This window comes from Thunnus maccoyii, chromosome 19 (assembly GCF_910596095.1).
Source record: "Thunnus maccoyii chromosome 19, fThuMac1.1, whole genome shotgun sequence".
In the NCBI taxonomy this organism is placed as follows: Eukaryota; Metazoa; Chordata; class Actinopteri; order Scombriformes; family Scombridae; genus Thunnus; species Thunnus maccoyii.
Window position 1 is genome coordinate 12371637 of NC_056551.1, and position 142263 is coordinate 12513899.

Sequence of the window (142263 nt, forward strand, 5' to 3'; positions counted from 1 at the left end):
AATATTTCACTTTTTACTCTACTTTACATTTATTTGACTGTTATAGTCAATAGTACTATAATATTATAAAAATACTATGAAAATTATAATAATTGTAATAATAATAGTAATATAGTTGCTACTTTGTAGATTAGACTTTAAGACTATGAGCATATAAAATATGATGCATATTATAGGGTAAAAAAAAAAACATGTCAATAATAATAATCTAATAATATATGCAATAGTAAAACTTATGACTGCATAATGAGTACTTTTACTTTTGATATTTTAAGTACATTTTGCTGTTAATACTTCTGTACCTTTAGATAAGTAAAACTTTGAATGCATTTATATTGTGGCATTGCTACTTTTAGTAGAGGATGACAATTGTGTAAAAGATTGTGTAACTGTGTAAAAGAAATTACACAAACACAGGAGCTTCTGTTTATTTATTTTATTAAAATGTATATTTCACTACATAAATGTTTCAAATATATATTCTAGATAGACCAAAATTTCATGATATACACAATACTATTTTTAAAATAACTTTACATTACATTTTTTTATTGAATGGTGATTGAGAAAGGAGAGAGGGGAGGGGGCACAAAGTAAGACAAACATACAGGTGCAGACATATAATATGTACACATTTGCATCCAATCCAAATCTTATTGGCGTTTTTCCTTTCTTGGAAAAAAAATAGACAACATAAAAACAAAAATATATTAAAGTAAATCTTCCTACTTCCTTTTTTTCATTACCATGTCCAAAGCGTATGATAAAAATGGGACTCCCATTTTGTTTCACTCCATTATTCATTATTTTTTTATTATTACTTACTTTCTTATAATTATTTCCTTCATTATTATTATTAGTAGTAGTAGTGTATAATCTCATAAATAATTTTATTTGAATTGGTTAAAAAATCTGAGATGTTGGCAGCTATTCCAAACTCTGGAACAAAAGTAATCCAAAATGAGTTACTAAATTAAATGAATTAAATTAATTTTTAAATTAATTTCCAGGCCACATACTGTAAAACCACTTAAAACAACTTATAGTTTACCTTGTGCATTGTGACAGGCATGAATAGGCCCTTTGTCACATATATGCAATTTCAGTTTATTAGATCAACTGTCCAGTTAGCATGAAGACAAATATTTCAACATTAACCATAGAGTGGTCAAAATAGCAACCTGTAACTTAAAGCAATTTTTGCATGTTTTCACTACAATGATACACATCATTACTAGCTCACCAAATATTTATACAATCAGCATGTGAAACATTTTCCACTTTGCCCTTAATATCAGCTATATCAAAATATGTTTCATTTTCTTCACCCTGTCTTCATGCAGTTAATTTACATTTATATCAAAGTTAAACATAACTTAGTCACTACTGAGATTCATACAATAATGCTATCTGAACTCAGTACTTTTGTTTACTTTACAAAAAATCATAAAGAAAAATAAGGTTAACCTTTTTCATTGAGAGAAACAATGTTATTTGTGACTGTGATTTAAAATCTACCACAATTATACATTATAAAAGCAAAATGTTGTGGCTGGCTTATCCACAGCCATTTGATTTTAATGTTTACACTAATAACCTTTTGAATATGTAAAATAACATGAATTTAGTTTGATTCGCATCTAAATATAATTAATTAATTGCAGTCTACATTGAATAAATGCTTAGACACAATACATGAATGCACAATGAGCCATAAGATAAATATTCAGCAGGATTTACAGTGCTTCCTCGCTTTTACAGGGGCAGAATAAGAAATCCACATCAGTGCGACCAGAAAATGTACTTACAGTACAAATTTTAAGGAACTTAAAAGTTTTCAATTTCAAGAATATCTTAACTAAATTCATGAAAATGACATGACAATTTATTTTAAAGAACCTAATTACTGAACACGCCACTGCAGACACTTTTCATAAAACTGACTCACACGATTTTGACACAAATAAAACATAAATCATTTACAGTTTTCACCTTTTCTCTGCTGTTTTTTTTATTCCTCACTCTGCTCTTCTACATTCTCATTTATGCAGCTTCATCTTTCCCTCTTGATCTATTTGTTCAGGTACTTTGCCACAGACTGGTAGGCAATGAGGATCTCTGAGTCATTTGGGCAGGTGTAGCGAAACTCATCTTGTTTGTAGGCGTTATTCAGGTAACGTGACAGACCTTTCAGCTCAGCGGGGATGGCAAAGTCACGGTACTGCTTACACACCACCTGGTGGAAGAGGGGACAAAAATACATCAGTAGAGTTAAGGTAAAATATTGGAAAGAAATGCCACCCAAAAGACTATAAAAAGCACTTACAACTTTACCACTGAGAAAAAAATGAAGACATCTTCAAGTTTTATACACTGAGTGCTGCCTAACTCTGCTCACCTTGACAATGTTGAGTTTGGGAAGCAAGTTGCAGTCTGCCAAGGTAAGGGTGTCACCGTCCAGGTAGAGGCGTGAGGACTCAATGACATTTGGGTTCTGGTCTAGCTCATGAGGGAGAGGTGTCTCCAGGAACATGTTCAGTTTCACCAGAGTTGACAGAAATTTCTTCTCTAGCACTGAGAGAGAGTCACATGTTAGAGTCTCTATGGGTCACAGTCTCCCTCATGTGGCTGTAGAGTGTATAACACAGGAATTACAATAAATTAATTTACTAATGCTCTTACTGTCATTTAATCCAGGATTGGGATTCTTTATATATGCTGAGAATTTACGGAAGATGTCTTCTCCAGCCCCGTTGGACTCTTTGTATCGACAGCACAATTTTGAATACCTGCCATTGGTAAAAATGAAAGTAGTGTGTGTCAATTATGTAGGAACAGATAATGTATTTAACAATCAGCCTGTGACTTTAAATGTCTCTACTCACTGTGGTGGGGCTAGGTTCTCCTCCAGGAACTCCTCAATCTTGTTCGTGTCCGTTTTGACCTCATCATTGTAGAGGAGGAAGGGAGGCTGAGAGCCCGGAGCCAAAGCCTTCAGCACATCAGGTGCCCTGCCACAGAACAGCAGACAACAAACAAGGTTTAGCTTACTGAAATTAGTCAAATAATATAAATGACCAACTTCCCAACCCTGAACCAAACAAATACAAAGGAAAAGCATGACCAGATCTGTTTTACAGGACAATTGCAATTACAATTTCTTCTCATTTCCTTGAGATGCATTTCCTAATTTTGGTTGTTTTTAGACTAGTTTTCAGGGGAAAGCGGTTTGATTATCTTTTGAGTTTCTTGTAATTGTTGTTTTGCAGTTTATTGTTCTAAATTAAAGAGAAAATATTACGTTTTTTGTTATTTTTATACTGTTATTATGTTGGATTTCTATGTTAAACATGGTTAAAATTCCAAAACTTGAGGTGAATCTATGTAAAACGGCTCCCTGCAAGTCAAAAGCCAGGGCTTCAACCTGCTCTGAACGCTTCTTTTGCAAAGTTACCTCTACTTCCTCCTTGTGATGATGTCAAATTGTTTCCGCATGGCCGCACACAGCTGTCTGTTCCATAGCCTTTGTTGTTAAGGTTGTTGCTAAGCTTGTTCACCTTGTCCACTCACATATTTTGGACCAAATTTGGGCTTGAACATGTACGGATGTAATTGAGAAGTTGACAATTAGAGTGTAGGACAAGAAAAAAAAATGAAATTCTACTACTACTGTTTGTTTACGTTGCCTCTTGAGCTGGCAGAAGTCTGCCAAGTGGCATCTTCTGAAAGCTGGCCAATCAGAACAGAGTTGGCTCATCGGGAGGAGGGCTTTAAAGAGACAGGAACTAAAATGGCCTGTTTGAGACAGAGGCTGAACTGAGGGGCTGCATAAAGGACCAGTATAAGATAAATAAGGAGTTTTTAAACTGTAAATCATGCAAAGATATCCCAGTAGAACCCCAAAATATAAATATAGACCTGGAAATGTGCATGGTACTCCCCCTCTAACACCAGTCTATCACTAACCCTCTACATTCAAAACCTTACACCTTACCCTCAAATGTATGGAGCTAATTTCCTGACAAAACTTAACAAACAAAACATGTTTCACAAATGTCCTACGATTCACTAACAAACACAGTGTGGTTTGCAAATACAAAACACCATTAACAAACTAACGCATTTTGTTTTGCAAATACAAAACGTACCTATCAAACAAATACACAACATATTTTTAATGCATCATGCTTGAGAAACAAATACAACATGTCTTACAAGTACAGAGACAAAACAATTCAAGTAGTGTGTTGTGTTTGATTACATTATACTGTAAGCTGTGTGTTAATGTGTCCAGCCCCTGTCAGTCTCAGAGACAAGACCAAGAACTTTTTGGAGAAAGAAAAAAGAAAGTGGTCTTACCTCTTCATGTCCACAGTGGTGAGGGTAAAGTTGGCCCCTTTTAACCAAAGAATCATGAAGAGTCTCTGACAGAAAGGACAGTTCCCCACACTCTCAGCATCAACACTGGCCTGATGAAGAAACAGACATCACTGTATGTTATATGCATATATGTATTATACTTCAATACAAGTTTGATGTACATGCATTTGAGGTACATGCAAAACACATGATGAGTGCTTTCTCTTGGGAGAAACTACTGCATGTGTACACCTAAACAAAGTGTGTGTATACCCAAATACTACGCTCAACTGCATGTGATTGTTGACCATCCAATTCATAAACAATGGCCATTAATATGCTGCCATAAAAGCCTCCACTCTCTTTGTAAGGCTTTCCACAAGATTCTGTAACCTGGCTGTAAAGATTTGCTCCGATTAAGCCACAAGAGTGACCTCAGGCACTGATGATGAGGATGTATTACTAAGATTTTCCTCAATCAGAACACAAGGGCCAAACCATGAAACACTTCAGAGAGATCTTGAGAACTGGGAAAATGGTCACACTGAGGCCATGTTTGTAAGTCTTTGAATGTATTGCTACACCTGAAGTAAAATAACTCTCTCTCTCTTTGTGTGTGTTTTGGTATCTCCTGCATGCTTCCTGTCTTCCCCTCATTTAGCCGACCTTGACCGACTGCAAAACTACAACTATTAAATGCTACTTGCACAATAATGCATCAGTGATAATGATCCCAATGTATAGTATATATATGACTCTCAGGGGCTGTAGCCAAGGCCCTTATTCCCCTAAATCTGTAAATCCTTTTTTAATTTAACACTAAGGTCAAAATGCTGATTCAAAGGTAAAATACTGAATCAATTTTTTAACTGTGTTGATATAAAAGCAGTCAAATTTAAATATACAGTCTTAAAAAAAACTGGAATTAGCCTATAAAATACTCATTATGTGTATGTTTATAATTTTGAAACGCAAACTCCCCATAGATCACTGCAGTGGCTACAGCCATTTTTCTGCATGCATACTTTTGACGCTTAAAGTCAATTTTGCTAATACTACTTCCATACTTTTACTTAATTTTGGATGCAGGGCCTGTAATGGAGTATTCTTACATTTTGGTTACTATTTTTAATACTTCTTCCACCACTGCTCATAAATAGTGAGGTGACACCGATATCAGGAAAATATGAGAATGAAAAGTTGGAATGAAAAGTTGGTTCTTGCATCAGTCTTGTGAATACCTGTCAAGCCTGCTCTGCTCTGCTCTGACAGTTTAAACTCAACAGCTGAGGAATTTCAAATGAAAGGTTAAGGCTGCTTTAGAGCCAGATTATACAAAGCAATGTTTACACTACGTTTGGTAGAGTATCTCAGTTATATCATATAATTGACATTGCAAGTGGATGTTATTGAGTCACTGACATGTTAGGAAGCAAAGGCATTTCTGAAAGTGCAGGAAACAGGTTTATAAACTTAACAGGCATCTTTTCAGTGTCAGTTTTTACACTGATACTGTGCCTAAATAGCAAAGGATGGATGAGAGATTTATCATTCTTCATCAATAACAGTACAGCCCAACACAAAACAGACACTACAACTGATATTATCTCAATTTTACTTATAGTATCACATGAAATACATTATCTTACAAGTGTTTAGGCACAGAAATTTTGCAACTAATACAATTTGACATACTAAAGCAGCATGTTTGAAAGCCATAGATATTATCAGGTAATAAATGAAAGATTATCAATAAATAAAGTAATTAAAAACAGTTAAGTACATACTTTGATGCCTGGAAATGTGCTCTTGTTTGATTGTTTTTAACAGCTTTTCTGAGGTTTATGGTCACAAGAAAAGCATCCAGTTAAGATTAAAACAGAAAACTATGATTCTGTCATATATTAGATAAAATAACTTGACTCTTACTGAACTTTAGGTAAGTTAGCAGTTACTTTTGTTACTAATATTTTGTATTAAGATTGCTAGGAATCATTTCACATAATAATCTCATATTGCTTTATAACAAATAGATGACTTTTTATCTACAGTAACATCTGTAGTGTGCCATTTAAGAGGGACATTTTTAAAAACACATAACATATCAGTTATCACAGGTCTTACCTTAACAAAGAGTTCAATCTTTGGGGCATCAGCCATCTTTTTCTCTCTCTCTCTGTCTTTTTCTCTCGTAACGTCCCTCTTTCCTCACAGGATCCACAGAATGGTTTGTTTCTGTCAATGTTGCTGCAAAGATGGAGCAGATTTTTTTTCAAACTGTGATTGTAAAGTTTAGATTCCTTTGTAATTATGACTTTTTTCTAATCTCAGTCTTTCACTCACACACGTTCTCACACACTTTATCTCAAGGTTTGATGAAACTGGTAGTAAGATGCATTATTAAAGGCTATACTCACAATGGTGGTCAGAATCAGCCCTGGATGCAAGAACTCTTCTCTTCTCTGTGTCTGTTTCTGTTTTTTGGTTCCTCTCTCACCACACCTGTCAACCTCCGAGAGGCAGCCGACGCCCCCTCCGGCCTTACCAGTCAGACCAGCAAATCTGGATCTCTCCTCTCACCCTCTCAGCAACTCTTCCTTCCAGTATATTCTCTGAAAGAAATCTGTCACTCTTGACTCTTGTAACTGTCTCAGTCTGTCCACTTTGGGCTATATATATGTCTCCGTCTGACCCCATTTGATCTCTACTTCTTTCCCTCTAACAAAATAAGTCAGAAGCAGTATGCAGAGAGCTTTTCAAGCTGAAATACTACACAAAAAAAATAAAAGTAAAAATAAAACCATAGCATATCCTCAGCACAATTAATTGTGATGAACAGGTTATAGGTATGGTGTACCTAGAATAACATATGATTAAAATGGAAATTTACAATAATTATACCATACAACACACCTAAGTGTATTTGCCTCCAGTACTAAATTAAACCACTTTGTACAGTATATGGGAGAAACTACTCTATGTGTACACCTAAACAAAGTGTGTGTATACCCAAATACCACACTCAACTGCATGCGATTGTTGACCATCCAATTCATAAACAATGGGCATTAATATGCTGTCATAAAAGCCTCCGCTCTCTTTGTAAGGCTTACCACAAGATTTTCTAACCTGGCTGCAGAGATTTGCTCTGATTTAGCCACAAGAGTCAGTCTCCCAGTCAGCTAAACAATTCATCCCAAAAGTGTTGGATGCACTTGAGGTCAGGGTTCTGTGCAGGCTAACGGAGTTCTTTAAAACCAAACTGGAAAAACATATTTTATCCGTACCTCACTTTGTGCTCCTCTGAAACTGTTGCCACATAGTTGAAACCACACCATTGTCTACTATAGCAAAGGAGGATGTATGACTAAGATTTGCCTTAACTGGAACACAAGGGCCAAACTATGAAAAACACTTGAGAAAGATCTTGAGAAATGAGAAAATGGTCACACTGAGGCCATGTTTGTAAGTCTTTGAATGTATCACTACAATTCACCTGAAGTAAAATACCTCTCTCTCTCTCTCTCTCTCAACCTCTCATTCGGTGTATTTGTATGTGTGTGTGTGTGTGTGTGTGTGTGTCAAGAGTGTTTCTGTGTTTTGGTGTCTCATGCATGCTTTCTGTCTTCCACTCATTTTGATGTGTTTGTTTTGTGATCGTCCAACAGGCTACTTTCAGTCGCTGATCAGCATTCATGACTGACAGAAAATGCTCTCATATAGCAGGTATTCACAGAGGACACTGAGGTTTCTGTGATTGGAGAGAGGAAGGAGAAACACCTCAAGCAAGTTGACAAGGTTGCAAGTGGAAAGTAGTGAGATAAAGATTCCAAAAAAACAAAGAGTCAGATCGGTGGAGATATGGCACACAGGACAGTGGATAGGTGGGGAAGCACGAAGGAGGAAATCATAAGGGTGTGCTTGTCACTCATCTATGACTTTGTGCTATGGAATCCACAAGTTGGAGTGTACGAGGTTAATTAAAGCAGTTTAACATTTGGTAAATATTTTAGTTGAGATCTCACTGAAAGATATTCTCTATTCTGTGAACCCAGACATACCTGGTTACGCTGAAAGTAACAAAACAAATGTTTTTCTTTGATGGGGAATAAAACCAACAGATAATCTAACATGAGAATCTTCCACTCACAGCCTGAATATCAGCTCCTTTGCAAGTGTGGCCAGCTGAAAGGCATTTGACATTTGTCTTCACCTTACTTCACTATTGTTTGAGGTGACTGCTCAAGAATCCTGAATCAGATTAGTGAGCAACTACATGGATGAATGTGTTTTATTGTACTGTATAAGAAGTAAATACTAAAAAAAAAAAATCGCTGAGGATTAGTATTTTTATTTGTCACACATACACCGTGATATACAGTGAAATTTAAAGCAACAAGCATAGCAAAACAAAATATGCAATATAAAACAACAAAAACAAGAGTGTGATTTGTATATAAGGCTTGTTTTTCATTTACTGTTAACTAAATTATATTTTCTGTGCTGACAAGTGGTCTTAAACAATGTGTAAAAGGAGTTAAATACTATGTTGAAAGAATATTTACATTGAGTGTATCAGGGTAGTATCAGGGAGAGTGAGTGAATGGGTTCCCTAACTTGGGGGCCTGCAGGATGAGAGCTTCTGATAATTATAATAATAATGTAATATTTAACTTTATTCATCCAGAATGAACTTTTTGTGCTCAAGATTGTCAATATAACTACTAAAAATCAATACATACAAACCACTGATAGACTGACTGTTCATACATTCAATGCATCAGTCTTATTCTGTAGCAGACTTCCCTCTTGTGGTCTATTAATATATTACATATAGCATAACTGAGCACATGGCATTAACTCTGAAACTGCATTTCAAGATATGGATAGAACAAGATTTTAATAGACAATGCAGAGTAAGTTGATACACAGATAATTTAGTCTCTAAAGCATGTTTGCTCACTCATTTCCTCTTAATTCAGTTATAAGATAAAAGATACAAAAATTTTAATAAACTATATATTTTAACCCATAAGAACCCATGGTGATACAGGTGTCGCCAACCCTTTCAATGTTCTGGAAAATTCCTTATACAGCTTTATCTTTGATTTTAACTCATGAAGTCCCTAAGTGACATCTACTGAACATCCTGGTGCAGTCATGTGACAATGTGTGAATCTGTGTACCCATGACATCACTTCAAAAATGGCAGTGTGCCTGGTCAGCAAATGTGACAGAACTAGCTAATTTTAAAAGGCTTGTTTTTTGTTACTAAAGGTAGGTTTCAACCCATTTAACAATTCTGATGCTTTAATAAGATGTCCTGTATTACATTTAACCTGTTCTGACCACATTTCTTGAACAAATTGATATAAAACAAGTTAGGAAATATCGTTATGACATATATGTTACATTACAGATCTTTGAAAAATCAGAAATGTGTTCCTTGTGGTCCATTTGGTCTGTTTTATATTCCCCAGAATTTTCCTTTAAGGAGAAATAGGTCCGGGTTCTTATGGGTTAATATTAGTTTCCTCTGAGTAGAAAAAACATATGACCTGAGCTGAAACATAATCAGAATGAAACACGTAATTACACATAATTAATCTAGATAAATATTTTGGTGTGCCACTTCCTCCTGCTGATACATGTGCTTTCTCATGCACCTACTGTATCGACCTGCATGTACATCCCCTTCAACTAGCTTAAACTAGTTTGAGAGTTTAAGTGAAAGATTTTAGCTTAGAGATCTTTGTGTCCAATCTAATGGCATTAAAAAGACCAGAAACTAATCAGAGGAGCAAAAAACATGAACCACACATGCATGCAGTCATTACAAAAACAAACAAACAAACAAAATAAACCCATTTTTTGGTGTTGAAATAATTTTTCTATCATCTACACAATCGAGTTGCCTCCCAGATCACTCATTTGGTAATGCCATCCCCCTTGTGTAATCTCCTCATGTTCACCACTTCCTCTTTTCTGATCACACCCTCAGTTTTTCTTGTCAAAGAGACAAAAAATATTACATTTACTGGAAAATAGGAATTAAAGAGCATGTGTGAGGGCAGAGAGGGTGGGAGCATGTTACACAATACTGATAATTAAATCCTGACCATCTTTCAGAAAGCCACTCCTCAGCTTCCTTGAAGAGGACTGCATCTTGGTTTTCAAGCTCTTAAATCTCGTATCACATTTCTATCAGCGGCAACCAAAAATGGTATCGGTGGTAACTGAGGACGGTGCCCAGACCACTTTCGTCTTTCATCATCAGGTTTGTGGAGAACACTTAGCGATTTTCTCTGTCGTGTGTTCTAATTTCTGAATTATGTTATTTTTACATATTTTTTCTATTTGTTGAAGTAAAAAAGAAAATCTGTATGTAAAACATTCAGGGATGAAAGTTGCTATATATATGTATGTATGTATGGCATTTGTACTTTCTAACGCCCTACAACTGTTGGTGAGGTGAACAATATCACTGCCAAAAAATCTTTCACCACATCCTGTCTTAAAGTCTCAACTGTATAGGTGCTCACTTGAACATGACTGATTGTGAGTTATAATATCTATTTTAATATCTAGTGTGTCAAATATTAGGATAGTTTTATGATTCTGTAACATTTATGTCTTCATCTCTCACCTATGCTGGAAGATATTCTGGTTATTTTATTCAGAAACAGTATGGATGACACTGCATGGCTGTGCAACAGTGCGTAACAGAAACAACACTTTCTCAATCTCACATGTTGTTTTAAGTAGAGATGTAAGCCTCCAAAGAATAGGTGCCATTGGTAAAGTCTATTTTTAAACTTTCTTTGTGATTTGAAATATGATGCCTCGGTTTTGCTCTCTGTTTGGTTTTGTGTAGTTTAACAACTGGATTCTGCTCACGTTGCTATGTTGCAAGCTGCTCTCTACATTTATCCCGTTGCACATAGTTTACAAAGGCATGACAGTAGGATGTTGTTTTAACATAATGATAAAAATGTGGATAATGATGGTAGATTGTGACGTGATGGGATATTTATTTAGCTTGCTCCCCTGTGAAACTGTGCAGTGCAAATCTGAATCTGAAGTTGGTTAAAGCAATATTAGCCTGTAAGCCTCCAATATGCAGCAACAGCAGTAACATCATTAGTAAGTTAGCCTCTTAAGGATAAAACAGCAACCGAATCATAATGCACATCTTCCTAGTTCTATGATTTTAGACAGAAAAGTCTAAAAGAAAAAATGATTTCTCCATGGCATTATTAAATTAGACATTAGAACCAACAGAAAATTTGAATTTTGAGGTCATATCCAAATCAATAAAGTCCACATAAAGTATGAGACTGGAAAAGGCATACCCTAATGAAATAAGAGACATAAAGAGGATCCATGATATCTCAAAAGATATGTCCAAAGGTTTGTACACTAGTTGAATCAATATGTGTAATTACGTAATTTTATACAATTATATATACAGTATATAACAAAACTGACTACACCCATGTGCAATATCACTAAAATGTTAAATGATTCAACATCATATCATCTTACAATAATTGTAGTACTGTCAGGGTGAAGTGTAGGCTATTTGATCTTATTTATAATGAAAAACAAACAGGTTAAATTGAAAATACAAGCCTCAAAGTACAACCTCAATGCAATAAAATGAGTACACCTGTGACCACTGAAACGAAAGTGATTACACCTGTGACTTCCAGTTAAGACTATTTGCCTGAACAAGATTATAAAAGAACCTGTGAACACCACAACTTTCTCAGTTTCGGTAAATTGCAATTCGGCTCCACATGGTAAGGAATTGCCTGAATAAGTAAGAAACCAAATTGTGAGACTTCATAAAGATGGGAGAGGGTACAAGATCATCAGTAGGCTACTGAACAGAAGCCAAAACACAGTTGCAGCAGTGGTGAGGAGGTACAGGAGGACCCATACTGTACTACCAATAATAGAAGGTGCAGTGGCCGTCCTCAAAAAATGATGGCACGCACAATTAGCTATTCACGCAACCTTGCACTGAAAAACAGATGGGTAAATGCTTCTGACTTGGCACAAGGATTATCTGTGGAAATTGGTGTTTCAGTGAGTGCTCAGACAGTGCAAAGGACATTGCATGAAGCCAACCTCTACGGATGACGACCAAAAAGAAAACCATTGCTCACAAAACGGCATGAAACTGCAAGATCAAACCTTTCCAAAGAACATGAAAAGTAACCTGATGAATATTGGCAGCACACTCTTTGGTCAATGAAACCAAAATATATTTGTTTGGATCAGATGGGGTCCAGCATGTTTGGTGTGGACCCGGCCAGGACTACCACAGTGACTGCATGGTGTTTATATGATTATGTATAATACATATATTTGTCAGACTTTTTGCTGTTTTTTTTCTCTTTCATGCATACATACACCAAAACATTTTTTGCCAAAATATCTGCTATTTAGTTTTGTAGTACTCTGTGTGCTTTGTGTTTCTCACATCCTGCTTGAGTCGTCATTAGTTCCCTATTTTGCACTGTCCAGTTGTAGGTCTTTTTTATTGACTTGCACAAAGTAAAACTATAGTTTCAAATCCACACTCTTCTGTTCATCTTTATGATTTTACATTTCATAATATTTTCTCCAATGGGGATAAACACCTACACTACCTCTCCTTAGACATTATAGGAAAGATGATCAGGTTGCCAGGTAACAAAACTCATGAAATGTATTTCATGGACTGATTATAAAGTGATGTCAATGGATGTTTTCTAGCTTCGGCTACAGCATTTATGACTTTCATTTTCATAGTCTTTTTTTGTCCATTCAGAAAAAAGGAAGCTTACGCAAACTTCTGTTGAGAGGTGGCTGAGCAGAGAGGTGTCACACTTTCTCATTTGAGTCCATTGTGGCAAGTCGTCCTCATGCTGGGAGTCACAGGCTGAATGAGTGAACATGATGGTGAGTCCTCATTATGATCATCATTGTCCCAGAAGATTTTCATAAATTGTATAGAAATTGCATCTAAAATCCTTTAGCTTCAAGCTTACTTTCAAGTGTTTGTCTCTGCAGCTTTTCTGGTAATTTCTGGTACTTTTAGGGCTGGTTAGTCAGTTACAGACACATCTGATGTCTACACAGACACTGTAGAACAAACCCGTGCATGGCTTGTATAAAAAGGATGTTTTCAACCATCTGTTGGTCTGGGGAAATTTACTTGGTTTTCACAGTTTTTATTTCACTTTTCAAAGGGAAAAAAAGAGAGAGAGATGATAACATACAACCTACTATTCCATTCTGTTAATATTTTCAAATGTGAATTATTGTCTTGAATTTGTGGTGTTCATTGCATCAAATGATGCTCATATGTGTTAGTAGGCTATATGTAAAGACATGCACATCTTTGCACACCTAAAAGAGTGAACTCTAAACGGATACGTAGGATCAACTTCTTTAGATAACTAGAGTAATTCATTATGTTTTTATTAATTTGTTTATGTATGATAGATGACAAACAAATGCACTGTTGGAAAATCTCATAAAGTTAATGAGATAAAACATCAGAGGTAAAATGACCCGTTGTTACTTATCTGCATTTATTGTTAAAGGACCATTCCAGTGTGTTTGCACGTTCTAGCCGCTTAAAGAACGGGTTCACAATTATTCAAGATCCCTTCATAATACACTTACCATGTAAGTGATGGGGGCCCTCTTTCAATGTTCATACGGATACTTGACTACTGTTTTAAGACAGACTTGAAAAATTGTGAATCCTTTAACTATAAACAGAGATGTTGAGCCCATTTAACTTGATGTGTTCCCTCAAATATTTGAGATTGGATTGTTCTAGAAATAATTAAATTTATTTTCACAATAACTATTTTTAATTGGCCTCAATAATATAGTATATGAACAAAAGTTGCTTTTTTGTATTTAACTCAGCCTACTGTACGTAGATCCCCGCTAGAAAGCACTATGTAGTTCCAGCAGAGCTCAGCTGCACTTGTCGAAATAGTATACTGTTTCAAAATGAAGTTGTATTTTCCACAGTTTGAGGTATGAAAAACAATCTCATCTCATACCATGAAACACTATGACTTGAATTAATTTGTAAATTAATTAACATTATTGTTAGCTTGTTGGCCTTTGCTATTATTATTAGCTAAATATAGTTTTTGTCAAAACAAATTTACTGCACTGAAATTCGGCCTACAAAACAGGGGATGGACAAAAGAGATTTTTTAGAGTAAAGAGCTAAACACTCAAGTGTCATAGCAGCCGCAGCTGTGAACAGTAGCTTATTCATATTGAAACTGTGCCAACCTTAAAAAAAAAGGACTGCATGCGCCCCTGACTATAAATCATGTAACATATAAATAATATTTTTGACAACTGTTTCCTGCAGGCAGCCACTGGTTCCCATTTATTCCATTTGGGACATTTTATGCCTTTATTGACATGTTGACAGTTGATAGATGACAGGAAATGAGGGCAGAGAGATGGTGAATGACGTGCAGCAAAGATGCCTGACTCAAGCATGGCGTTGGTGCCTACACACCTTAGCACCTTCGTCACTGGAAAACACTCGGATTGATTTTAAAAGTCTGCAGTGCACTACCTCACAACAATTATAATTTCATATCATATGGAAATCATTGGAAACAAATGGATGCCTGAAATGGTGAGATTTTTATATGTTTGTATGTGTATGTATGTATGTATATATATATATATATATATATATATATGTGTGTGTGTGTGTGTATGTATGTATATATGTATACACAGAGTTAATTGGTGCTATATCAGGTTTGTACACAGCAGGCAGTTATTAGTGCTGTTGCGGTGTATTTTGAGATGTGCTGCAGGTGCTAAGCAGCAACCACCACCACAGCTGAGTGACGGAGTCAGTGGGAAAGTGACTTAGCTGATAGATACAACAGGAAGAGTCAGACTGATGATATCTGAGCAGAAGGTTTGACCTTTGGCCTCAGAAGACAAAGTCACAGCAGAGTTCAGGTTGTTGATCGTTGCTTTCATGTGTGTTGCGGCTGTAATTTCTGCAACTTTTTGCTAGACAGAACATATTCTTTTTTGTTTTTGAGCTAGTCTGTTTAGTTATTGGATATAATTTAGCCTTTAATTATTTTGTTTTTTTACCAACCGCATTGTTTTTGTATATTGATTTATATATACATATACACACACTGATGGGCCTTTAACATCTGCTTCAGACAAAAGGTAAAGCCACAAATACCTCATTGCTCCTTCATAATCCTACTTCTTAATTCCCTTTTGTTACAGGGGTGTCATAACATTAAAAATACCTTGCCCACCTCAATGAAGAAGCGCCTCCTCCTCTTCTTCTTCCTCTGTATTTCACTGCTGTGTCTTCTCAATGGATGGCCGAGAGGATTCCAGGCTATAAACCGCTCCACCTTCATTGGCTGGAACAACAGTGCAAATGTGACCATCCTGCTGTGGCACTGGCCCTTTGACAGGTCATTCAGCCTGAAGGGTGACGTGTGCTGGGACCTCTACCACATCCCCCACTGCAGACTGGTGGACCAGCGCTCCTTGTACCCAACAGCTGATGTGGTGGTGTTCCACAACAGAGAGCTGGTACAGGGGCTCCAAAAGCTGCCCTTTGACCTTCCAAGACCACAAGGCCAAAGGTGGGCCTGGATGTCCCTGGAGGCCCCTGTTCACAGTGGAAACTTGCGGCAGTTTGCAAACATCTTCAACCTCACCATGACCTACAGGAGGGATGCTGATATCCCTATTCCCTATGGCGAGCTGCAACCAAAGAAGGCTGAAGGAGGTCCGGTGGATGACATTCCTCTGAATAAGAGCTTTCTGGTCTGTTGGGTGGTCAGCAATTACAGGAGCCACTACAGGAGAAGCAAAGTGTACAATGAGCTCAGTACCATAGTTCCCGTGAAGGTTTATGGGGCTTGGACGAAGAAACCTCTCCCCTCTACAGCCCTCTTATCTACAATCTCTCGCTGTTACTTCTATTTGGCATTTGAGAACGCGATGACCAAAGATTACATCACAGAGAAGCTGTGGAGGAATGCTTACCAAGGCGGGGCGGTGCCTGTCGTCCTGGGGCCACCACCGAGTGGTTACAAAGCTGTGGCACCACCTAATTCTTTCATCCATGTAGATGAGTTTGCATCATTGAGGGACTTAGGGAAGTATCTACAGCAGCTCGCAGAGGACAAGAAACGCTACAGTGAATATTTTAACTGGAAACAAGAGTGGAGCGTAAAGCTGTACACTGACTGGAGGGAGAGATTGTGTAAGATCTGCCCACAGTACAAAAGTTTACCTCAGCAGAGGGTTTACTCAGACCTAGAGGCCTGGGTTAATAGCTAGGTTAATAGTTGCATAGCTGCAGTTAATGGTTTCACTGGTGACATTAATTCAACCACATTTTTGACACATCAGCAGAAATCATCACCACATTTTCTGATTCAGAAATAATTTGCAGCATTTTTGGCACAATTTGTCATACATTTTTTAATCAATTTTCATGTAATTGCTTTGCTAAAAAAATAAACAGGCAAACAGTCAATATCAGACCATCAGGTGCAAAATGAGGGAAAAACAATTTAAATTTTGCACAAAAAAAGAGAAATCACATTTCTGAGACTTAAGGCACCTTGTCCAAGAACAACATGCGTAAACATGTATATACTGCACACAACTGCCATGCTTTAACTATAGTCTGTGCAAAAGTTTTAGGCACTTTAGATGTTTAGATTGTTAACCATAAAGAACTATTTTCACCTACAAGAAGGACAAAGAGTGCTGCAACAGATGATTCGGTCCTCATACCTCATCTAAACACCGAGTCAGTCTGGGATTACATGAAGAGAGAGGGGCAACTGAGACGCCTAAATCCAAAGAAGAACTATGGCAAGTTCTCAAAGATGCTTGAACAAGTGACCTGCCAAGTGGCTTGAAAAACTCTGCAGGTGTACCAAGGAGAACTGGTGCTATTTTAAAGGCAAAGCGTCATCACACCAAATATTAATTTCATTTAGGTTGCTTCTGTTTACTAAACTTTGTATGATTACTGATAAATAAAAACTACTCATGACATTATTTTTGAAAGCTGATATCTGTAACACTTTATACCCAACATGTGACCTCTCTAGTGTTAAATTTAACTCAGGACATCAGATCTGCTTCAAGTTCACTGATATGAAACACAGGACCATACTGTGCAAGAACCTCCAGGCTTAAAACACAAGAAGACACCAACCACATACCATAGAACATAGTAAATAGCACTGACAGTCTCTGAGCTATTTTAAGTACATCCATTAAAGATTGCCGAGTTATTCTTGGTGGATACATTGTGGTCTAGGACGGGCCTTTAAGACATGGAGAACTTTAAAGAGATGTTTTGTTTGGGAGGTCATCTTCGATGAAATTAAAGGAAGGATCCCCAAAACATACAAAAACCAATACCGATAAATTAAAAATTAGTTTAAATGTCCTTTTCACAAATGGGAAATGGCCTCCAGCTAGACAATGATGCCATGGCTTCCTGCAAATGCAGCATAACTGCTTGTCATGAGTCTCTCTGAAGAAACATGAACAACCTTTTTCTAAAAAGCTCAACGTCCTCAAACTTGTCCAAAATAGGAAGTATTTTCAGCTACTGGAGTTTGCAGTCTTTTAGGTCAGTCTTGGCTTCTGCATAATTACATTTATTTTACTTTTCAAGCTACATTGGCCTTGTGGAGTGCACCTGTTATTAAACTACAAATGCATGACAAAACAGAATTTACTTTTGGTGGGACACAATTTACTTGATATAATACATGGGAGGAAAAGTGTATTTTCCTTGATGCAGATACATTTATGGTTTAAGGTGTTTTGAGTGAAACATCTCAGTGTAGCCAACTTTTAAATAAGTTAGAATTTAATCAATTTACAGTCTTAAGAAAATGTCACATTAAACTTGTGGCTAGAGTCAAGTCAGTAAAATTACTTCCTATATGACTAGTATAGCTTACCATTAATGTTGAATTAATGCAAAAAAAAGTACAATCAGAGACTGTTCCAGTGTTTTACTAAGACTTAAGTCATGTGGGGTATTGTCAAGGAGTTATCCTAAAAAAAAATAAAATAAAATGAAATAATTGTCATCCCAGTAAAAGTACCTTCATAAAATACAAGACCAGACATGATAAATACTCCAATGAGCACCCAGACTTGACTTTAGTATTGTGTCTTATTCAACATTTCATAAACATAAAAACCCTTGACAATAAAAACAAAAATGGAGGTGTTGAAATACAATTTGGCTCTTGACAGTAAGTCAGGTCAGTCATTATCTCACCATCATTCACCTGAGACAGTAAGAGAAAATGTTGACATTGTGCAATAAATTGGCAGATTAGCAGCTATGACACTTGTGAACAACAAAACATTTGTCACATTCTCTTAAAAAGACTTTCACCACCCCCCAACTGATGCTGAAAATATTTGCTAAAGTTGTCGATAACAATAGGACAAAATCTGGGTTCAGTATACAAATGGCACATATTTTTAAAAAGATATAATATTCAACATTACAAAAGGCACTTTGTGCAAAATCTAATGGAAAATGCATCTTAAGAGAATGTGCACATTCCATTTCAATGACAGACAGTTCAGACGATAATACTGCTGTATTCAGAGTGATGAGAAACAGTAGTACTGACCAGATTTCAGAACAGTGTGGATAATTTTCTGATTTCTTTTACATGAAAAAGATCATTTGGATGCAAAAATTGGAGCAACAAATTGAGCCATAGCTCTGTAATTGAATTTGTAATCAACTGGGTCAAGTTCATGTTTTCGGTGATTCTGAGCCATTCCTTGAATTTTGACACCATTGATTACCCAGATCTTTCCTCATCTGCACCACAGAAAACCTACCCTGCAATAACCCCCATCCTCATTCCACAACTGGACTATACTGTAGCACCAAATCTTAACTTTGCTATCGTATTAAACCTGCTGTGATTAAAGCCTATGGAATAACTTACTATGCATTATCAGAGAACACAAAAAGAAAGGCGTTTCACTTTCAGTTGAGGTTTTCCTCTCGGTTTTAGCCTCAAGTCAAAGCAGGTGTTGGTGCGAAGCTGCATCGCAGTAAGAATCCGTTGCACTACCGCAATCACCACAAGAGCCCTCTCACTTGGATTGTTTCTACCCCACGATCCATCGATATGATCGAGTGACTGGGTTTAGAGGCTCTTCTCCAGCTTGAGTTGGGGTAGGACAGAGGTGCTTGGGAAGGCAATCTGTGGTTCTGGCTGGGACTACTTGAGCGTGTCTATCCAGTCAGGTGACTAACCAGTCCAGGGTGCAGGGCTTGCTTCAGGACGTCGGGCCGATGAAGCGAGGGCATGTAGAGTGTAGGAGGAGCTCCGGGGTAGCTGGAAGCAGGGTAGCCCTGACTGGGAATGGGGGAGGGGGCCATGTTCAGAGGCGATGGACTCTGCTCGTAGTACTGGCCATCACATTCCTCATCCAGGGGCAAGGCCAGGCGCTTTCCCTTCTGTCTTCGGTTGCAGAACCAAACACGTACCACCTGCCAGCAACAGTATTTGTCATTCAACAATGCACCCAACTAGATACACATTCTTTAAAAAGGCAAACTAGTCAAGAGTTTGTACTTACATCTCTCTCCAGGCCCAGGTCATCTGAGATGTGTGTGATCTCCTGGGTGTTGGGCTTGGGACACTTGACAAAGTAGGACTCCAGAGCAGAACGCACTGCTCCCTCAAGACTGGTCCTCCTCTTCCTCTTTCTGGTGTCGACAAATACTCGCTCAATTTTGTACATCTGAGGAATCAGACATGTTGGTAAGGGTTCATGCAGACTTCAATATTCATGATGCAGCATTTTTAATCAGATGTACTTTGCAACACTAATTGGGCTCAAGCTGATACTGCACAGATTCATGGTTTGAAAGTTTTCACAGAGGTAGTCCCACTAGATGTATGTCATTAATGGAGATCAAGGTTCAATTAAGGTTTCATGATCACTAAACAGCTTTATTGTAGCCACTAGATGGCATATCACCCTTAGCAGGAACAGAGGGGACTTAGTTCAGGCTAGCTCAGCAGGACGTTAGCTGGGTCTGAAAACCCTAAGCGATCCCATAAGGCTGTGTGATCATCTGTTGTCTTGTAAACTAGTTGGCAGATGTCAGAGTTGTAGACTTACATCCTGGGGATTTTCCGAGGTCTCTGCCTCATTCAGCCATCTCTGGAGAAGGGGCTTCAGCTTGCACATGTTCTTAAAGCTCAACTGAAGAGCCTCAAAGCGGCAAATCGTCGTCTGGCTGAACATCTTACCTGCATGCACACAAACACAAAATGTCAGATATCACTTGGCAATAAACTCAGGATTGTTGACTGAGTCCCAACCTGTAATTACTGAACATATACCAAAATTTCAGGAGTTTGCTTTCTTCTGGATACCAAGAATAAACCAGGTCAGAAGCCTTTTATTAGTGATGTCCCAGTTAAAAGCTGATATGCACATCAAATGAAAGTTAAAACATGTTTTTTTTATGACTTAGAAGTACTTGTAGAATCGCTCCCAGATGACATGGTTGGCATCTCAAACTGACATTATGATTCTGGACTCAAAAGTTCTTAGATTTGCATGTGGTGTTTTTATGCCTTGTCTGGTCATAACTCTTAAAATTAGGCCTACGTAGGTTCAACAACTCTGAACTGAAAAGTGGGTACAAAATAAAGTAGTATTTCCATGTGGGAACCAAACTTACCATAAAGGTTACCCAGGGCAAGGCCAACATCAGCTTGAGTGAAACCCAAGGTGATGCGTTTGTGTTTCAGCTCCTTGGCAAACTGCTCCAGTTCTTCAGTGGAAAGGTTCTCCTGTAGAACAAGACAATTGAGAAAAACAAGCAGTTCAGGAGGATAACTTTGACACATTTGTAGAATTGGAGATATGAATTCAATGACTATGTCCTTACCTCCTCGGAGTCGCTGCACCCTCCGCTGGAGGACCCGCTGCTCCGTGTGGAGGAGGCCGGGTTCTGCGTCTGGGGCCCGGTGGCAGCCTGGGTTGTGTTCACGCTGAAAAACGCGTTCCCTGGAAGCCCGCTGCTTGGGGGTGAGGGGGACATAGATGGGGAAGATGCGGAGGATGTTGAGGGGTTTTGATTATTGCTGCCGGGTGGTGTGATATGGGTGATCCCGGGCCAGAAGGACGGGTTCCAGGCCGTAGAGTAGAAGACTCCTTGGGGCATGGCGGCGGAGGTCGGCGGTGTCGGGTACTGCTGGACCTTTACCTCCGTTGAGTAATCATCCCCGGTGTCCTTCTCGGTCTTTATTTCGGGCAATTTAATTTGCTCCCGGGTCTCGGCGATGGGGGGACTCAGGTTTGTGGGCTGGGTGGCTGCTGTTACACCGGGTACCTGGCCGGTGTACTCGGGCGCAGCGAAGGGATACCAGTGCTTGGGTTGCCCAAACTCCCCAGCCTGTAGGTCAGATCCCCTGTAGTCACTGGCGACGGGTGGGAACGGGAAAAAGGTCTGCGCGGATGCCGATGTGATGCCACTGTAAGCGGTTTTGTTGTAGAGGACGCTCGGGTCTGGCAGCATGCCGTGAGGAAGCTGGAATGACGCAGCGCCGCCCAAACTCTCCTGACTCAAAACCTGGGCGCAATGGTTGGCCCGGCTGAAGTCATACGGCCGGCTTTGGCACTCTGAAACAGGACTCTGCGATCTCTCAGACATCTTGAGGACGGTGTGAAGGCCTACGTGCGCATCCAAAACTGCAAAATAACTTACTGGCTATTTAAAAATACTTGGGCGGTGGTTGATTTTAAACCTGCTCATCCGTTTCAAGTTGACGCACAAACCAAAGAGGGATGGGAGATGAAGGAACTCTCCAGAAATAAACCAGCGCCAGTCCAGAAAAAAGTCCTCTTTTGGAGAAATTGTGCAAAAATGTAGGCCTAAGTAGTTGCGGTTTTGGTGCACCATAACCACCAATACACCTCCGGCTTACTCCATGAAGTCCTGTCTTTAACACCTCACCTTCAAGCTCAAATGCCACTCTCCTGCCCCGGCTCCACAGGTTTTCCTAATCACAGCTGCGGGTGTTGGAGATCGCCTCGTCTCTTCGCCCATTGGCTGGCGCAGACAATTGCGCACAGCTGATGGTGAATTTGTGAATGACCTTGATTGTTCCCAAAGTAGTGGGCGTGATTTCACATAAACGTTGAGCCATTTTTTTGCAGCAGACTGAAAACAATGTTTTCATCCTTTCAACTGAATTTAAAATAACATAAAAAATACTAATAATTCAACAAGTATATTTAAAAGGTATATTTACAATGCTAAACAGGCACGGGTCACTACTCCTGTAAATACATACTGTAACACTATAACATGCTCACCTCATACATGAATTATAATGCTCGGTTTGCTTAAATTATTCCCCTTTAAAGAGATGGCTTTGATATTAAAATCCCTGTGATTGAGGCTTCATTCAGTCCATTTTAATCACTAACATTTAAACCAAATAAAATAAATTGACATTGCAATCCTGAATAATTGGGATAAAACAAATCAACTTCATTAGTCAGGCCTTATCTTGTAATTTATGCAATACATTAATGACGGACAGGAAAATGCTTTAGGTTACTTGAAATTGTTTATAAATGTAAAATCATAAGATATTCAGGTGAAATTTATACCCATGGTAGCAGATAAAGTTGAAGCGGACCCCACATGACGTCTTCCGATCTCAGTTCCTTTTTTAATTTTTTTTACCAACTAGTAGGTTTTTCTTAGGCCTGTTTAAGTGTTTTAGTGTATTGGAAACTTCTGTAGGAATTTGATTCTTTCATGTCAGACAAAGCATTTTTTGCGCTTCTGTTAAGTAAAAAAGAAATTGAGTCTCATCTTCCTTTGTCAAGATGAATATTTGTACAGTACAGCTCTAAGGTTGCCATCAAAAAGTTGTCAGTGTCATAAATAAAACTGGATTTTGGATATAAGTGAAATTTTGGCTACTTGGATTCTGGATTTCCTGCCAGACTGGAAATGGGTGAAAAGTTGGGAGGTAAATCATAAAACCTCCAACAGCATTCAGGTGAACTTCTCCCATTCACCCTCGATCGGTGGCCATTCAAAAGTCTGGATGGGCCGGAGCATCGGTGCAGATGCGCTCCCCCAGTGCGAGTCGTTGGCCGCAGATTGCGGCAGGAAGACGCACTGCGGGAAAGGAGAGGGGGTGCCATTGTACGACCTGGCCCCGGGGCACCCCGTGGATTTCAGATCCCGAGTTGCGATGGTCGACCATTAGCTCCTTTTCAGATTGGAACAATAAGTCTCAACCCTTTGATTCCGCCCCACACCCACCTCCTCCCCCCCATGTCCTCTGAAACAAACACTAGTGCTGTAGTTTCACTCTGGTCTGCAGGTCCGGAGCTTCACTGAGGGCGAGTATCTTGGCATCCAGTCTGATACGGCCTAAAGGCTCCAAAACAGGTCTGAGGAGCAAGAAGTTGTCTGCAGGTGCAAGGTCCAAGATGTGTTTTCTGTTTACACCCTTCTCGATTTTATTTTGCATTGTGGCCCTTTATAATGAAATGATATCTGACTGGTGAACAATCCAATTTAATAATGATGCAACATTTGCAGATTCTGCTATTTAATTACTCATCAGAGGAGGCTTACAAGCATAAAAACATATTTCACAAGAAAAAGTGGAATGTGATAATAAAGACATCTCGCAGAATTTTGTTACACCTCAAACTTATTTCATGGCGTCCACAGGCTGAGAATTACAGGGATTGAATATGGGCAAAATTTCTCCTCCTGAACCTCAAACATCAGCTCATATTACACTATCATCAGAGGACCAGCACTCTCGTTGCCCTCTTAGATACAAAGCCATTTAGGTCCAGGACCAGGGGAACCTCGAGGAGGCACAAGAGCTGGTCAATAGCTTAAAAGGCATCAAACCCCAACCATACAAGCATTGTCCCGGGCCATGGACTTGGGAGAATAATTGTCATGCAAAAGACAGACAGCAAGAGAGATAGTAGACTTTAGGCAGGGCTTCAGAGAGAAAGGGACAGCAGAGGAGCACAGAGCTCTCAGGGTGTCCAAGGGATAGGGGGCGGGGGGGCAGTGTTGAATAGCCTGGTACAGTGAGGAGGAGATGTGTGATGTGTGAGGGGAGTATCTGGGGATTTAGTTGAACCCCCCTCCCCAAATGTCTCAGATCTTGTCTTTAGTTCTTTTCAAGTGGCCTCTTCAAGACACCTCAGAGATCTGCTCGCTGCTCGCAGGGCCTGTCCAGCCAAACAGAAACAGGGAGAAAGTCTGAGACAAAAGAAAGCCTGTTGATACTACAGCAGTGAAGAGAAAACTACCTCTAATTTGAGCAATTTGACCAAAACAAACCCCAAAGTATTTTGTTTATATTTCATTGATTGCTCATTAAAATCATTGCTCCTCTTTATTTTTCTTCTATCACTGCAGGCTATGCACATGTAAAGAAAAGCAATACTGGATGTCTTAATTATTGAGCAAATTCCCCTCATATTATTGCTTATTGGTCCTGCAGTTTAGTTTTTTTTCCCATAGAAATGTGGCTGTGACTTTGTGATTAAAACAACACCCTAAATCTAGAAAATAATGGTTGCAATGATTTAAAAAGTAATCATCTCTAAAGTTCAGATAAATGTGGTTTTATCCTCTCTTTCTTTCTTTTCAACCCACAGTCTTCCATTTGAGGATGTATGAGTTTGCATGAGTCTACACACGTGAAAGCAGTCAGTTGATCTGTGGTTGCAGACAGAGTTTCATATAACGGTTTATGTTTTAAATGAATAAGCACTTCTTGTAAGATCTATTTATCCTTCCTGTTATGAGTGCTAGGAATTGCAAGTTATAAAAAACTTGTGAAAGATGTTATTACAATCTAGCCAACCTTCTCCTACAATATGACTGAAAGGCCATTTTACTGCTGTATTGTGATGTTTTTCAAATAAAGCATGATGAGAATAAATCTGAGCCACTACTTTTAAAAGTTACCAAATTGATAAAGCAATAATGCTGGAATCTAAATACTGCCCCTCCTGTTGAGCAGCACAATCGTCTCCCACAAACAAGTCTGATGGCTTTTTGATTTTCTTCCTAACGGCCCTGCCTTTGACACCCACCTTCACAGACCCTCCACCCACCCAGGTTTTCATCCGAGGGCCAATGGCTACCTTCCTTCCACTGTCCACCGGCACAATGGGCTTTAATGGCCCTTGGCATGTGACTCAATGGGGACAGGAGACTGACCCAGCCCCTCCCCAACAACAGGGACATACAAGCGCATACACAAAACCCAGCGGTAGAGGTACATGCAAGCTCTCGCTGTCTTTGCCCCTACCCCCAACACACACACACACACACACACACACACACACACTTTCTGTGTGTAGTCGTTTGTGTCCTGAAGGTAAAACAAGGTCAAACAGGATCACCAAGAAACAGACAGAAATTCAGCTTGAGCTAGAGGGGTAGCACCAAATGCATCACCCTGCAAGGTGTGATGGCACTGTTCATCGAAGAGGAAATGCATTTCAGTTTGTCTTGCTAGATGTCTTTCTATAGACAATTTACAGTGTTTCTCTTATTTTGCAGGTGTACTTTTGGGAATTTGTTTAAATCCTGGTCTGAACTGGTTTCACCAAAAAAAAAAAAAAAAATGTGGCCAGGGTTTGCACCACTGCTTGAAGTTGTTGCTGTGTGGTTTGGCCACATGGAGGGCATGACCTTTCATGAGCACAGTTGCCAACATCATTTCCAGTGCTTTTCAGATATGCTTCCTTTATATATATCACAAATATAACCATTTATTTTGTTCCCTTCTCTTTGTTTTTCTTGCAATTAGCTCATGCTGATTTTCCAACTTGATTTTTACTTAATTCAGATTTAATGAAATTCTTATTACTGAATACATGCCATGACAAACACAAAAAGAAGTCATTTTCAGATGTGGTAAAAAGTTTTATTTCCAATCCTTGGTCTGCATGTACAAATATCTATAAAAAGTGAACACTTTCACTTTGTATGTACATTTTGCAGCACAAGGTTAGCTTGGGGCCAACAAGAGGGTGGAGAGGAAAGGGGTTGATACAGAATGGTCAAATTAACCACCTACACATCTGCCAGTAAATGTCAGTATGTCTCTCAAATTTCATTCAAGTGCGAGGAAGTCAATCCTCCTCCAGCAACAGGATGCATACATACGGGAGGCAGAATAATTGATCAAAGCATCGCCATGATTCAAACACAGTACAGTCAAACCATGCAACAGACATCATCAAGTACTGTACTTCAATTCATATACTTCATATATATTTATACTCTATAGTCTTAAAATCTTTATGTGCAGCTTATATGACAAGAAATAAAATGAGCAACACCAATGGTAACATTTTCAATGCTAATCCTTGTGTTGTGTTAAGGAGTTTGTTTTCTTCACAGAGGTAATCACAGGGATCTGATCAATTAAATAGTTCTTGGGTATCTGTTAGGAATGTGGTTTAGCTCCTAGCTATGCATGACAAAAAAAGAGAGGGCAACTGTTTCCCAGCTTATGTATGTGTATTCATGTGTCTGTGTTGTACATATGTCTGCTTTTTTTTGTGTGACATTCTTTGGAAGTAGCTGCAGAAATGAAGGAAAATAACAAGAGTGGAGGAGAAAATCTTAACTTAGAGTGTAACATTTAATCAGGACAAAACACCTAGAGGGACAAAATTAGCAGGACTCTTAAAGACAGTAATGCTCCAAAACTGTGAAAGAAATAAATTAACAAGGAACATACACGTGTAGTATTAAAAGCCGCACTCAGGGCAGAATTAGTTAAAGAAGAAAACAATCATTTTTTCATCACTTTGTCCTCTGCCGGGGTCCTCCATTTCTATGCATGCAGTGTGAGACAGAGTGGTTTCTTCAAGAGAAATGGCTTGTGTGTGTGTGTGCGTGTGTACGTATGTGTGTGTAAAGTGTTCAGCATTCACTTTTGGTTCCCCTGATAAGGTATGGTTGAGTCATCAAACAAAGGGTTCTTCACTTCCATTTCCCCAGTCTGTCAAGGAGGGAAGAAAATTAGATTTTTAGTGATAAAACAAACTTCAGAAATTATTAGTGTTGTGCAGATTTGCATGTGTGTGTTTCTACCTACCGGTGCAAGTCCTGGGCACTCGTATACTGTAAAGTCTCCTCCCACTTCTTCCTCATCTGAAGTGACCTCGGTATCAACGACTTTTTGTTCAGGCTTGTGACTGAGAAGAAGAGGAAAAAAGATGCAAATGCAGGCAGAGAGGTAACAAGGTCAGAGGATGTGGTTGAGAATTTAAGGTCTAAATACAGAAATGACAGGAGTAAACAAGAGGGATTGGGAGGGAGTGTCAGAAAGTGAAGAAACAGAAAAAGAAATCTTACTTTCCCATCGAGAGCATCTGCTGTTTTTGATGTTGATAGTGATACATCTGAGCACTTTGGGCCAGAGTCTTATCTCCCATCTGTGGGCGAAACACACAAAGGAAGTGTGGGTGGCACATTTAAAAACTGAATCTTCGGCGCATGCTGCATACATACATCTTGTGGTTTTTGCAGAGGAGAAGTGAGAATTGAAACAATGCAAGCTCTAACATTTACGTTTAGGTGTCAAAAGAGCTGTGGGCTTACCGAGCTGCCATTAGGTGTTGCAGCAGACGCGCCCGTCCCTCCATAAGCAGGGTAGTCCACCTTCTGAGCTAGATGCGATTCTTTCTGCAACCTGTGGGGGGCATCATGAATCTGAGTCTCCTGCAATACTGACAGTTGTTTCCTGCTTCTGTATTGCACAACTTGCCTCAGTTTTCAGCACAAGGTTTCACTGTGTAAAACTGGCTTGCTAAATTCTTGCTAAAAGTCCTTCTTAGTCTCCATCTTTTTTAATATTGACTTGTGCATATGTTGCACATTTTCTTCTCTTTACTACCTCTATAATCTTGAGAGACATGCCTATTCTGTTTTAATTGGAATTAGTTACTGTTAGCCTCATTTGATAATGACCATTTTAATCAAATCAATTAAAATTCAGTGATGAATATATGCAATGTTGTGATTTTCAGATAAACTTTATGTGTAATGCAGTATGTCAACTGATAAAGATGTTTTCATTTTGTGTGCTATGTGACATTTTGGGGGCAAAATTGGGAGTATAACAAACGGAAACTGTGTTGGGAAAATTCAAACTTGTGCATGAATTAAAAAAATGTGTATACTATTGGAATGGTCCTCTCTGTATTCTTTATTTATTTGATTTGTTTTAACAGGAAAGAAAACTGTGATCAAAGTTTAGTTGCTTGCAACACTTCTTTAGTATTAATAACTGTCTGTTATAGTTTAGATGGATCATTTTTAACTGTCTTGTCAGTCTTTTTATTGCATTTCTTTTGTTATGAAGTGAATTCCATAATAATAGTGTACTTTATTCTACAGCAAAAAGACAAAATTTGATCACTTTATGTGTTCAGGCTTACTTGATGAAACAGACAGTTGCCAGGATCACTGCCACAGCGCCCACCACGACACACACTGAGATGATAACTGCAAGTTGAATCAAAAGAAAGAAGGAACAGAGCATGATAAGGATTAAATAATGAGTTATTCAGAGGGAATCGGATGACTAAACTGCTGAGACATTTATTATGGGTGCTAAATATAATTATATATGTGCTCATTTGCTCTTTATGAACTGTCATAGTCATCCTGGGTAAAATTATGCAATATATTATTATGCAATAATATGCAACATAAAACCAATAAACACAAAAATAATCAACTGTTCCTTTGCAATATATAGAGAACAAAAGAGATAACAAGTGAGGTTCACAAAAACATTTCATTGGATCAAATTTGTATCCATTATCTGTTTCCACCCATATCATGTACCAGCACCCTATGTCTGTCACTTTCTGGGTGCAGTGAAGCTATTTAAGACTGCTGCGGGCATCTGATCCCCTACCATTTTACTGTCATATTATGCTGAGGACATCAAATCATACTCACTGATAATAATGCTGTCATTCTTGTGCGCTGGCACAACTATAGGACCATCTCGGCCCTGAAGTCCCGTGGCCCTGGGCTGGGGGGTCGGTGTGTTAAGAAGAGCAGAAACTGCAGGGCGGGGGGCTGTAGTGGTGGCATGCGGGGTTTTCAGTTTGTGTTTGGAGGCATCTGTCTTGCCTTTTTTAACATCTATCTGGGAGGCGATGGCAGCTGCAGAGAACGAATCAGACACAAATAGCGACAGAGTCATAATCAACGGCTACCATGAGGAGAAAAACACAATATTGGATGCAGGTGTTTGTCAATTAGAGCGCACGTCAGTAGATAATTCAAACCCTCTTTTACAAAAAAATAGGTTTCTATACTAGAGGGAAAAACACACACAAGTGATATGCTTGTTACTGATATGGTAGTATGTCTGTCTTGAGATTGCTCTCAAGGTTCATACCAGGATGTTTGGATTGCTTCTGTGGGTGTTTGATCTCCGCCACTTCCTGTTTTTCGATGTATGAGTGAAGATAATCGATCTCTTCATCCAAGTCAGGGTAGAATGTATTTTTGCCTAAAGGACACACAAGATTAAAAGATGGTTAAGTTTACTGTTACGCAAATCAATCTGGCTCTCAAGTTCTTAAGTATAAGCACATAAAACACGGCAGAAACAAATACTGAAGGCTTTGTGCAATTAACAAAGCACCTTAAATCATAGACACAACACAGAAATCAGTCAGTAAGCACTTACAGTAACTTCATATACATTTGGTTGTACCTGTTAAATCACAAACACAGTTACCAGGGCAACAGGCCTCTGACTAAGGTAGCCGTTTGACCTACCTACCTACCAAATATGCATAGCCACAATCTAAATCTGAATCCTCAAACAGAGGGCAAAGCATTCATTCTCTTCACATCACTCATGTCTTATGAGTTTAGGTTTTCCTATAACAGGAACATACTTTTAAGCATTGTCATTTCTGTATTTAGCTAATGTGTGACTACTGTGATTAAGACAGAGAGATGCATATGGTTTAGTTGGCACGTGTACATAACCGCTCCCAACTGTTACATGTGTTTTTCAGAGTCTTGCTTCTGAAGTGACAGACAGGGAGTGTGCCTATACGTGTTGTTTGTTTGGAGACTGGTAAAAAAAAAGAGACAATACGAAACTGCTTTTTAACAGCCCTTTAGGCCAGACAGTTAGCCACATTCCTGCAGTACAGCTGAGGTCTCCAGGGCGACGACAAGGGCTGATACTGTGTGTGTGGCCGGGGGAGGAAACCTAGCGGGGGGGGTGGCACGCAAAAGCAATCAGCCAAACCTTTGCCTCACTAGGTTTCAGTTTTCAAATTGTCAAAGTTATTTGTGCTCAAAACTGGCAGCAAATCATGAAAAAAGTAGTTGAGAACACAAAATGCGGAAAAACGTGCTTCACATAAAAAGCAAATTTATTAGATCATGCCATTATCCGTTCAGCATCCTTGGCTAACACAAGTGCAGCTGCTTTATATGACATTGACATTAAAACCAGTGTGACAAAATAAGTGACCATTGCCAATGAATGTATCTAAACAAATTGTGCAATTACACATTATTACAACCATCTACATCAGATTAATGATTACAGTGTCACTTTCTCTCCAGAAGGCCGGCCATCTGGCTGTGCTAATGTGTATGATATGACATGCCAGCACTTTCACTGCCTGCTTTGTTTTTTTCTTACCCCCCTCCACTAATGGCCATTTAGTGCACTCCATAGCAGGTGTCTGTGGAGGCGGGATGCACCATCTGTACTTTGCAGGTGGCTGAGAGCTCCAACAGTGCCCTGCTTGCTCGCCAGCAGCGTGTGGTAATACAGGATTGAATTTTAGAGGACACATTCAAAAGAGAAGGGAGATTTTTTTTGGTGTTTCTAACGTGTGGATTGATTTAAAATCCGCAGAGAAATGGTTAAAAATAAATGAGCAGAGTATTGATTTCTTTATAGGAAAATCCTGGGGACTCCAACTAAGCCGAAGTTGATAATTCACCCCCCAAGAAAGTGGCGATTGTGTGTATGTGTGTGGTTTGTCACACACTGACTAAGCACGCACACCTCTACTTGTGTAAGAGAGTTTTGTCACTAGCTTGATAATGACCCATAACCTCTTGAGAGGCACCCAGGGGGCAGTTGGGTACTACAAACAAACACTAAACAGCTCAACAGGTATTGAGGGTCACACACATCTGTGCTGTCCTCTTTTCCCACTTAAAACCCATTCACATTTCTTCCTCCCCCCAAACCACATCCATGCACACAGACAGTCCCTTCCTGCCTTGTTCTCATTGTCCAGAAGCTCTAAATCAGGATGATTTTACAGATCTTGTTGATTTATATACCTCTTTTTGGCCTACATTTGTGTAGAAATTGCAAAATATATTGTATAATTATAAATAGTATATCTTAAACACTAGAAAACAACCACAACACAAAGGAAACCTCATCTTTGATGAATCTGAATGCTTTCAGATGAGATTTTGTGTGTTTGTATTACTAAGACTGGGTGTGTTTTGAGATATTTTGCACCAAAACTTGACATAACAGCTATATGAATAATATAGTATATATATATAGTTATATGCTATATAATAATATATAGCATATAACATAATACACCATTACCAAGGTAAAGACAGCTAAGAAAAGGAGATCATTAGCAACATGTAGTGTATCAATTTATGATCATTTTATTGGGCATTAAATCATAAAGCAGGACTATGATTATTTTCATTATTATGTTGTTTATTGAATACATTTACTGTGTCTTCAGTCTATTAAATGTTCTGGGAAAATCAAGAAAGTCTCATATTTGATATGCTGGAAGCTTTACATTACAAATGACTTATGGTTGCTCAATTACAGTGTATAATGTCTTACATATAGTTGGTGGATATTCTGTTAATTGACTGATAATTTTAGCTCTGATAAAAAGACTTAATTGACTCCAAACCACATAACTAAATTTTATATGTCACCATGCTGATTTTTAATAACACAGGAACAAGTTACTGACACTGAGTCCCTCCTTAGTGACAATATCCATATTGATTTATACTAGTGTCCTGCTGCCCTCTAGTGGGCAATATAATATATGGTATGAGGGAGGAAGAGAGGGACAGACTGTCATGTGTCAGAAAACCAGAAGTCTATTGAAGGCTTCCTTCTGATCAGCCAGCATAAAGTACAAAGAGTCCTGCAAGGTTTACATCTGTCTCATTTATGTGCTCTTCTCAGTGTTTTGAGGAAAGGTCTACAAGACGGTTAAGTTAAAAGGAAAGGAACCAAAAAGGTCACTGTTAAAGCAGAGACTCGTATCTGTTTTATTAGTTAGCCTGTTTTCAAATAAGGGAGTGGAACACAGTTAATAAGTAATTTTTCTTATAAAATCTAAAGTTGGTAAGGTGGTGTACCTTATAATTTTGGCTGTGAGTCACCTTCCCGCCTGCTATAAAAAGTTAGCCACAACTGACTGCAGAGCTTCGAGTCAATACAGGAAATCTATGTCCTCACCTTCAATAAACAGTCCCACCTGTCTTTCATCCATGGTTTTTCATCCAATGAAAAAAACGCAATAAAAGCCTACCTAAAAAGTCTAAAAGCCAGCAAAAAACATTAAGATTCTTTTACTCTTTCCTGGCTGTTAGAAAATGGATTAGTGGTCAATGTCTTATAGCGTCTTCGGCTTACAAACACACAATAAGTCCAGTGTAAGTCAAGAGGCAATGATGAAAATATACAAATATGTATTTTAATATTTATTATTTAAAGTACCCCGAGAAAGCAGAATATTTAAGAGAAAAATAAGTATACCTAAGCAAAGCAATAGTATACTTGAAATCTTTAAAGGATATTTAACTAAATATATATTGTATAATTAATTTAATTTCACAAAAGAAGGGTTAAGGTCAGGATTAACCCACAAAAATAGAAAATTATAGAAATATTTTATCTCATTAGAAATGTGAGGTCACAAACATTCAGCTATATTAGTTACTCATGTTAAGGAAAAAAATGCAACCATAATAGTCCTTGCCTCTACATGACTATATCATCAGGTCTAAACTAGGGTTGCACGATATTATCGGCACGTCATCGGTATTGGCCGATATAAGCTCTAAAATGAAATATTGGCATCGGCCGAAATGAACATTTTCTGCCGATTATGAGGGCCGATTTGTTGCCTTCTCCTCCGCCGCACCTGACGATCCTGGTGCTTCCTCCACAGGCTCCACTTCACTCAGCTTTTTTTCCCTTCTTTTTGGTTTATAACGGCGGTTGGCAACCAGCGTATTAGGTGCATTACCACCACCTTCTGCTCCGGAGTGTGGACCAGAGATTAAATCCTACACATTCCTCAATCCTGTCTGTCTAATAAACTCAAAGAAAACTCAAGTGCTCCACCCACTTGGCAGGTTCATTAAAGTTTTAATACTGAGCTCCTGAACTCCAGTCTTCCTAAGTTCTTCCTTCATATATTGTCTTTCTTGATCATACTTAGTACAATCTATGATTGCATGTGTAATAGTCTCAGCCAGCTGGAAAAAAATATGTGCATATATCGGTATTGGCATCGGCAATCAGTTACATTGAGTTGGAAATATCAGCATATCGGATGATTAAGCACATTTACATCACATTAAACACAATGTGTGATTGTTTACAACTGTAAAAAGTCTGCAAAAATGCTATGTTGAAGTTATATGACTGTGTTAGTTGTACAGGGTGGAACAGTGGTAGACATTGCAAGATTGACATCAACAACCATATATCATTATATAGGCTAAAAATTCATTCTATCACTGAAAGGCTGCAAACTCTTATTTCATTGTTAGTAAACTCAAACTGTAGTTTGACTCTCCATCAGCTTCTTGACCTATCATGTTGCCAAAGTAAACTGCTGCAGGATATGTGATCATGTACAGGTTAGGCCTCTCCAGCAGCTGTTGGGGTGTCTCTGTTTTTTTAGTTTGTTTGCTGCTCTATTGTATATCACGTCATGTAAAAATATATAAACATGCATAAAGGAGGGGGGACAGACAGAATCTGATATTTAGTTATATGTGTAGATGTAAGCGAGAGAGAGAGAGAGCTACAGGAAGACAGAAAGAGACAGACTGTAAAATACCTAGCTACAACGAGACAGCCCTGCCTTTAGTACATACTGTAACTGTACACCATTTAACTACATACAAAGAATACACACCGTTCACACTCTGTGCAGGGGGCATAGCTTCGAGGCATGGTGTGTTTACTAATGGGAGTGCACGCCTCTATGTCAAATACAAGCAGGTCCTACTTACAATAAAAATTGCTGCCTGCCTCACTTGTTCATCTGCTGTGCACTCCAATCCTCTCTGGACTGAGTGTGTGAAATTTAAGACTCCATACTAAGTGACTTCCAGTGAATACAACAGCAGAATAACCTGCTGCAATATTATGATATCAACAAGTTCAAGGCCACAGACGTACAGTATGATAATGTATGACAGAGAAGCGCTGATAGGATCATTATCAGTGCAAGACATTAAAGAGGGGAGTGTGATTTAGAGGAATCAGTTTTATATTACAGTCAAAGATGCAGCATGACTGTAGTGACTGGAATGGGAAGATTATCCCACCTGAGGTGAGGATAAGAACCATGTCATCACAGGAGAGAAAGGGCTAAGCACTAGTGCTGATCCAGAATAAACACTTTCTTTTTAGTAGAGTAATACTGTAGTCACACAGTATCTTTGATAATTGATTGGTTGATTTAATTGAAAAATAAATGATAAAGCCAATATTTCTGTCCCACTGCTGATAAATGCACTCATAGATGGAGAGGTTTTTAAAGACCAAAACATATTTGTGAATATTATTGTGGTGCCACAGATATGACTGATTTTAACAATGTTTAAGTCTGCAATGTATGACTACTTGACTATTAAAACATGTCTCATGTATAAAAAATGTTATGATCAACCATGACCCTTTAGTTGATAGCCTTACTAAGCAGCCAGCAGGGTCAGTGTAGAGGCCAAGCTATGGTCAGGTAGTAGGGAGTAAAGCAGCCTGATAGTAGTGGCTATAGTAGCCTCACAAACCACTTCCAGACTTTTGAATTTAATGTGACTATCTGCAGGCAACCAGAGAAGGCAACACAGGAGGGAAATGACAAGAGAGAAAATGGGGTGGTTTAAGATCAACACGACCGCACTTCACTCTCCATTATTCTCAGGACACTGTTGCATCCTGCTGTTCTCATACATATGTTGTCTCTGAGAAATCTGGGCTGAATTGTGCTAATTCTCTCAAAACATATAACTTTAAAAAAGTGCTTTATAATATTAATGTAATTTTTCTATATAACACAGAAAAGCAACTGCACTGCAGAACCAGTAAGACTGAAGTTAGAAATTTAATTAGAAGAACAAATGGGTACATTTTGTGAAGCAAACTGTGCTTGCTGACAAAGCGAAGGTTTAGTCATGAGCTTGAGTGTGTGTGTGTGAGACAGATAGAGACAGAGGAAACAAAGAGACGGTGAGAGAGAGAAAATGAACCGACACATATTGGGGATGTGTCATGTATTACAATTTCAGTTTTGAAAGATGTCTATTGTTCATGCTTCAGCAAGGACACAAAAATCTCAGATAATCAGTTAAGTCGTGAAAGCGCAGCCGTCATATTTCCTCTGAGGTGGAAACAGAGTGACTACTGAGGTGTAACTTGGTGTCAGTAATGCTGTCAAACTACTAAGGCAGCATCTGGACTGCAGCTCTTGATTCGATGCATCAAGAGACGTCCGCTGCCCCTGAGACACTGAAGTAATTTTATCAGTTCATTTCAACATTTTGTGTGGGTTATTGTATAAATATTTATGTGAGCGTGTCAGTGTGAAAAAAAGAGACAGAGTCAGAGTCTCCCATGCGGATCAATGTGTTCTGTGGTCTCCCGGGGGTTTATGTAACCACTTTAGGGAGATTAGCCAAGGTCTATGATGTACGGGATTCGCAACACCACAAAAACACACTCGCACAAAGCATCACATACTTAAAGTTATAGTCTCCATATGAAAAATGCAGAGACACAAAAAAACAATTAAAGACATTATTCTACATGTAAATAGTAATAACTGATTAGGCCTTATCATCTTATAAATGCACTGAAAAAAAAAAACCTCACTCCTTTTACATGATGTGACCTTTCTCTCCAATACATCCTCAAACTCATCTCTCTCCTATGTTTTCTTCTCTGTGTGGTGCTGCCGCAGACCCATCTAAATTATTAATTCTGCAGAGAACACACACATGTCCACAAAAAGACATAAATACACACTTCCCCACACACACACACACTTCCACATACACACATTCATGCAGAGGCAAGCCAGCGCACTCGAAGATACACAAGACTTTCTCCGTTTCTCTCTCCAATTTGTGCAGCACCGTCTCGAAACGTGTCATGTGTGCCAGCGAGTGCCATGAAAATCAGAAAAATACGATTTATTTTTTCGCGGCTTGGCTTTTTCATTAAATGACATTAGATTCAGTGATGGAGATGAAGGGCGAGAGAGAGAGAGAGAGAGAGAGAGAGAGAGAGAGAGAGAGAGAGAGAGAGATGCATGTCATCTAAGTGATTAAAGCTGCCAGAGTGTGGGGGCGGTGCATGTGTGCGTGTATGTTGCAGACACAGCAGGAGAGGATTAAAAAAAAAAACAAAAAAAAAAACAACAGAGGGTCAGACTGCATCGTAGTTGTCAGCGATATGGAGGAGAGAAGCAGGGACAGCAAGGACCACGACAAGGATGTAAAGAGAGAAGAGAGCTGGATGAGAAAAAGAGAGAAATGGAGGAGATAAGGTTGAGGGAATAAAGAGATCACGCTAAGATTGATAGGGAAGGAGAAGGAAAGCACAGAATCAATAGGCAATTGAGAGAAAGAGGTGGAGTGGAAGAGAGATGTGGGCAACAAGATACAGAGCTGAAGAGAAAAGAGGCAATGACAAAGAACTAATGCGGAGTGAAAACGTAAAGCAAAACAGAGAAAGAATATGAGTCAGACAGTACATTTACATACACTTGAATAATTTGATTATAACCAAAGTGAAGCAATTGTTGTAACTGTCATTTAAACCTTGAGCAGGTTATCTAACTGGAACTGAGCGTATAATAAGAATAATCATAGCAGTGGAAATAATTTCAGGATGTTACTGTTCTCTCCCTGAAAAAGTCTGATATGTTGCATTTTATGAATATATAAGAAAGCTTTTAATGATCCAGACTAAAGCAAAGGCGCTCTCCTGCAAAGAAGTCAATCCATTCTCCCTCTTTTGTGTTGCAATTAGATGTTAGCCTGCAGGGTACCAGACATCCTTCCAGTCATACAAATTTGCACTAACGAAGCTCTTACCTTAATCTGGTTTATTCACAGTAATCAACTTATTTGCTTACATGTGAGCGCATTGGATGAGTTAGTGCGTCGGTGTGAGTGAAAAAAGATGGGTGGGGATGGGTGTCTTCTCTGTCTTCTTGTCTTTCTGTACTGAATGAATGAGTGGTTTTATTTTCGTGTCTAATCATTTATATGACACATCCCTTGTGGCGATATTCAGACACAGGGATTTTAGGATAGATTTGACATATCATAAGTTATTTTTCTCTCCTCCTATTCTGTGCTTTAGAAATATATTCAGAAAATGCAAAGACATTGTTAAAAGGGCATTTAATCAAAGCTCCACCCTCAATTCTTATCAAATCTAAATTATGATTTAAAGGACAGTAGTGAAATAAATGAATTTTGGTTTCAACCTCATTCAGTTCACAATATTCACAAATACTCTTAATTTCGTCTACCTCTCTGTATCTTCCACTTTCAATATGTAGTAGGCAATATACCACATCTCATCTGTGCACAGATGATCTCATACTTAAATTGATTCTCACATTTATAATCTTTCTTAAATAAACAGTGAGTTCTCAATTTGGGTTTTGCCAGATTTCTTCTGCCCATTTATATAAACATTTAAGCATGACTTGGTATATGAACTCCTCCATCTCTTAGAATTCACTTTCCTCAAATCCACATCCTTGTAATAAACTAAATATTTCAGCTGTCCATTCACCTCCTAGGGCCGCAACTAACAATTATTTTCATCAATCTGTTGATTGTTTTGAATGATTAATCGATAAGTCGGTCTATAAAATGTCAGAAAATGGTGAAAAATGTCGATCACTGTTTCCCAAAGCTCAAGATGCAACTTCATATGTTTTGTTTTGTCCTTAATATCAGTCCACAACCCAAAGATATTCAGTTTACTGTCATAGAAGATTTGAAATACCAGAAAAAAATCACCTTTGAAAAGCTGTAACCAGAGAATTCTGGCATTCTTTTCTTAAAAATGGACTCAAAATGATAATCAAAATAGTTTGTCAATAGACTAATCAATTAATTGACTAATTGTTGTAGCTCTATCACCTCCAATAGAAAAATGTGCATGTGACATTGTCTTTTTCTTCATACCATGCTGATGGTGCCTCTTCCTCACTACACAGCGTCCTTCCTCGTTCTCTTCCAATGGGGAGAGGCAGGGGCCACAGTGGGAGGAGCCAGGCTTGCAGAAGTGGCGTCCCTCTTTGGCACAGTCTATATGGAGAGGGCACTTACTGCCAGCTGAGTGAAAGAGAGTGACAAGAGTTTCATTAGTATCCAAACCATACTGTTGTGATGCAGAAATGATTGTGCCAGTTAAATTACCGTCTTCGTTTAGAGTCAAGTACTATAAAAATGTTCCCAAAAAAGAAATGCTTTGACTTTAAAACCGACTCACTCATTAGTGGATGTGGAAGCTCTCAGCTCCACTCAGAAATACAACATCTGCCCTATTACAGAGCGTCTGCTGATGTAAGAGTTACATCACAGCTTGACCAAATTATTTTTGAAATAGTTCTTAACCTCTTTCAAGGTTTCCATTTGGGTGAGGTTTGCCAAATAGGACAGATATATTTGACTGCAAAAAAAGGTACATTTTGTATCATTTTCTGCATTTCGCAATGTGGTGTGCCCCACCTGCTTGGCAATGCAATCAGTTTAGATAATCACTTGACCTGATTACTGCCAGTTTGAAAGCTGAGCTCAAACACTGTAGACACATACACACACACACACACAGCTTGAGAGACACACAGAGGGAGAAGTGGGTTACAGAACCACAGCAGGTGTGTTTGGTAGCAGAGGGCAGGTGGAGCACTGGGACGCTATCAGAGCGGATAATGAGCCCAGCAGTGCTGCACAGTGGGGCAGCTAAAGGTGAACAGCACAGCAGGCGCTGATACTGGCATAACAGACAGGAGGTGATTTAAGTTGGGAGAGAGAGTGGATGAATCCAGGTTGTGGTATAAAGGGTCTCAAAGGTCAGGGTTGTTCATGTCTCTTGGTGAGAGATCGGTGTTGTGAAAACTCCCTTTGTGAAAAAATATGAGGAGAGATCAGACGGTTTGAGTTTGGTGGGTCGTGCATTTGCAGCAGATTTATGGGATAAATTATTTAAGGATTTAAGAGTGTTAATACTTTAAGTGTTTAAATGATCTACAGAACTGGTCAAACAGGCCGACTGTATTAAACTGTGATAAAACAATAAATCAGACCTCATTTAGTTACTATGTTTTTTCTGTTTGGTAACACAGTCCAGTCCTTTCTCCTTCCGTAACCTAATTATTTTTTTAATCTCTACATAAGAGAGAATTACACATCACAGGAGATCACTGTAAGAGAATGACCTCCATGGCAACAAGGCCTGCAATATCAGGAAAGATGTGTTGTTGAAGGAGCAGATGTGCAGAAACGGAGTGCTGGTGAGATGAAGAGCAGATAGAAGAGGGGAAGAGGACTGGTGCTTGCCTTTTGTACCTGTGTACACATATATACATACATAGTGTGTTACTATCCATCCACCCATTTTCCCCCACTTATATTTTTATCAAAAAATTCCTGTAAACCAAAACAAGAAAAAAAAAAAGAGACTGGAGTGAACAGTTCAATTTATTTGTAAGGTCACCTTAAATAAGAATAAACCACATTGAATGATTTAATCTGTGTTAATCTATTAATTTTGAATTTTCATAACTTTGCACTTGTATGGATTAATTACATATTTATGACCATATTTGAAATATATTGCCACTTTCCACATACTCTAATATAGAGCTGCAACAATTAGTCCGTTAATTGATTAGTCAATTGACAGGAAATTGGCAACTATTTTGATAATCATATAATCGTTTCTGTCATTTTTCTAGCGAAAAGGTCAAATATTCTCTGCTTTCAGCTTCTCCAATGTGAGGATGTGCTGCTTTTCTTTATCATATGTGATAGTAAACTAAAAATCTTTAAGTTTTGGACTGTTGGTCAATCAAAACAAGACATCATCGCAGGTTCTGAGAAATTGTGAAAATTCTGCCATTTTTTCACAATTTTTAAACATTTTAAAGACAAATGGATTATTCAATCAATCGAGAAAGCAATCAGCAGATTAATCAATGGTGAAAACAACCATTAGTTGCAGCCCTACTCTACTACTGCTGCTTTGTTGTACTTGTTATTTGGCATGATAAATTTAAGTCTTTTGACTAAATGTTGAAATGTTTTGTGGACTGTTCTTTGGCCTGGGCTTTAAGGAAAAATGTATAAATTCAGATTTAGGTAATAGGGTCTAAATTTTTAAGGTAAATACAGCTTCTCTGAATTTCTGTCAAACCTTCCCTGCCTGAAACACTAAAACTACAGTTGAACATTACTGGAAGCTCACTAAACTAAGAAAGAGATGCTAATGTAAATCTCAAACTTTCAACAACATTACAGGAGTGTAAACAACAACAGATAGCAAATCAAATACTAACACATAAACATTATACATACAGCGTACACAAACACACAAGGATATAGGCATGTCTACACCGTAGGTACACACACACACGTGTCCACATCTCCTGTTATTGATTGGATTGATGCCTCAGGGAGTCAGTGGCAGAGTGACACGTGTAATCTGAGATGCTTTGTTTTTCTTTCAGTTTGGGTAAAACATACAGGCAGAGAAACAAATAGAAACAGAAACAGACAGGCCCAGGAGGAAGGAGAGAGAGTTTGGTGAGGTTGGTGATGGGAAAACATGAGCCCCTCTAATTTTTGAGAGTGCAAATGACGTATTTACAAGTAGAACAGCAAGTGTTTTACTTAATGCCATGAATCACATGGCCACAAAACTAACATGCAGGTAGACAACTCCCTTTGATTGTTCTCACGCTCTGTCTTTTTTCTGTTCCCACGGCCTAGCAACGACTCCGTCACCTTTAAGTTTAATTGCTGCTTCAACTGCCGCGTTGCCAAGTTATTCCACAGCACTGTGAGTGTAACGTGCTAATGTTCCGAGCCCCCTCATTCCTGATAAAGTCCAAGATTATTCTCTCTCTGTCGATTATTTTCTCTCCTCTCCCTCCCTCAGTTGTCGTGGCACCTATTTTTACCCGCCATGTGCTTTCCTTGTCTTTACCCAGCAGATATCAAACCCTTGTTTAATCTTGTCACATGTTCTTATTGATTTCCCTCAACCCCATACAGAAAAAAAGTGTCACTAGAAATAGATTGTTCTGTCCTTGTGGGAGTGTGTGCACTTCGTGATTGTCCGACACTGAGTGAGCGGAGAGTGGAATAGACTCTTGGGCACTTGTCGGTGTGCATGTGCATGATGTAAGACTATACAAGACTTCATGCAGAGAACACTGACCTGCTAGTTTTGATTATTGCTCCCATGCACACAGATATATGCAGACTCTGCTTTGTTCTAATACTGCCGCAGTAGATTGGGACAGGATAAGTCCCAGATAGAGAGGGAAAAATCTGTTTGTTCATCAGTTCAAGCACTAGATCAGTCTAAAAGATTTTATTAACTATAAAGAAGCCTTTGCTTTTGTTTGTTTTACTGGTTTTATTTTGATTTTGTGTTGAATAGTGCATGGCTGTGATTGATTGCAAAAATACTTGGCGTAAGCAAGCAATGACATCAGTGAATCATCTCGGTCAGGGGAAGCACAAGAGCCCATAATCAAGGCTTCCACTAACAACTCCATACCAAGCCAAGGCCTGACACATGACCGTGCTAGTATCTTCTAAAATATGCTGCCATGTCCCCTTCACTCCTTTCATTAGCTGCCTCTCCCCATCTTTGATCTGGTAACTGTCTGAAGATCAAGTGCTGTTTAGGCCCAGATCAGGTGGAGAAGACTACACTCAGGTCACAGATCAAACAGCCCATTCCTATCTCAAAGTTCTTGACCTTACTTCATTGTGAGAATTAGCCAATTTAAAATTTAGATTTGTCAAATATCTGCTTGAGTGTTTGGATGTGTGCACATTATTAGGGTAGGGAATCACACATACTTATTGGTGATACATCACATGACTAAATAGGAGAAACTACCTTGAACATGTAGTTTTGAGCCATGCTGATGGCGTGGCTCTAGGGATGGCAATGCCGGTCAGTCCGACGCTTTGATCCACTTTGATACCCAGAGGATGAATCTTAATGCTTTTGGTGATCGTCTCACTTTTCACCTGGTGCCATTATCAGGTCAAAATTTTAATTTGCCCAAAACTTTGGTTTATGATGGTCAAAGCTAATGACATTCAAATCAACCTCAGCTGTATTTTGTGTTAAGTGCTGATGAACAACAGTTTGCTATCGTGAGCATGTTGATGTTAGCATTTAGCTGAAAAGCACCACAGTGCAGTACAGCCTCATGGGGCTGCTAGCATGGCTGTAGACTCTTAAGTCTTGTTTAACAAACAGTGTAGACAAACTTTCACATCTATTTTGTCAAGGTACTGAGCCCACAATTTGTAGGGAAACAGAAATCAATCATATATCATTTTCATTCATTGCATTATGAAGCGCTTTCAGTTTTACAGAAATTTATGGACAAATTATTAAAACATACACACAACATTATCTTCACAAGTGCTATTATCTAAATGTCATGTAGCCTGATCAGAACAGCACAACACATTGAGATACTGGTGTAACTCCAGCAATGATGTATTGCTAGAGACTGTATCTCAGTGCATCTCTGAATCATTTACTATATTCTCCAGACCCTATGTCATCATGCACAAAAAAAGACCATTTTAAATTAGCCTTTCATGATACATTAATTAATCACTGGTGTCTAAGAAAAAAGGGGACCATGCATTTAATCCCTGTTATGAATGGGAGAAAGCAAGGTGTAATGCAGTTAGAATCTCAGCATCACCGGTCAGCACTTCATCTGTTATTCATCACATGGAAAGTTAATGTGCTGGAACCTATTGCAGTCACATGAATGCATATAATTATTCTCCTCACACACAAACACCCAGCAGACACAAACACAAACACACACCCAGAAACAAACCTACTGTATGTGTGCTTCATTATGGATGTGTTAGGCAGGGGAACGGTGAGAAAAAGAGGGTGAGGAAAAAGCAAAGCAAGTGTGAAAATCTGGGCAGAGCTGTTGCCAAATAAATCAAAAACTGCCTTCATTATCTTTCAACAGCAGTTGTCATGAAAATGTTTGCTTATGATTTCATTGTAATAATGTGCTTTTGGTGCACCAGTAGTTGAAAAGGACACACTGACTTAATCATTATCATTTCACCAAACTCACCAACTCACACTTATATAACTTGGCACTTTTTCTAAACACAGATGAGCCAATAAAGATGTTCATCATAATAATCATATGACAAAAAAGCTCAAATCTATTTAGCGGCATAACAAAGCCACCACAGTGACATAATGTCAAGTCACCATAGGAGGTGGCCTTGCATCAACATTCCTCCCACACAGTGCTGTCGCACACTAGAGAGCTCAATCAAGGAGACAGGAAGAGAAATACAAAACAAGAGACAGACAAGGAGATGGAAACAAAAGAAAATGGGGGGGAAAAAAACACACACATTCCTGCAGAACATTGGGTTGTTTGGTATTGGTGAAGATAGCGGAGGTGTAAAAGAACATGTAACTCAGGGACTTTCATCTAAATGGGGGTAGTGTGTTTAGGGTGCAGGAGTGGGGACCGCATGGGGTTCAACAAAAAACCACAGCAGCCGTCTTCAAAAAGTTGAACCAGAATTAACTCTTACCAAAACGCTGCAGTGGCTAATCACATAAGCCGGCAATCAAACCAACGATACCTACAGGGGGAAGACCCTTGTTCACTTGTTGACTTTGTTGTGGGCTTCCCCAACCATTTTAAAAAAGACAAGTGAAAAAAAAAGAGAGAGCAGCCAGCTAGATAGTGAACGAAGAGAGCAAGGGGCGGTAGTGAGAACAAAGCTGTGAATCAGAGAAATAAAACTTTATTTTCTAATTGTTTCACGGCAGTTACGTTCTAAAGCATAAATAAACACGCCTACATCTCCGCACAACCCTGCGGGAAAGTGCTGCATTGCCGGATTCGGTGTGAACGCGGCCTCAAAGTAGTCCTTGGAACGAGTGAAAAATTACTTTTCGAACCATCTGCTGCTGCTGTTGCCAGGCTGTGTGCTCAGCAGCGGCTCTGCCAGGAAGAACCGAGAGGCAAACAGAGGCATTCTCACACAGCCTGGCAAACACCTACACACTCAGACACACACAGGCACGCACACACAAATACGCACAGCAAGCGTGCACACACTTTCATGTCAGCGTTAACTTGTGTTCCTTCAAGCTGTTTTACAGATACAATACAACAAATGATACCAAATCTGTAATTGTGTGTGTGTGTGTGTGTGTGAGAGAGAGAGAGAGAAAGAGAGAGAGGGAGAGGAAGAGGAAGAAGGAAAGGGGGCCAGAGGGGTCGTACATTCCCATTGTGTGCATTTCCTGACCCTCTGATAGCAGTCAGGAAGTGAGCCACTCTAAATCAAGTGGAAACATTTGAGAGCTCTGCTGAGCACTCTTCACTTGACATCCAAACACAGTTTATTTCCACATGGATAAAGTGTGTGTATGTGTTTGTATGTGCTTGTGTGTGGCTTTTGGTGTAACCATGGCAAAAACAAATACCAAACAGCCTGTTTCTGATGCTTAATTTTCATTAGCATCAGCTGGGAGAAGCACTGCTATTCTCTGATGAGTTAGGATTGGATGATATGACGATATACTATATAAACCCTGAGACAATATAAATTTGTCTTTGTCCGAGATTTTGTCATATGATTTTTGTGCCTTGATTACTGTGCCTTGAAGTACTTACTTTACCAAATTAGCCAAAAACAATAAATCTCAATTGGTTTTCCAGAAAATACACAATCTCTCAATATATGTTGACACAAAGTTATATACACAAGAAAATAGAGGATATTAGGGCTGCAACTAACGATTATTTATTCATTATCCATTAATCTATCGATTATTTCCTCGATTCATCAATTAGTTGTTGATATGAAAATGGTAAAAAAATATCCATCACTGTTTCCCAAAGATGATGTCCTCAAATGTCTTCTTTTGTCCACAATCCTAAGATGTTCAGTTTACTACAGAAGACTAAAGAAACCAGAAAATATTCCCATTTGATAAACTGGCACAAGAGTAATTTTACCTTTAATTGTTGGCATTTAATTTAATCGTTAGCAACTAATCAATTAATCGACTACAATTGTCGCAGCTCTAGAGGATATAAAGGATTTTATTCATATTACCCACTACTAGTGTAACTTCAGGAAAAAGACACTCCAACACAACTTACTATTTGGGAAAAAAACAACAATTTACAATCAGGAACATTGTAAATCGCTTTATCTGTCGCTAGAACAGCGACAGTTAAATATTGGCATTGAAAATAACATTTGGCAGTGAAAACAAACCCTGAAATGAAAAAGAAAACATTGGCATTGAAACATTTGTATTGGGAAAAGTTGTATTGGCACTGAATCAACTATTGGCACTGAAAAAAGTTCCACTGAAAAATAAAACATGGACAAAAAGACATGAAGAAAAAATCTGAAGATTGACATTGAAAAACATCATAATGAAAAAAATATCTAAATAAAATAGGATAATAAGATTGTAAGACTGTAATTTCTTTAATGCCCGTATTTTATTTTTCAGTGGAACTTTTTTCAGTGCCAATACTCGTTTCAGTGCCAATACAACTTTTTCTAACAAGTGTTTCAATGCCAAGGTTTCCTTTTTCAGTTCAGGGTTTGTTATCAATGCCAAAATTTAACTGTCACTGTTCTAGCCCCATTAAACCAGTATTAATGAAAGCAAATGATGGGTTAGGCAGAAAGTTGTTAAAAGATAAAATGATTGATATGTATAACACATTGTTAGCATTAAGACAATAAAAATGAACTGAGAAGACAGCAAACAACAATAACAATAATGAACACATTCTGTACTTCTTGGATTAGCATTAATTTCAAGTAACAGACAGAAGAAACGAAAAGAAATGAGACTGCAGTTTGGTCATGATATATGTTTTTTCCCTGGCTTTGTGTAGCCAAGTTTGGCCAGGAAGTAAAACCACTTTGAACAGTGACAAAGGGAAGCAAAGCGCAGGTTTCGAAGTCAACTCCCACATGATTGTCACAGAAAAAACTGCTTCATCAGCCACCTTCATAACTGTCTGAACAACGTAGCGGAAAAAAAGCCTGCCACCTCAACCTAGATTGCTTCAATTCTAAGAAAACTGCATCAGACAACCCTGATCTTAAATTAAATACTGACTCAATGCACGGAAACTGTCTACTTTATCAGTTTCAGGATACTCATCTAATGTAGGTGTTGGTTTCCCACGATGATCTGATGCAGTGGCTCTTACATGTAAAGTTTTTTTGCACACTTGGTGGAAAATGGGGCATGTCTTTGAACCTGTTTAACACGCATTTGCAAACACACACACACAGACACATCAGATTAAGATGGATCAAGGTGATGATAGAGATAATAAAGGTGAAAGGGAAACTAATCAAAAAGGTGTCTCGGTTTCTCATTTTAACTACTCTCGTGGTGCTGTCATGTCTCTTCTGCCTTATCGCTCCCTGCTTCAGTCATTTGTCTTTTCTGTTGCAGTAACTGTCTGTCATGTTGACAATAACGCGTCTAACTCATACACAGGGGATAATTACTGTGTCATTATCATTAGAGTGGAGCGGAGCAGCACACCCCACAGCAAACAGAACAAAGGTTAAAGGGATTTATACAAAGGCAGCATGTAGGTGGCAAATAAAAGCTCCTTGATTCATTCTTTTTTCTTTTTTCTTTTTCGTGGTCATTGTGTTTGTCAGTATTGAAACTACTCTGTGATGCAACAATAACATCTTTGAAAGCTGATGCAATTATTGAGTATTTCTTAAACTGGATTTAATGATGTAAACTACTGCCACAAATGAACTGGGCTACTTTGGTTGATAATTACCTTAAAATAACCCAGTATCATGTTATTAGAAGCACTTGCTGTGGTATCTAAAAGAGACAGATTTGTGGGTATGTGTGTCATAGCTGATAAGTGTGTTTCTGATATTATCGAGGCTTCGTAAGTATTTAAATCAGCTAAACAGGCACTGCCATTCTTGGTAAGGATATGGGTACAGACAATTCTGTCAATTCTGTTTCAATTTTCGCAGTTCCGTTCGTGCAAAACCGCAGACGTAGTATAGCGGCTGCTCATGTGATTTGTCGTTTTTAAATTGCCACCGCCGTTTGAACATTAAAGGTAGTAAAACTGAGGGAGCAACCCTGTACAATCTCAGATGATGTGATTCCTGAAAGAAGCAGCTGAAACGGTGCTGACTCTGGTTTGACCAAATGTCTGTAAGTGCTCTGTAAGTTGATTAATTGTGGTCCTTTCATTTCCTGGAGAGGTCTGGTGGCGAAACAGCAGGCTCTCAAATGAAAAGGTCGGGCAAAGAAAGGAAGAGAGAGAGAGAGAAAGAGCTGGCGAAAGCTGGTAATGTAAAATTCCCTCAAAGACCACACAAGCTACATAAAAGCTCCATTTGAAACCAAGAGTTCTTGTTAGGTTTTTTATTTTTCTAAATTACTTCCTGGAAACAATGAGTTCACACACAATATATCATAAATGAGACAATAAAACGGTAAAAAAAAATTGAAGGCTTGTCATTTCCCTGCATCATTTATATTAATTTGGGCTAGAAATGATGATTCTATGTGTCACTGTCTACAGAAAGTATTGAAGCACATAAGTAACCTCACGTTATATCTCTCTCTCCTTACAGTTCTGGAAAAATTCCCCTTTAAAGCTTTATTCAGTTCACTACCTTGTTCCTCATTCCACTACTTCCGTTTCCTGGTGTCTGTATGTGAATCTACAATTCATTACCTGTTCTTCAGCCCGCAGATATTTTGTGAGTTTCCATCAAAACCTTTTTAGGAGTAGTATTTTTATTGACACGTCTGGACAGAGCACAGTTCAAACTCACTCCAAGAGGTTAAAGAGCAGATTTGCTATTGAGCCCAAGGGGGAACATAAGAATGTCACCTAAACCATACCTTGTCTTTTAATTGCATACAAACATATGCAAGCCTTACTTAATCTCTAATCATATGTGGATACGAATCATTACGTTTGAACCCAGTCATCGACTCGGTAGTCTTTATGTCCCCCTGACAGTGTGCATGTGTCGTTCCACCTGACTGTTGACTGCTCTCAATCCCCACTACAATGCAGATGACTGATCCTGCCGCAGGGTATAAAAGGTGATTGAAAAACACCATCAGGCCAGCGCCTGCGTGTGTCTGTGAGAGAGACACAGCGTGACACAGAAGACATGAATCGTTAATGCTTAAGCCTTGTGTAGGAAAAGGCCGGAGGCAGAGGCTCGCTGAATAATAATCACACCAATTCTATGTGGGTTTGGTGAGTGACAAACCTGGCATTTAAAGGTGGCAGCACAACGATGATCAGAATGAATAAGAATACAGAGAAGTGAGGGTGATGTTTGCACAGTGAATGCTAAAATTAGAGCAGCAATAACATGTGAACAAACTGTTTTATCTGTGAAAAAAAAAAAAAATACTGTTAATTCAATGCACCCCAATGAGCCTGAATTACACAACAAATTCAGCAAGTTTAGGTGATTAATTTTGTATCTCAGCCAGCCAAGCACACTTGACATAGTTTATGTAATCAGTCGGGTTTATGGAGATTTTGGATTAGTTCCATCCCAAGAACCCAATGTTCTGTGAAAGCTTTCTGGCGTATTTACACATGGTGATGTGTCGATGTTTGCTGAATCAACCACCTGATTACTATGCACTTCATGCTGTTGCCACACTCCAGCAAAAATCCTCCTCAAACCTGACTCGCTGCAACACTGGATGTGTTTTTTTTGAGGTTTTGTAGACGCTTCCTGACTCCAATGACATTCTTGAGCAGCCACATTATGCAATGTGCTGTCATCACTCGTCTCACATTGTAGTAAAAAAGGTGTTATTTCGCCTTGTCTTGTTATTTCAACACAACACAAGCAAACAATAGTCCGCATACTGACACAATGTTACATGAAAGCTGCGTTCAAATGTAACAGGTGTCCAAACATGTCAAGCATCACACGAGCAAAACCCTGTGACTGCTGATGACACCAAACATATTATTCTTTTCTGAACATGTAAAACAAGAAAGACACTGGTGGCTACTGCCAGAAAAAATGCTCTTTTTGAGCATTTGAGGGAGCAAGACTTTTCAAATTTTCCCTATGGGGAAAAAACAAGTGCAGAAACTGCGTCATCACCTCTCTATCCTCTTTATTGTGCACAAGCAAAACAAACACACCATTTTAATTTCATGATCAGACTTCAGTGGGTTGGAGTCATCCACTAGACGACTAGACTGTGCGTGGATGGATTTGTGTTTGGGTGGAATAAAAATATATTAAAATCTATAAATTTCACAAATATGTGTCCAGGGAAAGGCAGTAAATGTTCAGTGCGAGGGCGGAGTGTGTGCGTGTGTCCCTCAGATGGAAGATAAAGATTACATATAAGAGTCCAGCTGTCGGTTCTCCCACAGGGTTTCTGTGTTAAAAGCTGAGAGGCAGATTATCTCTCCGGCACACATCAACAGCGACAATCACTGACGCGCACACACACACACACACACACACACATACACATAAAAGTGCACTCATGTATGTATGGAACATTTCCATTTTTAACATCTTTAACAATACAAAGAAGCAAAACTGTTCAAACCAGTTTCCTGTTATCAGATTAACCAGTAACTCTTTTGAGTTACTGGTTAATCTAATCAAATATTAAACAATCAAATCCCATTTTCATTCATGTTTTGTTCATTTAGTTTTTAAGAAAAGTACAAACTATTGCTTGTTTTGCTCCATTTGCAATCATTATAAACCAAATTATTTGGATTTTATTCCTGCTGCTCAGATTAACTAGGCAGTAACTGTTTTTAAAATATCAATAGACTCAGTAGCTTACAGGCATTTGCCATTATTTCTAATACACTAAATAAAGCTTACTGATCTACTCAATCAATCCATCAAAGCAAGATCAGTTCATTAATAATGAAAAATGTCACCCTGTATCACAATATATGACTATTCTTCCTCGTTTTCTACATAGATATACTATCATATGTGACCCAGCCTTTAAAACATGAGTTAGGATAGTGTAACATAAAATAATAATAATAATAATAATAATCTTGAGCTATTTCTAAAGGAGTTACAAGGAAATGCATTGAATAACCAGACAAGGAAGGGAATGTGCATTTTTTCTCACTCACCAGACGTAAAACTAGCTACCTGTTCAACCTGTCCAAAACGGTCATCTGAACTCATGGGACGTCACATATTATCAAACTACTTTATCAGAAACAAAACTGACACCTTAAAGCAACCACCAAAGTAAATAAAACACACTTGTCTCACTAAAACGCTCTATTTGGTGAGTTTTAAATGTTGTATTTTGACACAAAAAAAAGCCGCTGCCTCGCTGGTCGACAGCTGCCACGAGCCTCATCCGTTGAAGATGCCCCGGTAACGTTAACGGTTACTGACAGGACAGACAGTCCCGGGATATTTGAAAATAAGCTTTCGAGGATAATTGGATTGTCTGGTGGCGGCTCTGTGATTGTTATGTGTGTGTGTGTGTGTGTGTGTGTGTGTGTGTGTGTGTGTGTGTGTGTGTGTGTGTGTGTGTGTGTGTGTGTTGTTGTGGAGCTTTTGTTACCTGGGAGGCTAGCAGTGGCGGGGATGACACAGAGCAGGACCGCGGCCAGCAACAGCAGCGAGGCCCGGCGCAGGCGTCCGTTCCGCGGGCTGGAGAGCGACAGCATCCTTGGGGTCTTTCTCGGGGACGGAGAACCGGAGACGGGGAATTTGTTGTCATTCCCCCATCACTTTTGTTTTGATGTTTTTTGTTTTTGTTTTTCTGCGAGCGAGCGAGCTTCAGCGAAAAGTATTCACAGCGACTGGCTGAGCAGGTGACACCAGGGACGTGGACTGTCCACACACTGCGCACTGTAATCCGTGGCAGGGCTAAAGATAGCGGAGCTTCAAGCAGGGGAGGGTGTGTGTGTGTGTGTATGCGTGTGTTTGACATGCTGCCTTCATGGTCTCCTCGTAAACTCATAAATAAAAACACGCAGACTTGTCACATAACAGACAGCAGCGTTGTCGTGTGTTTTCCCACATTATTTTGCTCCTTTAAAAAAAAACATTATTATTATGAAGACAGTCAGAGGTTGGCAATGTCCTGTCAATTAGATTTCATCGGATTTAAACATTAAATATAATAAAATAATAAAATAGTGTTCCCACCGCAAAGAAAAAGACCAAAAGAAAAACAAAAAATTTAATTCAAGGTCCACTTTCAAGAGCTTTCAGCCTTTCAGCTTCATCTCAAGGTCTTCTTCAGCTGTTGGAATTTGCTCAGTTGTCATGGTGATAGCTCAGTTGTCAACTAAGCTTAGATGGAGTAAAAATGAATGCCAGGAAAATAGCCTAGAATGACTCAATATATAATCATGATTAAATATTCATTTTAATTTCAGTTTGTAATGAAGTTTCTATTCTCACACCATGACAAATATGAAACATCAGTGAAACTTTCCACCTGTAAATTTAATATTTTATGTTTACCGTAACCTCCCCCACACAAATGTTGATCCTTACAATGGAGATGTGACTGTTTCCCACAGTACCTGAAGGCAGCAGTTTACAGAGCGATTAGCTGGGAAACGGGCACAACGCATGAGGTACGTGAGACGTGATGACGTGGAAAACCGGTTTAAATGACAATAGTGTGTTTGCAGCAGTCTTGCAGACCTACACGACACCCAGTTTACTACATGATACACCCACTTTACTAGACAACACAACACCCCGACCCCTAACGCTAACCCAGTGGTTCTCAAACTCTTTCATGTCAAGGACCCCTAAACTGACACAAATTAGACCACGGACCCCCATCTGATAAGATTTTTGCTTTTAGATGTTTTATTACAGCAAGTGTATGAAATCCATGACCAAAATAGTCATACATTATGTCATTGTGTTACTTATGGATGGAATTATAGTGAAAATAAACCATTCCCCTATTTGCTGGGGACCCTCTGGAACCCCTTCAAGGACCCCTGAGGGTACCCAGACCCCACTTTGAGAACCACTGCCCTAAACATCTCATGGCTCATGCCTGAAACTAACCAAGTAGGTGTGTCATTAAGTAAAGTGGGTGTGTCGTGTAGATACTGGGAGTTAGCAGATAGACTTGCTTGGTTTGAGTAACATTAATAATAAGATAATGATATAATATGATATATAATAATATGATTTATAATATGATGTGCTTAGTTGGTTTACACATATATGCTGTCTGTGATAAAAATGAGAATCTTGTTTTAATGCTGATAAGTTTAGCTTGTCAACCAATCATTAATTTATTTATACTAATTAACTTTACACTAGGCAACATAGATTGGCTAATAATAGCATATTGAACATAGCGGTTAAGGGATAACGTTGATGAGCAAATATTACATTGTAAAGTTAAGTGTGGTTGGATGGATTCATTTGCATAATGGTGTTGATGCTTGAGCTGCAGCTCTGGATTCACTTGATTTGTGAACTGAAACAACTAGTCTACTGCATAATGAAAACGTGTTTGCTGGTTTTAATCTCAGATTGAAGTCACAGAATACATTAGATTCATGATTCATGCTACAGACAAAGAGCCATTAAACATGTGCACAGTGCAGCATTATGGCACGTTTACAGTGACACAGGGGTTGTCACAGTCATCCAGATCGATGGTAACAGTGAGTCTGTGGAAAAAGGTCTAGTGACATAATATCCATACATAGAGCCATTTGAGGTTATGAGTATCTGGTTGAGGATATAAAAGCCACAAAGAAAAAAGCTCATTCATTTCAATAACACAGAAACTCTATTGTTGCACTTAACTTAGCTGGATACAGCAGGTGCAGTAAGATGATGCCTCAACTCTAAGGGCATATTTTCAAGAGGTTTGAATACACATCAGATAAGCAAACATATCATGTGTGATTTCTTTCTACTGTTGTCAGAGCTGCCCATTAAATCCATTATTCTTTGCCAAACAGAGGCCAAACGGTGAATGGCAGCTGGACAAGGCTGGGCCTGCATGTTTGTTCAGAACTGAAAGGTCAACTCAAGCAATGACCATGATTCTGTGACCAGAGCAGGAACAAAAGTCTCTGGCTTCACAGCATCAGATATAAAAGTAGCTCTTCATGTCAGATAGGAATTACCAGATAGAATTCATCAAAATGGATTACCACGAGCATAAAAGAGCTTAAAATAAAGCATTGTATCTCCTTCCGCTATCTACCCACACTGAGTGCTTGTAGTATATTTTTGTTTAAATGACATTAAGGCTCAAGATGAATATTATTATCTCCCACTATATGAGTACCAGCATACACAAATTGTTTGAATGCCTTATTATTTCGCACAAAGTATACTATACTGACAAAAAACATAGTTATATGAATCATTTGGAAATTTTGCAGTGTTATGTTTGGCCGTTGCTCTTTTCAGCATCAACGCCATCATCATCAAGAATAGAATCATAAACGTCATCATTCTTGCCACTGTGCTATTTTCCGCTACCTGCCACCATCTGGTACAAAAGGTTTCTGTCTCATTTTCTACTGACAAAAATAGCCACCGTATTTACAACTTCCTGTAGCTCAAGGCACTGAGAGTTATGTTTTCTGCCTTTTGGACATAATCAGTCCTCCCTAAATACTTCACTGCAAAGACATGAAGAGTGAGCTTAGAAATAATTCTCTATGTAGATAAGAAATATGTAAATAAATGATTTTCTTGTTGAGAAAGTAAGATTTTTTTCTCTTACTAAAGCAACATGCAGTGAAATTAAGTTTTAAAGTTCTATTAATAGTTTCTATTACTTTAATAGAAAAATATGGGTGATAGTAAGAAATAAATTTTCACCAAGATAACATCGGATGTTGTACCATACCCAGCATTTGCATCCTTTTTAAATGTTAGTTAAAGATATGCCATAATACATATGTGACATGAAATGGTCTTGTAGAAAAAGATTCATGTCTTATATAAAATTATATATGGCACCACATTGGCTAATTGATTCCCATTATAGTCAATGATCCTGACAATGAAGAGTATTGTAAATCTAATATACAGGAAGCAAAGAGGAAAAGAGGTTTAAAATTGTGATGTTTAATTCATTGATGAGTCTGCCTCAGCTCAGAAACAGAATACAGAGAAGATGTGAAACAGAAACAGGAGCCATGTCATGCATCTCTTTTGGCACTTTTTGAGTTTTAGTCGCAGAAAAACAGAAACCTTAGAAAACAGCTGAGCACAATATTAAATAGCATGAAATATAATAATAATAATAATAAAAAGAATACCTTACTTCTTGTCCATGGTCGTTTTCTCTGTGTGAACAGTAATGTACACAGTCCTGAGGTATACAGGTTCTCATACATACTAAACACAAAAAATACAATGTCATGTTGGAGTAAGACTTGAAGTTGACTCAGCAGCATCGAGAAAAGGTCCATTGTACAAACTTAAAAAAAAAAAAAAAACAGCTCACATTTTCATGTACCACAAAAGACAAAAACCATGCAACCTATTATTAGTGAGAATAAAGTGAATATATGAACAAACTGATTGAAGAGTTATGCATGTTTCTGAATTGTTGCATAAAGTTTTTACAAATCATAATGCCCACAACATGATTTTGTTTGTGTAAAGTGTGAGAGAGAGAGAGAGAGAGAGACCAACAGCACAAAACTAGATCCAAATTGCTTCATCAATTTGGAAATCAATGTACAGGATCCAATTGACCTTTCTAGAGTTCGACTGTCACTATTTTAGACGATTAAAAAGAAACGTTGCTGCACTCCAGAAATCTTACTGGACGTAACAAAATATTAAAATCCTATTTTACTGTTTTGAAACTAACCCTGTTGAGTTTTCCTTCTGTTTTAAGATGTTATAAACATTTAATCATTACACAGTATAAATGGGATGATTAATGACTTTTTGCAAATCAAAATTACTGATTGCAACACACACACACACACACACACACACACACACACACACAGAAATGCAAAGACAGGCTGAATGATCATTTCTGTTTGAATCTGCCAGACACGTTTCACAAAGTGTAAAGCAGTCTGGTACTGCAGACCAATCTGTGATGCTGAATCAGCAACTTACCAGATGGTTACATGAAGACTTCATCTCCAGAAAAAACAGCTTTGGTAATTTTGTTATAAAGGTTCTTAAAATGACATGATTAATTTAAATTAACAGTTATTTATAGGTTGAAAAAATAGCATACAGCCTAAAATATCCAGGATTCTTGGTGGTATACTGTACAGACGTTATACTCTTAATTCCTTGGATGGTGGCAACTTTGTAAAGACAGGAAGGCTTTATCGAATAGAATTGATGTATTGTGACGATGACACTGTCTTGGGTATTCTAATAATTACACACCTTACACACATGCGCACACACAAGCAGAAAGAAAATGCACACACACACAAACATTTGAACAAATCGGTCAAACTAGCAAACTGCATTCACTCATGAAATTCCCTGAAGTTGCTTACTAGTACAAAATAAGATAAACTTTCCAAATTGGCCCCAATTTGTGTCCTTCATCTACTGACATTATATTACTAAGAAGTTATGGTAGCCAACACCACCTACTGGCAATAACGATACTCCATTCACCATTATTGAATATTTAACAGTACTTGTTTAAGTGAAAAGGTGCAATCTAGATTAAAAACAAACTGAATTGCATAAAAATGTAGCCGAGTACATTTTCTTTGCCTTATCTATGTTTTCCTCTAAGGTGAGGTAATTTTATATCCTAGTCAATGATCTACATCATTATCACCACAAACACCTTGTATGTGCCTACAATAGCAACACTACAGGCTAGGTTTAGGCAGCACCAGCACATAATAACCTACAGCATTTGGCCTTTAACTACCTAGTTTTGTCTCATAAAACCCCTTAATTCAGAGACCTGCAGCGCACAGACGGAAAGTTCCACTTTGACGGTCTGTCTAATAAATATAGAACCATCTTCAGGTTTCAAAGTCAAGACAGGATGTGAGTGTGGCCGTCACACTGCTTGACTCTCCTCTATTGGTTGTAAACATGCAGGCTGGGTCAGTTAGGGCTCCACGTAGGGCAGTGAGGGGCTCCGAGGCACATGCCATTCAGAAACGGATGAGGGATCAGTGTTAGGAAACTTTGGCTGCTTTGGGATCAGCAGTGGTCAAGGATTTGTGTCTGGTCCACTGTTAGAGTTCAGGGTTTGAGACGAATCTGCTGAACACGGTTCAGTTCTGTCATTCTGTGCTGCCTTTGCGCAGAACTGCTGCTGCTGTGATTGTCGTTCTCCTTTGAGCTCTTCCGCCTCCTCCTCTTCATTAAGAAGCGCCACCTCTTCTTTCTCCAAGACAAACTCCAGGGTGGGCCCCGTGGCTGCCCCCTCCTCCAGCTCCCCTTCTTCTGCTAGCCGGAGTTTGATGTTCATGCCGACTGGTTTTTCTGTCTTATCTGGACAATGTGGAGAGAGAGAGAATCAGTATCAGAAAAAGAAAATCAGAAACAGAACAGAGAAAATAATTACATCTGAGACAGTAACTATGATCTGACAAGTGCCTGTCTAAACAAAAAAGATATATATAAACAATAATAGAAACTAAATAAATTTTGTTTTTGGATATAATTGCAGTTCACCTTCAGAATAATCTGTATAATTTTAAATTTGCCATTGGTGAGATGCATTAATACATCAAAATACACAAGTTAAACAAGTGTTGTGCCCCACCTACAGGCCAGTCAGTGCATTGTTAACAAATCAAGAATAAAACTGCGTGTAGCAAACTATAAAAAACATATCAATGAGCCACACCGTTGGTGGGTGACCTGTTCCTTCATAGAGTGAACATCACCACTGTGGTTGCTTTTGAGTCACATCCCACACACACACCTTCCTGGTGGTGCCTCTAATACTCACTGGTGCACTAAATCCGCAGCTGAAAACAGATCCCAACAAATGCACTATTTACGTTGCCTTTTTTAAAAATAAGATTCGTGACCCCGATTTTAAAGTTTTACATCTTCAGCTGTGATGAATAGGTTGGGGCTGAGAGCCACTAAGAGGGTAGGGAGGTCAGAGAGTAATGAAAGACAGACTAACACATTGTTGGTTTTTGTCTTTTCCTGGGATTTGTTGACAATAACAAAAACGTAGAAATATCACCCGGTGCATCCTTTAATCTGCCTCCTCCTGGTCCTCACCATGTCCAAGCTGCCTCTCCTTGGGCAGCAGCAGCACATCTACGTTTTGATGTTCCTCCAGGGCAGCTGTGAGTACAGCACCCTCGTGGCTGAACAGGAAGACCAAAGGCATGGTGATGTCTTCAGTGGAGTCGCCGTCCCCAACCATCTGGAAGAGCGGCGTTTCCTCGCTATTACTCCCCTCACGGTGGTCTAAGAAAGAGAATAAAGGGAATAATTAGAATCATTTAATTTTTGTGAGCTCCAGCTTTTGCAGTATTTGGTTGTTATTCTAAACTGTGCATATTGAGATGTGAGATGTACTGTAGGGAAAAATTGATCTGTTGCGGCGGAGGTGATCCTCACCTATGAAGATGACTCCTATGGCTCCTGCCTCCTGCAGCCAACGAGCCTTTGCAGCAAACATGCAGTCACCACGCAGAGCCAGAGCGATGTGGCCTTTAAGATCTACTGCATTATCTATCGGCCCGCATGCTGTGTAGGGAGAAGCTTTCACTATGCTGCCCTTCACCTGCAGCACAAGAGTTTGTGTTAATGCGTTATTGGGGTTGCATTTGAAAAGAAAGAGTGTGCAAATGTTTCCAAAAAAGGACATATGTCATTTATTTTCTTTGTCTTTGTCATTATGATCCAACACCTGTTTCTTATAAAAGCTATACGGCTTGCTGGGAGCTTTGATGTTGATCCTGTATACTATATTATTGTAACATCAGAAACTCACCCCGTGCTCTTGCTTGGTGAGGTCCATTCCAAACTTGGCAGGTCCCGCGGTGAGGACTGTCCTACCCAGAAACGGGGGGGATATGAGCTGAACAACATGAGGAACCACTTCCTCCTCCTCTGGTGTCTGGCTCACCTCTGCCACAAGTTTAACCCGGTACACTCCCTTATGCTCCTACAAAGATTAATATTTTGAAAAGTGGATTGAAAATGGGTTATTTTAAGACATTGCTTTCCCAAAATGTTAAGTGTCATGTTTTAAAGCAGGGAATCTGTATGAAAATGTCATCATCGGTTCAAATTTATTATACTTTTACTTAATATTATAGTAACCTAAATTACAGGCATCATTTACTCTACTAACTTTGCTATTAACCCAATTCTTATAAAACATTTGGTAATCCATTTACTATGATTGACATATTTCCCTTTTCCCCTCACTGCTGGAGATCTCATGATACGACAGGGGGCATGCTTACTGCTTAAGAAAACCCAAAATTGAGGGTAGCAAAGCTGATGAAATGGCAGAGAAATCAGTTTTTAATAAAAGGCTCTGTCATTTGGTTCAAGTGCCTTATAATTTTCTAAATCCGTGTTGCTCAAAGCACTGTTATTTTGTGCAATTTTAGAAATATAATTGGTTCAGCAGCAGGTTATTTTTTAATGAACAGCTCCATCAAAGCATGCTTAAAACATAGAAATGCATGGTTCAACATGTTTCAGTGCATCATTGAGAAAATCTAAGCAGCCAAATAGACTGACTCAGGTCTTAAAGTCAGGAACTGGAAACATCTTTGCATGATTTTAAATTGTGTCATTAAACCCTCTGAAAAACATAGCAGGGATCTTCCTTCTCATTACAGCTAGGATTCATTTTTCTGTAACTTCAGAGAGCACAACAATTTACTTTTACTGCTACTACTGCTAAGCATACTAAAAATCATAAAAAATATGAAAAATGCTTGATATTTATCCATTTATTTAGCCAATAAAGAGGGCTTTTTAGATAAATTGGGATACTACAATGTTTCTGACTCATTTGATCATCTCTCTTCAGCTTCATTTAAAAAAACAACAACACATTTCTCCTTTCATAAAATGATCTTTTTAAATATCTGCAAGTCCACGATTTCTCATTTGACATATCAATAAATAAAATGAATTACTGAGTTCCTTCAGCTTTAGAAATTGTGGTTTTAAAGCGAATCAGTCTGGACTACTGAGCCAAATCTACAAGGATGTTTTCTGTTTAAGAGGTCGTTGGGACAATGTTGAGGTCCAGAGGGGATAAAATATAAAAAAAGCAACAAGACAAGCAGAACTTCAGGTCCTGAGATGAGTATAAAGTAATCAAAATACCTTCTGACTCCCCCTGTCTCGTGCCATGACCTCATTCAGTGGAGTGAGAGAAATGCCCATGCTTTTCAGGAACTCCACTGGCTCCATGCCGTTATCGTGGAGTGGTAGTTCAATTTCCCTGTAAAGTATAAACACACCAATGTTAAAACTCAAAGTAATTATGGCTCCACTCTAACATCAAAAGCCCCAGGCGATGACTGGACACACCTGACAGGTAAAGGGTGGAAGGCTCGCCCCACCCCAGTGAGGTACTTGTAGCTGTCCCGGATAGTTTTGGCGAATGAAGGGTTGTTGGGAAACAAAGTCTCTGTGCTGGGACAGGAGTGTGTGAACAGATCCTCTTCTTGAGAAACAGGAACACTTTCCTGGAGCAAAGGACACACAGTTAACACGTGTCAGCTCATACACTCATATGTACATTAAGTCACTTATTAAAAAGGTCAGCAAGTATTTTAACTTTGCACTTCTCAATACATTGCATTGTAATAAAAGCCACACATCTATACATTGATATAGCCATAATGTAATAACACACATAGTGTCAAATCACATTCTTTAAATGTAATACATAATAATATACAATATCAAGTATGGCAACAAATAGTTATTACTATTTATGTATAAATAATAAAGTCTTAACAGACTAATAATCATTTTAGACAGAGCTAAACTATCCTCTTCATGAGTGTTTGAAGCTTATATCAGCTTGAGATCCAAAATAAAAAATAATATGTGCATCTGCTCTCACTGTATTGTTGCCTTGACAGGATGGCTGGGTGGTGGAGAGAGACACGGGGAGAAGGTGTGCCTCCGTGGTAAAGATGTAGTCGTCAATGTCAATGGGCAGCTGTGTCTTCTCCGAAAACAGCAGGTACAGGTATTTAAACATCTCTGCCAGAAAGAATGAGTCCATCCTACACACACACATTAACATAAGTAAACACACACACACAGAAGACGTTATCACACATGAATGAGAAATGTTTTGAGGCATCATTACAACAGTTATTTCATCAACAAAGACTGCACATCTTCTAAGGTAACTCTTCGATGCGGGAAGTCTACAAAACTGTCCTTGACAATACCTGTCTTCATGCGTCCCAGTGCGGACATCTTGCACAGCAGCAAACCCGCAAGGCACCCTGGCGTAGGCGTTGAGCTTTTCCACGATGGACTGTCCCACTCTGAGGTAGTAGGGGTCGCCAGTGGCCTGCAGAGATCACAGTCTCAACCAAACTCACACGGTACAAAACGCTTTGTGTATATAGTACAAGTGTGATGAAAAATTATAGTTTATTTCTGTCAGGTTGTTCACCTTATAGAGGTAGTAGGTGCTTTCTGCAAACTCTGGTCTCAGTAGGTGTTGGCCCCAGTGAACTCTGAACTCTGTAGTGAAAGCCTACAGAGATATTAACCAAAGAAAGAGAGAGGAGTTAGTGATGCTGGCTTCTTGTGAAAAAAAAAATTCTATATGGCATTAAATAGAGCAAAAAATTAGAGATTCTTTGCCTCAGGAAGAAACTTGTGCTGTTTAGTGACTTGGTAAAGCATCTCGTGAGTCTCAATAGCTGGTTTCAGATCTCCTCTCAAAACCTGCGTGGAAAAATAAATGTCACACCAGAAATATGTGCAACAATTTCTATAATTAAATTGAATCACTAACATTTGTCAACACCTCTTTGTTAGCACCTTCTTCTATGTTTGAATAGCGGTAAATGTGATTAATCCAGTGCATCTTAAAACAGGATTACAGACCTGTAAGCCAGGGAAGAACGCCAGGAGAGAGTCCATCCAGCTGCGCACGCTCACAGTAGGGTTGTGCATGTGTACATTGAGCAGCAGGGGAGGCTGACTTATGTACTTCATAATGGCACTGTAGTGCTGTTACAGATAAATATCATGAAAAATATATAAGAAAACACTTCAACCCAAACAATCGCAATTTCAACAAAACCAATAGGTGGTCAATGATGTTGCGACAGGGAGCACAATACAGTAGGTGGATATAGATTCACATGGGGGATGCAGTGATGGAGAACCTACAATGTTGAACCTCTCCAGAAAAACATTGTCTCCGAGAAGAATGTAGGCCTTCATCAGATATTCGTAGTATGAGTCGATACCAGCACCAACTCCACTGTCTGCAAACACACAAGTGACAATAAAAATTACATTATAGTCCATGCATACAGCTGTTAATGTGTACCGTTGTGTATTCCTGAATTTGTTTTGTATCATCTTAATCCACTGTGTGCGAACATGTGTGGCTCCACTTTTCATCTCTCACCTATATGTAGGCTTTTGATTTATTTTGATTGTTTTACACTATGAATGAGTGTGTTTAAACTGCCTCACCTCTCCGGACCCATTCTCCATTATGGATATTGATGACTGTCCCCACCAAGTCACTTCCTCTCTGTCTCCTCTCCCAGAGGACGTCCAGAGCCTTCCTTGCATGCTCCTGTAAAACAGTAATAGGTGTTATGTCCTTAAAATTGTTTGTGGTAAGAACAATTATATTGTTCACATAGGTTTTCAGCTTCCAACAACTGACATCAGTTATAGCTAGATAAAATTTGTAATAAGTATTTTCCCATTACATACACATAAAAATGAAAAAAAAAAAAAATCAAAGACAGGCAGAGGAAGGTAATACCTCAAACACAGACTCCCCTGACAGTCTGCTGAGGGCAGCAAACTCCAGGATCATTGTTCCTGCACAAGCTGTGCAGGTGTCAGATTCAGTGCCTGTGCGTGAAAGTGGGTTTAGGACTCCATACCGCAGATTCACCTGGAAAACCAAAACAGAAAAAAAAAAAAAATCATTTACTTAACTAAAATCTGAAATATTTTAGTCCCCCAGTAGTGCACCAGTAGTGCACTGACTGAAATTGTTCTCTATTAATGCAGTGATTTGACAGTCTGCTCCATCTGCGTAAAACCAGTGATATTCAACAGTAAAATAAGGAATACCTTAGGGTAAGGAAGGCCACTTGTGGTGTTGAAGGCAGGCAGTAATCGATGGCCCAGCTCGTTGGCCATGTGTAGGAGCTCATCTTGATACCACTGCATCCTCTCCCCACGCTGACGGAGCAGGTCAGCCATCACGTGGGCTCCCAGAAGCCCTCTGAGGAGAATTAGGAGAACGACAACATTAAACATAAAGATTATTGTGGGTGGTTTAGAACCTGAGAAACCAAGTCTCGTAACATCAGCTGTGCTGATGGGAAATTCAAAAGCATTCACTCAACTCTCATGTTGTTATACATACAGATAATAATATAATATATAGTAAATCAGAAACGTTTTTTATACCCCAGAACTCTGATGTTGGTCTCAAACACAGACACCACCACGTCGTTATCCAGGCGTACATCCTTCACAGTCTTCCTCACTGCATCTTCAAACTCATCAAGCTTGTTTAACACCTGCTCATAAAGACAAACAGACAAACACAAGTTAATGTAAAAAAAAAGGCCCAAAACAAAAGCACAGTGAAAAACATGCCCCAAGAACAATCAACCAGGCATGTAAAGGTCTGCTTTGTTGATATATTTTAATATCGTATCTGCAAAAACATCGGGTGCACATTTCAAAGAGGCTACAAGACAACAGCAACACAACAGCTATTACTGTTTTTTATTCATGTAAGCAGAGGAGAAGCAAGTGCTCACCACCAGGGTATCGAGGGTGTCGATCAGTGTGAGAGAAAACCTACGGAAAAGGCAGAGGAGAGGTTAGAATGAGAGCGTCTGCCGCAACACATTACAGCTGGTGTCCCACTTTGCCATTGATCCAGTTTAATTTTTAATGAACTACCAGCTGTTGAACCTTGAATATGTTGAATTTACAGTGAAATTACATTACTCAACATGTACGGTGCATAAAAGGATGCTTTGTACTATAAGTCCATGATTTAATGCCTTCTTGTAAATGTCACTGACTTAAATTAGCATCCAATTCTTGTACCCCTGAGGAACTAGAGAATCTTCTACTCCATGTCAAATTAAATCTGTTTGGAGATGCACAGCATTATAAAAGCAATGATTACTGAGTCCCTGTCTTCTTTGAAGATGCAAAATACCATTTCAAAAGAGATGACATTACATAAATATAGCCTTTTACATTCCCTTTAATATGGATACAATTTTGCAGAAAATGCATAGTTTGAGAGATAGTCGTAGAAAGAATTAAATCTATCATTACAATTCTCGGTGAAGGCTGAATCTTGAAAGCAGGCAGAGGATGATGTGGGGTTAAATCTAATAAACTAAGCAAATTAATATGTTTTGATAACATTTAGTTACTTTTTACAAGCAGCAAATTATGAGTTTAAAAGAGACTTGTAGCACAGCTTTATGAAAGAATATGAAAGAATACTCTAAAGAGACGCAGCACTCATAGCACTCTAACTCTAGATATTAGACTTAAAAAAGGCTTTGGTCTGCATTGATGCCAACTCATGCATTAAAAATACATGGCTTGTTTCCTTTAGGGAATTTAACTGTTGTGGCTCTATAAACCTCACTGGGTCTTTCTGGGCTTCAGATGCCAGTGGATGATGAACTTACTTCCCCAAGGAGTCGTCTATGTCGCCTCTGTTGGGCTCCTGGCCGCGGACTCTCCCCCTGCAGCTGAGAGGCATCAGCTCGTCTGCTGGATAGGCATATTTCTACAACACAAACAACAGTAACTGTCTATCTACTGAAAAGATCTCATTAAGAGAGCATGGCTGGAAGGCTGAAAATTCTCCTGAACAGAAAAGACGCTGAGAGCCCAAGGCTCAATACTTTCTGCATCTGCTATATCACTAGTGGTACTGTTTTGTTTTCCACTCACCAATTTTCCCATGATGTATCTGCTATTCCAGGACTAAGCATCAACTTAAAAATGGTATCCTAGATTTAAATCCGTTTTTAATGAGATGGCTTCAATTAATTTTGACTCTTGGTACTGAGAGCTACTGCCTAACCTATAAACTAATCATGCTGTTATATCTGCTTATTAGTTTATCACACATCTGTTGGTATCGGTGAATATGTCGGCCAATAAGTAACAAGAAACTGCAGTAAAGAAATACAAAGTTCAGAAACAGTAACTGTTTCTAAACTTGTGAGAGCTCTGACCAGTTTATTTTAAAACTCACTATATATATCTTTGTCTTAATTATTTGACAAACAAATATTTATTTTTATTTTGATCTGTTCGTGTTATGAGTTTAATAAAAATTACTATCTGCTGGTGTATTGTTAATTATGTTATTTAAGCCCTCAGATATTGACAATGGTGTCAAAAATCCACTGCTGAGGACCACAACTAAAAGTCACTGAACTCAGGGGACAAACATCTGCAGAAACAATGTAAATTCTATCTACAGTAGCTGCTACAATATGAATTAATATCAAACAACAGCACTTCATTCATAATGAAAAGACACTCTGTGTATCCTGTATTTCCACAATTCTCCTCACCTAAATCTGATCTTTGTGACCAGTGCTAGTATCTGCCCCATCGCTTCTTCCCAACATCTCCACAGCTTATCTAAACATCAGTTTCTTACTAACACTTTGTTGTGCAACCTACAATAAATCTGCACTCGATTTGATTAATGTCATCAATTATTGCACCTTTGACTAACGCACACAGGAACGTGCTGCTTCTTTCTCCATCTCGCTCCCTGCCTGGTCCTGTATTTTTTACTCATACAGACACAGTTTACATATAAAACTCTGAAACACTGGGTGAGTCTAAGCATTGCTGACTACATGTAGGTCAATACTGTCAAGACTACCCGGAATCACAGGATGTTAGCAGCTGCAACCACATTCTGCAGATCTGCTTTCGTCACAACCCCACCACAGCAGTGGGGACCCTGCCACTGACTCGATGTCTGAACGGCAACTTGCAACATGCAAACATAAATGTAGTGGTAATAACAATCATTACAAAGTGAATACCTTACCATGTAACTGCCATAAGCATGATCAAACATTTCAATGATTTGATCCCTACAACAAAGGGGGAGAACATGTATTAATTTAAACAGATGATACACAAACGCTGTGATATTCTTCACAATCACACATAAACAGTGTTTTTTTAAACAGTGTATGTACCTGATGACAGTCTTCTCCTCTAGTGTCATGCTCTGGCTCTCTTGACATTGTGCCCAGCCAAGAAGACTGGTGATAAGAAGGGTCTTGAGCATCATCCCAGTGCCAGAGAGGTGGCCCAGTTCCCAGCAATGTGTATTTCCTTTTCTCCTCGCGTAATCTTGCATTAGGTTAAGCTTTAATATGGACAAACAAACTCCTGTCCTTTGTCCAGCGCCCACACAAAGTCAAACAGTCCAGCAGGCACAGCTGTCCTCCTTTAGACCCCCGATCATCCTCATTTTTGTTAGAGAGTTGGCTCTAGACGTCTTGGCTAAACGTCAACAGACGTTAGCTAGCTCCAGGCTCCATTTTCATATTTCCACAGTGGTTGGTCTGTGATTTGAGCCAGTCTCGTTACAACCTACACATGCCCACAGAGCACTTCAGATGACCGCTATCCATGTAAACAATAGAGGCAGCGAGCTACAGCTGTGCCCCGATAAACAAGAACTGTTGCCTGTAAAGGAAAACAAGTAGGGTCACAAAGCACCGGCTAGTAGGAGAAAGCCCAAGCACATCTTGTTCAATGTAGAAATGTGGATAAATATGAAGAAAATAATTAGGTAGTTACCAAATTAATGGCACAGTGTCACAGTGTGGCTAACAATCGCTAGCCATCCCAGTCCTGGGAGGATCCTTATTGCTAGGCAGCTAACAAGTTGCTTTCTCCCAGTTAGCAATGTTAGTTGGTTAGCCTAACATATAACTATAGCGTTAGCTAGAGAAAGTACGCTAGACCACCTCTGTCTAAAATCAAATAGTTTACTTGCCGTGTAAAACTGACAGTCATACAATTAAATGGTCGATGACACGTCGCCAAGTATCATACAGTAACCTGACGTCGAGTACCGAGCTGTCAAAGTAAAGGCAGGCTGTCTGTAGCCGTACTGTGGGATTTTCAGCCCCGAGTCAAGCATCTCAGGCAAGGTTTACTCCCACACAGGCCAAGATGAAGTTTCCCCTTCAACAAACTCCATTCTTCACGTGCTTATGTTTAGGTCATAGAAGGTTTAGACTAGGGTAATGCTGCGGGTTGCAGTCCTATTTGTTTCTATTCATGCGACGGGAAGGTTTCCTGACAAGCTGTACTCAGGGTTAAACAGCTACAAATTCCTAATACGTCACCAGGAAGGTGGAGTCAAGGAGCATGTAGTTTGTGTAAATCATACATAAACTGGATATAGATTTTCAAGTGCCTCAGTGATGGAAAAAATGAGTAACCAAATCCCTTAATACATTTTATCTTATGTAATATATTGTAATGGAATAATAACAATGGTAATACATCTTATTATTCAGGAAATCTCATTGAGATCAACATATCTTATGCAAGAGAGACCTGAGGACACATTACAATAATATAACAATAAGACAAATTTATTAATTAAAACAATCACAAACATCACGAAAAATATCAGCTTGTTAAACTTTAAAGTCTCTCTGAGTTACAGAAGGAGTTTATATGAGGAACTTTTAAACCCTTACATACTGTTCAGGTCAAATTTGACCCATTTTTACATTTGAGAGCAGTAAATACACCCCAAACACCTTTCTGTTATTTTATAATTTTGGTTGACAACAATTATTCCAAATTTGTTTTGTTACAGAATTAAATTATTATAATTATAATTAAATTATTCTGACATAATGGCCAGACACTACCACTAGGATGCTGTGGTGAGCTGACACAGCTCTTAGTAGTGTTTGTTATACACATCTAGTTTTTCCTTGGGATATTAAGTAGGACTAACTATGAGTTTTGCTTATGTGACCAGGTACTGGGGATTAAACCATCTAAGACAGTTATTTGACCCATATAACACAGACAAGGAAATAGCAGAGTCCAGGTTTCCAAGGTTAAAAACAATTCCTTTTATTAAATGTTAAATGTACCAAGAAACCTAAGCACTACTTACTAAAAAAAGGTATGGAAAAAATTATTTAGATGACAATAAAACCATGTAAAAGAATAACAATAAAACAATACAGAGACCCACTACACTACCCTACACTACACTACACTAAGCTCTGCTAGTCAGGATAAGGGTCACTGTCTGACTGACCCACTCTAGGCCAATGCAAAAAGAAGTAAGTGACATTACACACACACACACACACACACACACACACACACACACACACACACACACACACACACACACACACACACACACATAACTAAAGATAAAAGTGAAAGGTGCAAACACACCACAGAACACTCAACAGTGCAACAGAAGGAGCTGTTAATCTGCGTAGCCTAGTAGGCTCCGGTTTGAACAGGACCACGACCCTCTTCCTGGATTAAGTTCTGGCCTAGGACACAATCTTAAAAAGAACCCTCTTAAAACCAACACTGAAATAAAATACATAAAGATAAAACCTCAGCAAAACAGCAGTCAGCACTGCAAGAAAAGAACAAAAGAAACAATCAATTACACACTAACCAAATGGGTATTAAATGATGATTTTACAGATTTTACTTCAACCATAATGAAATGGGTTCAATCAGCTCTCAATTAGGGCAGGAATGGGCAATCACCTCTGCATAAAGAAAACATCCTGTGAAATAAGGCATGCAACTCCAACAGTTGGGACAATATCCTACATAGCTTTATCATCAGTCACAAACAACCCAGGGAGTGTGCTGGCAGTCAAGGGAAAATCTGGCCTACAACATTAAAACAATCAGTCAACCTTCTAAGCCATATGTAGGACCCTGATACATACAAATAGGAAGTAGCTCAGTAAAGAGGAAGTAGCTCAAATAAATACCTCATTAAGCATGGATGTATTAGGTTAAGTCACCACAGGCTGTGGGATGAGAGGCAGTGTCTTTTACAGCCCGAGAAAATGCCTAGTATATATAGAGGAGCATAAAGGAGTTACACTTACTGCATATTGGAACCTGATCATCAGACTTAAGGTGGACAGACCTTTAAGGTGGACCAGCTAACCCTACTACACATCAGTATTCAATATTACTTCATTGTAATATAAATCTAAAATAGATTTAGGGTTTGGGGGCTGGTTTAGTTCTGCAAGGATGACTGATTGGGGTTTATGTGGATCAGTAAATTGTGTAACATGAAGTTGTCTCACCGATGAAACTAAGAGATTAAAACAAATATTTTTTCCTGTTTAATTTCCTTCCTCCCCCCCTTATGACTCATATATTTAACCTTGTCCTGAGCAAACATGACTTTGGACCCATAGCAGGTTATTACAGAGCCTGTTTGCTCATTACTGATATCTAATAGGCTTCTAAGGACACAATGTTGTGCTTTAACACTAGAAAGCTCGCAAAATTACGAGATACTGATGCTTCTTTTAGTGAGGAGGGCTTTTGGAGTCACGTCATTGGCTACTTTCACTGTGTACAAATGAGGAGGAGTTTCTGAAAAACGTCTCCATGATTCAACTTCCCCCAGTAAATAATGGGCGTTACCTTCTCGACTTCTCAGAAAGGTGTGGTGCCGGATTTGGTACACTGTGAAATTCCTCCTTTGACATCAATCCTGCCCTCTCACCTTGGTAAGACAAACAAAATACCCTTTTCTGACTTTCGATGATAGTCGTTATGCATGTACGCGGCTTTGTCCTCTGTCTACGTCTATATGGTTTGGTTTTTCATACTTTTCTGGTCGCGAAAATTGTATATTTGCCTCTGTCGACATCAAAATGTTGAGTACACATGTGCACTCGTTAGTTTACTCGAGTGTTAAATCAACACGCAGACATTTGGATGAAGAGTAGACGTGTTTATGTTGCGTTGAGTGGATGAAAAAGTGCAGAAAGCAATAAGATTAAGAAAATAAATTACAGTATCTCACTATGTCTATAAAACACTAATATGAAAATACTGATGTTGTTTTTCTTTTTCTCCCCGTTTAAAGACTTTTCTCTACAACCGTAACAATGTCTGTTTGGGTGAGTAGTTGATAATGTGATTTTTAAATTAGTTTATAGGCTTAAATTATGAAACAAACATATGCAGTTGGTGATAATTTAAACATATTTGTTTACTTGTATTGTAGAATGACTTGGACCTGCTGTTAGACTCCCCCTCCTCACTGACTGTGACAGTAAGTCATATCCTCACCTTGAAGTGAGCATGATCAGTTCATGATAATGATGATGATATTGTTATATAGGTTGCTATTGCTTGAATTGAATAAGACAAATAGAATAGAATGTGAAATATTGATGGGATGTGTTGTTTTTTTCACCTTTACATGTTACTGGTTGCTGCTGTGTCACTGTGATGAATGTGCATGTGTCTGTGTTTATTAGTCCAATACAAGAGGAACTGTGAAGGACCGTGCAAACTTCAAAGTGGAAGATGATGTGTCTGCACTAAGGAAGGCAATAGAGGGCCTTGGTAAGCTAATGAGTTACAATTATCTTTATATTTTCCAGAAAGTTAACTGTATCTGAGAAATATGTAAAGTACTTTTGCCAGTTAACCTTGGTATAAGGCAAGTGGAGCCAGATTTGTGTGTGTGTGTGTGTATGTGGTTGCATTAAGTGCAGTGTAAGTCAGTTTTGTGTTGTTCTCTTCTGTAGGTACGACAGAAAAGACACTCATTGAGGTGTTGACCACAAGAAGTAACGCTCAGCGTCAGCTTATTGCAAAGGCCTATGAGAAGGCCACAGGAAGGGTAAGAAAATGTTCAGATATTAATCATGACTGTGGCAACAAACATCCAAATGAGATTCCAGTAAGATTTGTGTGTTATCGTCCTTCCTGCATCAGACATTAGTGGCCGACCTCGAGGGCGATACGCATGGAGACTTCGAGGACTTGTTAGTGGCCTTGGTGACGCCTCCTGCCGTCTACGACTGTCATGAAGTCATGAAAGCCATCAAAGTGAGATTGTCTTTTTTTTTTTTTTTTTGGATTGTTGATTTTGTTTTTGACTGAGATTGTGTCATATTAATTCCAAGATGTGACCCTTCTTCAAGAATCTGTATTGTGGATTCTTATTTGTTTCAGTGTGGGTTTTTTTTTTATTATGTAAAGTGTCAAAAACATTAAAAAAATACTAAATTTGAAAGGGAACAAAGACACATGTTCTGAGCATGAAACAGATTTAGGCTTAATTTGTCTCAATTTGTTTGCAGTCATGACATTTTACTACACACACACACACAGTGGTCTAAGAACAGCACTTGACATTTGATGCTTTGAGTATGTATGATAGCCCAATAATCAGACTGAATTGCACTTTGTTTCTCTGTTATTACATTACCGCTCACATGTGTGCATCACATTTTGTGTACATTACTTTCAGGGTGCAGGAACCACGGAATGCACTCTGACTGAGATCTTTGCCTCTAGATCCAACAAGCAGATCAAAGCAATGTCTGAAGCATACCTGGCAGGTTAGTATTTGTAATTACACTGAAACTGGAACTTGAAATGGTTGCGTAACAGTTGTCAAATGTTCATGATGCAATGTGTCTGTTTTGAAACTCTGCGTATTGTGCTGTTTCATTTAAGAAACTGGAAGACTGATGATTCATGACCTGAAGTCGGAGGTATCTGGAGATTATGGGAAAGCACTGCTCACCTTGGCTGAGGTAATGTACATTAAATTAAAACGGTAATATAAGACCGCAAAGCTTTCACGACAAAATCTAAACAAGATGTGATGAAAAAAAAATCAATCATCTTCATATCCAAAGAATCTACATAATGAAAAGCTGCAGAGAAAAAAAAGGTTTCATACTTCTACAAGATGTTTGGAAAGCTTGTTATCTCTATTATCAAATTACAATGTTTATATCAGATGAATTATGACAAGGATATTAAAAGTGCCATTCAAAAAACGCTCATTTCTTAAAGGCGTTCCTCAGCAAGTGACAAATATATTGATTTTTTTCCCCCTACATATCTCAAACTATGTTCTTCCATTTATCCTCACAGGGGAAGAGAGACGAGAGCACCAATGTAGATGCTGCCAAAGCTAAGGCAGATGCTAAGGTACGTTTACTACATCTGGATCATTGTTTTTCTGCCTGTTTCTCAAGTAAATTTAGAAAAGTCTGTAAAGGGATGTAAAAAAATTAGGGAAGTGACATTGAAACATTGTTGTGCCATTCAGTTATCATGTCAGACAGATTTGTAAGTAAGCTTCTTCAGTTATTTAGACATTTTATCTCAATCTTACACATTCATGGTATTTAAAGGCACCACTCACCTCACTCGCTGATTCAAGTCTGAACTTGCTCAAGACTCCCACACACATCCAAAGCCTCCTTTTGTATTGCATTAAATAAATTTGGCCCTGAACATCCAGGAAAAACTCCCCCTTAAATTACATGATGCACTTTATGTGAACTTCCCAAGAACAGCTAATTTCTGGCTCATTCCACCCAGGCCCTGTATGAAGCAGGAGAGAAGAAGTGGGGAACTGATGAGGACATGTTTATCGACATTCTCTGCCACAGGAGTATTCCCCAGCTTCGACAGAGTGGGTAGACCTCTTACATATTTTATCTGTAGTTGCTAATGGAGACAAAAGGGACAAAGTCATAATAAGAATGAGAAAAACATGGTGCTCAAATCTCTCTTGGCAGCTCTGGTAGAGTACAAGAATATTAGCAAGAAGACTCTGCAGGAGAGCATTGAGAGTGAGATGTCTGGCAACTTGGAGAAGCTTTTGGTAGCTGTTGGTAAGAAAAATATTGTCTGCATAACATTGAACAGTGAACATTTTTATTGTGTTGCCTTTTCCTTCGATAAATTAATGACACTGCACATTTGAGACACATTTCAAATAAAACTTCTTTTCCCTCTCTAGTGAAGTGTGTGAAGAACGTCCCAGTGTACCTTGCAGAGAGGCTTTTCAAGAGCATGAAGGTGAGCTGTACTAAATGTCCATGTGTGCCATGAGGGCGTTTTAAACCACAAAGCCCTTTACCTTTACCAGTGGCCCCCAAAACACAATCCACATATTGTTTTGTTTCACCCCATTCCTTTTTTAGCCACAGTAGACAGTTGTATTGTCAGCAGTGGTGTGGAAAGGAATGTTAAGCCACAGCTTTTTTGCTGCTGTGTTGACTAAATGTGCAACATTGGTTGCAATGTGTCAATAGGCTCTAAAAAGGCAGTTAACCAAAAACATGTGAGACTGCAAACACAGAGCATTATTGCACACTACAGGATGCTAAATGTGAGATGAACACGTGTTATGAGTAGCTGCTAAAGAAGTACATGTTGCTGCTGCTGCTTCTTCTTTTATACATTCAGACCGTATTTGTGCCTTTGTTTATTTCCCAAAATGCATTGGGCTGCTTTGTTCAGGGTTTGGGGACCACAGAGTCCACACTGACCAGGATCCTAGTCAGTCGCTCGGAGATCGATTTGCTGGACATCAGAACCGAGTACAAAAAGCTGTTTGGAGAGTCCCTCTACTCCCAGTTAGAGGTCAGTACACACACTCACAGATATAAGCGTAATGTGATTATTTCACTGTACATATTGATACTTAATATCTTGGTGTCCTGTTTTGAAACTTTAGGTTGCTAACATCAGGGGCTGTATTCACAAACATTGTGAGAATACTCTGAGAGAGCTCCTAACTTAGCCTAAACATTTCTAGCAAGGAGTCCTGGCTTAGGAGGAATTTAGGAGAATTCTCAGAGCATCTTTGAGCAAGGAAGGGACAGAAACTTTTACCTTAGTGAGGAGAGGTGGTATGACAGAGTTTGTTAAAATGTGTGATTGGTTGATCAAAAAAATTGACAGACCTAATCATAGAATTTCAGTTCTATTAAGACATGGTGTAGTTATAAATACTATTTTATGTAATGAACATCTCTGTTGAATAGATTGTAAACCATACTTTAAAAGTAGCCTATGAAATGTTTGAAAACACAGGCCTACTAGTTATATTTTCTTACATTTATTTACCATGCTTGTAGTTTTAGTATTAATCTGTGATATTAACAGGGGAAAAATGGCTCAGCTTTTATTTTCTGTGATTGCTGGCCAGTTTATACAAATCTTTTTTCTTCATAATCTTGTATTCCCTGCTGCCAGCAAATTCCAGATTTTTCCAGGTGCCAGTGTTATCTTAGTGTATCTTAGTGTTGTGATCACTTTCATTTCTGGCGTTTTACCGTTACTGTGTTGGGTGGGAGATGTGAGTGCATCTCTAATGAGATCAACCCACACACATTATTCCTTCATGATCTAATCTCTAGCGTTTCATTAACTCACTGTCATTCAGTGTTTGGAGAATATTTCTCCTTCCTCTTTGTCTTTCTGCCATTTTCTTCTCTGCCAAAGAAACTCTTAAACCTCCTCCCTGCTTCTAACAGTTTTTCATCTTAGGAGCTCTCTTGAGATGCTTTATGAACAACTTTTATCTTTACCAGGAATTTTCTTAAAGTTCAACTCTTTGTACTAGGAAGCTTTATGAATATGGCCTCAGACATTATCAGTTTTGTTTTATGAAATTTTTTTGAAAACAATAAATTCCAGCCACCTCCCTTTTCTCTCCCCATGTCTCTGCAGTCTGAAGTGTCGGGTAGTTATGGTGACACCCTCAAACATCTGTGCGGCCAAGACAACTAACTCCTTCGAACTCCTGTTAGGAGGAGCATGTGGTGTGAAGTGCAGATGGGAAGAACCACATCTAATGATGATGACCAGTCGCTGACCTCTCCAGTATCATCATACTGATACATTTGCCCTAACGATGACTGGAACTAACCATCTTGAAAAGCTATTTTAATGTGGAATTCCAGCAATGTTCAACCAGACATTGATGTTTGGAAAGCTTAAAACTAAAGTGCTTTGCAGACTGGATGATTAACACTCCAAGAATTAAGAAGCAGTTATTTGTGCATATGAGGATACTGTTTAATGTCTTTTTGAATACATAAATACTGTTTGTATGATTATTTGTGTGACTGATAGCCGTTACTCAATAACTGCTCATTTCTTACTTTCAACTTCTTGTATACTGTAACACAAATAACCTAAAAGTTGGCGACATACACAAATAAATCATTATTTTCACATTTAGAAATCAAGACATCACCATGCTATTTATATAAAAATACTTATTTTATTTAAGGGTTTTGTTGATGTTGCTGTAACCGACTCCTACACAGGTCATCAAGACTTTGTCTCCACCTTTCCGTTCGTCTTCTAAAGGCTTCTGAACCTCAATCTTGAACATGATCTGGAAGAAATCTCTAATGTGTCTGAGGAACTCGATCCTAGAGAGACAATGAGAGAAGAAAGTTAAGAGAAACAAGGTTAAGTTTCAGTTTGTGCATTATTTCTTGCTATATATCCTGGTGTCACTCCTTTCAAGTCACAATAATTAAGGAGAGATGTAGCTGGACACAAAATATTCCAACTGTCAATAAATAATACACACTAGGAGTCCCAGAACACAGTGTCCTGGGTCTACTGCATGCTTCAAGTGACATCACTATAGGTCAAAGGTCATCAGTCCTATCTCTAATCTCTCAAGCACATTACGTTCCATTCTTTGTGCTTGGATGTCAAAAATGTGTAATGCAAACAATCTACAGAAACAAACAAAATATGTAGAAGTTTAACTTGAATTTCATAGGTTGACATACAAAAATAAATACACACTGAGGTAAACCATGTCATTGGTCATCAACATTACCTGAGTAGGAGGAAGAGTGTATTGTGATGGCACTGCCAATCTTCAGTTATCATAGTACTGTACTTGAGAGGGACACAGCACCGGTACCATGATAACTGAAAATGGACAGTTCATAGTTCACTCCTCCTTTGTGATGACGACCATGTCTGAAGTCATCTTTTTCTCCTCTCTTTACCATTTTCTTATAGTTTGTTTGCAAGTAAAGAAACTATTAGAGAAGCATCACTTGAAGTGTAAATATCTACATTCATCACACATGAACTGACACTGGGCGTGTAAACGGCCATGTGAACACACAGCTGGCCAAGTCCCACGATAACGCATGTAAGCATTTTGAGTACAAAAAAAAAAACAGATCCAGAGTTGACTGATTTAAACTAGGACTCATTATTTTCTGTCTGTTTTTAAACATTTCTTTTTAATTTTTTTTTATTGTAATACAGTGATTGTGCACAATCAGCAACTCATTTGCATTTTAACCCCATTTTCCTCTTTACTTTTTTCAACTAGAGCATTTTCTCAGCCGTGCTTAAGGTAAGAGCACCTTGTTTACTGTGAACTGCAGCAGCCAGTGTGCTCTTGATGCAAGAAACAACCTTTGGCTGTGTAGGGACACACGTTTTAGATGAAAATTTGTTTAATCTGATCTGCTCTTTTTAAACAATCCTGTTTTTTTTGTGAAAATCAGTACCTGAACAATGAGGCTTATGTATAGTAAACGGACGACAGTTTGCCTCTGTTGTTTATTTGTCCAGCATCTGTGCCCTACAGTGGGATGAGAACTTTGGAATATTGTCCCTTGCCAAGAGGGGACTAGTGGAAGAATAACTAAACGTAAGGTCCAGTGCATTCTACGTTTGGAGAAACTGTATCTGTATATTAACTTATGACTAACTTATGAAGAGCCTGTTGTTAAGTTCAGTGGGGCGGGGAGCTCTATGTGAGTTTATTATTGAATGACAGTGACTTACGTGTATGGGGAGAGGGGTCCAAGTAAAACCTTTGACACGTCCTGTTGGCCAAGGGTCATCAAGAGCAGCGCCAGGCTCTGATTGGTTGAATCCACGAAGCCACCCTAAAACAGAGAAAGATGAGGGGCAATACGTTTCAGTAACAAAAACAACACAGAAATACGTCATGGAGGTGGAGATGTTTAAAAAGAACGCGGTCACCCCATGACCGGAGATTGTTTATCTCAACACTGATAGCACTGTGGTACAAATTATTACTTGTTTTTTTGTTCCTGGGTGTTATTTCCTAATTGCTTATACCTAAAAAGTACAGAAAATGACCATTATTCCCTTCAAACTTTGAATTGTGACCAGGACAGTGATATTTTGAAATTTACCTGTTTCCAATGGGAAAACAGACAAATTTGCACATTTTCATTCACATAATGTCAGAAAAAACAATGTATGAATCACCGGATACAATGATGGGACACTGTATTTGGGGGCTGATTTGTGAAATTGATTTACAGTATAATCGTAAATCTTGAAAAACGACTCACTTCTAAATCTTTTGTGGTCACTTCTGTATAACTTTAGTATAAATACGTTAATTTTGATTCATATGTTGTTTTTCTGACTTTATGTGAATGAAAATATGAAATTTTTTTCCGAGTTTTCCCATTAGAAATTGGTAAATTTCAAAATATCATTGTCCTGGTCACAAAAGCAAAGCTTCAAGAGAAGTGGTTGTACAACAAAGCAACAAAACTAAAACCTAGAGCAAGTAGCAAGTATGTATTAATTATACATACATAGTGACCAAGTAGAGAGCCTTTGAAAAACATGATTCTGTTTTGGTCCTGACCCAAATTTTAGACTGACATATGCTCAAAGGACAAAAAAAAAATACTGCCTCGCGGATGTATGCCACCACCAACCAGTCAAGTTGTAGTCAAGTAATATTTATAATGAAGTATTAAGTGTATTTTCCTTGTATGTGTTCACGTTTGGCCAGTAAAACTGATTCTGATAGAACACAAAGTTGTAGCCATGACAGGAGACAATGCTTCAGATATAGATGTTGCTGCAAAGAAGCTAAACGTAGATGCTTCAACACACACACATCTTCAACCCAGCAGCACAGAAGATCTAAACAATCACCACAGTTTCAAGGTGGGCACCCAAGATTAGTGTCACCACTTCAGTATCTGACCAAATGTAAAATATGGTCACAATCTTCCTTCTGCTTCTGAGTTTAAGTGTTGAATAACGGCCAGAAAAGTACTGGATATAAAATGTCATCACTTCACCATTTTATCCTATTAGACATTTGTGTTAAACTTTGTTATAATTAGCGTTTGAATTCTTGAGCCAAAAATATGTTTTGTGAGGTCACAGTGACCTTTGACCTTTGACCACCAAGTTCTAATCAGTTCATCCTTGAGTCCAAAGAAATTCCCTCAAGGCGTTCCTGAGATATCGCGTTCACGAGAATGGGACGGATGGTTGGATAACCTGAAAACATAATGCCTCCGGTCACAGCTGTAGCCGGCGTGAAGGCATAAAGATTCAGACTGATCCAATAATAAAAGGAAATGCCGCCGATTTTACACATCAAAGTCTGTTTACAGGTCTTGGGTACTAATGCGTTAGTGAAAAAGAGTTGTATAAAGCCTTTTGTGGCTCCAGAGGAAGCTGCGCAAAATCTGATAAAGTGCCTCAAGGGATGTTATTTTTTTTTAACTGTCTACTGTGAGTCCAACAATATTATAGGAGTGTAATGCTATAATGGTGGAGTAAAACTGGATCAGGCTGTTCAAGTCAACATACTTGAACAATTGACACGTTTTTGTGGTGTCTTTTTGTTTGGTTGGCTTTTTCAAAATTCAGGTGGACGTTTGAATCTTAAGTATACTGTTAGTTTTTTATTTTAATAGTTCTACTTAATGACAGTGGACACAGTGGACATGTAGCTGCTTTGGCTACATGTTCCAACTGTGGGACTTTGTCTTTCTTCACTGTCACTTGTTATAGCTCTACATGTTTCTCTCTTCTTCTTTTTTTCCATCTAAAGCTTAATTTTCAGGCTCTCCTGGCTCTTCAGACCTTCTAGCCCTCTACCTAATGGTCCCTTTCCCCCTACATATTACATATTTAGAGGACAGAGGATCCAGTCTGTGTATAAGTGATCACATGCCATCGTGATTACTTGACAACGGCTATGTGTTATTACCCAACCGTGATGAAGAGGCACATGCAAGACTGGACACACCCCAGAGCATTTTTATAAACTTTATATTTGCTGTCCACTCTGTTATTTGTCAATTTAATTTTTTATTCAGATGTTTAACCATTTGAAGACATTTACCGACCTGATGTCCAAATGTGACACGGCTTAACTGCAGCTACATGGGATCAGTTTCTTGTGCTGTGAATCCATTTTAATGCAGTATGCATGTGGCCCAGTCATGCAGTATTATGGCATCGTGACAGCTTGTCAGCAGGAATATGATTCAATTACATAATCATATCACTGAAACCATAGCCAAACTGTGGTGACATTGTTTTTATTGTTGATGAGGAGAGGATTTTGTTAACTGCATTCTTTCTATAAGAGGATGAGTTTTATCAAACTTGGTAAGCTATAAACTCACCAAATACTTCAAGACTATACAACCATATTTAGAAATACACAATCGCAACTTATTTCCACTATTTTAATACATTAACAATCCTTGAGAGTAGACGTATGATGGATTTTCATTTCCTTAAGTTTTACCATATGATTCACAAAGCAAGTCCATCTTAATAGTTAAAACATAATACAAATAAGTTTAACATGTATACTGTAAACTATTCATGTTTCTAACATTTAACTCCATGACATTTGACTAAAGAAAACACTGAATTTGACTCTGGTAAAAACTCAGTGTTCATTAAGAGCAAGAAACTTGAAATCTGCTACTAAAATACATTTTAAAGTCCAGTTTTATCAAACTTCTACAACTTTTCTCTAACACTACCCACAACTTGAAAAGCATGAGGTTGACTATTAAAGTGTTAAAGTATCTTACCTTTTTCTGAAACTACTTCAATTTTTAAGAAACTTTTTATGCAATTTCCCTTTTTGTTTGGCATCTCTCTTCACGGCTTAATTTCAGGATCAAAAAAAAAAATTGTTAACGCCTCTTCTGACAGTTCATCTGAGGCCCTGTCTTTGAGAGAAAACTTAAGATAGTTAGGATTTCCCAAGAGGCCAGCAGCTACCAAGCAGCCACGAGGCCCTCTGGAAAAGTCCCTTGAATCCTTCGAGCGAATGGTAACCCCCTTTCACAAACAGTCCAATCCAAAAAAAAGTTTAAGCAGGTGCGGACACAATTACATTACTATAACACGATTACAGACTGATATAATCCAATAAAATACAAAATCAAGGTGCACCTTCCTGCATTTACTTGTTTGACCTTAAGTCATGAGTTTAAAATCCTGACAAATTTGAACCTTTAAAATTTACAACATGGAAAATTACGGAGAAATCCATGTTCTGCATTGGTTAGCTTTACAGTGAACAATGTGAGGGCTTAAAGCCAATGGCTCCTTTCCTGTGGCAGATTTTAACCTTATTTGAAGCTTTTCTTAGTAAAAACGAACAAACTGAGAAGTTGTGAATTTCATGAGAGCACTGATCAACAATACTTACATAATAAATAAATAAATAAATCATACCATGGTAGAGACTCATTTCTCAGAGTAACCTTTGCCTCAAATTCTGAATGTCTTCAGACTCGTCAATACTAGTATATATATATATATTTTTTTTTACATAACTCTGGAATAACAACTTTCTACAGATGACTAAACTCTGAATCTCCACACAACATACACACAGCTAAGTTAGTGAATATATCTGAATTTCATTAAATCTAACATAATTTAAAGTGAAAAACTCAACAAAATTTGTTGAGTGCGCCACTTACATCAGCTTCTGTCCATTGTTGATGTTGCTCCCAAAACAAAATGTCCATCGTGTGTATTTGGTTTACTACAAGAGCACTGTACTGATTAACCATAAAACAAACAGACACGCACATACAGGGCGCCCATTTTTTTCCCCTTTTTTGGTTTTCAAAAATTAACTATTCCAGCAGGAGAGTCACACATCCACTTTACTCTTGTTATCCTTCCTTTTTTCCTTTTTCTCGTCTGCAGAAATCACTCTGTCCTCCTGGTTCAGTTACGTATGAAAATCAGCAGTTATTCAAATGCTGTTAAATTTCTGAACACAGTGGATCGACCTGCTCTACCAGCAGCTGTGCCTTTTTCTTTAAAAAAAAAAAAAAAAAAAAAACGTACAAAAATATTTTTAATCCACCATCCTCTGAGGCTGCTAAGCAGAAACATTATCTCCCCACTCTGTTGCTTGGAGTTAAGAGGATGCGTCCAACAATATTGCTCTTTCAGAGTTAATGAGCACTACCCTGACCAGCTAACTGGACTCACATGGCTCCTATGAGAGAGGGCTGAGGGGCAGAGCCTCACAATCACTGGATCTAATTGTACATATTCTGATAAAATGCACTCTTTTTCCCTGTGTGACTGTGAGTCTATCTGAGATGATTTGTTACTATATACAGTACCAGTCAAAAGTTCGTCCGGTGTGTCTAAACTTTTGACTGGTACGGTATGTTTTAGGAACAGCTGAGTTGGTTTGTCTTACAGCTACTACTGTAAGTCACACTTGAGGACACGGGTTGAGAAATGACGACATAAAATGTGACCCAGTTGTTTTTTTTTTTTTCCTGTGGGCTCAAACATAACTGTGAATCTCTCCTTGAGAATTCATGATTTATCGAGCATGTTTGAACAAACAACACTCAGCTGACACATCACCTCATCAACTGAAACACTGGGAAGTTGCTGACATTTGACCTCTGCAAAGCCCTAAAGTATCTGGGACTTGAAAGTAGATTCCTAGGGCGCCTTACAGTGTTCCGTAACAAATAAATACAATGTGATGAAATATTTGAATCAACTGTGTAAAATTTATAAATGTACCAAAAAAAATTGTGAAATAATTTAAAGTTACTAAAACTCAACGTGAAATGTTCATGTTCGATTTCAATGATAAGAGTTTTATTGGAGTTTGTTTTTAATCACATAATCTTTTCATAATAATGGAGATGTAGCCAATTGCCAAAATGTTGCCCAGGTAGCTCTGCAGTAACCGGTTAAGACTGCTGCCGTTAACACTGGTTCTTCAGTTTGATGCTCAGTAGGTCGGTGTTGTGTTATTTCCTCTTAAAGTAGTTTGTACTTTGTTCTTTCAGACATATTTTCAGAGAGATATCTATATCTAAAGATCAATACAGTATACAGCACCTATTATTGAAAGGCTTTAAAATAATACTTTTATTTACTCATATCACCCAGGTCCTGACCTAGCTAGCAGGACAAGAAACTTCTTACAAGTCCAGACTTGTGCAACAGACATTCTTACATGCTTCATTAGCAGCCCGCAGCATCCATGTTAACAGAGCTGAGAATGTGTCTGACTGAAATGCCTGGATGGAAATGCCCTTTATTTGCTCTCTACATTATGGTTCTGCCCACAATCAGTTTCTCAGTTGAATTCCAGACTGAGGTTGATGGTCATTACCAGGGAATGTGGGTAAACAAGGACAGCGAATGTCATTGTTTCATGCTGGGATGCTAATGTGTCCTGACTATGTATGTCAGGTATTCCCCAACGATTTTCAATTACCCGGGGACAAACTGAAAACCTTTACTCCAGCTGCTGCAGGGAAATGAAGTACTGGTATCAACTTCTAAGATTTTCCAGCACAGCAACCAACCAACAAAAAGTAGATTTTTGATTAAGTTAAGTTACTGCAAGTTACTACCGTGCACAGATGCTTACTAAAAATATATTCTAACAAAAAAATTCAATAGTAAAATAGTGTTGGCTGTACTCCGTAAACCGTTATCAGGCTTGTTGGAGAGCAGAATGGACAGGTAACTAATATGGCTCATTTAATTATGCAAATAAAAAAACAGGACAGGCTTGGTATTTTGAATGGCAGTTGCTCGGTAGATCAGTTCATGGATGAAAGCCTTCAGTTGCAGTATTTCAATGACTGAAACACAGACGCACACTATGCACAATCATTTCTTGCGGCCTTTTGTTTGCAAATCCACACTGGTCTGATTTCATCGCTTCTCTAAATCCCCAAACAAAAAAAAAAGAACATTTTTCGCAGTTGGCTTTAAAACAAAAAAAACGCACCCTTCATGTTGTAAATCAATAGCAAGCCTTTCCTTGTTCTGTTAAAACAGCCAATTTTGATGTTTATGGGCAGAGGATTTGTTTGTGAAAAATCTGAAAACCTTGGCCAGATTCCTGAGTGTGACTTAGTGTCTGTGCAACAGCAAAGAAAACACTCTTCTTCACAGCAGCCAAGCTGAACCCGTAGAATCATTGTTTATTCTGTATTTCCCAATGGTTAATGACGATAAATGCAGTGAAGTGCTTAAATTTTACAATAAAACATGTATGTCAAAGACCAAATTAAATCTGATCTGAGGCTAAGACAACTGGGATCATGGATCATTTCTTTGAAGAGCACAAAAACCACATATGTGGAGTACATGTGAGGGTTTTTGCAGCACTTACCCGATGCACCTCCTCCAAAAGCAGCTTGGCACAGTTCTTGCCGAGGTCTTCTGGCAAAATAGGGTCTCCCTGCCCCTGCGGCGTCGATGACATCTCAGCACTGAGGAAGCAGCCATTCAGCGTCTCTGCCACCAGTGTAAGACCAAAACCCGGAGACCTGCAGCAAACCAACATGAATTATTTAGCGTCTTTCTCTGAGTAAGGGTTGAGAAACAGACAGAAACACACGCAAAGTAACTGAGATAACTGGAACTGGTAAGTAGCATTTTTACATTTAAACTGTAGTGAAGATCAACAAGAATAACAGTAATAAATACTGTTAAATGCTCCTCCCAAAAGGAGGCAGTAACAGAGCTGGAAAAAGACCAACAAGTGATGACACTGCAATTACATGAATGTTGAGATACTCACTTGCCAGAGTTGGCGCCTTTCATGTGGTCGGTGTAGATGTAGATGTCTGGAATGAACTGGTTGAGGATGCTCCTGGCTGACTCCACGATCCTGTTGGCCATCTGTGGGGAAACTCGCACTGAATATCTGGGTTTAGACCGTCAAGGGCCTTTCATACAACAGCGTGAGGTTGCCCGAATAAAACAACTTGTGGTCTGACTGTGTGGTTGCAAGCACACACACACCACCGATATTCATCCATGACAAAAATTAGTTCAACTTCAGCTGAAAGGAGCAAAACCTTGAGAAACAAGTTGCTGGCATGGAATAAAAACATGTTGAAAACCGAGACAGCCCTCTGTGTATGATGAGTAACTGTATCAACATATTGACAACATTATGTGCTACCAAGTTCAGGCAGACAATAGACAAGTTTAGTTTTACAGTTCTGGCATTCATGAGGAAATAGATACCGAAGGTGAAATGATTATACACATACTTGATTTGGCAATCAACAGGAACTATTTTGATAATCCATCAGTTTTTTGTGCAAAAATGCTCTAAATTCTCTCATTCAAACTTTTCCAATGTGAGGATTTGTTTCTGCTTATATCATTGCAAAATGTATTATCCTAAGCTTTTGGACTGTTGGTCAAATAAAACAAGACATTTGAAGCAGTCACGTTGGACTTTAGGAGATTACCAGTGACAATAATTGTGACGTTTCACTATTTTCTCACATTTTATAATAAAAATGATTAAATAATAAGTAGATGAATTGATAATGAAAATAATTGTCAGTTGCAGCCCTTTTAGATAAAATAGAAAACAACAGGACTGAATTGTAAGACGGCTTTCAAATAATTGTTTGTATCACTTTAATTTTTTTTTACAGGTGAAAATAAGACCATGTGAGCTTGAGAAGGATACGCCATTCCTCTGATCCTCTTAATCTTTCCCGGGTCAGTCAGCTGCACTGGCCTGATGGTCCTGCAGACGGGACATGTGAAAACTACCTCCCCTCCCCCACCGGGTGCCATTCCTCTCTTCACCACCTGAGGGAGCAGCGGCAGGGAGAGAATGAGACGGGAGAAAAGAGAGGGTGACTCGGTTGTAAGTTGTGAGTAGCAGCCCTATATTTGACTGGATCACATTATACCGTGCTCGTCAACAGACGACCACGGTGCCCTCACCTTGAGATCAAAGCTCGCTCCATCGATGCCGAACTTCTTCATCAGAGGGAGCGCTGTGGACTTCAGCAGGTCGACCTGCGGCAGGCGGATAAGTTTAAATACTCAAACATGCTTCTGCAAAGTGTTGAAAATGGTGACTACCTTGCAAAAAAAAAAAACCACCACAACAACACTGCACAATGGACTCCTAACAAATAGTTCCTATCACAGCTAGAAGCAGAGACGCTCTTCACTGTTTCCATGACAACACCTCTCTCCAGTGTCTTCAGGTCATACTTCTTACTTGCTTCCTCGTCTGTGGTTTGCTGACATTACACACTTTGGAACAATGCAGCTCACAGCAAAATAAAAAAAGAAAAAAAAAGAAAAAGAGGATGCAGCAGCTGAGACTGTCTTACTGGCAATTTTAATGCTGTAACAACACGTTAAAAATGCAGAAGCAAAGGATCTGGAGACAAAAATGGAGTCACAACAAGGAAAAGAGACTGCATTTACAAATTTAAAATGTGGACCAGAACACTCAAGTCAATATATGAACCTGATTATGACCCTGATCTATTATGTTTTGGTCTAAAATTGACTGCCTTGTACTTCAAATGTACAGTTTATACTAACACCATGTTTCTCCTGCAACACTGAGCTAACATGCACTTGACAACACAAAGAAATCTCTTTATATCCACACAGTCAGATAGATGAGTCAAACAATTCAGAAGTACAAACATATAAAAACATCAAGTAGCAAAATAGAAGACGATCAGATCAGATCACGTCCTCACCGTCGGGTCATTGGGGTCGTTGGTGACTCCCCTCAGAGTGGCCTTCAGAGTGGTCTTCATGAACGGAGCCAGCATGAGCAGGGCCTCCAGATAGTATCCAACCGAGCGCTGCAGGTTACAGTCATGCTCTACAGAGCCGCCATACAACAAGCCGGGCTGGTAAAACAACACCGTGCCTTGCAAGGACAGAAACATAAAGACAGTGAGAGAGTCTGTAACATAGATGACGGTACTATTAGCAACAGTCTCTACACAATCCTGATGTTTACGGTCTTTTAGAAGCAGAACCGCTATATAAAAATGGAAAAAGGGTATCTACAAGGAAGCCATTAGAATTTGGCAAAATAGTCAAGACAGAAAAATAATGTTTTCTTCTAGTTAATGCAGTGAACTGAAGTTTCTCTCTGTATAATCAGAAGGTTATTATTATATTATGACATCACCACAGTTCAACTAAACGCCACACAGGCAAAACTGACAAATTCTGCGGATAACCTAAAATAAATCCCATCTTTCATATTCAAGGTGTTGAGCAATGCTGAAATGTCAACTCTTTGGCACCCTCTGGCAGTAAACAGTAGTTAGATAAACCACACAGTCTGTGACAAAGCCAACAGTCATATATCCTAATTTTAATACTCACCTGTTTGGTTTATCTCTATTCTGGAGCCATTTGTCACTTTATCGAGCAGTCTGATGAAACTGGCTTCAAAATCTGGAAAAAACGAGACAAAAATTCAGTTAAACCCGCCACATTAATTTATGGATGAAAGTCATGTTGTCTTAAAGGAGAAGAAAAATTAAAAAAATAAACTTTTTCATAATAACAAGTAGGTTAGAACAAACTAGAGCCTTCTTTATATAATTTACATACAGTATTAAAACATCTGGAGTCCAATACATGGTCATAAGTATCAAATAAGAAACTCAACTAATATAAGGTTGTCACTGGTTGAATACTTGCCACAAACGAATAAAAACGACGCAACTTTTGCAGTGTTAGGTAAGATTAAATTTATCTACCACTTACACTACTGTCTCATCATTTCTCCACCTCTGGCGCCCAGTGATTAAACACACTCCCAACTGCGTAACAGCTAGCTCCCGTTAGCTTCCGAGCTAACTGCGACGCCACATGAAGAAGAGTGAAGAAGCAAAAACTCACCGCGGAGCCCCGGGTTGTCGTCTTTGGACCTGATGTTTGTAATTTTCACACGCTTCCCGCTGAGTGTGGATAAAACCAGCCGCTGTCGGAAGAAATTGCAGCCTTCATAGGTGAGCCCCTGACTTGCCATGTTATTGTTGTTTCTGCCTGGCTGGCGTCAGTGGAAATCCACGTGTGTTTGTCCAGGAACACGTTGGTGGGAGGCGAGGTTACGGCACGACAGGAGGGTCAAAAATGCGTTTTTTTAACAGGAGGCATTGCCGCAGTTTGCCACTAGATGGCGCCAGATCATCATTGATTAAAACAATATAGGAGTGGTCTCATAATATCATTGCGTCTTAAAGGCACAAGATGTAAACAAACGGATAATACCAACATTTCTCTTTTATCTATCTTTAATATGGACTCTAGATAAATTAAATTGAAGTTAATTGGAACTCATTGTCGCTCTCAAAAGGACTGACATGTCTTTTAATAGGCTGTTAAAAAAAATAAAAAAATCTATACCAAAAGTTATTGATGTTCCCTGAACTATTATGGTTTTATTTGGATCAAAATGTCTGAAAACGTTATCCAACTCATTTAAAACTGTCCAAAATGTTTCAGAAGCTGAGTATGAGAGAGCAGATTGGTTGCTCATCCCAGCCTTCCTGCCAATCTGCAGGTCTGTCCGCTGAAGGGATCGAGGCTCGGAAGGGATTAATCACTGCAACCTTGCCGACAAGCTTTTTCCGCCCGTAGACCAATTACATAACGGCATTATACAATAAACACATCTCCAGTAAACCGTAAACAGTGACATGAGCGACTAAGTTCCACAACAAGCTGGAGAAAGGGGCTCATTTCGCTCGTCGTGCGTCGTCGAGGGAGCGCATCCTTATCTGCCCCCACTGACGCTGCACTGGGGACTGCACAGTTCTCGCTTTCTTCCTCCTCCTCCTTCTCCTCCTCCTCCTCCTTCTGTTGGGCTGAGGGGAAATAAAAGTCAACGTCCAGTGGGAGACCAGACTGTCTGCAAAAGACGCGCCCACTCTTGGTTACGTTGCGCACTTTCTCGGGAAAGTGCTGTGATCCACGCTTGACTGAGCATCCAGGAGGGGGGTGGTTTACATGGGAAGGATACGACTGTTCTGATCCTAAAAACTCAAATTGAACCCACATTCCTGTAGAAATGGTTCTGCAAAAGATTTTCCGTGCTGTCATCATGGGACCTCCCGGGTCGGGGAAGGGGACGGTGTCTGCGCGCATAACCAAAAGTTTTGGGCTGAATCACCTCTCCAGTGGGGATATTTTGAGAGCCAACATCAACGCTAAAACTGGTAAGAATGCGGTGCTCTATCTCACACAAAAACTTAGGAAATATAAGATCTACTTCGATACAAATCTTTGTCAGCAATCTCAGCGTGTTTAGAAGTCAGGAGGCTGCAACACAGGATTATTTCAGGTGTGTGTTACCTGTTAAACAAATAGAAAGGAATACTCTACAGATTGTTATCTGGAGGAGATTCACTGTTAAAAACAATCAACAAAATGCATGATTATGCTTAAAATATAAGCAGATTATTACACATAAAAGAGACAACTGTAGAGAGTTAATGGTTGGAAAAATAAAAAAACACTTTCTGCACTACCATGATAAGACCACCACTCCTCTAACAGTTTGATTTCTCATCTTGCTGTGAAGAAGAAGAACATGTGCTCTCTTTTAGCCAAGGCCAAACTGGTTTTCAGGGTTATGTAGGCAGTTGCTTTATGTTTATACTGTAAATACTTGACCCAACACTTTCTGGACTTTGGAAGGAGGCCTACTGCTCCTCAATATCACCTTGGATGAAGATAAAGAGAGGTGTAAAGATAATAGATTGAAGGTTATGCACGTTTGTTCTTTGAGAGGAGGGACTACAGGAACTTTTAGGTCACAGCAGTAATGTGTGGTTGAAAGAGGATCTGGAGTCTTTTGCAACGACTGCTTCTGCACAGTCCATCTTGAACTTTTACACAAGCACACATGCATGTGATGTTATACTTCCATATTATATGTGTGTGGCCATTCTCCAGTTCCTCAGTTTAACTAATTCATTGCTTTGTTGGCTTCACGTGAGCAGCTGGCAGTCAAAACAGTTCTACTGCTGCCTTTTTTGGTGTGTGCATTGCATATAAACTCTATTACAATGTTTTAAATGGACTAATGCACTTATCAGCAGTAAAATCCTCCTTAGTTGTCTCTTTGCCAATCCTTGCCTTGCTGAACTGATAGTGTCTTAGCTCACTGCTGTGCAATCTGTATATTTATCACATTTTCAAAACTTAAGGAAAACAGCAGCCCATCCTGCAGTTTGTGTATGTTAGCAACACAGAATAAGTTATACATAGTTTATTTCCTGGTAAAACTGTAGTTATTTCCTGTGTGTGGTCACTCAGTTGGTTGTATCCTTTGCTCTGCTTCATGATGACATCAGAGCACAGTCAGGTCATTTTTGCAGAGCTTGTCAGGAAATTCCTTTCTTTCGCTGGACCCCGACCAATTAAAGTGGAAGCAATAGGAAAAAGAAACTCTGGTGCCTTAACCTCCCTAAACCTGGATACTCCTGTTAAATGTTTCATGCAGTAGCTTTCCAGCTAAAAAAATGTTCCACACTGTTTCACAGTATAACGTAGTTCTGTGTTTGCTTGTGCAGCTTAATTGTAGCTACAGTTTAAGATGATTATATTGAGTTAAGTATTCAAAACCAACATACCAAAAACTGCTCTTATGCATCCAATGGAGATGTAGATGTTCTGTGCATCATTTTTAAACACATTTCTGTATCTTTTTACACATTTAAAGTACAGTTCTATGGTGTTTAAACAATGCTGGGCTGCACAGTGTATCTATAATGATGACCCATTAACAAAAACATGAAAAAGTTAACATTTTTCTTGAGAAAATATATGTCATTAGATACTATTGGCAAGTAGGTGCAGCTAATCTTTCATATTATGATTAAAGTAACCTGCCAGGAAAAAGAAGACTCAATTTTGTACCGAGTATGAACAGCATCCTTTCTCTCTGTCTCTGTTTTTCTGTGTGTGCTTTAGAGCTCGGTCTATTGATGAAGTCCTGTATTGATCAGGGTCAGTTGGTACCCGATGACGTCATGTCTCGTCTCATCCTGAGTGACCTGAGAGTGCTGAAGCAGAGCAGCTGGCTGCTCGATGGTAAGAAATGATTTCTAGTAAAAGCCTACTAATCAGTATTGTTTGTTAGAGGTCTCACAACACTTGTGAGGTCATTCATTGATCTTTTAAGTGTATCCACAGTTTGAGAATAATGACTCATATTTACCTGGGTAAATCACATGATAGTTTGGAACATACACACCCTTCTCATCTCTTATCTTCATATAAACTTAAGACGATAGAAACTCCTTTAAGTTTAGATTTAAGGAGCTCACAGGAACTGCTTGATCAGTAGTAGATATTCATCTCTAGTTGCCTCCCTCCTTCTAGAGAGCGGGTACTTGGCTCTTTGTAGGGCTGTTTTCTCATGGGAGGTAATGAATCTCAGGTTTTATTAGACCCCATCTGATTCAAAACCTGGTATAGTTATTTATCACATCTTTCTTTGTCCCCTATCCCATTTGTCTCACTTTCCTCTGTCTGTCTATCTCTCTACCAGGTTTCCCTCGCACAGTATCCCAGGCAGAGGCTCTGGACGATGCCTACACTGTGGATTCAGTCATCAATCTCAATGTACCTTTCCAGACCATTAAACAGAGACTCACCTCTCGCTGGACTCACTTGCCCAGCGGCAGAGTCTACAACATAGATTTCAACCCACCAAAAGTCCCTGTAAATACATCTTCTTTTACCTATTACTCCTTCTTTGTTTCAGTTTCTGACAACCAATGTCTTTACAAATATAAATGTCCACGAGCTTTACATTGGGTTAATACATTCCTCTGGACCTGAGGGAAGGAAAAGCACAGGTGTAAATAATAACGTTAACAATTGCTGAATCTCATTTAGCTGCTTCAGTTTCAGGGTCCTGGTATTGTGCATGCTGGCTCGCTGTCACGCACTGCTATGGCTCACTGGGACACTTGAGTAGAACAAAGACATCATTTATGTGATTAGTAACACCTGTGTTTCACAACATGTCAAAATGTCTGCTGTGAAAAAGTCCCATTGGCTTTGCTCCTAAGAAGTAAATCCTACTGTTATCTTTATTACTGTATTGTCTTTGCTTCTCCTGCACCTCTTAGAAGAACCAACCAAGCGGAGATAAACCCAAATATATTGACCTAACAACAGATTAAGAGACATAAAACTGAGAAAAAGAGGCCACAAGTGACACAAAACAAACATTATGCTAATGAAAAAAAACCCAGAAAACTGAGGAGAAAGTGAACAAAAATGAGCTGCAAGCAATGACAGAGTAAGAAAACGGGAAAGACAGGAAGATAAAACAATAGATCACTTGTTTGCTGTGCAAATCCAAGTGGAGACCTTTGCCCTCATCTGGCGCAATTAGCACTGGATGAGAGCAAAGGTGCCTAACTGATGGCAGACTGACAGTTTTAGCAAAGACTGACAGTTTGAGTTTTGCGTTAACAATAGTGGACTCACACTTCTTTTGGGTTTTTTTTTGAAGGGACATGGGAAGACTGGGAGATATGGGAGACAGAGGAAGGCAGGGATGGATTGAAATTTCCACAATTATTGACATTATAGTTAAAATATGCATTTGGAAGGTTTGTTCAACATCTTAAAACTGTTGGTTTTGTCAAGATGTGTGCCACGCAAATCATTTCTTTGAAGCATTGTGTCTTCTTGCATGTTGCCTCTGTTTCCATGACTACATGCAGAGCTCTCTGGTCATTTAAGGATAAGATTTGTAGAAAACAGAATCTAACATTGAGCAGGTTATTCCTTAGAGACCTTAACAATATTTTTTTCTTATGTGATTTTCGACAATAGCAAATTTAGAGACTAATCTAATTCCCTGCCATCTCTAATTAGTAAGTTATTAGCAAATAAACTAAGTTATAAATGATATGTTGTATATTATATCAGAATGAATAGTCAGTGAAATTATTTTTATCAGAAATCATGATATTGTAGTGATTATTTTGGTTCAGTTGTGCACAGTTAAATTGACAAACTTGACAAAGAACGGCCATCTAACGGCTTTGAACGCCTGTTTCTGTTTAACTGATGGATGAAACACAGCTAACTTACTTGTGGTCTTGTGGTCACATGTGCGTGTTCTCTCTGTGGCAGTGATTTTCTGCACGTTCCTGCTACACCTCCTGCACAGTCTGGAGGAGTAACACGTTTATAGTTAATCATTGGCTTCAGTCTATCCATCACAGTCCTCTTTGAACAAGGACAGTGTGATAGAAACTGTAAAAACTGGAAAAAACTGGAACAAAATCAGTTAAGTCAAGGCTTTAAAACTTGTGGGTGTATATGTGTGAATCAGTGAATACTAATATTTCTTCACGGCTTTAAGCAGCTGTCACCCGCCCTCTAAAGATAAATATTGAACAGACTTAGTGGTTGTTTCATCAGGGTTCATCTACCTTCTACTTGCTCTCAGAATAACTTGATTTGTTTAAGGCATGAATTCATCAAGGTGTTGCAATCATTCCACAGAAATCTCTTTAGAGTGAATCATTCATTTCATGCAGATCAGCACATTCATCCTGCATATATCATGTTTCCCCTCAATCCACAAGTGCTCTGTAGGGACGGAGTATGCTCTCTGAGTAAACTCAAGGTGCTGTCATATTCCTGGAACTGTCTATGCATGTTTCATAACAACATCTCTTGCTAAATTTGCACAAAAGGTAGACTGACACTGTGAAGGGAAGCGACGATAATGATTAGATATTCTGTTGTGCTCAAATGATGCTGTGTTTTACACAGATGTTTTTTTTTTTACTGTGGTCACTGTCCAGTAGACCCTTTTCACTGCAGACATTTTAACATGCCATACCAGGAAAAGCACAGGTGTATTTAATAACATGACATTATGTGTGCAGGTTTCAGCACCTTTGTATTTTGCATGCTAGCTCAGTGGCTTTTCTCAGTGGGACACCTACATGCAACGGAGCCACCGTTAATGTTATTAGTAACACCCGTGCCTGTGCTGCTATGACAAGTCAAAACGTGTGCTGTGAAACAGGTCTATAACATCCTCAGAGCTGGAGACTACAGGTCACCGTAAGGGCCAATCACATGTCTTTATTTCCACCCCTCACCCTTTGGAATAGAGTTACAAGTGGTCATGGTTGAAATATTCCCCTGTGAAGTGAGACAACCCTTCAGTCATTAGGGAAATGACTGACTGCTCTACTGGCTTATGTTAAGATCCTATATGTATACGACACAGAGATGACGTCTAACACAGGGTGAAAAATGAAAGAAAATCTGTTGAATAGTCAACCCACCGGCTTTACCATTGTCAGCCTTTTCTCTCTTCTTGGTCAACTGATTTGAAAGCAAAGGCACCACTTTGTGTTTCTTGAGCGGTGTTTACATTCCAGTCTCTGTGCTGTGTCTGCGGTCTAGTACAATGATAGGGAATTACATGAAGTTTGAAGCATGTATTAAGCAACTCTGTCTCAGCAGGCTAACCTTAACCCTCACATTTTTCTGCTGACCATTTATTATATGATATTTCTGTGCATTATTCAGCAGAAAACTGAACAAAATCATTCAGTTGCGATTTGCAGTGAACATACTTCATGTCAGAAAGTACTATTACAGCATGTCAAGCGGGTGTTTTTAAGTAGGCAATGTCTTAAACATTTGATTGTTTTCTTCAGGGTTTCGACGATGTGACAGGGGAGCCTCTGGTCCAGCGGGATGATGACACACCAGAGACAGTCACAAGGAGACTGAAGGCCTATGAAAATCAGACAGAGCCTGTCTTAGAGTACTACAGGTAGAATAGCACCTCACTTACTTACATATCTGTCCAAGTATTACATCACAGGGACTCAGCTCATTACAATAACTAATTTTGCACCCCTGCGCAGAGAAATCAAAGAGGCAAATGTTTGACTGCATTACTGAGTAATATATACTAGTGTATTTCGCATAAATGCCACAATATAGGTAAAAGGTTACAAATGCTTCTGAACCTTGACCCCAGGCCTGCACATTCCCAACAGTGGCTTTAATGACTGAAAAATGTCTTAAGAACCACATTCCAAGAGGTTAAGCTGTGCAGACAGCAGTTTTCTCCTTATAACAGGAGTTAAATGAATACACAGATACTTAAAAAAATGTTATCCATGTTTACCAGAATCAATAAAACTAAGGCAAAAAAACAACACACAAAAAAACCACAACAAGTACAAATACTATCCTTGTGGGGCTGTGGACCCAGTTTGAAAATACATGCATCATTACTTCTATTTTGGGACTAATTAGGTAGGAAAACATTACTGTTTTCCCTTAAAGCACAGGGATGTGCTTAGCTAGTGTCCCACTTATTTTTACCACAATGTTTAGGAGGTTGTTTATCATTTCAAGGAAGAACTGTAGAAAATTAGACTGAGGATAGAAGGTGTTCACTTTGAATAATAAAAACAGTAGATTCTATGTGTATTAACCAACAAATTGTTGTGTTGTAATATTCAAATAACAGTTCCCATAGTGCCTGTAGAAAATGACATCTGTGTTTCTTTGCTCTTTCAGGAGTAAAGGTGTGCTAGAGACCTTCTCCGGGACTGAAACCAACAAGATCTGGCCGCACGTCGAGGCTTTCCTCCACAAAAAACTCCCCTCAGTCAATCAGGGAGTTGCGTAGAAAGTCTGAACAGAAAGACACAAGAAGATCACCAGGAGAAACCACTCTAGTTCACTTCTGTGAAACGAGAGGAGAGCCATCAGTGCATTAATATATTCTGAATGTTCAAAAATGAGCAGGAAGCACATACAGTTTATATCAGGAAGAAATAGTACATTAAGATGTTGTTGGGAAAACTTTTGAAGTGCTTGTTGCACTTCTGTCACTGAAATTAGTTCCTGAAACTTTCAGGACCTGAACATGAAATCCTTCAAATATTAATTCATTCAATGACGTGCCTTTAGAAAGCCAGGAGACTTCACTGAATCAAACATCAAGATGTTTAACAGTAGAATATTAAGGTCTCTATCATGAGAGATGTTGAAATGCACAGATAGGAACGGTTGTCATCTCTGGTGAACACAGCCAGTTGAGTATCAATTTTTACAGTTTTCCAATTACAGTAATGGGTTTGTTTGATGGTAATGACACTCCTAAATAAGCACTCATGAAGAAGGTTCTCTAAAGTAAATAACATACTTTCCAGCAAAAGTGTGCATACTGGAACTGCCTCATTGGGGCTACTTTTTATGCAGTGGGTATTTGCCCCTAAAGGGAAACGTGCCATGTTCTACAAATGACTGTAAATTCACTTTTTGCACTCAAGTGCCTTTACTGTTTTTACAAATGTAATGTGTAGCTCAGTGAATGTAGTTTGTAAATACTTTTTATGAATATGGACCAGAGAATCATGTAGAAAATGACCACACTTATATTTAATATTTTAACGTTTAATTATCACAAGAAATCATTATTATATGTAACAGCTCAGTGTAACCACCTCAAGTCTTAATAGTGTTGCCTCCAAATGAACCAGGTGTTCCTTGTTGTGACCAAGTCTGTTAATGTATACTGATATTTGCCATTTTAATGTGACTTGACAACTTTCATTGAAAAATATATATTAATTTAAAACATTTAAAGCACAGTATGTACAGGGCTTTCATCTCGTTAAAACATATCAGAGCATATCAGTTCTGTGTTTTTGCACTTTGGTCTTAAGGATGTTTCACCACGTTAAAGCCACAGAAATGCTAACTTGTATCTTGATGAAGGTTTCTGCAATGTGTGTATTTCTAAACACATGAATACAATGTTTAAAAGCACATGTCCTCTTCGTAGAGTGTTTATTACGTTTCAAAAGACACTTCTGATACTAGCAACTGTATTTAGTATATTATTGTACACCGGAATTACACATCTCGTCATTTGTTTTAATGTGTCTGATTTCAATTAACAGTTAAGGAAAAAGCTATTTCTTGGCCTATAGTTGTTACTGCACATCTACAAAGAACATTTAAAAGCGTCTTTTTATACTGCATTTCAGTTTCTTACGGTGACAATAAAGCCAAATCTTACACTAGCCTACTGTGAATGACAAGTCTAATTCATATAATTTTCCTCAAGATTATAGCCTAGTGACAGAAACTCTTACACCACGTCAGATTCTGTGATTATATTTAGATAGTTTGGGATGTCGTTTAATACAACAGTTAAGGCCAAACAGTCATTTTGCATAGTTTAGTCACTGTGGAGAAAAAAAAAGAGAAAAAATAAACATTTAAGTCTACAACACATTATTTTTAGCTTTACTGCTGACATTAGCCGTTTGTTTACAGTGTTTCTAATGCCGTATATGTGAACAGACCAGTGCAATGTAAATCTGTGAAATAATAACTAAATGGTGAGATGATGATAATCAACAATGCATCACACAGCAGCTTTAAATCATAAATGCATGTACTGTACTTTAATGCATCATCTGGTATTTTTAATTCCACAGTGTGCAGTGAAAATCGTACTGATCATGTCGCTCAGCAGATTTTCATACCAATTTTTGTTGTCTTGTTAAATTATTATAATCCAGGGGACAGTAATCTGGAAGCCTAAAATCTGGCAAAAAACTTCCTTGAACTCTGACAAAAACAAAGTCAGAAGAAAACAAAAAATACAAAAGTGAAACAATAAAACAAAAAATGTCACACAATTCAAAACACAAGCTCATCTAAAGCCTGCAAGTGAAATAAAAATGTTCAGAATTTCTGATTTAATTCTGGATGGCTAGGAACAACAACAAAAACGTGACAAAATCAACAACACGGTATGAGGAAGAATAATACAGTTTTTAAACACTCCACCTCAACTTCTTTAAAAAAAACCAACTAGTTTCTTTCTGTTTCAAAAGGAGAAATATAAAGTGCAGGACACATTCAGATGCAGAGAGCTCCTTTCTGCATATAAACATATAGTTTAAGTCTTTTTGTGGAGAGCTCAGCCCTTTTTTTTGCCTCCCCTCCATACCGGCACTTTTTTTTTTTATCTAGATCACAGAAATGAGAACTTTAACGGACGACAGTCGACACAGAGAGATTGTATTGAGAAACTGGCGGGTTGTGACTCAGCTTCAAATGCTGGGTAAAGATGACTTAACTGGTAAATAAAAAAGTATTTTGGCCTATCACTGAACCAAAAAATAATACAGAACGCCCACACAGACCTAGTAAACCTTTTGTACACTGCAGAAATTTAGCATGACGTGTACTGCATCACCTGTATTTAAAGGTGTGATTCAACTCACTGCTTGAAATTTTAGGCTTTGATTATGTGAACGCCTGATGAAATATATTCCAAGGGAGCATAATTCAGCTGATGAATAATTATCAACTAAACTGACAAAACACAGTTCCCTCTTTACACCTTACATTATCATGCATCTTGCACCCAGACAACAGCTAGATGTGGATTATTCACATTTACACTCGACACTAAAATTGCCTTAATATCCTCATAAAACCGGGCTTATCTTGCCCTTCTCAAAATGCGTATTTGCATCGAAAGCTGAGTGCTTTGACATGCATTAAATGCTGAGTTATCATATTGTGTTTTCTCATAAACATAATCCTGCAGGCGCTTACTAAAAAGGCATGCACTATTCATTATTTGTATTTGTCTTATATCAAGGCGTTTAAATAAATATGAACCAACGATTAACTCTGTGAGGCTGAATTATCTGTCAAAGAAAAGGACTAAGTCCACGACAACAATAATTTTTTCAGAATACAGCTGTATATCGTCATCTTCTGTGTTTGTGTGCCGACCGAAAAAATTCAAATGTGTCTCTAGTGATTTTGTATATGATTCCTTGTAGATGTTTCTGTATTGGGTGAATCTATACATGTATAAAACATACATGTTTAAACACCATCTAGATAAAATCTGAATGCCAAAGATGCATGTTAATGGTAGATGTAAAGAAGGTTTAAGTTTCTCTAAGCTGTTCCAGACAACACTAAGGAATACTTTTTGGAAAACCCTCATCCTGCCTTTCATTAAACGAATCAATTGCCTCAACTGCCCCGCTTCTGATGTGACGACCTTCATCTGTCTGTATCCTACATGTTCAGAAGCAGAAGATATAAGGCCACACTGATAATGACAACCACTCTGCATTTGTAAAAGCAGTGCGTATCTATTCCATTTCATTTTATAACTCTTTATGCTCGACTTCAAGCAACAAAGCTGGCTGCTCTTTATGGCTTCTCTGGCGCAGTAAGGACTGGCAACAAACAGTTAACAAGCCTTGTAACAAAAGCCAAAGTCACAAAAGCCTTGTAAAAGTTGACACCATGTTTATCTACCTCCTTCAAACACCTGTTCATTCTGGACAACAAGCTACTGCATTATTTATCCTCTCCTGCTAATCTGTTTGCAACAAGGTTTCTCACAGGTGAGAGTCTGAACCGAGAGCTTTGAATCCAGCCTTTTTTACTCCAAGATTCTGAATTCATTCTAACCTGTCAGGATGAAGGCTGGAGAGAACATAAATCAAGGAAACCACAACTGGGGCAACCTTACTATCTGTATATGTTACAGATTTAGTCATTACACCATTAAACACATTTAAAACGGCTCTTTGCACATGAGCATACAGCCAGCTGGTTCACTTGTAGTGAACCAACTTTGAAAAAAAGTTAAAAAAAATTAAGAGTAACAAGCATCAAACTTCCAGGATCAAGATATTTCTATTTCTCACACTCCTAACATGCTTAGCAGGGCCTGATCATATGCAATTTTATTTCCCCTCATGATTGAAATCCAATTATTCAACAGGTCACACCTGTTGAGCAACCACCTTTTTTTATATTTACTTGGACCTGTAGACACATTATTGGTTTATTATTTGTTTGTTTTCTACACCTGTGCAGTTTTAAATTGTACTTTTAATAGACACACAGCATCAAGCACAGAGTAGTGAACTATCAGTTTGCCGTACTGTACATATAAATGTTAAGCATTAACCAAAAGTCAGTCATGCTTCTCTCATACTTGACATGATTCATTTTAAGCACCTATGACACTACTCCTCAGATGTCCACTGACCTAAGTCCTACTTCAGGGATTGGATTTAGTACCAAGCTAACTTTTGTCCGGAGACTTTATCAGTTTAGTATTCTTGGTGTTGTCTGGATTTAATTATCAATTTGTCAGTTTGTTTTGCTTTCAAGTCCGGAGGTTTCTTTTTTTCAGGTGAAAAAAAGGAACTAGATTGAAGGATATAAGGACTCCGTCTGCAAGACCAGGGTTATGACACAACTCATGCATTTAGCTGGTAAAAGACACTGCAGGAGGCCGACCACAGTGACATAATAACAGCAACACTGACTGTAAAACATTATTTCCTGCAGGTTCTCCTCCGAAAACTGACTAGAGAACATCAATCAAGACTGATCATGCTTCCCTTTATTCCTGCTCTGCACCAGCGTTTTTCAGCCTGGTTTGCTGCGTCTAAAGAGGGCTTCAAACTCAGCTTGTTCCTAAACGGGGAGACGGCGGAGATGGAAGAAAAGCAGTGGCCGACCCCACATTCCCTAGGAGGTCTCCATCATGCGTATATCCTCTGTTTCTGTAGCTTCCTCCTTTGTCCACCTCCCTGTGTTTGTCCACAGTCCCGCCTCCAAACAGCGCTTCATTGGGTACTCTGCCACCTGCTGGAGAGAGACAAAGACAGGAGGGTTCACTGACAACCAAAACCATCACAGGTTTGTGTTTTTATAACAAACAAATGAAAATCAAAAATAGGTTTTAAGGGGAGAGAGAGAGAGACTCTGAGGATTAACCTACTGTTGCTTTGTTAGAGGATTATAAGGGTTATGTAACTTCACTCTGCCTCTTTAACATTTCACACACTCATATCTGAGCTGCAACTAGAATTTTGATTGTAGATTCACAAATTTTCCTTTCTGAAGATTTTACCATGAACTGACACAAATCTGGAAGGCTTTTCTTCAGAACAACTATTTCTCATTTGTGTATGCTCTTGCAATCACTCCTCAGAGACGGACTCTTGAGTTCAAATTGAAGTGAAGAAAGATGCTACAGGATGAAAACAGCACAACTCTAAAAGCAAGACCAGGAGAACCAAGCGTCGGTTTCGATGGGCTCAGTCGCATTCCTGGGTCATCTTTCCTCTTTGAGAGAAGAGGGGGAGGTTTTTTCTTTTCTCTGAGTAGCTGTTTGGCAGCAACTCGAGCTGAGAGGCCAATAGAGGGGAGGAGGATTTATTCACTCTCTTTTACAAAAGGCTTTCAACCAAGATCACTAAATAGATTCATGATTTTACAGTTTAGTCTGTGGCATTTTGGCAACTTTCACACCTTTACTTCATCTAAATGTTGAATGTTGCTGGTCACATAATATGACTTCACTGACTCCACTCATGTAACCTGGAAACATAATGACGCAAAACAATAATCTCTGAGGGGGAATTGTCTGTGATACCTGACATGCTGACATGATGATTATGGGGGAAATGACAAAGAAAGGCATGACAGAGGTGATGATATTGTCTATTATTTTGTAGGAGGACAACCGCTTGTTCGTTAATTATGTTAACTAATCTTTGATTCCTAAGAAAAATAAGAGACAGACTCGCCTGGATTCCAAAGTTGGTAAGAGCAGACCCTCGACCTGCAGAACTGACCTTTGTAACCCTCCAAGTGGGGGTTGATTAGTGATGCTCAACAGACTAAGAAAGACCTCCTAGAAACCATTTCTGACCAACAATTTGTAAAGCCTCCCTGCAAATCTGCGCCAAACCTGAAATTCATGTAAACTAAATGTCTAATTATTATGCAAGATATATTATGTTATTTGACATGTAAATACAAGAAGAATAGTATAACTTTCATAGTTGTGTGACTATCTACTAAAGAGATTAAGGACTTTGAATTTATTGCCTTTGTACTACATGTAATAATACTGCCCTCTATTGACAAGAGTCAAATTCCCTTATGTTAAGAGTTAATGAATGTTCGGTAACCATTTATTTGTGTTTTAAAATCACCCGAGCGTTTAACCTGTGATCTATTAACCTCATAGACAGTCATATTTTAGTAGCTAAAGTAGATAAGTAGTTGTATTGAAAGAATGAAGTTTCTGAAGTAATAGGAATGTAAAGATATAATGTTTGAAGGATTTCAGTTTAAAGTTTTCTTTTGTTGTTAAACAATAGTTACATTGAATGTTTTTATATTATGAAGTAAGAGTTATGTTGAACTTATATTTAAATATGTTTCTGAAAGTAATCTAATCACATAAATGTTGCCTAACTTTATTTCCTTTCACTATAATATTAAACTTTATTTCAGTAGATGGTTTAAGATGTGTAAATAGTTTGAGAAAGTTGAATCAATGAAGGTTGTATGCTTTGACATCGTGAAGTGTTAATATGAAGGTTAATGCTTGTTTTGTTATTAGAAGAACTGACGTATCATGAAACATGTGTAAACTTAACTGTTTTCTTGAACGGTTTTACAAATATGATTGCAGGACTGTTATTGATCAGAAAATATCATGAAATGCTTGAACATTAATTAAAAAGAATGTGTTTACAGTTTTAATGTGAAATACTAGGCCACAGTGACCTGAAGTGTGATTTATGCATGTAAAAACTCAAAATTAGACTTCCCCAAAATTCTTTTTCTTCAGACTGCAAAGGACCAGCCACACCTAAAGCCCCAAGAATGAAGAAATTGAATATTCATCAATAATGTGGCGTGAAAAACCTTTAGAACACACTCAAACTATCCTAACTGGAAAGAAAGCCTCAAAGAGATTCATCTTTGAGCTGGCCTCTGAGAACTCGAGAAAATTCAGAAAAAACGTCTCTTTTATTTGTTTTTCAACTGAATATATTCATGGTTAATCTTTTATTGCAACAAGTTAATTTGTTTTGTTTTATTAGTAACATTAAGTCTTGCATTTCCACATACAGTATTTTATTTTGTATGTAGCATAGTCACTCTAAACTTTATTCGGCACTCAACTCAAGTTACGACAAGCCAACCAAAGCCTGAATCCTCAACTTAAACTACTGAAGAAGAAGAAGAAGAACGCTTGAAACTGAACCTCTACCTGCTCTCTGAGAGCAATACTGCGATTTATTTTTCTGTGGATATAAACCAAGTATGAGACTCAAGATCGATTTTGTGGTACAGAAAAAAGTCACAATATTCACAGTGGGGCTGTAAAACTGTTGAGATTGCTGCTACAATGGAATATGTGATACCTGAGAAATAAGAATTATTTTCTTTTCTGTTTTGCACTACTGACTTATCAGGTTTAAGCTTGAGATATTACACTTCCAGCAAACATGTGACTAAGTCAGATAAAACTAAAAGTGAAAATATTCTGCCAAATTTCTACCATGTGGGAGGAGTTCGGGGTTACAAATGATAGAAAAACACAAGACAAGACAAGACAAAAGGCTGTCTGCAAATATTCTATGCAGGTCTGGTCTGATAACATCACTGACATGTACTCGAGATCCTTGTATCAGAATCAGAATCCTCTTTATTGGCCAAGTATGTTTACACATATGAGGCATTTGACCCCAGTTTAGTGGCTCTCAGTGTACTTACACAGAATAACAACATGACAATCTTCAAAAATATACACAAGGAATGGCTATATAAAGGTGAACCTGTTTCTGTGAACTTTAAACAGGTTACAAATAATGCAACGAAGTAAAGAATGCAAGGAATGATTAAATAAATATTAAATGGTAAAACTAGAAATATCACCTTGCGATTGAATGCCTCTGCCAACCAGTCAAGTTGCAGTTTACATCCATGTCTGTCCACACTCATATAATAATTATATATTATATATCATATAATAAAAGGTATTAAGTGTATTTTCATTGTACGTGTTCACATGTTTGGCCAATAAAGCTGATTCTGATAGAAGACAAAGTTGTAGCCATGACAGGAGACAATGCTTCAGATGGACGTTGCTGCAAAAAAAGCTACAAATTCTAAAACTTGGATGCTTCACACACACATCTTCAACCCGGCAGCACAGAAGATCTATACAATCACCACAGTTTCAAGGTGGGCACCCAAGATTAGTGTCACCAATTCAGTATCAGACCAAATGTGAAATATGGTCACAATCTCCCCTTCTGTTCTGTTTATATACATACTGTATAGTAGGTAGTTATGTACAGTATATACAGCCTATTTACATATACAGTAGTGAGTAAAATGCATTGCACATTTTGAATTTTAGACTAAAATAAATATATATAATTTGTAGGTACAGTGGGTATTACAGCGGTCAGGGTAATTGCACAGTGCCACGGTGAGTTAACTGTTCATAAGTGTGGCGGCGAGGGGGAAGAAAATGTTCCTGTGTCAGGTGGTTTTGGCGTAGAGTGTTCTGTACACATACAGTGTTCAGTATGTGGGTGAAGTTACACTCTGGCAGTGGCTGTGTACACAAGTGGTATCTTGTGCAGTGTTTTTTTTGTGTATTTTTTTTCTGAATCCTTCCCTCTTGCTTTGTAATATTGTCACCATTTGTGAGAAAAGATGGAGAGACACGTGTGTTTTCAAGCCAGGCAATTGTGCCACCCTGTAATTTGTGCAGCTAACAAGACATATACAAATAACGCAGAAAGGGACACTAATATGTCAAAGTAATTATCCTGCTAAGATTAAAACTGAACATGAGCAAGCAAATGTGAAAATGGTTATATTGTGTGACATTATAATACTAAGAAATAGAGCAAAACATGAGCTGACACTTAAAAATCCAGCAGCCAGCTAAAAGAAAACATTACCAGTTTCATGTATCAGAGAACTAACATCTATATAATAACTCAATGGTGCCATCTAGGGTATCTGCAATAATCTGTGTCAATTTTCAAACAGTCTGTTATTGCATACGACAAAATAACTAAAAGTAATCTTAAATAATAAACCCAACAATATTGCAGAAATGTATCATATTACCTCAGAGATTGACAATCTTTACATGGTTTCTCTACAAAAATGATTTACTTAGGAGAAAACTCAAGTAGAAACACTTACTGGATGTAAAGAGTCCTGGGCTTCTTTGGGGTCGAGTCTGCAGTGTGTGCCTGTACTCTGCTGTTCAGTGTTGTTGGGTGTATCACCTTTACACTTGACAGCGTAATCTTTCAGTCTGTATTTGAAGGCCTCGAGCTCTGCATGGAAGACTTCTAAGTAGACGTCTTGTCCTTCCTACACAGCAACAAAGGCAACAATGTTAGGAAAACAAAGCACAGCATGGCTTACAGCACACAGCACCTGTCTGCACTTTTGTCAGCAGAAATCAAATTCACACAGCCTGTATTAACATGTATTGAAGAATGGAGCCGTAAACTATGTTAAATCATGTGGCTACATACAGCAGTTGAAAGCCACAGATGGTACAGTACTGTACATACAGTATCTATCAGATGTAGGTGCCTTACTTTGGCTTTGTGGAAGAACTGTCTGAAGCAGCCTCTTGGATCCTGCTGAGAATTTGAGGCCATCTCCAGGATGAACTGCATGACAACGGCTTGGTGCGCCACCTGCTCCATTAGTGCTTCTTTCTGCAGAACAAAAAACAAAAAAACTGATTTAGGAGTGTCTTAACAGTACGCACCTTTAACCTCTTTAGCTGCCCACACATCATAAAGCACTTAAAAAAAAAAGTAACAGTTACTGAACAATTGAATACTCAACATCTATGCAATAATATACCGTATATGGTGTGTTAGGAGTCAAACTCTTCCTGGAGTATCAGTGAGCAAGACTTTGGAGACATCTCATGAAAAATACATCTCAGGGCTATATACAGTACAGGGCTGCCAACTCTCATGCACTGACCATGAGACTCACGCAATACGTCCATTTTCTTGTGCAGTGAAAAACAAATTTGTGACTGATAACTTTGTGGTGCAAAAAGAGGACACTGACAGCGCAAAGACAGACAAGACAGAGCAGCAGTGAATTATTCAGAGCATCAGGAGGAAAATGAGAAATAAACACAAATCTATATCATAATGTAATATCTATACCCCCCGCTAATTATGTATCTATCCAAGTTTGCTCCCACATTTTAAAACATATCCAGGCACTTGTGCATCGACCTGTTTACTTCTATTTGGAGCATAGATCTTTCTTTGTTTTGAATAAAAGTGTATCTCAAAAATGCTACCTTTTTTGCTAATTTGCTAATAATCATATTGTGTGAGTCTACATTAGTTTAAAATTTCTTGCTAACATGTGAAAATTAGGACCCACATATGCGACAGACAAAGCAGATGAGGCCTTTCTCAACAGAAAGAACTGTTGAACCTATTTGACTCTTAAATACCTAATATATGCTGGTCCCTTTGGAGGGTGTTTATAATGAAGTCATTATCTGTGTGTGTGTGTGTGTGTGTGTGTGTGTGTGTGTGTGTGTGTGTGTGTGTGTGAGTTAGCATGCAGCCTTACTTTGTTGAACTCTGTTGACTCAGTAGGAAAAGCACAGGAGTGAAAATGGATGGATGATGTACTGGCATAAAATGAATGATGGGTGAATTCCATTTAGCTGTTTCAGTTTCAGATTTCTGCTACTGTGTATACTGGCTCACTGTCATGGCTTACTGGGACACGTGAATACAAGAGAGCCATCGTTAATGTTATTAGTAACACTTGTGCTTTTCCTACCATGACAAGTTGAAATGTATTTTGTGAAAAAGGGCTATTTTAATCAAAGTGGCCAGTGCTGTTTATGCAACTACTCCAAAAGTGCATTTTCATTGTCTGCAGATGTCAGTGCACATGCTCAGGCACGCGGTTCGTTGTTTACATGGCTTTTCTAGTTTGACGAGCTGAGATGAATGGACTCAGTACATTACCCTTTCTTGCTGTAGTCTGATGCACCACAGAATTAAGAAGTTGGCTGTTTCCTCACTTATGAGCTGAGGCATGTTTGCAAGGAATCGCTGACTGTCATCCCATCTCCGCAACATACCTGATGAATAGAAACAAAGTATATCAGATTAGGTCTTCTGAAGACTTAGAACCACATGAGTGTTTTTTCATTTGAACTGTCAAAAAAAAAAACTCCATAGTGATAATATTCTGAGGAACTATATTAAAATGAGCACTGCAGTGACTTTTAAAAGTGCTTTGAAGTATTTTTTTTCTTACAGATTGTATGGTTAATACACAGAAGACAAAAGGATAATAATTGTATCAAAAATGCTTTTTTTGTTTGCAGAGATAAAGTAGTAGCCTGTTCATACAAGGCCGAGTGTGCAACATGTTGTCTCTTGCAACATTTGCTGCTGTTTTGTGAGAATGTTACTATGTTGATTAATTATACAGACGGGTGACAAATTAAAGGAAAAACTGGTACAGGCATGAATGCTTAACCCCATCATCACTCCTCATCACAGTGAGGGGATCTGGTGGCTCTGTTATGCTGTGGGGGGCATTTTGCTGGCATGGTTTGGGTCCACTTGTCCCCTTAGAGGGAAGGGTCACTGCAGATCAATACAAATTTGTTCTGAGTGATCACCTTTCTCCTATGATGAAACATTTCTATCCTGATGGGAGTGGTCTCTTCCAGGATGATAATGCCCCAATTCACAGGACACAAAGGGTCACTGAATGGTTTGATGAGTATGAAAATGATGTGAATCACATGTTATGGCTTTCACAGTCACCAGATCTCAACCCAATTGAACACCTATGGGAGATTTTGGACTGACGTGTTAGACAGCGCTCGCCACCACCATCTATGTTTAAAGATAATAGAAATGATCTAAAAGTTATAATAAAAGTATTATAACTAGTATAATAAAAGTTGAAAGTAAGGACTGTGATATAGACTCTTTAATGCAGTGCAAGGTTTCATGCTGGCTAGTGTTTTTGGCAATAATTTAAATGGTGCCTCAATAAAAATTTACATAGGAAGTACTCATAATTTGGATAAAAATCAGCTGATTCAAACTATAGTGTAATTGACAAGAACCAGGAGTTTTCTGAAAAACAGTGGCGACTTGCCTTCTTCCACCACAGTTAAATATGAAAGTGTTTATGTGAAACGAGTAAAACTTAAATCATTCAAGTATGCACATGAAAACTTAATACTATGACCTCTGTCAGCGAAGCTGGAGGAGAAATCCTGCCTAAACCTGCAACAATCTTCAAGCCACAAGTTGCACAGCTAAAAGATTATATTTCATTTAAATGAAAACAAACTAGACCAAGCCTTTCGACAATTCCTATTTGCCATTTCTGATTTGACATGTCACTTACCAAAATGCCTGATCTCTTGCTCATACTTTTGGAGAAATGTCTTGCACTTGTCCTGATCCATTTCTACAGGTTGACTTTGGACATTAATAATACTCTGGAAGAGAGAGAAGACACTAACTGAGTGCTGATGGTTTCACTACATGGGCAGTATACAATAAAATAAGTATAAGAAAATGTTAATAAACAGACAACAACACAACGTAACTGTGTCTCTTAAAAACATCTAATAATGAGAGGAGTTGTGTTTGCATTTGTGATTAGTTTATTTTTATTTTCCCATACTTACCTTATCAAAAACATCCCAGCTTCTGACAGCTCCGAGCACAGGACTGCGGCTGGGTTCCTGACCCCCCAGCATGCTCTCCTTGCGGCGCCACTCCTCCACAGTATGTGTGAGTTCTGTGGGGCAGGCCAGAGTCCGAGCGCGTTCCTGCTCCAGGGACTCAGAGCTGTGGACGCCTAGAGAACATAGCTGGTCCTGGGCCTCTGCCAGTGTCCAGCTGGACACGATAGAGGCCTTAACACGACGCTGCTGGCTCTGGCATAGTGATGCCATGGCACTATCACAAAGGTGAGATGATGGTGTCTGATGTGACACAGTATGAAAAGAAAAAGGGACAAGAGAGCAAAGGAACAGTCAGTCAGTGACTCGAGTCAAATAAAGAGTCCATACTTTGTTCACATAGAGGACAGTGTACACATAAAAAGATAGCTTAAGATGTAAATATTAGAGCACTGATTTGCAAATGTGTACACAATAATCCTGTGCATTTTAATTTCACCATCTGTCTCCAGTAAGTTTGACGATGCAAAAACCCCCATAAGAGGAGGTCACATCAACAACATCCCCCTGAGGAGAGAGGGATTATATTTATTCTGGATATCTCTCATCACCAGGGGGCTTAACTTTAAAACCTAATCTTAATCCTTATTTTAGTCCCAACTATTCTACATCATTTTTTCCGCCTACAGTATGATTCTCTCTCCTGGGACTGAACAGCTGACATCTACATACTCCCCAATCACTCTGAGTCATCAAGTAAATTTAGGCCATTAGCTTTTAAGCTTTCATGACATGCTGTATTTGTAACAGGGTGGAGTGAGAGGGTTAAAAATAAATAAATGCTTGTTTCCATCTATCCATGGTTATACAAACAGCCTAAATGCCTCTTCTGGTCATCAACCAGCCTTCACACACACAGCTGTCAGTGTCTGATAATATCGAGGACCAGGGGAATTGACAGAAGAGAGAGCTGCTGTGTCCTGTTGTGGCCTCTGATCTCACCGTCCCGCATACGGATGAGCTCTTTCCGAAGCTGATTTCAGCAATGTCCTCACAGGACGATGACAGCGCAAGAGGTCTGTTTACCTTATATGCTAAAGTAGAAGGAGGCTAAAGTAACTGCGCGACTGTGGGTTTGCACCAGGTTAGCAGTGACTGTTTTATACCATGAAGGGGAGGTCAGCTGCCCCCTCTCATCTCCCCAACTGACGAGAAAACTACACTTTATTAAAGGTTAGAAACTGAACAACGAAATAAGAAATGCAAGGCTACTGAAAAACACACGCTACTTGCTGTTCAAGACATCAAACTTGGCACTTTAATGACACCCAAACAGGCTTAGCTTAACTGTTAGCATGTACGCTGAGTTACCTCTACGACAGAAAGTGAGGTCGACGCCAACAAGCAGTCGGCTAGCATGAGCTAACTTACCTGCTGGTGAGGGTGAACGCCACTGCAGCCCCTGCCCGGTGAAGCTGGGTCACTGCCAGGCTCCTCGACAGGGTAAATGGGGGCTCCGTTGCCCAGCCACTCCATCACTGCTGCGCCGCTAGCTGGCTAGCTGTGTTTGGAGAACCAGAAACAGTGTTGCACTGTGAGACCCGCTGTTTCCCCCCCGAGTTAAATATGATCTAAATGCCACTCTGACACTCCGACAGACCTGACTGGGGAATATGAAGCACCACAGCTCCTGTAAATAAAAACGTTACCTAACCTAAAACAACAACAACAACAGTCACCAACGGCGGTGCCAACATCAGTTGCCTAGAGGTGACGCGCAGAGCACGTGGTAAACAACTTGGACCACGTGTCCACGCTTTCAATTATTTCTATTCTAGTCTATAATTAAGGGACACTTAAGCTATGTTTAAGGTCATCATGAGATAAAAACTATATTATAAGATAAACTTGATTTGGGGCAGCGTCATATTAACATACGGTACTGTGCAAAACTTTTAGGCACTAAAAGTGAGGATGCTTTCAAATATGATACCATGAATAGTTTTTTTATTTATCAGTTAACTTCATAAAACGTTCAGTAAACAGAAGAAACCTAAATGAAATCAACATTGTTTGTGATCAAGCTTTGCCTTTAAAACAGCACCAGTTCTCCTAGGTACACTGTTTTGTTTTTGCACACAGTTTTTCATGGTACTTGCCAGATAGGTTGTTCCAAGCGACTTAACTTGCCACATTTCTTCTGTGGATTTATGGTTCTCAGTTGTCTCTGTCTCTTTATGTAATCCCAGACTTTGTGGATGATGTTGAGATCAGGGCTCTGTCGGGGCCATACCATCTGTTGCAGGACTCCTTGTTCTTCTTGTAGGTGAAGATAGTTCTTCAGGACTCTGGTTGTATGTTTGGGGCCATTGTCGTAAATGTGGGACAGATCAGACGCCTCTCTGATGGTATTGCATGATGGATAAGAACCCAAACATCTAAAGCGCCTATTATTTTTGCATAGTACTGTATGTAGTTGCCTGGTTTGTAATCCAGCCTTCATTTGGAGTTTACCAAGTTTACCTCCTCAATACACTTCCAAAGAAAAATGACTGTTGTTAAGTCATTGTATAGGGCTCTTTTATAAGGTATATAAATGTGGCTGTGACAAAGAATGCTACAGGAAGTCATTCCTGCCAACTGCCATCAGTCTGTACAATGACTCTCCTCTGACAGTGAAGACAGACTGCTCACGTGGATTTTCATTTACGTATTATCCATCACATCTGTTATATCTCAGATTCATCTGGTGATTATCTTTCAAGTACAATATGTACATACTGTTACATATGTACAGTATACGTTATGTAAATTCAAGTATCAAGTAACATTCATGGACAATCATGCATCTTAGGCTACTACCTTAGCAACATCCACCTGACTTGCACTAATGAACAGTGTACTATACTATAGCATATTAACATCATTGAACAGTGTATACTCAACAAATAGTATATTATAGGTAAGATTATATTCTATTATCTCACCTGCTCCACCTATCCATCACTCTTGGATTAGAGATATTTTCTACTTTGTTAATATGGAAAACATTAGGTGTACACTGAGAGGATCATCTGCCAGTTTTAAGAAGACATGGAGACCATTTTTTGCATATGCTGATAAACTAACCTTTACTACCATCCCAGCCTGACAAACTCTCAGACCATTTTCGATATTCTTACCTAATTTATTTAAATTATTTATTTTGTGCTTTATTGTTGTGTACTCCACATATGTGTATGTATACACATATATAGATATTTACTTCTTCTTGTTTCTCATAGGTTTGTTTTGTTTGCTTTCTTTTCTTTTTCATCTATCTATCTATCTATCTATCTATCTATCTATCTATCTATCTATCTATCTATCTATCCAGCTATCTCTTTTTAAAAAAATCCAGGCTATGGAGAAAAAGAAATACAAAGAAATACAAGAAATACAAAATTTGTTGAAAAACGAAATGTGTTTTTTTTCTTTTAAAAGAAGAAAACAAACAGACAGTATTTAGCGGTCTGTTCCGCAGTCCTCGGCCAGAAGGTGGCGGTAGTTTTCTTTGAACCCGACAGCCTCCACTGAAAACTAAGGAGTAGATCAAGAGCAGCTTTAGATAAATCCTGTGCCCTGATTTTGGGATTACAGGCAACTTTACCTACAGTGTATGCACCGTTCCCAATAAACTCCCATCAATATCGTGTCTAACGCTGTGGATATTTATGTTTACTGTCAGAGTTGTGAGGTACTTTTGAGGATACGGTTGGTAAGTCCACAAAAGAAGCCAGGTTTCTGTGCCGTATGAGAGAAAGTGCTGCCTGAGAGGTTATACGCAGGGCAGAAATAGCTCAAATAACAACTAAACGAACCGTCTGTGACGTAACGTACAAGTAGGTAGTTATTTTTCTGTCTGACGTAGGCGAACAGCAAGAAAATAACGCATGGTTAGTGTATTTGCGTCAATAGCACAACGTGACACCAGTGTAAGTAAATATTTTTTGCTCATTTATAAACATACGAATAAAGTCGATTGTCTACCGGAAAGCAATATGACAAGTTAGCACTGAGTTGTGAGCTAGCTTAAAATGAGACACAAGCCAACCAATAGACTGTGAAAACTACAAATACGGTTATGGCTTTTAGTGGACACTTGCATCAAAAACACTCGAGAAAATATGAAATGAACACACACACTGGTCTCGTCAGAGTGTATGTTTGATTTGACTGGGTCTTACAAGCTAATGTTTGCTAACAGAGAGTGTGAAACTCAACACAGAGGAAGTAGGATGCGTCTTTGTTACCACTAGGTGGGGATAGAAGATAAGTAGACAGACTTGACTGCAGGTGTGCCGTATCTCTTCTCTCTTCATCCTCAATCTCCTGAAAAAAAGTGCTGCTGCCAGGACAGTGCTGAGTGCCAAAGCCCGCCTCTACAGCCTGCAGACATTCAGACAGGGAGAAACAACCAAACCAGACTTCAGGCCTAAAAAAAACATCCTCAGCCTGAAATCAAGTTTCATAGCCAGCTGGCATCTTGCCCTTTCTCAGGCTGCTGTTCCCACAGGTTTCTGTGTGTGTGTGTGCAGGAATGATAATATCAGCAAAACTGGTTCATAATCATTAAGTACTGAACAGTTTTACTTGAAGTTGGTCTAGATATGACTTTTTCTTCTCCACTTTCTTTAAAGATCCCCTCCAGACATGTTTTAAGATGGATAAAAAATACTCTTCTTTGAATAATAATTTGTGTCTGATATGGTTTTGCTGCAAAAAAGTTAAATTATCTTGTAAAAATCCTTAAAACTACATTCATTACTTCTCCTTGATTAAAAAAAATTACAAATCTATATATATGCAAATATATTTCATTTCAGAAGTTTAACTGATGGACACGAGATGTCTCCTACTTCACTGTAAAGTCCATTCTCAGTGTTTGTGCACTGGAGGTTTCAAGTTTCCACATCACACGTGTGTAAGTTGAATATTGGACCAGGATTGGCTTACAAACTATTTGTGATGTCACAAATCATGATCGTAGGATCGTAGGCCCGCCCCTTAAAATTGGAATTTCAATGAGCACAAAAAAAACTTTCCACTTTCAGCAGATAAATGAGAAAACATGCTTCTTGTGTCAAACTCTGCACATGCATCATCCTGCACAGTGAAGTTCAAACATTCAACTGTAAGAACAAGAAGAAAAACAAATATTTGAGTGGAGGGGGACTTTTAAGTTTGTTTGTCACTTCAGTTTGTTTTTGGTACGGTGATATATGTCAAGAAACTGCAAAGTTGTTGCCCAACATAGTTGAGAACACACACTTACTAACATGCTGTATGTAGGAAATGGTATCTTGGCGTATTAGCTCAGTGCTTTGGCTTTACCATAGTACTGTATGTATTACCTAATTTGATATGTTTCTTGAAAAATAGATAGTTCACCTGACTAACAATATTTTTTAATTGTGAAATACAATATATTTAATAGCAATTTTGGTGGAGACCTATTTATAGAACTGTGTTGTTGCGTGCCTTCCTCTACAGAGTGACAGCAGCTCGCCATCCTGTGGACAGAAATGAACCACAACACTCCAGAGGCAGTGGGTTCGTATCACAGTTATCACAACACACGGCTCTCTTTCAATATTTGATATAGAAACTAAACACAGGAGGGTTAACTGTATTGTGACCACTGATGTCCTTCGGGGTACCGTGGTTAAAAGGCACGTGTATTGACACTGACTTTTTTAATCCAAACAAGTATGCATCCTCAGAAAAACACATTTATGAAAAGAACAGTAACTTTGTTTACCTCAAGTATAGCAACTTCAAAAGCAGTGAATACAGGAATATCAGTCTGGTTTGATTGAGTCTGTGGTGGATTACCTTGCTTAACTACTGCTTGACGACATTAAATCACCCCCATGTAGTGTATTGTTGAAGTACTAGAACTACATTTTAAGGCACCCTTACTAAATAAATGTGTTGCCAAAGCAAAGTTACCAATATTTGTAATTTATATGTGTTTCTTGATGACATTAGTTTGCTGAACACCACACAAGGAGCTCATGGAGTGTACAACGATATCAGCACCATCATTATTTTTTCACACTGGAGCCTGTAGGTATGTGTCAGTCTATACTGGCATAGAAACCGAGCTGTAGTGTGTCACTTCTGGAGAGGTGATTAACACACAAACACTGCTTTAATAAGCACCAAAATTCTACAAGTGCTGTTAATCTCCTTGTCTTCGAGATCCTGCAGTGTCACCTGTTGAAAGCTTTTTCTAGCACCTACAACAAAATACAAAAGGAGAGGAGTACTTGTAGAAGAATGTTGTGGCATCCTTCCAGTGGAGTTGAGCCACTTGCACAACCCCTGCCAAGTCACACTGAAGCTGTTCTGGTGGCTGTAGTGACACCAAATGCCCCATTTAGACACTTGATCTTTGTGTTTCCTTTTATTTTGGCAGCTGCCTGGCAACAGGCTGTTAGACCTGCCCGCGGGTTTAATCTCTGTCTAATTTTACTGAAATTTAAGTGTGACTTCTATTGTTTTGTAAGAGCGGGAGACTAGGATAGGGTCACATTACTTTAAAGTCCACTTAGTTAAATGTAGTATTTCTCTCATATTTCAAGCTCTCATAGTTCAACAAATAAAGAAAAAAAAAAAATCACCTTCACAGAGGTGAATGAGTGCATCTACTGTATGTGTGTCCGTGTATTTGTATGCTGTAATGGGGGTTATTATGTTGTTATGAATGGGGAGCCGCCGGTTCTGTCATTGACCCACCAGCCAAGACTATAAAGACGCTACGTGCTCCACATTCCTCTCTTCTCCTCTCTTCTCCTCTCCTCTCCTCACACAAACAGTGAAACTGAAGTGAAGTGGGTTGTGCTGTTTGTGTGAGTACACATGTTGGTCAGTGGGATGAATGAGCTGGAGAGGGGGGTGTATAACAGCAGAGAACCCGAACAGCAAAGGAAACAGAAGCTATTCAAATGTCTGAAATTAAAGGACTTTTCCAACCATAGCCGTGTTTGCACGTCGTAGTCCATTCACCTCAAATCTACAGTCTACAGTGCCATTGACAGTTTTCCATTGCATGCTGTAACGTTGTTGTCGAAATGGTTTCATGGGGAGATAATCGTAGATATTTGTGAGTGGGGGGGTAATTTGAAAAGCCTGTGCTGCGTTATCTTTCACAAAAAAAAAAAGCAGATGTGCTATTCATTATGAGATATTACATACAGTATCTCAAGCAACTTCCAAGTGACTGGAAATCTATTTCCAAATTAAGTGGGAATGAATTTAAACTACTGACTGACTGGAAGATAGGAAATGGATTTAAAAAGTCTGAAACTGTTGTATACTCTAGAAATTAACTGGCGCTAATGCAAAATATGCATGATCTGTACTTAATGGGCCAAAATTATTATTATCGCTATGCTGTTATAAAATGAGAACCAAAAATGAGGGAGACTTCCAGGGAAGAAAGGGAAAGTCATAAACAAGTGATAAAAAATGAATATGGGAGTGAGATAAAATGAGTAATGATATTTTAAGTATTTTAAAGTAGAAATTCAGAGGAGTAAATATAACAGATTCTCAGACATCTAAAGTGAATATTTTAGAAGGAACACAAGGACGTAAATAGTGTCAGGCCAGGAAAGACACAGTAAAGAAGGAGGCCAACACACAGAGAGGGAGAGGCCTTTTGGTCTGCTTTCCCAGGCTATGCATCAGGAAGGCTGTATTTTTTACACCATGACCACCGCATAGCCCTTTCCTGGGGAAATCCGAGACAAAATCGAGAGAGGCTGCTGCAGGGAGGGAGCGGAGAACAGGAAAACTAGCCCTGGGAAGGAGGGAGGGAGGTAGGGGGGCAGGTACGGTGAAGCCCACACAGCATGAGCGACAGAAAGAAGCTGGAAGGTTGAGTGGAACACATGCACAGGCAGATAGACGCAAAACATGAAGCACACATCTTCCCCTGTTTCTAGGCCATTTTATCCACTGTGGCCTTCCAAAAAAAAAAAAAAAAAAACTGTGCCCAGAGAGTCTTCTGTAGAGTATTTTGGCTGCTGATTCAGCTGGAATGCAGAGCTAATGCCGGGTTCCTCTACTATCCAACCAGCCTCAGCTGTTAATCCGATGTTATGGCTGCTCTGCTATGCCTGTTAAAGAAATAATATTTGACGTTATGGCTACTCAGCTATGCCTGTTTTAACAAACAATATTTCCAGTATATCATGTTACCTACAAGCTAAGATTTGGATTGGACACAAAATAAGTTATTACATGGTTTTTCAGAATACTTCTTACGACCAAACGTATATTTAGAATTCACAGGCAGGTAGAGTAGCGAGGAGTCATTGTTTGGAAGAGCTTATAAGCAATATTGGTAATTGTACTAATGGGAAAAAAAATAAATGTCTTGTCATTGGAAGATTCAGCAGAACTCTTGACTTTAATGCTCAAAAGTAAGTTTAGAAGGGCATCAAGTGCCTCAAAGAGTCAAAAATAACTAAAAACTCAATTAGCTTTGATATCTTGACAGGTTGATAAAGGTCAAAGGTCAGAGTGAAACCCCATCTCATATATGTGTGTGTGTGTGTGTGTTATCCCCACAGGTCTTGACCCCACCGCATTGACAGTCCAACTCTTCGAGCTATGGAACCAGAAAGATCTGCAGACGGTGAGAGTCACTTTCACAGCATGTGTCAATCCCACACATGCAATATCGAGTGTGTGTGTGTTTACAAAAGTAGGGAGATCGAGTCCTCGTGTCTCTGCAAGAAGCACTTGCAGAGGAAGGAACATGATAGAGAGAGAGAGAGAGAGAGAGAGAGCTCGGATACCGGCATGTTTAAATGAAGCTCGCTGGTGTGTGCGTCTGTCTGTTAATGAGGAAACCAGAGTGTGTCAGTAGGAAGGAAGGAATTTGCGTTGCACTGAATGAACTTGAGATCTGTGTGAGGAGGATATTGAGTGGATGACATCTGTTTTGCAAATTAAGACAGAGCGCCAGGCATTCTCACACAGATATTATTTTCTAGTGTAGGAAGTTTCTAATGCCAGAGTTTGCATTCTTAAGTTGTGAACCAAAATGTGTCACGGGCCAGTGTGTCTGCTGGGCTCACAGCTACTGTGGTATTCTAAAAATTCACATGCCAGTAACCTAATTTAACCAACAACATTGTCTCTTAAAATAGAAATCCCCAGGTGATGATTTGCTAGCAAAAATGTAGAAAACATGTAATATTTATTACAAATTATATCCGGTTCATTGTTGAATATTCCACTCTATGATGATGTAACACTGTTACCTTAAGGGAAAACCATTTTTTAAAACTCTCCATTCTGTTATCACTGAAACATTTTTAGAAATAAAAAATTACACATGAATCATATGTGAAGAAGATGGCGAACAAGAACTTTGAAGTGTTTGAAACTGAAACAACAGTGTTTATGACACAAACTGAGGTGTTTCCCTTGAACAAAGGCATCAGATGACAACCTAACATCTGATTATTAATTCCATGTAATGATACACACTATATATTAGTGATGTCATTGTTCTTTTGCATGAATCTACCTGAAAAAATGATTCAAAAAAGGTGATAAAGCTGTAATGATTTACACATTTCTATTTTCCTCTCTAACAGTTTAGTTTCTGTTCACGCCGCTCCCTCCCTCTCTGTTTCCTCACAGCTACATTTGGCAGCCCTCCAGGGATTTTCAAAGCTGTCTGAACCTCTGGAGGCCTTACTGACAATCCTGGAGAGCTGTCCGGGTAAACAGAAGGGTCGGAGCCACACCCTCGGCCATCACATCCTCATGGAATTCCAGACATGGATAAAGGAACATCCTCAGGTAGATCAGCTTCATCGAGCAAATGTTTTTAAACGACCAAAAAAAAAAGTACTGCTGGAGCTGCGGGACCAGTTTCAGATCTGTACTTCTGGACCAGTTCTGCCTGTGTCACCTTTAGCAGTTTATAACTGTTTATGTGCACCATCTCTACGAAAAAAGTTTTAAAAAGATTTTTCCCCACTTTTTCACTCTGTGAAGTGTTACGGCTATCTTTGTTTTAGATAAATAGCTTAACAGATTGTACATATTAGAATAATAACCAGGCCTATATCTGAGCTTTATCACACTGCTGTCTTTATAAATTGGTAAAAGATGTGTATAAACTCACACAGTTAGACCACGGCAATGTGTTTGCTGTAGACATTAATGTAACTGCACAGTGTTAAGACCTGAGCAGGGTGAAGAGGTAGAAAAATGTTACAAGGCCCTAAGTTGGAAGATGGCAGGAACAATATTCAGAGAAAAATGATTTGTGTCTTTTTCAGTCATTTGAAGTTCATTTATGTAGAGAAGTAGATGTCTGAAAGGGGGTTGTGAGTGAGTTCAAAGCCAGTTTCTTCAGGTGTTTTGAATCTTAAAAGAGAATCCTGGAACACATTGATCATCTAAACTATTCCCGCTCCCTCGATAATATACCTTTATGTCCACACACATTCTACCACTACTATTATCAGAGCCAGCTTGTAATAATAACTGTATATCACAGACTACTAAGCCACAGCACAGTATGTTTGTAGTCTTGAACTATTGTCTCATGACAAATGACTTTCAATGTAACTCCATTTCAACAGCTGTTGCTTCACTTCTCAGACTCTCTGTTTCTTCACCATCCTTCATGTTTTCAATCTCAGTCTATTATTTTTGAAACTTTTCTGAGATTGGTTTTTTTTTGGTTCCCTTCACCAGGTTACACTGAGTTCACTGTCAGAGCAGCAAGCAATAACCCTCCAACGTCGGGCTCTTAGCCTACTAACAGATACCCAGCCCGGCTTTGTAGACAGTCTCATAAATATCTACCAACTCACTTCTCTGGATCCGGCCATCCTCAAACTGCACATTGTGAGGTTACAGGCTCTCAACTGCTACAAAGAGGTGAGTTCTTCATTTGAAGTTAACATTATTTTTTGGGAGAAATTATTTTTCAAACAAAGATTTAGGAAGTAAAAATAAATGAAACTAATATAAAAGATTTATTTTAACAGCAACACTGAATTACTTCTGTTTTTCACAGGCAGTAGTGCTCAGTGTGAAGCTGAAGTTACAGAAGGAGCTAAATATGGAGGAGGTGAGAAAACGTTCTCAGCGGATACGTCTGTGTAACCTTTTGTGCATGTTCATCCATAAACGCTGAATATATGAGCTTACTTTAGATGTGTTAGTTCTGAACATCTCAATCTCTAACTAACTTCCTAAATAGTTTTCTCCAATTTTCTTCCGCAGATGTGCGTACCGCTAATCTTGCAGGATAAGCTGTCTTTGGCAGAGTCCTATGTCACAGGCCACAATCAACTGGAACGACGACTGGTCACGCTGCTAGACTCCTGGTGCCACCCCAGCTTCAGTGTGGATGTGATAAGCAAGTATGGAGCATGTACGAATGTGTCGGGAGCCTAAAAATGTGGGCACGAGTTCGCTGCTGTATGAACCTGTATGGCTGCGTGTGTTTCCGCAGGCAGTTCCCTCGCCTCTCCGTTTCCAAACACTGCATGGGCCAGATCAAACCCAAAATGCTGACAAAACATGTCCTGCGACTTGTGGAGAAATTCAACATTGATCAAGGTGTGTTATGGTGCACATGTGTAGTTCATTTTGGCATATATGTGTGTGCACCTCAGGCAGAAATGACTGTGATGTCATGTTTTTGATACAGGACTATGTCCCAATGCTCTGCACAAGAGGAGACTAGACTCTTTGCGGTTTCTCATGTACAAGAAGTTTGTGGAGGTAAGTGATGCATAATATGTACCAGGTATATATCAGGTATATCATCAGTGATTTATATTTTTTAGCTTGTATTAATTCAGACCATCTTCAACACTTGTATTAAGTACATGACTTAAATCTACCTTCTTAATTGATTTCTTGGCAGTCTTATCTGTTCAGCTATGAAAAGCCTCCAGCTAAGAACATGTCAGCATTTGTTTCTGACCTTAGTTTCCAAGACCAAATAGACTTTGTAGTTCAGTTTTGCAAAATTTGCAAACTATAAACTATACTAGACTGTATGGTTGCCTTTTAAATTTTATTTCAAGATTATACGCTTTACCGTCTGCAAACTATATATAAGAACCTTGAATTAATTAGTACTTAAGCTCAGCCTCTGATTCCTAAGGAGGGTTTTCATAGATATTCTGAAATATAAGTGAAAGAGAAGCAGCTACTGGGCTTTTTGTGAATGAGTGTGATGTACATGGGAAAAGAAAGAGAAGACTTTCCCACAGAGATGTTGAAATCTCCAAGGTTAAAGATAAGCTAAGTTGGTGCATACACTGCATAAAATGATTAGGAATTAAATAGCCATATTTTAATTTTTTATAAAGTGATATATAGAGTTTGGCTGACTGACCCTGTTCATTCTCTTCATATGAATAAAACTATAGTAAACAGTATGTACAGAACATTCCTTCTGTCTTGAGGGACTAATTATGTCTCGAGAAATATTTATTCAAAATATCTTTTTTCGTTTCTTAGACCTCATATTCTGGTTTTAGCTACACACACGTCAAATTTAATTACCGAACAAGATTGTTAAATTCCGGCTTCCTCCAACATAAGCTGGTAACAGATCTCAGTGGAATATGGGTTGATTTTAGAGTGAAGGATGGATTCAATTTCCGAACAACATGAGCAGAGGGAGGTATTTGAGTTTCACTAAAGAAAGACTCTGAGGCTCAGACCTGCGAGTTTGAGAGAAAAAAAAAAAAAAAAAGTAATAAAATATCAATTCTCTCCTGACTTTATCCATAAATACATATTGCAAAGACTTTCAGGAGAGTCCGCTATCTAAGAGGATGATAAAACAAAGGTCTTGTTGTCACCTTCAAACATTGGTGGCAGTAGATAAGCATGTGGAGCAAAGACTGGTGGGAACAGACCAAATGGTACTATCTATATTTACCACTGATGATAGAACCGCTGGGAACATTGTCTATTTTTAATTCAACAACATTATAGTTTGAAAAAGTCTAGTCAGATTAACCAGTTACAGGTATTAGTCTCAAATAAAAAATACTGATTTTGTCATTTTTTTTTGTTTTCTCATAGAAAAGCATGACAGAGCAGAACTGGAGTGATCATGTACAGGTGGGTGTGTGTGTGCATATGCGTGTGTAGAAAGAAAGAGTGTATATATAATAGTATATATAGCCAGTAAGATATTCAGGACATGTTCTGTGATTTTTTTTTTTTAAACGTGCGCGTGTATCATGCACGTATAGTACGTGGTGGCAGATGACGTTGAGCTGCAGATCGAGTTGGTGGAGATGTTGGTGAGGTACAGCGGTCTTCAGAAAGCCTCTCAATGGTCACTGAGATACGCCGTCCCCAGAAATCGCCTTCCCATAGGGGTATGGGACACACAGCAGAGTCTACCGCCTCATCTACAGTGAGTCAGCCAAAATATGCATAAACCTATTATGCAATTTGTAGTATGATCATGCTGTACTTCTTTATAAAAAAGAGGAATAGGTGTGTTTTTATCCCTGAATTGCAACATGGAGCCTAAATTTTATTCACCACATCCCCATTCTCACACATGGCAGGTCAATATGTTATTATACATTTTATACTGAATATATCTGCTTTACTATTTACATTGATTGATTGACACCACCTATCTCATATTTCATTGAGATACTATGCTAAATCATAAGACCTAATGTCTTGTAATATGTGATGTATGATGTTTTTCTAGTCATCTATCCACTCTCATTCTACATTCATTGATTTTATGTTGCCTCTTTTTTGACTCTGTGTCTCTTTCAACATGCCCACTCACAAAAACACACACATTTGCTGCCTCCGTTCAGACAAGTACACCTGAGTGATTCAGCGCAAACCGAGGAGTGGACGCCGTCTGAGTCTCACCGTCACAAGTTCTACCAGGTGCCAATCACCAAAGACAAGGTTCACTTTGTGGACACGCCGGAAGCTCTTCAGAGATGTCGAAATATTGTGCTCAAGGTACAGAGAAGTAAATGCTAGCAAAAATGAATGTTGCCTCCTTGATTAAAAAAAAAAAAAAAGGTTTTGCTTCAAGTTTAAATCAACTTTAGTGAAAATCTTTATAAAGGAGGGGCAGGCACTATTGAAAACTCTGTATTTTTGCTGCTGTCTTATCATCCTCTGTCTTTAATCTTCCTTAGGACGGTGGCGTAGTGGGAGTTGACATGGAGTGGCAGCCTACGTTTGGCTGTATCTCAACTCAGAGAGTTGCTCTGATACAGCTTGCAGTTTTTGACCAGGTTTTCTTGTTAGACCTCTGTGCAAACGGATTGTGTCAACACCCAGACACTATTAGCTTCATCAGGAGCTTTTTCTCTACACGAAACATCATTAAACTGGGTAAGCAGTGCACCAAACACCAGGCAAAAATTAAGTCAGATTTATCCGCGGCATTTCTACTTATGCTTCTGTCTCCCCTATTTCTCTTTTTTTTTTTTCCTCATTCAGGTTATGGTATGGCCGGAGATCTCAAGTGTCTCTTGGCCACCTGGCACCAATTTTTAGAGGAGCCACTGAAGATGGAGGGGGTGCTTGATCTTCTTAGTATACACCAAAAGGTAACATTATCCTGTCATTGACATAATTTCATATAAATACGTTTTAAAATCAAATCTGGCATGTGGGCTAAAGAGGAACCATGAGAGCATCATTCTTTCTTTATTAGTAGGGGTGTAATGTTTCTACAAATGCAGGTTTTTTTTGATAGCTTACTTATTTCTATATTTCAGTACATTTACAAAAAAGCAGAAACTGGTGCCTGAGAGATGGTCTCACATTTCTATTTTAAAATTCCTGTAACATTTTTATTTTATACTTATTATGACATTTAACTGAAAATAAAGATATATTTTTGAAGATCACATGAGATGCCTGGTTGAAACAGTATTCTACATTACTTTAAAATGAATGAAGCTGCTGAGTTTGAAGCTATGTTGTCTCTCTGTGAAAGGATTATATATAAATTCTGTGATGCCTTACACAGATCCAGCGTGGTAAGGTCAAAAGGACTCAAAATGGCCCTAAGGAGGTGCTGGTCGGAGAGGGCTCTGCAGAGAAAGGCCTCAGTCTGCTGGTACAACAGGTCCTGGGAAGGCCCCTGGACAAGACAGAGCAGATGTCCAACTGGGAGAAGCGGCCGCTACGCATCAGCCAAATTAGATATGCAGGTAAAGTATTATGCATGCGCAGACACACAATGACAGAGAGACAGATGGCCGCTGTTCTTTTCACTATAGAATATCACAGATTATTTTGTTATCCCCTGACGAACTGCAAACCAATAAATTCCCACCCCCACCCCCACCCCCCCTCTCCTCTTTCCTCTTTCTTTCTCTCTCTCGTTCCTTAACCTCCTTCTAGTGGCAGATGCCTACTGTTTGCTGGATGTTTACTCTGTCCTTTCCAGCAACCCGGCATGGTTTGGGCTGCCAGCGGACCTGCGCAGCATCTCTTCAAGCCAATCAGAGAAGGGCAGAGAGAAGAAGCAGAAGGATAAACGGGCAATGCAAATGAAACAGGCCCATGGCAAAGAGGTCAGGGGTCAATTGCTGTTATTTACAGTGTTTGTTTACTTATTTTTATAAGGTTGTCATGGATACCAAACAGTTTGAAGTCTAGGATGTGATGATTAAATAAATGAAAATGGCAAGTTTCCTGGAGGGTCAACACACAAAAGACACATAGCTCAGGAAAACTGACTCTCTTTTGTTCTCTCTTTTTTTTTTTTTGGACAGATAGAGACAGATATGTTGAAATCAGGAGAAGGGAATTTCATTAATAAGATAAGAAATTGTTGAAGCTAGAATCCATTTACTACTTGACCTGTTCTTGACCTGAACTTGACATGTTCATGTTTGTCTCTGAAAAGTGTAATATGGTTCTCCTCTCAGACCTACACACTATTACTTCACTTTATCAGAAATATTTCTGTACAAACACTTTCCTGTGGGACTTTGCTATGAACAAACAAGGAACCTGAGGAAACAGGCTGGTAACTTTAGAGAGAGCCTTTGTGTCAGAATGGTATTTTTAATAAAAGGCACTCAACTGCAAGTCAAAAATTTAGCCAAATTTTAGTATTTTTCTTGCACATTTCTAAGCACAATGATCCAACAACAGCAGCTAACTATTATTCTAATACAAATTTTAGTCCTGTGAGCTTCTGAGTGACACAATACGGGAAAACCTTCAACTGCAGAACCTGGGTTTGAGCATCCAGCCTGCAGGGAGGGACAATGCGTGTTTGACCAAGACACTTCGGCAGTTCCTATCAGCTCCAGGGGTGCGGTTGTATAGCTCACCCTGTGCTTTGACCTCCCCTGCACTGCGGTGCAAGTGAAAAGAAAATCCCCCTGTGGGGATCAGTTAAGTATCACATTATTGTCTCTGTCCATTTAGGAATGTCAGGGGGCTCAAAGGCTCAGTCCCCCTCACTCTGACACAGAGAAAGGCCTCCTGTGTGGCAAGAAGCCCTCAGAGGACTCCCCCGCTCTGCCCCCCCAGCAGTTGCGGGTGGTGTGTGACAACATGCTACAAGGGCTCGGGAGGTACCTGCGCTGTTTAGGAGTTGATGTGGTCATGTTGGAGAACACCGATGATCACAGAAAAGCGGCAAAGGTGAGTTAACAGTCTTAGCTGAAGACATACACTTATCTCTTTATACAAGGACAATAAACACATGAAAGAACCAAACACAGACTCAGCCAGTACTACACATAGAGAGCTCACAATCGCATTTATTTCATGTGTCTTTTTGTTCTGATGTTAATGTGTTGTGTGTCAGTTAGCACAAGCCGAAGGTCGAGTCATACTCACATGTGGACAACCATACCAAAGCGTAAGTAATACACGCATGCCAGAGTGAACTTATGAACAAATATCAACCTACAAACCCATGATGTATTTTATGTGTGTGTTTGTTGTTCACATGTATTCATTCGGTGTCTGTGTGTCTCTCCATGTAGTTGCGGTCCCAGGTGGGTGAGGGTCGCTGTCTGTCCCTAGACTGTTCAGAAAAGGCCAGAGACCAGGCCGTTCGAGTCCTCAAACACTTCAATGTCCAGCCCACTCCCAGCGATATATTCAGCCGCTGCCAGGTAGGAAAGTTTATGCTGGTTCTGAAAGTATTTGTAAAATTAACCGTGTATAAATGTCAGCATCGGTTCTGTGTCAGCCTGCTCACTAAAATAGCAGATTGACAGATTACATGCGTACAGTTACACAACGATACCATCATGTTACATACCAGGCACCACATTGATATTTCAGGAATTTAGCTGAGGCTTTACTCTCAGCAACTTTAAATGAGAAAGAAGAAGGAAAAGTTTGATGTCCTATCTCAGTGAGAAGTGCAAGAAACATGAATACTCAGGCAATATTTCTGTGGTTAATAAACACTGCTGAACTGGTTAGCTTCCTGAATTATGAGAACCAAGCTTGTGGTGGCTGTGGTTTATTGTGTAAGACTGAATGAAAGGGGAAGAAATTAATAAATAGTGAGGGGAAAATGGAGAAGAGGTACTTTTTTAAAAGCAGAAATGCAAAAATTGTGCTTTTTACATGCTTAACTCTGGCTACAAAAACTGACTTTATGGTAGTGGAATGTCACCTCTCTGTTGAGGAAGGAGCAGAAGCTAGTGCAGGAGGTGAAGCTACAGAAACCTCATATGGTTTGATTTACCTCTATGTTCAGCATTGGCTCCAGAACCAAACTCTTGAAACCAAACTCTTCTCCAGTTTTGCCCAGAGGGAGAGCATGTTTTCACCTCTATGTGACTGTGTCTTTGGGTTGCGTTCACTAGTGATGTTGAGATGGAGTGAGAGATTGGCAGGCAGATTGGTATGGCATTGACAGTGATATGGGTGTTGTGTGCAATGTGGAGACAATAGCTGAAAGAATGAGATTGCAGATACAAGCAGCCAAATTAGGCTCACCTTTACTGACAGGGATGAGGAGCTCAGACGTTCGGAAGGAGATTAAAGTTGAAATGCTGCACGTTCGCATTGAAGGTAGCCAACTCAGGCCATCTAATTAGTATCCCTTCTGGTTGCCTCCCTGTGGAGGTATGTCCAAGTGGGAGGAGACCCCGGGGCTGACCCAGGAGACGGTAGAGGGATTGCATATCCCATCTGGCCTGGGAATGCCTCCGTATGCCCCGGGAGGAGTTGGAGTTTGTGGCAGGGAAGAAGGAAAGTGGGCGTAGATGTAGATGGATGGATGAGGAGAAGTAAACATGAGCTATTCAATTTTTTTTTCAAAATTTTTATCACCATGCAATGTAACACCAGGAGTTGAAAGGTAATGTAACCACCAGAAGGGAACCAGGATGGAACAGAGTTGAACTGGGAGGAGAAGCGAAACAGGATATTTTTCATTTATATGTTTCCTCAGAAATACCCTCAGTATCGTGTTCTTCTTTCGTCAGTCACAGAAATATTGATACACACAGACATAAAGGTGCTTTACACTGCATTGTTCTCATTCCCAAGATTCTGCGAAGCCTTGAAAAGATTTTCGATGGCAGTTGCCGCCAATAAACGTTTTATTTACTGCACCTGACCTGTAGAAATCTCCGTGGGTGGCTGTTTGGGGAAACCTGTGTGTGCTACAGTGGCTATGTTTGTGTTTGTGTGTGTGTGTGTGTGTGGCGGTGGTGTGTGCGGGGCAGTTTCTAAGCTTGGGTGTTCTGGCCCGCTCTTAGTAGGGGGCCCCAAATGTGTCAAGATACACCACTGGGTGCAATTGTTTCAGACCCAAAAATGTAGACATCCTGGACCACCTTGATGCTGCTGCTGATGACACAAACACACACAAGCACCCTAAAAAAAAAAACCTGCCTGATGACCAGAGGCCAAATGGTCATCCACCTACCGTCCCTATTTATGGGTCACTCCTAACACCACTTCAAGGGGAGGTTACTATGACATATTGTGGCCAAAGGAAGCCCAAATGTGACCTCTAAAATAATTTAGTGTTTCACACCACTAGTAACAGCTCTCACGCACATCTTTCCCATGAGTTTATATACTGACCTGAGAAAAATACTGTCCTACGATGTGAGTAATCTCTGGTTGAGGTTGTATCTCCTCCTTAGCCTAATAAATCATTTTCTGGAATTAAATATTTTCAAAATTTTTATCTAAAATGTTATTTAAGACAGACAATAAATGTCTTTACTATACAGTTCATATTAAAATGGATTATTGTTAAGTAGAATACTAATTAATACCAAATGAAGGTGTGTGTGTGTGTGGTCCAGGTATTCCTCATGTTGTGGGGACATGAATCTGTTTACACAGTCATGCTGTGGGGACTCGCCTCCCTCATGGGGACAAAAAGCAAGTCCCCTTAATGTAAATCATAAGTTTTAGGGTGAAGACTTGGTTTAAAGTTAAGGTTAGTTTAGGGTTATGTTAAGGTTATGTTAAGGTTAGGGTTAGGCATGTGGTGGTTATGGTTAAGGTTAGGATAAATCTCGAGGATATGAATGTAAGTCAATGTGATGTCCTCTGAAGTGATGGAAACACCACTGTGTGTGTGTGTGTGTGTGTGTGTGTGTGTGTGTCAGAGAGAGCGAGAGAGAGAGTTTTTCACCCCGGGGGCTGCTCCACGGCCCACCCAGGCGAAGTTAACCCCTTTGTTATCTGATTGTAAAGCTCTCTGATTAGCAATGGATGGGTTAGTTTCTCTCCCTTTGTCTCTCTCTGCTTCTCCCTCATGCACATACACTACAGATGAATGCCATGAGGAAAGAGAAGTTAAAAAAAAAAAAAAAAAAAAAAAAAAAAACAGAGAAGAGGAGATTAACCACAGTCTTGTGTACGTGTGTGTGTGTGTAAAGATTGCGCAGGGAAAGGGTTAATGTTTGTCTCTGTGTATCAATAGGCCACACAGAGATTTTAGAGGCATAGGAATGTGTGTCCACCATGGAGACCCCAAGAGGGGAAGGGAGATGTAGAAGGGGCTCTTGTGTCTGGGTGTCCTCGTCTGCATGCTTGTACAATGAAGAGATGATTAAAAAAAAAAAAAAAAAGGACACTGCATGACATGCTTTTATGATGATTCACACTAATCTGATCTATTCTAAATGAGGCAGAACAGTGTTAACTTTAACCTCGAGTGTGTTTGTAGGAGAATGTGATTTTTGTCATGGCAGAGGGGTACAACACAGGACGAACTAGATAACCAGTAGAAATACATTCAGTGATGAGGGGGGAAAAAAAAGTAGGCGGGAGAATTTAGAGATTAAACACAGTGTGGCTGATTTATCAAATAATTAATCAACAATGCCATTAAAGGATAAGGCTGGCAATTTTCTACATTTTTCTTATTGTCAACAAATCTCATGTGCAGAGCCAAACCAACAATAATCTGATCCTACTTACAAGTATTGTGTGTGTACTAGGTAGGTCAAAACCGGCCGTATCCTCTAAATTATTATGAATATATAAGAAAACTATTTCATCTATGTTCTGTATGTAAGTCACTTATCCAAACTGGAGCAATGTTTATGCTTATTTTAGTTGTGTATGTGATAACTATCAAACCCCACAAACAAAAACGAACGCTTGCTTCCTCCACAAGTCATTTAGAAGTTAAAACCATTGTTATTCAAATAGCACAGTTCTACATGACTGTATGTTTAGCTTCATTTAATTTATCAACACAGAAGAATCATTTGTCACTCTCCTCTGGCACAAATGAAAACTACAGGATGTGAACATACAGTAGATATGTTTTGATATCGATCTTTCCGATAAATATTGTTTTTCGTTTCAAATGATGCATTTTTAAAATACAACATTTATTGATAGTGTATTCTCAATATATGAATGTGTCTAGAATTCATAACGTGTTCAGATAGATAAAGTTTTACTGTGTCAGGATGTTGACACATGTCACAGCATTTAACAAAATTTCATCTCTGGATTCCTGCAAAGGGTTGGGTAAGAGGGTGGAGTTGGTGATTGGTCCATTACAGTTTCCTTATTCAGCTGTATCCTATCCTTACCGCTAATGCCTGCTGCGTCTATACTTTCCGGACACACATGCATGCACACATACACACACACACACACACACACACTTCCGTTGGGTTGCGTAGTTCCATCAGATGTCCCATACTGGCCATTTATAGACATGTTGAGATAGCAGAGATTGCCTAAGAGATAGACATGAAGCCAACCAAACACACATACTCACTCATATACAGTGATACGCATACACATTTAAAACCCATAACTGACCAACATATACGGGCACTATCATACTCAGACAAACACACAGCCTCCTCAGCACCTTTTTAAACACACGCGCACAGCAGTTGAGGGCACACAGGCTCGGTCACAGATGCACACACACTCAGTCGTAGACACTATTGCAGCAGAAACGCTGGTTCCCACGCACCAGACTACTGGGGAAGTGAAAACAAGAGCAACAGGAACCGCCACACCGTGAGAGGGAGGGGTGGGAGAGATTGGTGGGGGGGTGGGGGGTTGGGGGGGGATGTAAGGGAGAGGAAAGGGGGAGAGACGGATGGAGGGAGGGAGGGAGAGAAGTGAGAACAGAGGTGATGGCAGGGAGGTAAGAAGTCAGAGAGAAAAAAGGAACGGCAGCGCAAGCAAGCGAGTCAGCGATAAGGAGAAAGACATTAAAAATAGCATGGATTAGCTGAGACGTTATTACAGAGATTGTGTGAGAAAGTCAGAAATAATCAGCTCGTGTGCAAGTGAGATGAGTGTTTGCTGAGTGAGGAAGAGAGAGAGAGAGAGGAAGAGAGAGTGTCTGAGAAAGATGGCATTGAAGGAAGAGGAGGGGTGGAGGAGGGCGAGGCAATAGAAAGACTTGTTGTCTGTCCTTTGATCTACAAAGAGAGCCGCGGGCTGAGAAACAGGAGGAATGTGAGAGGTTGAGACACGTTTAAAGTTACCCTTCACTGCCCGTGTGTATGTGTTTGTGTATATTCGTGCATGTGTGAGTGTATGAGTGTAATAGGGTTAGTCACTTTCAGGATGTTTTAGAAATCCAGTAGAAAACAGAAGATCCTTTTTATAGACTCGCGCAGTATATTCTCACACCTTAAGTCATATTCGCATTGATGTTTTTGATAACCACAAACATGTTTAGTGTCACACTGCGGTCAAACACAAAGCTGTGAAATCCAAACACACGACGTCACGTATTCACAAACCTACACGAAGCATTTAAACTCAGCGGCTCCGTCTGCATTCATGCGCCGTTTCTGTGCATGTACCTTTTCTGCGCAGTGACAAAACAGGGGTCGGATTCGTGCGTCCCGCCAGTTTTCCCACTCTCCCTCCCCTCTCTCCGGAGACGAGAGGGAGCGACAGCGAGAGAGGGGGAGGAGGAGACGGTGAGGAGAGGAGGGGGGCATTCCATAGGCACGCCAAGACATTCCGAGGGAAACCATCCCAAATATTTCCCACTGTGTGTGGCGAAGGCTTCGCGTCTCCTGTTACACTCACACACACACACACACACACACACACATACGGTTTGAGAAAGTACAAACACACACACACACACACTGGGAGAAAGTGTTGCTCGCACATAACAGAGGTCACTCTCACAATAAGTCTTTCTGGCATACACACATGTTGATTGTTAGCGGGTACAGTTATGCATTTATGAGTGACTGATGAGCAGCCTGTATGTCTGTCTTCTTTGTCTGTTTTTTGTCTTGAGGGCGACGTTCTGTCGCTGTGTCTGTCTTTCTGTCTTTCTGTCTGTCTGTCTGTTGGGGAGCCAAACCAGGAAAGGCCATTGTGATTGTTGTGTCACTCCAGTGTGTGAGTTTATGAATGAGTGAGCAAGTAAGACCGGACCACAAATATTTAGCTTTCACTTGGCTACTCAGGGGATAACATTTGATGTGGAGATGACTTTTTCACTGGAATGAGAAGCTGACTCACTGAGTTACTGAGGAAGGCCTGAAGTGATTTGGTTAGGATTAGGGGGTTAGAGCTGAAACGACCAACCTGTTTTCATTCTCACGTCGTCAAATATTGACGTATGTGTGGTTTTCATCAGAAATATGGATGTATTCTTGAGTGCTTCCCTGGAACATGAAGTAGACAATGAAAGAGGAAACAGTGGCACCACACTTATTAAGAAGTCCAATGCAAGGGTAATTTTATAGATTAATCTTATTAGATACAGAACAGATGTATTAGTACTGGATTAATAATAGGGAAATAAGCAAATTATAGGGCTGGGCAAGATGGTTAAAATAACAATATTAATGATATTTTTGTGATATAAAAATATATTTAATGCTTGGCAAATGCAGGCAGAATCTCGTATGAAATGATTGAATTGAACTGTGTTCCTCTGTTACGCATTACATGAGACCAAACTTTTCATATGCGTGAAAGAAAAATGTCAGGAAGTGATTTCTTAGTTTTTAATTATGGCTTTCTCAGAATCTTTTATTTAGCTAACATAAATTTGTAGAATTATATCATTGTCATGTCATCATCAAGGACCCACAAATTGAAACCTTATATAAACACAGATGTTCAGCAGTTTGCATACATGTGAACATTTTTATCATAATGATCTTCATTGATCGTGTGAAGCTGTCACACCGGGTCTTCTTTAAGAAAAAGTGTTTTGTTAGAATGTGACATTTTAGGGATCAAACTTTATTTTAATGGTTAACCTTAACCTTTTTATACTGTACATCAAATATAGATATTTATATTTTAGCAACAGTACTGTAACAGTTACTTGGTCTGCTGTAGTTTCGCTGTCGCGGTTAAATGTAGAATTTGTGAGAAGCAGGCAGTTATGTTTGGAAATGTGTGAAACATTTGAAAATCCCCTTGAAAAAACTTGCAGCTTGTAACTTGTGAGATGTGCCCTCAGTGTCCCTGACTCATTTTGAAGTTGACTCTCATGGCAGCCTGAGCAGACACAATAGTAGACACACACATATACGCACGGGCGCACACATACGCGGGCGCACACACACACACACGCACACACACACAGATAGATAAGGAAGAAGATGAGCCATCACTCACCATGCATCTGCTCTTAAAGAAATTATGCCTGCCCTCTTTTCCCACAGTCAAGTTGGCCCCAGGATAGCATAGCAATGCAATGACACCTGTGTGTGCGGGTGCATGTATGATGTGTATCTGCATGCTTGTGTGTGAATTTATAGTCGCTCAAGCGCCGTTGAGGTTCGCCCACTTGAGCCCCTTTCACACATACGCTGCAACCTTGAAATTTTTGCGGAGGGGCAGATGATTGCGTGTGTGTAGTTTTCAGACTATTTAATTATAGATCTGCTTCCTTCTCACATCACAACCCTGTCAGATCAACCTCTCCTCGCTCGCCCATCACTTTAAACCATGTCTAATGTCATACAGATACACTTGAAAAAAGCCTCCTTCCTTTTGCGGACCCATCCGCTTGATGTTCCAAGTGAAATGATTTAAATGATATAAATGATATTTAAATAATGCTTCTGTTTTGTGGGTTGAACATCTGTTTTGAGAACATTAATGTGTAGGGTTTCAGTTTGTGAACCTTTCCCAAACATGGCTAAGCAGCAGTGTAAAGCAGCTAGCTTTCTGCTTTTTCTCCAGCTATTAATGTGATGACTCTGTATATGAGTATAGTCAGTCACACAATACAGGTATTGTCATTGACATATTTTTCTGTTTGTTTTGTAAGACCCCCTTATGAGTATAAAACAATTCAGTTCAGTTGAATTAGCCAAGGTGAACTTGTAGCATCGATGACTGTCAATCATGTAACTTGTCCGGAAACAGAAATATAGGTCATTGTGTGCACCTGCACTGTGTAATGTGTATATTAAAACTGAAAATAAGTGATTACAGAGAAACTCTGAGGAACTAAGCTCTGTCCTGAAGACTGAGTGGGTATCCGCCCATGTTTGTCAAAACGGTCTATACAATATGTTCAAACAACCTCTTGTTTGTTTGCCAACTACCTAAAAGAAAGCCTTTTAGTGTGGGTGGCAAACCCTCAAAAAAAACCCTTTTTTTTTTATTGAAGAGTACATGCAACACTGTGGACATGCTCTGAGTATTTCTATATTTTTTCCCTCGTTCTCTTCATCTGCTTCCACTCTCATTTTCTCTCCTTCTACCTGTCTTTTATTCACTCTTCCTTATTTAAATGCATGCCAAGACATCAGTTCATTCAACTATATTGTGTCATAGAAAAGTAGGGTAGGTATGAAAATTCCCTGCTTGTAGATTTATATTTAACACACATTCATTTTTAAATCGCTGATGACACAAATGAAAACATCTTTTTTTTTTCTTTTTTTTTTTAAATCTAATTTATTTGTCAGGGACCATGTACAGAACATTAATTTCAACCAAAATGAATACATTTAGCAACCCACTTCTTACCATCTGCTGACCCCAGGTAAGTACTCACAGTATCATATCATCCTTCCATCCATCCATCCATTTTCTTTACCTCTCTTTTATCCTCTAGAGGGTCGCAGGTGAGCTGGAGCCAATTTCAGTTGACATTGAGCGAGAAACCCAATCATATCATATGCTGTTAAATGTGTTTGGTTACCACTATACACAAACGCCCTCTCAGACATGCACGAGGACACCACCGTATAAAAACATGTATACTACAATAACACTTATCGTTTAAAAACTCAAAATCACAATTTTTTTTTTTGCAATTGCTTCACCTTCTCCAATCCCCTCTTTTCCAATTTCCCCTTTTTTGCTCCCCAACATTTATTTCTCTCTCTCTCACTCCCTCCCTCTCTTTATCTGTTTCTCCTTCTCACCCTCTGCTTGGTCCCCCCTCTCTCTCTCTCTTTCTCTCTCCATCTCTCCTGCTCTCCCTCACCCACTGTTCTCACCCTGCCTCGCTTCTCCGCTCCACTCCCAGTCTCACTCTCCGTTTCAGATTAGCCAAGGCGAGGAATCCGGTGCAGCCGGCAGCTGGAATGTCCTGTTTGTCTTGCTCTGTTTGTGTGTGTGTGTGTGTGTGTGCCTGTGTGCGTGAGTGTGTGTGTGTGTGTGTGTGTGTGTGTGAAGTTGGTGAGGCTGGTGCTGCTTTTTGATGTGTTCCATTGTCTGAGAGCCAAGCTGCTTCCTGTCACTGCTTTCCCCAAAAGCCTGAGAGAAACAGAGAGGAGGAAAAAGAGAAGAGAGAGAAATTGTGAGAATTCATGACAGTGACAGGTTGAGCTGGAGAGAGGGATGCGAGGAGGTGGAATATGAAGGGTAAAACGGCGCTGGGAGATGGAGGAAGGTGGTAAACAAGTGAAAGATGCAGCAGGAAGTGATGGAGGGATGGAAACGGGAGGAGAGTTAGAGAGGGAGGAAGAGAGGTGAGAAGGAAGGAGGGAGAGCTTCAATAGGGCTTTTCCTCCAAACACCAATACAATGAAGTAGTGCGTAATTTCCCATGTCCCCCACACCCACACACTTATGCACACACACACACACAAAGTTTCTCATAGGTGATATAGCTTTATTCTCTGTATTGAGCTACTTTTACTCTGATCTCTCATTTCTCTCTCACGCTCGCTCCGTGTCTCTGTGGTGTGCGTGTGTGGTCTGATACTGTAGACATCACAGGCAATACAGATATGAAAGGATGAGAAATTATGGGGGAGAATGAGCAAAACAAAAGATAAGAGAAGGGGATGCATAGGAAGTGGATGTCTGCAAGCAGAGAGAAATTAAAAACAATCGCGATGTAAGAAAATGCCAGAGAGAGAAAATAGCTCAAAATGCCATTTGAGTGCGTGTTGTGTATGTGGTACGTTTCCCTGTGAAAATGTGGACGTGCATAAATCATTCAACATGTGTTTTTGTGTATGTATGTGTGTGTGTGTGTGTGTGTGCGTGTGTGTGCGAGTTGCTGGCCGGTGGAGGGGTTTTGACGGGGCAGAGCAGAGCATTCCTGCTGGGTGGTGATGTCATGAGAACTAGCTCTCCGCTCGCAGACAGACAGCCCTGTTTATGTTCCCCTCCAGAGGAGAAACCACACTGTGTGTCTGAGTGTGTGTGTGTGTGTGTGTGTGTGTGTGAGCATGAATGTGTGTGTGTGTGTGTGTGTGTGTGTGTCTCTGTCTGACTGCGTTATTGGCTCATGGGGGAGGTGGGGAAGCCGAGAGGCACTCGAGAGGGTCTACTTTCCCCTGCCACTCAGAGAGAGAGAGAGGGAACCACTTACTGATGCCTTCCTTTCAAACATACACACAGAAAGAGGAAGTTTCTCATGTTTTGCAGAGCACAGTAGCTGCAAACCCAGACTGTGCTGCTGTGAGCGATTGCCCTCTGCTTCTAAATAGTCTCTTGAGGGACGCAGAACTCTTTGCAGTATAATAACAAAGCTAAGGTCAGCTAATGACAACAGTACCACACAGAAAACAGGTCTTAAGCCATTAGAAATGCATTATTATTCATTGTTTTGTATAACTTGAAAGTGTATGCATTCCTTTAGATGCATAAGTCAGGTCAACATCACAATTAAGGCATGCTGAGTGAGATCTAAACCACACAAAATCAGTTGTAAAAGTATTAAAGATTTGTAGATTAGAAATTTGGTAACAGTTAATTGGTTTGTTCTAATAAGGTGATTTGTACCCATGCTCCTATTTAGTCTAGATTTACTTAAAGTTTAGCCAGAAATTTTTTGCTTCCACCAATGAAATGTAAATCAAAAAGGTAAGAGCAGAAAATGCTATGAGAATAAGCCCTAACAATTGTGTATTCGTCTCCCAGATACTGCTGGTATGACTGTCTTTGTGTCTGTGGTCATGGTATAATGGTTTCCCTTGCAAAAGTGAAATGTGATCTTGGGTCTTTGCAGCTTAGTGAATCATAGATCATTCTCCCACACTCAACACGCAGTGCAACATACCAGCTAAACCAAACCATCCCAGCTCATTCTGCCTGCGCTGCGTACAACTAACGGATGATAGAGAACTCTTGTCAACCTTTTGCTTTAATACCTGCCAGCGAGAAATATCTCTGAGGTTTAGGGTTTGCTATTATCACGACTCTGTGGCACACGGGCCTCGCTTTAGTAGCTCGGTCTTGCTTTTGAGGCAGCCATGCTTGCTCACATGATATTACAAATGGCCCCTTTTTGGCAGAAACCCAGTTTTTTCAACCTTCTATTTGAAGTCTTTTTTGTACTGTGATCTGATTGCCGTGACTTTTAGGAGAGAGATTGACTTGATTGAAGGTTTAAGTCAAAAAATCTGAGGGTTACATCAGTTTTTTTTTTTTTTTTTGTGGAGGCAAAAAATTTAACAGGCTGACATGGAACCAGTCCTCTGTTTACTGATTGATCCAAGACTGCTTATTAGCCTGTAGTTGTCATTCTGCCAAATTTACTATGAAGTTTGTAGGATTTTATTCCAGTTTAATGACATGACCAAACTGCAACATAGCCCCCAGCTCTAGAATGCAGAAAAGTATAAACTAAGTTTGTGGTTAGACATGTTGTGCCATATTTTTTTTTTTTTTTTACAAAAACAAACCAATACAAGCTCTGGTAGATGTTTGACAGTTATAAAACAATATTTGAGTCTTTTATAAAGTTTTAGAAGAAGAGATACCTCATCTCTGCCAGGTTTGTGCTTACAGTAACAACAATCCCTATGGCATGAAGGAGTTCTAGGAATCAAATCATGTTATCCTTCTCTCCTGTGTTTTGCTAATGTTAGGTTACTAACTGCATAATGTTAGCTACCTTTCAGCTCATGATTGCTGGCTCTCTACGCCTTGAACGTGTGTGGTCTGTGTCTGCGTGTCAAACTACAGTTGTGGTAAAGTAAATTGTGTGATTGTATGCGTCTTCCTGTCTACTGTTTATTGAGTTTCAGGACTGTTAAGTTAAAATAAAAGATCTCTGACAGAATTGTGTTGGAGTCTTAAAAAGGTGGATGCTCCACGATTCTCAGTTTTCATAGAATCTTACGTGCCTTAATGTGTGCACCTGCAGCACTTCAGAACTCATGAGTTGTGATATTTGTTAAATATGCGACTTAATACGTCACACAGACATGTGCTTGTGCATGCAAACCGCTCACTAATGTGAAAAGTGACTCATCTTGGTCCTCAGGAACCACAGCCCTGCAGGTTCTCATTCTAGCTATCAGTCAAAACCTGACTGACACCTTCAGTGTCATGTGAATGTGGTTAGTGCAACTGATAGTGTAAAAAACCAGCAGGACAGGGAACCACTGACCTATATATCTTCACAACAATAGCTCCATCCATTGTGGGCTCAGTTGTTTTTTCTCTACACCCCTGTGTACGTGCACGCGGTGTGTTAGTGCAAGTGTGTGTGTGCGTGTGTGTGTGTAGTTTCCGAGAATGAGTTGTGTCAACAATTAAATTTAAACCTCATGGCGACAGAGATAATGGATGGTAACCCCCCACATAGTCTGTGGTTTGTGAACTCAACCACTGTACTTTGTGAGAGTTGTGTTTCAGAGTTGATGCTCCTGTGATGCATTGCTGTTTTTATTTGACCTGACCGAAACTGCGATTGTTATCATCATGAGAGGTTGCGTTTTCAGTTTATTCTTATCATAAGTCGGTACTTTCTGTGAACATTCATTAAATGTCTGATTTTAAGGTCTTTTTATGCGCATGTGTAGGTCTTGGGAATGTGTGTGCAGCCCAGCATTAAAACTTAAAGGGAAACTTTGACGATTTTCAACCAGCAACGTACCATGACAATGTGGGTAGTATATGCAAATGAACAACGTTTAACTTCCCTCCATGTTGTCTGCACCTAGAGCTCCCTGCTCATTTACTGGCAAAAGTCTGCCAGGTGACGCAAAACACATCCTCCAGCGGACGTTTGAGATCTGCGTTACACTACAAACTACGTCCACTCATTTTCTGCAGTGGTGCCTTCAAGGACAGTAAAATGTGGGTCTCCCAAAACACTCACATCTACCATGTTAAGCCAGTGGTAGGGAAAAGCAGACACTGAAATATCGTATCAAATATCATCTGGTGAATCAGACACAACAGAGTCTGGAAGAGGAAGTGACCACCGGATTGGAGTGACGTTATGGCCGCAGCTAAGCTAAGATACTAAGTGTCTCCGTGATTCATCCAGAAGAGCTGAATCTACTACAAACAAACAACTAGCTTTACAATATAATGTCAGAGCAGAGATATGGCGCCACTATAACAACTTATGAGGCTGAATATAGTGCTGTGTAATCAGACAAAACAATGTGGGGGAGGAAGCGACCACGGTAGCTGTAAACATGTCAGGTGAGAGAGAGGCGCTGCAGCTGGTGAGGCTGCTGCATGACCAGTCCTGCCTGGTGAGGATCATCAGAGAGAATGCGCTGCAACAAACTTTGCAGTGTTTTGGTAAACGTGACTTTGTTTTCTGACAGAATATTACATCCGACTTTGACTCTGAATACAGAACAGCACATCAGTGACTGTGTTACACGTAACTTGCAGCTGCATCCAGCTTTGAGCGCAATTTGGTCCGGCTCATCGTCATCCAAAATAGGCAAAAGAAACAGGGTTAGGGTTAGAAACACTGGTATGATATATCCACAGTAAAGACATATAACGCTGCTCACTTTGTCTTGCTAACCGGCTGGTTGTAAACACACCGTGAGTAGCTCACTGGAACCTTATTGGACGAGTGCGACGCATTCTGGTTAGTGTAGAGCGGTATGGGGAATCTACAGCCTTTTTCTCAGTTTTCTCTAGTCATAGGGCACCAATTTCAAATATAATTGCACAATTCTGCTACATAGGTGACCTAGTTTGGAGAAATCATCATATTCACAGTGGTGAATTTTTCCTTTAAGTCTTGCAGTGGTTCTTCCCAAAGCCTGCAGTTTGCGTGATGTGATTCTATCAGGAGGTTAGAAGTCTGTTTGCTTTGGGAGCTCTAGGCTTGGCGTGGACACACACACACGCACACATTTTCTCTGTTTTGTTCTCTCTTTCTCCTCTGTTACTCAGAGTCAGATTAAAGTGAAAGTCCTTGTAGGGTGGGAATGGTCACAGGCATACCCCCCTCTATCTCCACCCCCAGGGAGCAAAGAGGTAGAAGGCTGGAGAGGTCAGGCTGCTTGGCCTGGGAAAGGCCTGAAAGAGCAAAGGATGAGGGGGGAGCAGTGTAGATAGATAGAGTAGATGGATTGATAGGAATCAGAAAAGAGCAAAAAGAGTACAGAGAAAGGATATGTATCAAATACACAAAGAAAGGGGGTGAAGATGACATAATGATACTGAAATAAAGTCTGTGTGATGCAGGGATTCATTGTAAAAACATGAAGGAAGAGAGAGTGTTAAAAGAGAAATCAGAAATAGACAGCATCATAGAGGCATAATGTAAGTTTGGGGGAAAGAGGAAGGGAGATAAAATAAGAGTATAAGCCAAGACTTTCCAAGATTTCTTGGACTTCTGAGCTACTGAGAGACACGCAGGATATAAATGGAATGGAAAATTAGACCCACAGTAGGTAAAAAAAAAAAAAAGAAAAAAAAAAAAAAGATGATTATGATGATGCGCAACTTGCGTCTTTTCCCTATTTCCTCCTCCTCCCCTTTCAGGCCAAGGAAAACCAGTGTCTAATGTTTCTCATAGGAACTTCATCCCACCATTTTAACTTGTATCCTGAAGTCTGATGAGTGTGTTTGTATGTATGTATTCTTGTGTGTACTCTCTGGAGACTCACAGCATCGCCTATGGACCGAACGCAAATAGACACACTAATATAAGCAGTTTGGATACATAGTTGTTTTATTTCTGATATCTACACAAGGGTACAAGCTTTGATGGGGTCATTGGAGGGAATCGCATCTCTCATATACATTATCTATTGAAAAAAAAGACCAAGCAGTAAGGCTCTAGTACATGCGAATTAAAAAAAATCGAATGGTTTCCAAAAACAGGTGATTAAATGATGATAATAACAATAATATTAATTCATAAAACAAAGTTACCAAGTGGTTCAGAATGAAAGATAAATAAAACATGATGATGAACATGAAGAGTGACCACGATTAAAACATTCACTGTGAAAATTTCTCATCAGTAAGAAGCATTTTAGTGCTTCATTTATGGTGTTTTCCCTGATTTTAGTGTACAGAAGTTTCAGCCTCGTATTGGTCGAAACTAATCTTCACTCTTCTGAGTTGAGTGCCAACCGTGCCAGTCATCTCATTCCTGAATTTCTGTAAATTCTCAGACTGAATACTTGTGTTTGCACATGTGCTCTTAGAGGTGAGTGGTTGCGGGTGTGACTGGGTGTGAGATGGTGTAATATTAGTGTGTTGTTTGGGTGTGGGTGTTTGTGGTTAAGGGTGTAGCCTCTTGCACGGGAAGCTGCTATCTAGTAACTATAGGACTGTTGAAAGTGTGTGTGTGTGTGTGAAGGAGAACTTTCGGCATATCCCACCATCTCAAAGCAAAGCCGCATGTCCAGTAATGAATTAATGTAGCAACTCAAGCCACTCAGCGTCCCCTTTGTTGCCGGTGGAAACCAGAGGTGACTGGAGTGCCTGAGTACCTGTCTGTCTGGATGATCCCATGGACCTCCTACACACACACACACACACGCACACACACAAAAACACACACACACACACAGGCCTCCTTGGACGCAGGGAGCCTTTTCTTTCTTTCTTTCCCTCCATTTTCCTGCTGTCTATTTTGGTCAACTGGTGGCCCGTTCCCACAGTGCTGCTGTTCCCATGGTTATCGCCGCGGAGATAGCGAATGGGGGTTGGGGTGGCGGTGGTGGTGGTGGTGGGCTTGACAGAGAGCGGGAGAGACAGCGTTGCTCTGTTCGAAGAGATAGGGGACTCTGTGGCTGTAGAGGAGGGCGGGGGGTGGGGAGGGGTTGGGGTGGGGGTGAATGAAGGGTATGGGGTTGAGTGCGTGTATGTGTGTGAGTGTGTGTGATGTGTAGCTCCCATGAACATTACAGGTGGCCCATGAGGATTCACCCATTATGGATTTTTGTTTGATTTTTAATTGAATCTGCCAGTGGGTGATATTCATATCTTCAGTGTCTGTAAAATTGTCATCATGTACTTATTTCAAGGTTTCCATCCAATTAGATGTAGATGATGATGCAGGCTGGCAGATATTAAGATTTTAACATGAGGTCAACATCAACATATATCTTCCTAACCCCATGTGAGACTTTTTTCTGAGGTTAGATGTTACTTCCTGAGATAGAGAACTGAGGTGGGGTGCAAAAAAAAGAGGTGGCAAAGGAAGTAAGAGGGGAAGGGGTAGGAGCCGGGAGCTGGTTAGGGGGGCGAGGGCCAGCGAAAGGAGGGAGCAAGCTAGCAAGGGGAGGGAGGGGTGCGGGTGGGAGTGCGGGGCTCAGAAAGAGGGATGGATTCAGTTCCCACACTTCTAATTACTGTGTCACTGGAGACTGAAAGGGGACTGCCCCTGGCCCTAGGGAATTTGCTGGGGCCGGTCGCAGAGAGGGAGCAGCGGTGGAGGGAGGGAAGGGGACAGCGGAGAGGAGGGGAGGAAGGGTAGAATTAAAGAGGGTGTATGACACAGGAACTCTCTCCATCGTCCTTTCTTTTGGTTTTACCTCATTGCATTCACACTAGAGGTGAACCCCTTCACCGAGAGCCCCCCCCCCCCCCCCTTCCCCTTCCCCTTCCCCTCCTCTACCCGCATACCCCAACCTCTCACCTCCGACCCACTTCTCCTTAACCCTCCCTTACCCTCCTCCACCTCAGTCCTCTCTTTCCCTTCAGCCTTTGTTCACCATCGTGTACTGCTTCCTTTTTTCCCCCACATCCTCCTTTTTTTAACCTCCCCCTCTACCTCTCTGCTTTTCTAATGCTGTGTCCCTCTCCTGTGTCTCCTGTTGACATGAACAAGGCTCCCAGACTCACTTTGAAGTGAGTTTGAACTCTCTCTCACACACACACACACACACACACACACACACACACACACACACACTCACACTGATGTCTTATCCTGCATCATTATTGCCACTTAACCCCGAGCCCTTTCCCTCTTTTATTTGCCTTTATCTCACCCTTCCATAGCCTG

General features: G+C 39.3%; 10 protein-coding genes across 20 annotated transcripts in view; 4 read left to right on the plus strand and 6 right to left on the minus strand.

Annotated features, from left to right (window-relative positions):
- Nucleotides 1–1064: 1064 nt before the first annotated feature.
- Nucleotides 1065–6608, minus strand: clic3 (chloride intracellular channel 3). The gene is made up of 6 exons (XM_042395531.1): nt 6484–6608; nt 4360–4469; nt 2886–3011; nt 2683–2789; nt 2399–2574; nt 1065–2236 (listed from the first exon to the last, which is right to left on the minus strand). Exons 1-6 carry the CDS (start codon nt 6517–6519, stop codon nt 2072–2074), a joined length of 720 nt encoding a protein of 239 aa, XP_042251465.1. The 5' UTR covers nt 6520–6608; the 3' UTR covers nt 1065–2071.
- A 3768-nt stretch (nt 6609–10376) lies between these two features.
- LOC121885539 (fucosyltransferase 7 (alpha (1,3) fucosyltransferase)) lies at nt 10377–18622 on the plus strand. 2 transcript variants are annotated; one of them, XM_042395084.1, is made up of 3 exons: nt 10377–10636; nt 13178–13308; nt 15652–18622. In XM_042395084.1, exons 2-3 carry the CDS (start codon nt 13303–13305, stop codon nt 16723–16725), a joined length of 1080 nt encoding a protein of 359 aa, XP_042251018.1. In that variant the 5' UTR covers nt 10377–10636; nt 13178–13302; the 3' UTR covers nt 16726–18622. The 2 variants fall into 2 exon arrangements, with proteins under 2 accessions (XP_042251018.1, XP_042251019.1); XM_042395085.1 differs by lacking the exon at nt 10377–10636 and adding an exon at nt 11012–12161.
- pou5f3 (POU domain, class 5, transcription factor 3) lies at nt 18577–22504 on the minus strand. Its single transcript, XM_042395083.1, has 5 exons — nt 21362–22504; nt 21152–21263; nt 20584–20714; nt 20035–20199; nt 18577–19945 (listed from the first exon to the last, which is right to left on the minus strand). The coding sequence occupies exons 1-5, from the start codon at nt 22124–22126 to the stop codon at nt 19688–19690; spliced, it is 1431 nt and encodes a 476-aa protein (XP_042251017.1). The 5' UTR covers nt 22127–22504; the 3' UTR covers nt 18577–19687.
- Nucleotides 22505–26386: 3882 nt separating this feature from the next.
- npdc1a (neural proliferation, differentiation and control, 1a) lies at nt 26387–52116 on the minus strand. The gene is made up of 9 exons (XM_042395238.1): nt 51711–52116; nt 39002–39151; nt 29913–30026; nt 29465–29674; nt 28936–29002; nt 28097–28187; nt 27851–27930; nt 27591–27690; nt 26387–27494 (listed from the first exon to the last, which is right to left on the minus strand). Exons 1-9 carry the CDS (start codon nt 51814–51816, stop codon nt 27423–27425), a joined length of 990 nt encoding a protein of 329 aa, XP_042251172.1. The 5' UTR covers nt 51817–52116; the 3' UTR covers nt 26387–27422.
- A 3086-nt stretch (nt 52117–55202) lies between these two features.
- si:ch211-282j22.3 (ER degradation-enhancing alpha-mannosidase-like protein 3) lies at nt 55203–67648 on the minus strand. 2 transcript variants are annotated; one of them, XM_042395931.1, is made up of 21 exons: nt 67151–67648; nt 66541–67036; nt 66387–66432; nt 64996–65096; nt 64099–64138; nt 63740–63852; nt 63398–63551; nt 63081–63215; nt 62780–62885; nt 62468–62565; nt 62180–62305; nt 61934–62017; nt 61740–61823; nt 61510–61634; nt 61173–61338; nt 60632–60789; nt 60425–60542; nt 59067–59240; nt 58691–58856; nt 58346–58537; nt 55203–57598 (listed from the first exon to the last, which is right to left on the minus strand). In XM_042395931.1, exons 2-21 carry the CDS (start codon nt 66702–66704, stop codon nt 57315–57317), a joined length of 2634 nt encoding a protein of 877 aa, XP_042251865.1. In that variant the 5' UTR covers nt 66705–67036; nt 67151–67648; the 3' UTR covers nt 55203–57314. The 2 variants fall into 2 exon arrangements, with proteins under 2 accessions (XP_042251865.1, XP_042251866.1); XM_042395932.1 differs by having other exon boundaries at nt 66052–66432; nt 67151–67647.
- Nucleotides 67649–70001: 2353 nt separating this feature from the next.
- On the plus strand, nt 70002–75617 carry anxa3b (annexin A3b). The gene is made up of 14 exons (XM_042395545.1): nt 70002–70110; nt 70473–70506; nt 70614–70661; nt 70870–70957; nt 71143–71237; nt 71333–71446; nt 71871–71961; nt 72080–72159; nt 72506–72562; nt 72959–73052; nt 73159–73254; nt 73383–73441; nt 73886–74008; nt 75101–75617. The coding sequence occupies exons 2-14, from the start codon at nt 70495–70497 to the stop codon at nt 75158–75160; spliced, it is 1017 nt and encodes a 338-aa protein (XP_042251479.1). The 5' UTR covers nt 70002–70110; nt 70473–70494; the 3' UTR covers nt 75161–75617.
- Nucleotides 75618–75636: 19 nt separating this feature from the next.
- Nucleotides 75637–87597, minus strand: rcl1 (RNA terminal phosphate cyclase-like 1). 2 transcript variants are annotated; one of them, XM_042395541.1, is made up of 9 exons: nt 87380–87597; nt 86858–86929; nt 86215–86390; nt 85436–85510; nt 85173–85297; nt 84264–84389; nt 83853–84009; nt 77204–77307; nt 75637–75810 (listed from the first exon to the last, which is right to left on the minus strand). In XM_042395541.1, the coding sequence occupies exons 1-9, from the start codon at nt 87507–87509 to the stop codon at nt 75657–75659; spliced, it is 1119 nt and encodes a 372-aa protein (XP_042251475.1). In that variant the 5' UTR covers nt 87510–87597; the 3' UTR covers nt 75637–75656. The 2 variants fall into 2 exon arrangements, with proteins under 2 accessions (XP_042251475.1, XP_042251476.1); XM_042395542.1 differs by lacking the exons at nt 86215–86390; nt 86858–86929; nt 87380–87597 and adding an exon at nt 85598–86176.
- Nucleotides 87598–87699: 102 nt separating this feature from the next.
- ak3 (adenylate kinase 3) lies at nt 87700–97156 on the plus strand. The gene is made up of 5 exons (XM_042395546.1): nt 87700–88698; nt 90458–90577; nt 91038–91210; nt 94192–94310; nt 95069–97156. The coding sequence occupies exons 1-5, from the start codon at nt 88551–88553 to the stop codon at nt 95178–95180; spliced, it is 672 nt and encodes a 223-aa protein (XP_042251480.1). The 5' UTR covers nt 87700–88550; the 3' UTR covers nt 95181–97156.
- Nucleotides 97157–99258: 2102 nt separating this feature from the next.
- Nucleotides 99259–109857, minus strand: cdc37l1 (cell division cycle 37-like 1). 2 transcript variants are annotated; one of them, XM_042395544.1, is made up of 8 exons: nt 109768–109857; nt 109539–109668; nt 108111–108410; nt 107825–107918; nt 106417–106532; nt 104998–105120; nt 104591–104764; nt 99259–100204 (listed from the first exon to the last, which is right to left on the minus strand). In XM_042395544.1, the coding sequence occupies exons 2-8, from the start codon at nt 109641–109643 to the stop codon at nt 100088–100090; spliced, it is 1029 nt and encodes a 342-aa protein (XP_042251478.1). In that variant the 5' UTR covers nt 109644–109668; nt 109768–109857; the 3' UTR covers nt 99259–100087. The 2 variants fall into 2 exon arrangements, with proteins under 2 accessions (XP_042251478.1, XP_042251477.1); XM_042395543.1 differs by having other exon boundaries at nt 99259–100207.
- Nucleotides 109041–142263, plus strand: part of exd3 (exonuclease 3'-5' domain containing 3) — a 46574-nt gene continuing 13351 nt past the window's right edge. Inside the window, exons 1-20 of one of the 7 annotated variants that reach the window (XM_042395534.1) lie at nt 111954–112081; nt 112490–112662; nt 113640–113699; nt 116729–116793; nt 117810–117971; nt 118878–119063; nt 119203–119256; nt 119412–119551; nt 119644–119750; nt 119842–119915; nt 121236–121274; nt 121409–121575; nt 122000–122153; nt 122336–122534; nt 122643–122752; nt 123178–123361; nt 123555–123727; nt 124593–124811; nt 124978–125031; nt 125159–125290. In XM_042395534.1, the coding sequence (XP_042251468.1) occupies nt 113672–113699; nt 116729–116793; nt 117810–117971; nt 118878–119063; nt 119203–119256; nt 119412–119551; nt 119644–119750; nt 119842–119915; nt 121236–121274; nt 121409–121575; nt 122000–122153; nt 122336–122534; nt 122643–122752; nt 123178–123361; nt 123555–123727; nt 124593–124811; nt 124978–125031; nt 125159–125290 (2247 nt within the window). In that variant the 5' untranslated portion in view covers nt 111954–112081; nt 112490–112662; nt 113640–113671. Of the gene's footprint in view, nt 109184–109274; nt 109341–109814; nt 109897–111769; nt 111865–111953; nt 112082–112489; nt 112663–113051; nt 113071–113639; nt 113700–116728; nt 116794–117809; nt 117972–118877; nt 119064–119202; nt 119257–119411; nt 119552–119643; nt 119751–119841; nt 119916–121235; nt 121275–121408; nt 121576–121999; nt 122154–122335; nt 122535–122642; nt 122753–123177; nt 123362–123554; nt 123728–124592; nt 124812–124977; nt 125032–125158; nt 125291–142263 lie in introns of those variants that run through there. The other 6 variants (XM_042395535.1, XM_042395539.1, XM_042395540.1 and 3 more) reach the window with 6 other exon arrangements.

Coding starts and splice junctions, on each gene's coding strand:
- clic3 (XM_042395531.1), bottom strand. CDS start 6,519: ATGGCTGATGCCCCAAAGATTGAACTCTTTGTTAAG. Junction 4,470..6,483: donor AGATTGAACTCTTTGTTAAG/GTAAGACCTGTG, acceptor TTTCTTCATCAG/GCCAGTGTTGATGCTGAGAG. Junction 3,012..4,359: donor ACCACTGTGGACATGAAGAG/GTAAGACCACTT, acceptor GTTCTGTGGCAG/GGCACCTGATGTGCTGAAGG.
- pou5f3 (XM_042395083.1), bottom strand. CDS start 22,126: ATGTCTGAGAGATCGCAGAGTCCTGTTTCAGAGTGCCAAAGCCGGCCG. Junction 21,264..21,361: donor GGTGCAGCGACTCCGAGGAG/GTAAGGACATAG, acceptor CTTGTTCTACAG/GAGAACCTTTCCACTGAAGA. Junction 20,200..20,583: donor CCTCGGAAAATCCCCAGGAT/GTAAGTCTACAA, acceptor CTGATTCCTCAG/ATGTACAAAATTGAGCGAGT.
- npdc1a (XM_042395238.1), bottom strand. CDS start 51,816: ATGCTGTCGCTCTCCAGCCCGCGGAACGGACGCCTGCGCCGGGCCTCG. Junction 29,675..29,912: donor GAAGCAATCCAAACATCCTG/GTATGAACCTTG, acceptor CGTTCTCTGCAG/CTGCCATCGCCTCCCAGATA. Junction 28,188..28,935: donor GCAACTGTCTGTTTCATCAA/GTAAGCCTGAAC, acceptor TGCCCCCCACAG/GTTGCAGAAAGAATCGCATC.
- si:ch211-282j22.3 (XM_042395931.1), bottom strand. CDS start 66,704: ATGCAAGATTACGCGAGGAGAAAAGGAAATACACATTGCTGGGAACTG. Junction 63,552..63,739: donor ACCAACATCAGAGTTCTGGG/GTATAAAAAACG, acceptor AATTCTCCTCAG/AGGGCTTCTGGGAGCCCACG. Junction 61,824..61,933: donor AGCACAAGTTTCTTCCTGAG/GCAAAGAATCTC, acceptor ATATCTCTGTAG/GCTTTCACTACAGAGTTCAG.
- anxa3b (XM_042395545.1), top strand. Junction 70,958..71,142: donor GAAGGCAATAGAGGGCCTTG/GTAAGCTAATGA, acceptor TCTCTTCTGTAG/GTACGACAGAAAAGACACTC. Junction 72,160..72,505: donor CACTGCTCACCTTGGCTGAG/GTAATGTACATT, acceptor TTATCCTCACAG/GGGAAGAGAGACGAGAGCAC.
- rcl1 (XM_042395541.1), bottom strand. CDS start 87,509: ATGGCAAGTCAGGGGCTCACCTATGAAGGCTGCAATTTCTTCCGACAG. Junction 85,298..85,435: donor GAGCGAGCTTTGATCTCAAG/GTGAGGGCACCG, acceptor CTGCTCCCTCAG/GTGGTGAAGAGAGGAATGGC. Junction 77,308..83,852: donor TTTTGGAGGAGGTGCATCGG/GTAAGTGCTGCA, acceptor TCTCTGTTTTAG/GGTGGCTTCGTGGATTCAAC.
- ak3 (XM_042395546.1), top strand. CDS start 88,551: ATGGTTCTGCAAAAGATTTTCCGTGCTGTCATCATGGGACCTCCCGGG. Junction 88,699..90,457: donor CAACATCAACGCTAAAACTG/GTAAGAATGCGG, acceptor TGTGTGCTTTAG/AGCTCGGTCTATTGATGAAG. Junction 91,211..94,191: donor TCAACCCACCAAAAGTCCCT/GTAAATACATCT, acceptor TGTTTTCTTCAG/GGTTTCGACGATGTGACAGG.
- cdc37l1 (XM_042395543.1), bottom strand. CDS start 109,643: ATGGAGTGGCTGGGCAACGGAGCCCCCATTTACCCTGTCGAGGAGCCT. Junction 106,533..107,824: donor GCAAGAGATCAGGCATTTTG/GTAAGTGACATG, acceptor TCTATTCATCAG/GTATGTTGCGGAGATGGGAT. Junction 100,208..104,590: donor CCCAGGACTCTTTACATCCA/GTAAGTGTTTCT, acceptor GTCTCTCTCCAG/CAGGTGGCAGAGTACCCAAT.